Below are 121,896 nucleotides of genomic sequence, written 5' to 3' on the forward strand. Positions count from 1 at the left end.
GAAATCATTAGGTAATAGGTCAGCCTTTATCAGAGACTAGCTATGACTATATGGACCATAAATAATGACCCAAGTCTATGGGGTGCTCTCCACATTTAAGACACAGAAATGAGCACGGAGCCGATTGCTTCTCTCTGACCTTTTGACTGGTGTCTCAATATACAATGATTGCCTGATCAGCTCACACAGTGTGTGTCCTGACGGTGATAGATGATGGTGGATGTCATTTGATTTTCATTTGAACCGAAACGTCAGAATCTACTCCGCCTAATTAACCTCTCTGTCTGTTTCCAGTTGGCAGAGCTCCCTCGCTGCGTGGACGAAGAGCCCAGACTCCCCAGAGCCAACATTTGGTATTGCAGAATCAGAATGACCATGAAGGCCATTGTCACATAATTGTTTAACATCTCCATTCTCCAGATAGAAAGTGTATAGTAAACGGATGGACAAGAACAAGGATGTGCTTGCTTGAAAGTGCTTCCGTTTCCACTTCCCTTGACCTTTATGAATTAATATTTGACACGTGTGCTGTGTGTGTGGGGTGACTATACTGCCTGACTCCTGTAAATATAGTTTCTTTTTCAAAATGTCTCATTCTTGTTTATTTCATCATTCCGTCCATCCATCTTCAATACGGAGACGGGTCATGGGGGGGCAAGCTTAGTTCCAGGCTCCAGCACAGAGCTCCAGATTTCCTTTTCCCGGGCAACATTAGCCTCTTCATGGTGGGGGATCCTGAGGCATTCCAAAGCCAGCGTGGAGATATAATATAATCCCCCCATTTGGTCCATGGTCTGCCTCATGGCCTTGTCCCAGTGGGACGTACCCCAGGGAGACTCTCAGAAGGCATCCATACTAATTTAGATGCCCGAACCACCTTAACTGCAGCTCCTTTTCACGTGAAGGTGCAGAGTGTCTCCCAGGTGACTGAACTTCTCACTCTGAGGGAGACACCATGCAGCCACCCGTCTTCATGACCGTTACATTATTATTTTCACTTTCTCAACTTCAAAGTACTGCATTGAAGTTCATGTTGAAAATATCCATGGGTCACATACTGTGTGTATGTGAGCAGTGGAGTTGCAACTTGCTGCGTTAGTGTGGACTGCATGGGCTTAAGGTGCTTTCAGGGCACAAAATAAATGTACCGTACTGTACCGTATTGTAGCATACTGTACCGTACTGTATCATACTGAACTGTGCCATACTATGCTGTAGCCTACGGTACTGTACAGTGTGTGTGTGTGTGTGTGTGTGTGTGTGTGTGTGTGTGTGTCCTACTCTTGTTCAGGACAACTCAAACTTTCCTGTTTTCTGATTGGTTGACTTCATCAGTTAATTTAAGTCTCTGTCATCATGTCTTTGATGTAATGGACAACATCCTCTCAAAATTCAGAAATACAGTAGCTGCAAATTGTTGGAAATGGTTTGTGATGGCTGAAATAGTCTACTTATACACGATATATCCATGTTTAACATGCATGTAAGGCACATGTAACATGTAAGGCACAATTGGGCAGAAAATAAGAAGCAGTTGCAGCTTTGAAACGCCAACATGGCACCAAAAAAGTTACAAAAAAATATTTTTTACATTGATAATTCATCCATGTTCCTTTTTGATAGACTGTACCTATATTCATCAAGATACCGATAATTGACCGTAGGCCTACTAAAATCACTACTGCAGGGGTAGGCAACCTACGGCTCTAGAGCTTCATGTGGCTCTTATAGGCCCTCTCCCTTGGCTTCCAGTTGTTACGGCAAAGAAGTATTTTTATTTTTTTACATTTAATCATCATTTATTATTGAATTTGTAGGAGGCATAAAGTTATTCTTTCTCCACCAATTCTGCTGGCTTACTGGTACAGTATACTTGATATGCTTTGAGAAATTAGCAAACAATAATAATAAAATGTAATATTGAAAGACCAGAAAGATCCCAAATAATTAAAGTTTGCTTTATTAAAGCAAACATAATTTTGCGGCTCCAGATAGAATTGTAATAGGTTTTTGGGCTAAAAATGGATCTTCTGATAATAAAAGTTGCCTACCCCTGCACTATTGTGATACATTTCATTCGGAGACAGTTATCTATAGTGCCATGACTCTAAGCTCAATCAAGTGTTACTATTTTTATTTTATTTTAATAAAAGCTGGTGGCAGAGGTTATGTTTTAGCCCCTGTCTGTCTGAATTGTCCCATCTACTCCGCATACCGTATCCTTCTACCCTAATGGAAAGGGGGTACACAAGCACATGGCCGTTTCTGTTCTCCTTCTCCTACCAAACCACTCCGTTAGCACACATCTCTCCATGCACAAAAAATCCTGCACGTCACCCGAATCCATATGCACTACATCGCTTCCCCACAACTGCCATATATAATGTACAAATATTACTTTTGTCAGACACACTGTTATTGCGCAACATCTTGCTGTGATGCACATTACATCACAAATTCTGCATGCTGTGCCTGATAAAGCAGGCAGAGCTTATTTCTCACAAGAAAATACCATATATCATAAATGCAGCACAAAATGTTCCCCATTTTGGAATCACATGTTGAGGATCCTATCCTATCCTACACAGCACTTACACTTCTGCCCACAGGCTGCACCACAAACACGAACAGTTGCACTATCTGTCGTACAATCTCGATTCTCCCCTGCAGCTGGTGTCATGATGGCTGCACCCCACGACTGATACAGCCTTGGGTATGCAACCCAGCCTGGCGTTGATCTGCAATCAGAGGAGCGCACTTTTCAACGTGCGTGCGTGCGTGCGTGTGCTGTTAAAGAATGTTCTTGGAAAACAATTGTACTCTCCAGAGGCAGTATAATGCAGTATAATTGCACGTATTACACAGGAGAGAAGAAGAATTAAATAAATGTAACCTGCTTAACTAAAAAATGCAAACACAGCACCTATAGGTAAGTGCATTGTGTACTCTCATAATATGGTATGGGGGAGGTATTAATTAATAAAAGATGCAAGCTTAGGGGGTGTTCTATTCAATAATGGCAACCCCACAACTTCTGACTGTCTCAGTAAAGAAAAAATGCAATAACACTGAAGAGTGAATTATGCAGGAGCAAATGCACAAATAGTGGTTTAAGCTTGATTTAATTATGTGTCTGTGTGAAAGCGGAGTGTAGCATTAAGTAAACAAACGCAGGCAACCGGAATGAAGAAGCTCGGCCCCCAAGTGGCAAGACCTTGCGAAAGGAGCAAAGAGCAGGCTTCTGTGGAGATAACAGATTGGATGTGTTGCGCCCACAAAACTGTATCCAACACTGTTCTCCTGGCAAGGGCATTGTTTTAGTACTCCATAAACATTTTCTACTGGCCTCTCATTTTCATGCCTCTGGCAACATTTCTTTCGTCTTATAACTATTGTGGTCTTCGCTATGAATAGCTATATGATTAGGTGTCCAAAAAAAATCTATTAGGCTATATCAAATGTATGTGGATAATAGAGTTGGATGTACAGTATGCATGCTTCATACTGTACATACATTTTACACATGCTTTATCAGGCACAGCATGCAGCCAGCATACTGTCCTGTATTAGAGATATGACATATATGAACTCCCCATTACCATAGAAATAAGTTGGCACAGAGGGACACGGTTACAACATTGTTAACAACTCCATGAGCGGGTGAAAGTGATCACACCATAGTATGCAAAGCTACTGTTCCGTTGCTGATAAGGCTATAGTCCATTTGCTGCTCTTGCAGGAGAGCAGATATAGTCTACCAGAGAGGGACATGTGTTGAAGTGATTGCCGAGTTATGCGTGATTTATACTCCATCATGCAGGAGAATGGTGTTGCTTGCCAAAAATAGGTGAGCTACAAGCTCACAATGCATCACATCCGTGACTCGTTGTGAGTTTGTACATCTACCGTTTCCAGTGTGCGACACCATCATATGATGGAGCATAAATTAGGCATTATTCTCTGGGTGGATGGGTGATGGTGATGGCTGATAGAGTTCAGGGGTAAGAATAGGATTTGACAGCAGGGCTGGGAACATGCCTTTCATCCACAGCCATCCACTCTCATTACTACACACCTTTGAAACCAATACTGCATAATCACCCCTGAAACCGGATCACAGAGAAAATATGTTGCCATTCACCAAAAGCATTATTCAAAAACTTCCAGCCGCGCTTGCGTGCATAGCTACAGTGCGTGCACAATATATTCAGAGATGTAAAAAGTCAGACAATTTGATTTATGCTAATGCAGCACTACTTTTATTGTTGTGCTCACATTCAATTTCGCAGTTTCCATAGCGCTAACGTTGCCATCCTCGTGGCAACCGTGTTCTATTTGCAAATGTAGAAATTAATGGATTCCTAGAGTGTCAGCAGCCATTGGTTGCATTCCTATAGACTCCTGCAGTGAATTGCATTGGTGAGGCGATTCAAAATCTATCTGTGCATGGGTGTCATACATCTTACCCTATTTGAATTTGCACTGCCCTCTGCATCTCCTTCCAGGTATAGATATGAAATATTGACTCCTCTCATCTGGGGCCACAGATCACTCCCCCATCCCCCTGCGCCCAGTACACCACCCCCTCAGCTCTTTCACTATCAAAGTGCTGGCACAGCAAAATGAAGAAGGAGGAAGGGAGGGAGGGGGAGAGAGGCACAAAGAAGGTGGAAGAATTAGAGGCAAAGGTGAGGCATGCATGAAAACAAAGAAAAAGACAACACATGAACCAAAATATTGAAAATAAATGCAGGCCTACTGAAAGTAAACCACCAAATGAAAATCTGAGAGAATGAGATGCCGTAGGTAGTAGGTCGGATTTAGTCCAGAGCGAAACCCAAGCAACGGAATTAAGGAACTTGAGGGGAAATTGACGAGAACTGGAGGAGAAACTCTTCAACAAAGTGAGCAAGTGAAAAGTATTGGTGGGTGTGCCGAGATTGTACAGTGTAATTATACAACACATTCTGCTGTCTACTGCTGAGGGACCAACACTCCCCTGTCCTACCATCCAAAGGGCAGGAAGGAAGTTGTGGCTGTGTGATGGCTCAGAGGGAACCCTCCCCTGCTCTATCATTAACATGCTCTCAGCACAGTGAATTCAGTGGCAGCGACAAAGCCAGTGGTTAACAGCATTGCAAACTGGCTGGGATGATGCCTCAGTACCCCCAATGGAAATTATAGAGAAGTAACATTCCCAACAATGTTGACAGAGCATGAGACAACAGAAGCTTCATGTATACTGTAAACACTTTAACACAATAGAGAATACATGAAATGCTATGATGTATATAGGTGAGAAAGAATTTTTAAAGAAATCACACCTGTGTGAAGTGAGTGGTGCAACTCCGTGTGGGGGTCCCCGGAAGTTCCAGACCCACAGGAACGTGCCCAGGGTGCCGGCCCGGTTCCGGCGAGCCACCCTGTGTCCGAAATGGTTGAGAAATGCCAGAGTTACCGTGTGGGGGTCCCCAGGGGGTCCCTCTACTACATGTACTGCACTGTACTGTCACACCCGAAATCATCATATATACAGTTAATGTGTGTGTGTGTGTGTGTGTGTGTGTTAGACTACACAACAGTGACACTTGGTGGTAAAAACCAATCAAACGCTTTTTTTCATGCTCGGACACAGCCAGCCAGCCAGCCAGCCAGGGACCCAGCTCAAAAACAATTAGCTGTGATTATATGACTTTAGCATCGAGTATACTGTACACTGTTGTACTCCCGTTAGCTCAATCAATCAAGCAGGAAAGGTTCCCTTTCATCCCTGCTCCTCCTGGCATGGCATCAAAGGGAACGAACCCCTAACTCCCACAGGTCGCTTCCTTCATGGCTGCCTCTACTGGTCGCTGTATGAATGTGCATGTAAATCACTTTGATTTGAAAGTCTAGAAAAGCTCTACAGCCCATTTACCGTTTAAATGCCTTACATGCACATTACAGCTTAATGATCCAAGTTAGAGTTAAATTTGATTAGGCAACCAAAAGGAAAAACAACTATTTGCATACTAGCAAATGTATTTAGAAAAACCCACCTGCACCTGCAATTATGGATGGTAACCCTGTTTGCCAGTGTTTGACACTAGATAAGTGAGTGGGTTTTGGATTAGGCAGAAGGGTGTCTAATACAGGCCTCAATTAAAAGGAATGCCTTATGCCAGCGAGTCGTCAGAGGTAAATAAACATGTGAAAAAGGACATTCAATGAGTGCTGGCATTCATTCTTTTAATTGAGTATCTTTGAGCCTTGCACCTACAATAATTCATCCTTCTAAATTGGAGTGTTGCAGGTTTCCTGCTTCGGCAGTTTGTTTCTCTATGTAATACAGGCATCACTGGAGAGTACTTATCTTCTTATAATGTTGTCATTATCATTGGGGGATGTCATTGGGGCAGCGGTGGCCTAAGGGTTAGAGGAGCGCCCTTGTTGCCGAAAGGTTGCCGGTTCGATTCCCCGGACGGGCAGGAAAGATCTGGGTGGGGAAGTGATTGTCATCACTCACCCAACACCGTTGAAGTGCTCTTGAGCAAGGCACCGAACCCCCAACTGCTCCCTCTGGAGCTGCCTAGTGGCCAACAGTATAAGACTGTGGCTGTACTGGTCAGCTCCCAGGTTTTAATGTGTGTGTGTGTGTGTGTGTGTGTGTGTGTGTGTGTGTGTGTGTGTGTGTGTGTGTGTGTGTGTGTGTGTGTGTGTGTGTGTGTAAGTTTAATAGACACTGCATAAACAAATATCAAAGGAGACGGATATCAGATGCTAAACCAGGACTGGTCCGTTTTTAAATGTTACTTCTGCTCAAGGATGGAGTAAAAAAAGGCATATGAATACCCATCGACGGTCATCTTTTGTTTCCTGAACAATGAGTAGTGTGTACACAAATTATCTGTTTCACTATAGGCAGGAAACCACAACAATTATCCCACAGCATCCATAGCTGCAGTGGCCACCCACATTCCTCTCCTTCACATTGAAAACATTTATCTGTGAAATTTGCAGCATCTGGTGACAGACCCATCCACATTATTGGGCGACCCCTCTAATCACCCTACTACTGGGGGGCAAGACATAAAAGGTGATGGCCCTTGTTTTTTATACACTTAGACCATTTGGCTTATGATGCACACATACACTACAAATCAATCTACAAAGTTGCTGACACAGGTGAATGTCTTAAATGTAATATCGGTGTGTGAGGGGAGATGGGGGTGAGTCGAGTGAGTGGCTGTGTATTGTTACAGACATTCTTAGATGTACAGAGAAGTATCCTCACAACACCTCACTGGTGAGTACTTTTGAGATCTACGGTTGATGTGCTGTTTGAGTATGTTTAATACATGTTGGTTATTTAACATCTATATTTAAGCCATGTAACAGTGCATGGTTTCCCATGAAGTACCTTTTTGCAAAATGTATGAATTATGTGTTCATCTGTGCCAAGGAAGCGTCAGAGATGGTGAACCATGTTACATATGAATTGGATGGTATCATGTCCTTTCCTATTCCAATAGACAAATCCTCTTGTATATTGAACTATACTTTCCTGTGCTTTCTTTTCTCCCAACTGTTAATAAAGTATTCAATCAATCAATCAATCAATCAATCAAAAGGTTTAGAAGGCGTTTTAAGAATTGTACTCAGGTCTAAATGGGTTTAGGTGAGGGTTTCGGTTAGTGTTAAGGTTAAATGTGAAAACTTCTGTTTTCAGTCCAGATGTAGTGGCCCGCATGGTCTGCATTCATCAAATATTGAGGTTGAATTCTGGCTACTTTGATGTGAGATGTCGCCTGCAGACTTGACTTTAAATATTAATGTATTTCCTCTTTCATGGTTTGAACAAATGTTTAATTTTGACGGCTTGGTATTTAGTTACTAATATGAAGGAATAACAAGATAATTTGTCTGTATGTTGCTTAAGAAATGAGGCTGCACAAACACGGGCATATTCGAGGGTGGACATAGACATTCGTAAGGTGTTTGTAGATTGCAACACTGTATGCATGTGTAATAATAATAACGTCTACTTCTTAATGTTAATGTGCCTGTCTGTTATTGAAGTGTGTCCTGTTCATCTGGATTGAACACTACCTTTACACCCTTGACCCTCCCTAACGAGTTGCAAGCAGAAACTAGACAGTCATTAGTATGTGAGAACACTAGGGAAGGGCTGCACAATTCGGGATGGACTCCCTCATTGCTGTGCCTACAAAGCAGTCAGAGAAAAAGGGAGAAAGGAGTGGTCCTTAGACTCGTTGAGAAGCAAAGTTGTGTAAAGAGTGTAATGTAAAGCTACGTATTTTCAAAGCTGTGCTTGCCTCAAGTTGCCTGACCCACTGTCAGGTGTTTATAGAGACATCAATTCATTAGCTGTGGACAATGCTGCTCGCACATAAGGGCTACCATCTGCTCCCTGAGCTTCGCCAAGGTGAATTCTCTCTGCGAAATAGAAAGGAAGGCGACTGTGATTTGTGTAAGAAATGAAAGGAAGCGGTTTAATTTAAGAAGAAATGGGAAGACTGTTCCATGTCTTCAAGACTGTGATTAATGAGTCATCATGTGTGCTGCTGAAAAACACCTGTCATGCTGAGTGGTACCACCGTGGCAATAATAACCTGGGACATTCAAGAGTATACTCTTGAATGTCCCAGGTTATGTCCCAGATTGCACACAGGTGAGCAGGGAAATCTATCACTGTGAGTCTGTGCCACAAGGCCAAGGGGAATCCCTTTGGTCTTAAGGCATGGCTACTCTGCCAAATAATATATTATTAATAATAATAATACACACAAAATGTAAGTTAAATAGAAAATATATTTGAAAGAATATGCGTGAAGGTACCTACTGTAGCATAATAAGCATATACAAGAAATTGAGCTAACCAAAGAAGATTAGAGCTACAGAGCCACTCTGTAAAAAGTGTAAATTATGTGTTCCAGCATGGGTAGGTGTAGGTGTGTGTGTGTGTGTGTGTGTGTGTGTGTGTGTGTGTGTGTGTTTGTTTTCAGCTTCAACAGGGGTCACCTTTGATGGGAATACATTAAAAGTTGACCTGATGTTTGCCTGTCAAAGCATTAATGTTCTTTAATGCATTAGGCTTTAAGCATTTGCACAAACAGGTCTAAAAAGTCACTAATTGCTGTGTATACTCTCTGCATGTCACATGCTCACCCTAACAACGAAGTCACCTCAAAGACGAAGGAATTGGCTAATTGCCTTGGCAAAACTGATGAGCACTTCCATTAGAAGGTCTGTCTTCCCATGAGCACTCATGCAGGGATGCATTTAAAAATCTTAACCTTTATTGGCTTTCCTGTGCTTTGTTATGGAGGATGCAGAGCATTATGAGAGGGAAGGCGACTGGGGTAGGACCGTAGGACACAGGGGTTGACAGGTTGATGAGCTGTCCATTAAAACACTTCTGTGCAGTTTTTCACCTTGATCTCTCTGTGTCTGGCTGTGAGTGAATACCGTGAAGACACATTAAAAGCTAGATGTGTTTCACTTTTCAAAGTTAATGGTAGTGATTAGTTGAAATTGTATAGATCTCAGGGGAGATTTAAAAAGTAAAAAGAAAAATCAGGACCACAATTTTGAGTAAATCTTTTTTCTTTCTTTTTCCTCTTTATCTTGCAGCAGATAGTACGTTTTGTTATGGATTGTAAAGGATAGGCAAATATTAGCATTGTGCTTCAGCCTATTCCTTTTTGAGCGGTGCCTAAACGCTCCATTACGTAGCAATTTCCGAGCATGGAAAGCTGGGCGCGTTCCTCAGGATCTGCATGTTGCAGGGACCCCAACACGGTACAGTTCCACTGCTCACTTCACACAGGTGTGATTTTTTCAGTCAATTGAATTTGGATTTTGTGTGTTTACTAGAGTGGTGCCCGTTGGGCACTGGCCTACTTGGAACGATGCAAGTTGGAAATGCATGCCCCATCCAGCTATGCAATACCCGTTGTACCCGTGCCAGAGTACCCGTTCCACCTAGCCGCAATTTGCAACTCTAGATTTTTTTACAATTGGCTGAATCTAGAGTTGCAATAACCTCCATCGACTTCCTATGCATGGTTTTGGTTTTGCATTGGTTTGTGACCTCCTGGTCTTAAATTACGTTAAACTCACCAACATTGCAGCTGTAGTCCAAGCTTGAATTATCCTCTTTCGATCTGGTGTCGCTTGTTTATCATAAAAGTCCCCGTAAAAAAAGTTATGAGCTACTTTCTGTCCAAAATATTCCACAACTATTATTCCGAGCCGCCATCTTGGATTTTTTCAACGTGCCATAAAACAAGACGTGAGGGGGAGCGCTTGTTTAATAGTGTCCCTCCCTCCCTAGGGTGTCGGCCTCTTCTTTGGGTGTCTTACCTGCGCAGGTAAGATTCTATTAAACAAGCGCTCCCCCTCACGTCTTGTTTTATGGCACGTTGAAAAAATCCAAGATGGCGGCTCGGAATAATAGTTGTGGAATATTTTGGACAGAAAGTAGCTCATAACTTTTTTTACGGGGACTTTTATGATAAACAAGCGACACCAGATCGAAAGAGGATAATTCAAGCTTGGACTACAGCTACAATGTTGGTGAGTTTAACGTAATTTAAGACCAGGAGGTCACAAACCAATGCAAAACCAAAACCATGCATAGGAAGTCGATGGAGGTTATTGCAACTCTAGATTCAGCCAATTGTAAAAAAATCTAGAGTTGCAAATTGCGGCTACCGTTCCACCCATCTGTGGAACGGGTACTCTGCCCATACAGTATATATATATATATATATATATATATATATATATATATATGGAGATTTCTGTAGCTGTCTCTCTGTGTCCCTTTATTCCTATATGGAGTTCTGTGTCAGACATGCCCAAATATGGAGTGTTGTGATGTCAGAACAGGCCAGCTCCATATATGGAGCCTGGGCAGGTGCCTATGTACAGCTGTCTACCTACGGGTGAACAATGAAAAGAGCTCAACTGAGGGTGCCTATGTCCACATGTCTTCTCATCAAGTAAAATGTAAACATTGAGAACTATTTTGATGTGAGGAGAGGGGAGGCGGCTATCAGATCAGAGCACCCGAACATTTTCTATCTGCGAATAATTAATAATAGTAATACCACCGTCCAGAGCCATAGGGTAGAAGAGTAGTGACAAGTCAAAGATAGGAGAGAAGAGAGATGGAAGACTGCAGTGACAGTATACAAACCAGTGTCACTGACAAGCAATCTTACAAACTACTACAGACTGGCAGCCAAGTAGCCTAGCATCCTACTAGCCTACATGGGTGCCGTGTCATTAGTCAGAAGGTTCATTGTTCCGAAATTACTATCCCTATCTCTAACCCTAACCTAAACCTAACCGCAAGCAAGGGAGCAAACCTTCCCTATACAGACACATGCAGTAAAAAATAGCTTTAACACCAAAGTGCTTCTCAGTGTGCAAAGTCACAGGAAAGTATTTAACATTACTCCCAATAAACATTCAGCATGTACAAGCTGTGCAAGGGATACAATAAAACATCAACATCAACTAAGTTCATTCATCTCACATGACCACTTCAGAATTAAAATGCTATCGTTTGTAGCATAAGTCAATGGCAGTTCCCTGTGTGTTTACTAGCAGTAGAGCTAATGTTAGCATAGCAGTGAACAGCTTCTCACCATGGGTAATTCTCCACAAAACTCACTTTGACGTCAGGTCACTCTGGCTGCACCCAGATGAGTTGCTTCTGGATAATTACAGTTGTTAGACTGTTTTAGTAATTTATAACTTTTGTTCAGAATATGGCTTGTTCAGTAGCTGTCTCTTCTCTCACTCATGTGGCTCAAAAGGAAGTAGCATGTTCTGCACACAGGACAGGAAAAAGGAAGTGTTATGTTCAAAATAAAAGTACTCATCTCAAAATAAGGACTTCACTTAGTTGACATTTTCTTTAGTTTAGATTAATATATGTAACTGTTGCCACTACAAGTAATTTAATTTGTATATTTCTCTAAGACAAAGTTCATAATGAAGAAGTTCATAATTAAGTTACAGTCATGTTAAAACATTATTTCATTGCTTTTCTTGTCAAGTTGTTGTAAATGCTTTTATTTTGAAGAGTCAAAGTCCTGTTCTGTGTCTCGTTTGGTCTGCTCTCATGTCAACTGTGAATGAAAAGTGCATTATAAATAAAATTCATTATTATTATTATTATTATTATTGGTTACACGGGACTTTTGTGTAAGCAATCAAGCCACAAGCAACAGAAGCAGAAAGGTGCAGCAGCTCCGGTTTGCACTGGTCACAAAGAGACTGTAAAGTTACAAGAAAGGTCATAAGAGACTGTCTAACTGATAAGAAAGGGTTATAAGGACCTGAAGACTGGAGAGTATCCCCCCCTTTGTTATGCACGCAGCCAACGAGGTATTTGTTGTTTGTTTTGTCTGTATTTGACTTATGTGAAATGTTTTGCATACATGCTGTGCATGTCACTTTGTGTTGATTGTAACGTCCTATTGTTATTGTTTATGTTTAGTTGAATTTGGAGGACCCACTGTAACCCTACAAATAAAAAAATCAGTTTCAAGGGAGGGAGTTACAATATATATTAACCCTTTGTATCCTGACAGCTCATCTTAACTGTATTCTCTTAATTATTATGGCTCACCATATAATATATTATATCTTTGGGACACATTTCAGTTTTTTTTTGTAGGCCTACACAGCTTATCAACCCTGGGTTACACTAGCATGTAAAATACAATTATATAATTTAACTAGCAAAACAAGCATCGTCATGTTATCTAGGCATTGACAAGGTTATTGCGCTGACAATGCATCACAAAGCAATCAGCGACCCGTCAATATCAGTGTGTCCAGATTTGTGTACATCCTTAACTCTTTCCCTCGCCCTCCTTGCTTCATACTCACCTTTGACCATATCCTTCTCTCCCTCTATGTCTCTTTCGCTCTCCCAAATATAAAGTATCTCTCTCCCCTTCCACTCTCTCCCTAACAACGGCGATGTACGCTGATGTTGGGTATCTCCAGCCCGAACCTCTATCCATCCATCCATCCATCCATCTTCAACCGCTTATCCGTAGTCGGGTCGCAGGGGCAACAGCTCCACCAGAGTGTTCCAGACGTCCCTCTCCAGAGCAACATTAGTGACTCCTGGGGCATTCCGAGACGTTCCAAGGCCAGTGAGTTGATGTGTTTCCTCCAACTGCGCCTTGGTCTTCCCCGGGGTCTCCTCCCAGTGGGAAGTGCCTCGAGGACCTCCCTAGGGAGACGCCCGAGAGGCATCCTAACCAGATGCCCCAACCACCTAAGCTGGCTCCTTTCCAAGCGAAGAAGCAGCGACTCTACTCCGAACCTTGACTGGGATAAATGTAATACATTCATACATCAGAAGGGTGAACCAAGTATACATATAGTGCAAATTGCCTTTATAGCTCTGCTCTGTTAGTGAGTAATTGCAGGTGAAAGACAGGTGACCTGGGGGGGACTCCCGGTGGCTCACCTGTTAGAGTGCCAATAAGGCGCAGTCCTCGCACGGCCGACCTGGGTTCAAATCCAACCCGAGGCCCGACTCTTACTGTATTTCTGTCCCCTTTGCTCTCTCCTGCCATTTCTTGTCACTCTCAACTATGAGATATCAATAAAGGCTTGAAAATGGCCCCCAAAATTACTAGCTTTGATAGCCTGAGGCAAGTATAGCTCTCTTTGTTCTCCCTGGGTGACATTGTGACAGCACAGGTGCCTGTTTTCCTGACTGCACAAAGCGTCTATTGCTGGGGTGATGTGGGTCTTTTAAAATCATTTTAGCTCTGCTGTGATCAGAAAGCTTCTGGAATGAAAAGGAATGAAGTCCCCATGGTGCGCTTAAGGCTTAGTGCTCCACCATCTGCAGGGGATCCTGGGAGGAGGAGAAGGCGATATCAATTCCTTGCCCAGTGTCTTTAATTGTACATTGTCAAATGTCCATGACAATCTTCAGTGATGAGCATACCAATATACTTAAATCGGTGTAAAGGGCGTAGGTTATTGTGTAAGAAAACCTGCCATCTTGTTGTGTTATCTTGTCATGTATTTGAGCATGGCTTTGTGTGTGCCCCCCTGTGACGGAGTGTCACAGGAGTGTTATAGGTGCAAACTTTATGTACTGAGAAGCAAGCATTTGTAAACCGTATCTTGATTGCAAGATATCATCACGATACCAAGAACTGGTGGACCGAAATGCAGCCACTGACACAGAATAATAGTTTAAAGGTGTTTATTGACACAAAATGGGAATGAGCAGAACAAAGTGGCAGGCAGGTAACTCAGAGCAACAGGCACGTCAGTGTGAGGCACAGAAGAGGATAATTAATACAGGCAAAAATCCAAAGGGTAAAAACTCCAATAGCAACATCAAATAACTAGAAACACTGAAGTTCACTGAGAACAATCACTATAGGAATGAGTACCGTCTTACTGACTAGAGCGTCTACTGCACTGTTGGTTGTTCAAAGATCTGATGAGTGGAGTGAAGATTTAAGGTTTAAATACTGGGAGACTGAGGTGAGCTGATGGCCGGCAGGTGCATTAACTGGCGAGAATGAGGAGACCGGGAACAGGTGAGCCAAGTCAGTGGTTACCTGGAGTCAAGCCACACATGCCCACACAGTGCACAGAGTACTGACAAGACTAAAACAAACAAGGAAAACACACAGCCCTGCCTGGGACTGTGACAGATATCAAGGGCAAAATAACACTAGGTATAGCCTTTTGGGGGTTGTACACACCAACATACAGACTGCAGATTCAGCACCATGGACAGTTGTCATGCCAGAAAGTGATTGTTTACATGTAGGCCTACTGTACAGCTGCTTCTACCTGGACAAAACAGTCATGCAAATACAAAAGTTTATGACCATGCATGTCTTTGTGGAACTTTATCTGTAAACATACTGCATCTGCCATCCACTTGACTTTATTTTCACTAAATGTTATGGTTATGGTTGTAGTTGTAGTTTTAGTGCTCAGTGTGAATGGCCCTTTAATGTAGATCTTTATGTTACATTGGCTTGTGCAGGTAATTTGCTTGTCGGCCATTCATCTACTGCCCTATTACGTACTAACAACATGGCTGTTAATCGAGTGGATATGGAAAAAGTATATGCATGTACAGAATGTGTGTGTGCAAATGACCAGATACAGTACAGTAAGTGGGTTCACCGGATCAGAGCCCTGAGCAGTAGAAAGTAACCGGTCTATGCCACGTATACCAGGGTTGCCACCTTTCAGAATTTGAAATGAGGGACACACCCAACCCCCCCCCTGAAATGCATAGAAACGATTGGATTTCGGAACAATACAGTAACACACAATAATACAAACACAACAGGTCTTACACCTGCACTACTGCATGTCAGTCTGATAACTCACAAATAGATTGAGACCAATAATAGCTTGAGGACATTTCTAAAACGTAAATATGAGTGTGAATATTATATTTGATCTTGGTGTTCAGGCTCTGCTTATTATTATTACTCCCTGCTCAGCACATTAGCAGACAACCATTTAAGAGGGAGATATACAGTATGTACAATTATAACAACCCCCCACAGGGGAAACGGAACCCTTAGGAAAAGCAGAGCATCCTGGTGGTGCTGGGACAACGTCAGTGGTTACACTTCGGGATACTCCCCAGTCCGTGAAGCTGATCTAAGCTAATCTAAGCTTAAAACTACTTTTCTCTTGCACTGCAGTTTCCCCTAGACCCCGAGATTTTAACTGAACCAAATGTTTTACTATTTTTATGCTTATGTTACCGGTATTTTTATCTGTGTTTTGTTTTGTTTTGTTCTGTTGATGTATATTTCTTGATATTTCTTGTGAAAATGCACCATATGAACAAATAAAATAAAATACAAATCGAATTGAATTGAACATAATGACGTGTTGTGAGCTCACGCTGCAAGCTATTTCTTTTTTATATGTTTTTGAATTCCAAATATACAAACGCCAGGTTGAATGTGAAAAGAGGGGTGGGGAGGGGAGTGCTGACTTTCCTGAGGAATCAAACGCTAGTAATGTCACATCCCACCATATACAACTGCGCTGACAATGTTCTATAACTGCACACCTTTGTCCTGACAGAGCCATCAATACACTTTCATCATGTTCTGAATAGACAAAATCACATATTCATGGCCATCACACAGTAGGGGCAAGGGAGATCAAACATAAAATTAAGTCTGATCTAGGGTCATTTAACTGTCTCTGAGTCACAAAGGCACCAAGGGTTTTCTTTTTTTTCTCTGAGATGGAACAATTTCCTGGGACCATGCAGTGCTGCTATGCATTATAATATCTGGATTTCAGCTGTCACCTCAGTCCTCATTAGGAAGACGTCCATGGAAACCGCCTAATCACTTATCATGTTCTGGCACACACTGTGTGTGTGTGTGTGTGTGTGTGTGTGTGTGTGTGTGTGTGTGTGTGTGCATGTGTGCAGGCTGATGCGCTTGTGCACGTAGAGGAAAAAATAACATATTCACACTGTTTCATCCTTTCTCCGCAATCGCTGCTCTCCTGACTGGTCTCCATTTACATGAAAACCAATTACAGTGGAAGCTGAGGGACGTCTGATTCCACGGCGCAAACAAAAAGGGGTCCAGAGGAATGAAATAGGAATAACTGAAAGGATGAGTGCAGACGCACAGCTCAATGAATCGTCTGAGGGCTTGTCTGCTTTAATAAGGCTAATTGTTTCTTTTTAGAGTAAATCATGGATTCTGCAAACAATCTCTCCGCATGGGAGACTTTGTGGTTTTTGGGTGGACAACATGGACTCAAGCAGGGTTTGTGAAATTAACCAATGATGTTCAGACGAGACAGACATGTTAACCATCTGAACCCTATGTCATAGGCATAAACATTCAGCAAAAATAGGCATTCTACAACCTCACGACGCATCGCAAGCTTGTAGATCGGCTATTTTCAGCGAAGAGATTTATAGAGGGGGACAAAATTGGGACAAAATTGCCTCGTGTAGCAATTGCAGATTTAGGCAGATGAAGGCTGACTGTGCCAGGCTATATAGGGGACCCATGGCATGGTCAACAAAGTATAGGGTTTAGGGGTTAAATAGACACACAAATAAATGTTCCTCTGAAGTGGGTGTTTCAGGAGAGAGACAGCCAAAACATTTGAGTCACGACATTCCATTTGACACAGCAGCTTCTTCATGACAGATCTTTTAAATGAAAGCTGAGTGCACATCTACAAAATGTGCAAAGCAACTGTAAAAGCTCCAGTCTATTGAAACAGAATCCTTAGAAAAGCGAAGAGGTGGGGATGGTATAGTGGTGAGGCGGTGGGTGAGTGTATTGGAGCGGTCAGGGAGCAGAGAGGAGGATATAAGCGGAGACAGTTGACGGTCTCTGCGGTAAGCCTGTGACACTGCCTGGCCACCTGTCAGCCCGGGTTTGCTGCATGTCAAGCTGCAGCATGCGATGGGACAGGCAGGCTGGCAGGGGGCCGAGGCCACAACGCAGGGATGAGAGGGGCTAGTGAACAGGATGTTGTCTCCAGCATGAACTGAATAGTGCATGTCCCGCTGAATGACAGGAATGCACAGACACGCTACCAAGGGTTCAAAGGGCAAACAAAACAACATTTCTTCACACTAAACAGTAGCTGTTGAGTGAATGGTAGCAGGCTAGCAGCCATGTCTCCAGCATAATTATGTACATATCTGTACATATATAATATGTACAGATATGTACGTACATATATTAAATGTACGGAATGTGGACCATGTCATTTGACATTTGACCCAGCACTAACTGTGCCTATAATCCATAATAAAAAATTACACACTGTATGGTTGAGTCCAAATGGTGCACATTTTGAGTCGTAAAGGCCAGTCTGGAACAAATGTGTATTGTAACCCTTGATAACCAGTCGAAATTGAATGTAACTTGGTCAGTTGGGCTGGTCACGACCTGTGGCCAGTTGGCTCCTGTGTGAGCCTATGCCTATATGCTCTGCTATGCTGTGTACTCTGAATAAACATCGGAACATCATCTTGTCTGCTGTCTATGCCGTCTCACATTTTGGCTCCTGTATGGTAGTTAAAATATACCACACTTTTCATAAGATTCAATACAATAAACCTTTTTACTACTGTACATGTTCCTTGTGAGAAGGTCCACAGGAGGGAGGCCCACAATGAAAATGTAGGCCTACATGAATTATTTTGAACGTTCATGTGCTGTTGTATGATGTGCTATAGAAGAAAGGGAAAAAAAAAAGCTTGGGAACAGCATGAGAATATTTTTTTAAGGAAAAACAGAAGTTTCAGTCTGAGCGTTGATGTATTCTCTCCTCCATACACAGAGGGGCAGTGAAAGATTTGACAAGCTGTATTCTCTTTGAAGATTGCATTAATCCGTAAGTCAGTTTTCTCAGAGCATAAATATTGAAAAGTCAAACAACAGGGACAGGGGCAAGGCTACTCTCAGGTTCAAGGTTCAAGTGCATGCCACGTGCACAGCTACTCATACACATGACACATACAGCAACACAAGTACAGTAATACACAGAAGTAATGCCACTCGTGCACACAACGAATGAACATGCATGCAGACATACAGTAACATGCCTAGAGAGGTGAAGCCGGGGACATCCTGTCAAAGATCTGCAGCTCCACAGACCTGACAGCGCAATAGGCTGAGAACATGGACAGCAGCCCCCCCACACACAGACACACTCTATCTCGCTTTCCCTCTCTATATCTCTCACACTCTCTCACACACACACACACACACACACACACACACACACACACACACACACACACACACACACACACACACACACACACACACACACACACACACACACACACACACACACACACACACACACACACACACACACACACACACACACACACACAGTCCTTGACCGTCCCTGACGTGTTCAGAATTGTGGGGAGGAGGAGGTGTAGCAGAAGAGTGCTGAGCAAAGTGTGAAAGCTGTCGGAGATTGCATGCAACACATACTTGCAGGATGAAAAGTTCAGATGCTCCCTGTATCATGCAGTGCACGAAGGGTGAACGTCCCAATTCAATCAATTCAACACACAGAGCACAACTAAGGGGTGTTGACTGAAAACATGTCCCTTGCCCTGTCCAATATATTGATACTGTACCTTTATCCCTGTTCAGTCATTTATACCTACAGATTATCAGATACCCAGTATATTAGTTTTAAAGTAACACAAGATTTTACTGAGAACATTAAAGAACAGACTGGAACAGAACACAATAACAACATTTGAGAACAAAATAACTGAACTGAATTTTGCAGAATTACAGTACATTTCAAGCACAACACTGACACCAACTTTGGTGTCAGTCTCTCTCCTCATATTTATGGGTCCTGCTCTCTTACCTGGTAAAATGTGAACCTGTGTGTGTCCTTGAACAAACTAAAGCTAAGAATATGAATGACAGAAGAGTTTCTCTTCAATTAATCAACGGATGGTGTAGTCCAGGGTTATCTACTTTATTAAGGTGTACAACTTTGATATCTCTCGCACTTTAAACGGTGCAACTCAAATAATTAAAGGTTGTATGTCTTACAAAGTAATAACGATAAATAATATTCTGTTGTGCAATTACTGTGTGACTGATTCGGCCGTGGTCACACGGGGAAGCGCCATCCCCCCACTTCTCTCTCAACAAATAATTGTTTTGGCAAAAATATGTTTTTTGACTTTGAAAAGTAGCACGCTTGCTACAGACAAAAGATTGCCTCAATAACTACTAAAGTCTGTCCAAGTTCAACACCACATTGAACTTGGACAGAGTTCAAGTTTGGATTCACTGTAGGAGTATAAAATGCTAAGCATTTGCATAAACTCACAAGCTTATTCTTTCTCATTATGGCTTCGTAAAGGTTGGGAGGTGATTTTCCAGAAGACATAATGTATCAACTGACTGGCTGTTTAGTGGTGAATGATGACATTCAATCAGACTCCCACACAGCAGTATCAGACCACCCTGAGGTGTCTATGGAAATCATTTTCATATTATAAAATTGATACCCTCTGCTCTCCGACAGTATTATTCTTTTACAACTGACCTAATCAGATAGACGAGATGAATATGTTGTTGTTGTGAGATTAGGTCTTGATCGTGTTTGCCGTCTTTCTGTGTGTGGTGTAAAAGGTTGCTAACGGCCAGTGAGTTATGGCAATAATAACCAAGCCTCCTTATAATAAGGTAATCAATTCAATCTCCTGTCAATTGACTTGGATAAATGCTCCATCTATGTTCCCTATAGGTGCACCATAATTGAAGGTTTCTGCGATTATTGACTTAGGTTGAGTAAACATCTGTTCCATAATATTTTCCGTTGAGTGCACCCATTAATTATGACTGGAAGTGATTAACAGAGTCGACATTCAGAGGAATATGTTGGGATTCAGATTGTTCTCCGAGCCTCGCTGATGAGGTGCCTGCCCTACACATGTCAGTACAGTATACTGAATCACCGGGCCAAGTCTTCTGTGCAAGTGCAGAGCTAAGATCTGGGAGTATTCTTTCCTTTCCGATTGTGAGAGCGCCGAAGTCTGACGTCACTTTCAGTAGAGGGCGCCAATACACAGGTTCATGTATATTTTTTATTTGCAGTGAAATCTCCATAGGGCGATTTTAGGTCGCTTCATATAAGAACTGTTTGAAAAATAAACCGACCACCGCAGCCTTTCTGTCAGGGGAGTGGCTGTGCATCGTTAATGATGTCCATTCATATTTGATACAGCCAGTTTCTGGAGAAAATGGAATTAATGCCCGTTACGCCCAGCTGTCAACACATTGCGTTCCTGAGATTCCTCGTTGACGTAAGCTCAGCTGGTGGTGACTCGACTCGCACTAACCACAAAACATTAAATATCAATAAAATAAAAATAAAAATAAACGTAATTAACATTCAGTTTCTGTTGTGCGGCGGGCAGATGCAGCCACCCGCCTACACGGAAATGTAGTCTCTGCGTTGTTTGGGTTGTTTCTAACACTTATTTTGGTACTCTTTGGGTATATTTGTACATTTCCTTCAGTCGATGCTTCATATACATATGAGTGAAAAGGCCGGGGTGATCGGTTTATTTTTCTTATATGAGGCGATCTAAAATCCCTGTATGGAGATTACAATGCAAATAAAAAGTACACGAACGGTGTTCTATTGACTAAAGGCTACTCCAGGGAAACCTGGGTAGTGGGTTTAGTGTATGCCTGGAAATCACACACGTGGCCTTTTCTCTGCACAGGGAGGCTGCAACGCCTCTGAGCACCTCTGTGGTTTCATGGGCATGAATATTTGGAAGGGAGAAGAGAGAGAGAGAGAGAGAGAGAGAGAGAGAGAGAGAAATAGATTTATACCTCCTTTTTTTCTCCTTCAGGGTAATGCATCTCTCTCTGAGGGAAGGAAATCAGAGAATGGGGTCAGGCAAGGATATTGAACAGAGCTTCAGACAAGTCTGAATTTCAGGATATCTATGCTGACATGAAACCACCAAATTAAATTCTGTGCAATTGAATCCCCCTGTTCTCCACTGTAGACCTCTCTCTTTCAAACAAGCTACGAAGAGAAATCAATACCGTGTGTATTGATATTAATGTTCAGCATTACGCTTTGTAAATGAAATCATAGCAGCAGATAGCATAAGGCCTTTATTAACAAACATACACTCAAACTAAATTAACAACTAGTGCAATTTCTCAGGTGGCTTTCTTCCAGTTAAACACGATTTGACGGGAACCCGTAGTCTTTATCTCACCCACACTGAGTGACTTCTGGGGCTGAGGGATAGCACTTGCTGTCTTGATAATTGATGCACCATTTAAAGTGGTCAATTGCCCAATCTCACAGTCCACACTCGCAGACTTTGATGAGTGTTCCTAGTCCGCGAGGGCTCAGCACTGGGCCCCTGGAAAATTGGAAAATGCATGAGGGCTCTCAGGGCTTTCAGAGTTATTTGTTCATACTTTCTGTGAATCTGTATTGCTGCAGATTTTACTTGAGGCTATAACCGAGAAGTTTGCATAATAAAGTCAATTTTAAAATGTACAATTTAGGCATTTAAAAGTAAAACACAAAGTCACCCCCACAAGTAAACCCCGATCTATCAATAGAATAATAACGTAATGTTAACAAATGAAAGGAAAAGAGATCTGCTTCACCATAGACTTCAGATTACTACTGTAACCCTTGAATGTAGAACTCATGCAGCAGCAACATTTTTATTAATTAAAAAAAGCCTGATATGATACTATAAGTGCAAGCAGGCTGCATGTAATTGGCTGGAGGATGCTGTGATAAGTAAACTTTTAAATTGGCATCTCACAATGCACACTGATAAAGTGTTAAGATCTAGAGAAATAGTAGAGTAAGCAAAGAACTCACAGGCAAAGTGCTGTCCCTTGAGCAAAAAAACCCATACTAGAAGTTAGAACTGGCAAAGTGGCAAAGTAAGGAGACAAAAATATTGACTATTGCAGATGAGCCATGAAGACATGCAAAGCTGTGTGGAAAATGTACAGGCTAGATGGGCTGCTTTTATTTTTCTGTATTAAAGCTGGTTCCTCTGCATTTGATTGTGACTGCATTGCAGACCGTTTTATTGTTGCTGTGGCAAAAATACTGTGCAGCGGTTTGTAGTGGTTGGTGTGTGGGCACATTCAATACAGATAGGATTTAAACTCTGCTGATACTGTATGTGTTGTTAACTTCATGGGGAAGGGGAGGGTTTGTGTGTCACTGTCCCACACATCACAATGTTGTATATTACGTATGCTGCTTCATCCTATTTTCAGTCCCTACAACAGGACCAGTGGAGGAACTCAATATAATGTTACTACAGGTTCAGCCCCCTAGGTGCTGAACCCATGCAGCCCTCACATCTAGAGTTTGGGAACTTTAGGCATATTAGCATATTGGCTGGATCAGAGCCATCTAATAGAAGAGTTACGATATAGAGGGGGCAGAAACCGAGTGCTCGAGCGCTGTTCATGCAGCCTGAACTGAGGACTTGGCCCAGTTGGTTGTCCCCATGCTCAATAGAAGTCTATGTAGAAGAGCCGCCATTGGACTGGCCCCATGAAGTGATGGTTTAATATATGGCTGAGTCATAGTGACATGGGCGTGACAATTTGGTCCACCGGCCCACCCTTAAGCCCTTTTTAATATAAGAAGATATGAATGGCCTGATAATAAAACATATTTTAACTGCTTGAACTGTTGGATTAATGTAACAATGGACTGTACCAGTAAAACGTTATAGATCAGAGATTGTATTCCCCTGGTAACAATATGCAACAGAAACACTGGGTCTTTTTACTACCCAGAACCTTTCGATTTACCTTGGAGAATACCGGTTTAAACTTGAAAACGTGAAGAGTAAATGAAAAGAGCATTTAATGCGGCGCTATCCTGTGCTGTAGCATAAATTTAATCTCATAACAATTCCTCACATTTAACAACACTGCATCTTGATTAAAATGTTAATGTCATTGAGCTCCAGAGATGGATATAGCTGTGGTGGATTTAACCCATTCTGAACGGGAACCCGTTTTGGTGTCAGCATCATGTTATGCTTTAGCTATTGAAAAATAGCAAATCTACAAGCTCATAGCGCGCCACCGAGTGGCGCGCTACGAGCTTGTAGGTCTGCTATTTTTGAAAAAATCGAAGAATGACTGACATTTTTAGAATCTGATCTCAGGTCAGAATGGGTTAATCAGACCAGTGTGTGTCCAGTGGAAACCTCGTATGAATCTGATCTCAGGTCAGAATGGGTTAATTAGAGGCCTCTCTCATGATGGCTCTTGGATTACAAAGAATGTGTGGGTGATTGTCCATTATCCCTCCCACGGACCACACTGTAGTGCGACATGGATGCTAAGAGCAGAATTATCAATATTTATAACAAATCTGAATAAAAGCAAGAGCTTGTCAGGCCTGGAAGCATTTAAATATCGAGCCTTCTATTCTATCATGTCTTTCCTGGAGCGAGCTTTGAAAATGAAAGGTGAAGGAGTGGACAGTTTGGCCTCATGGTCAACCCATTTCAAAGTGCTGAAATCTGCATCCCTTTGAAAATCTAATTTGTTGCCTCTGTCATCAGCGGTTCCTTTCTTTCATATTTATTTCTAATTGTAACCACAATTCTTAAGTGTCAGCCTTCAGGTGACATGGTGCAATTTCAATGATAATTTACCATATTTTAATTTCCCATTTGAAGATGCTGATGTGGAGAACATAAGGCTTCATGTGAGAAGTCCTTTCCTTCAAAAACATATACAATAGAGAAGCAAGTTCTAAAGACAGTTAGTATTAGCTTACTATGTCTAAAATGACCATTCTGGGTGCATTGGTGTGAAGCAGGCAGCGGATGGGCAACTTGGAAATGTGCTGTGCTTTTCCTTGCCTGCATTTGACTTGCTCAAAGATCCTCAAGCTGTTTTAAAGCATTTTCATCCACACGTGACAATGTTTAAATGTTTGTATCAAAAATCAAGACAGTCTATTAATTAACTGCACAGCTTCTGTGTAATCTGAAGCGATATGATGTGCTGTTCGTGAATGAAACTCCAATGTGCTAGTGAGTGTTCTAACACAATTGCATGAGGTGAGCTGTGATTGGCATAGCTGCATCAGTTAAGCTGTGTGGTTCACTGTGATTTGTCTAATTCTGTGGGAAAATACAAATGTTTACTGCAGAATAACCCTATTCTAGATGGCTGCTCACAATATTCATAGGATTATCTTTAATAGAAGGCTTATATAGGTCCTACTCCTTACAAACCAGAAAATGCATCTGCGAATATTTCACATCAAAAAATGAATACAGGTTGATGCTTTTTTTAAGTGAAAAATATTATGTCGCCCATTCTCTGGTCTGGGAAACAGTTGATCACTAAAATGTGTGAGAAAGTGTAACTTTAAAAGGATCCCTGGCTAATAAGACAAATATGCCGTAAAACATTATACCTGCCCTCTATAACTAAAATTAAATATTTTATTTCTTTCATAAATAGAGAATATTTCACTCAATAGGAACTGCTCCTGTCGCAAGTTGATGTTGTCATATGTCCATGTGTGGTGCAGCCCTATGGAATAATATGGAATGCACATGCTAATAAAAAGTATTATTAGTAGTATTATAAATATTGCTTTGATACTCATATTATCCTTAGGAAGTATTACGTTGTTTTTTATTATCATATGCATTCATACATTCCATAGGGCTAGAGTCTAGCCCTATGGAATGTATGAATGCATATGATAATAAAAATAATCTTTCACTTAATAGGAACTGCAAGTTAATTGATGATGTCATATGTCCATATGGTCTAGCGGCTAGACCATATGGACATATGACATCATCAATTAACTTGCAGTTCCTATTAAGTGAAAGATTCTTTATTTATGAAAGAAATAAAATATTGAAGGTGTTGCTGTATATAGGAGGAGCGCTATAGCACCTCCTATATACAGCAGTTGTAGAGGGCAAGTATAATGTTTTAACTTTTAAGGCGTATTTGTCGTATTAGCAGTCTATAGCAAGCCCCCCCCCCCTTTCTACTGTTCTTAGAGCCATAAGTCATATCTTTACCTATCGCTAAACGCTAAAGCTTGTCTAGTGTAGCTGTGAATGATCCAATTCCTCCAAACTCCTAGGGATCCTGGTCATCCAGACAGCTTCCCCATAATCAGACACCATGCCAGGCAACCTTCTCATCCTTACACACCGGGTGGGATCTGGAAGCTGTGATTTCCTTAATGACCACCTCACTGCTATGGGATGGAGGGGAGACTCATCTGTTAGCCAGGGCAGTGGTCCAGAGGAGGCCTCACTGAGTACTGTTCCAGGTCATTACCAGAGCCCATCTCCTCCCACAGGCTAGTGCTCGTGGCATTCCTGGGCAGGACTGGACCATGGATCATACTATATAATATAATAATAAACTTGATTTGTATAGCCGTTTTCATGACATCAAATGCAGCCCAACGTGCTTTACATAAAAAAAGAGACCAACTAAAGAAAAATACAAGATTAAACAAGATTACAAAAAAATAAGGAGGGAAGAGCAAAATATATGCATATGCACATGTGGATGTGTGGGTTTTGACTAGTATGTGCAATGCATGTGCACATGCACGATTGCACGTCGTGCATTTATATGAAACATGCAGGCATATTTGTGCTACTGTAGATTAAAAGCAAGCGCGAATGGCTGTGTACGGTATATGGGACTGTATGTGAATTTGGTTTGAGAGGTCAAGCCGTTTCTTCCAACGCCCCAGGTGGCATTGAGCAGAGAGAAAAACAAAACAGAGAACACATTTGTGAATTCTCACCAGATCACAGACAAGACACATGTATCAAGTTATTCTGAAACCTGGACGTGTCATGTCACCATGTCGGTGGGATATCATCCTGTTCCAGGCTAGACAAGGAGCTACACCGTGTGGCCCACTGGAGAGGCTCCTTCTGATATTGTCAATCCTGAGTGTACGGTTTGGCAGATTGTTCCTTCCTAAACTCTGTGATCCACACAGGCAAATGAATGCCTTGCTCTGGGCAACTATAGCTGCAACGTGAAATGAGTGATTCTAATAATGCGATTTTGAGTTTTATCTTGATACGTTCTAATGTAGTTTCTTCTCACAAAAATGGATTTAAAACCTTGATAATTATTAGGTTCTTGCTAAGAATTATTGAGAAATGAGCATAGTTCTGTGAGTCTATTGCAATTTATGGAGGACTGTTGGGTTATGCTAAACAGCTACCTGTATCTGAAAAATCGTTTTTTTCCTACTCCTGACTAATACAGTATATTTGAGGAATACATTCAAACTGATCTTCCTTAACCACTGAAAGCCCAGCATCCGCATTGTGGGGAAAGCTTTCGCAGAATATAATATCATCGCGTTGCAACGTCTTGTAAGCTTGTCGATCTTCTATTTTCAGAATACACCAACATATAGAGACCTGAGGAACTCCGCTCAAACATTAAGTGGTTAAGACTAACAGTGACTTTGTTGTGTATTCTTATATATACTTAAATATTAGTGGATTTTTAAAATACTCCTTTTCACTTTCCCACTTTCCTATTCACCTATTTCCCATTCAAGTACTGTAGTATATTCATGTTGCAGAGGGTGGAAAAGGGCATCTAAAACGTTTATACAGGAGACACAAGATGCAGCTTGTCAAATAACAGCAATCTTGGTTTCAACAATAATTATCAATTCATATAGAATAGAATAGAATACCTGGACTGTCCTAGACTCAAGGATAGATTGGAGCTCTGGGCGCTGGGGGCGTGTTCCCTCCTCCGCGTCATCAGTGCCCATACCCGAGGTGGGGTTGGTGAAAGGGCCTTCCTGTGTGGAGTTTGCATGTTCTCCCCGTGTCCCCTAGGTCACAAAAACATGAAGTTAATCCTGGTCTCTAAAACGACCTCCGCCTGGCCAGCCGGGGCGCCTGATAGAGGGGAAAGGAACTAGTCGGAATAACGTGTTCCTTCCACGCGCTACGTCCAGCCAGGGAAATTCCCCCCTGTCAGGTGAAAAGAAGCATCTTGGCATAGAAGGAGGCATGAGGTCAGTCTGCTGCCCCCCCAGGTTGGCAGAGGAAGTGTAGCGCCCAGGATTACATTAGATAATTGGCACTGGGTGAAAAACTGGGTTGCAAAATTGTGGGATAAAAATTATATATTAAAAAAAAAGACTACGAGTTGAGACTATAAAAACATTTGAGTTAGCAAGAATGCTAATCCCTCCCTAACAAATAATAGAAAATGTGATATTTCAGGAAGAAACAGGTAGGCCTATGTTCCTGCCAAGTAACCTCAGACAAGACTATAAACGAATAGTGCAATAAAAATCCAAACTATTGTCTGTGTTAAGACCAAGACTAACCAAAAATACAGTTACAAGAGATTGGTGGAACCATAACAAAAATATAACGCTATAAAAATATAAATCTATAATCTACTCTGTGTCTGTGTTAAAACAGAAAACCTAACTTCAGTTAGAGGATAGTAAGCTAACTAAGGTTCTGTTTATGTGAAACAAAAAAAAATGTTTTAAGAGTGATCACAGGTGTGGTTCAGTAGCCAATCTTTAAGGTGATATGTTTAAATGAAGTGGACATTCTCTAATGGTTACAGCCAGGTAAGTTGTTCCATGCTGCGGTGCCCTGAACTGATTCGTTTTTTTATAAAAAAAGTTAAAAACAGGGATAAAGATTCATAAATATTAATATTGTGCAGGAGAAGTTAAAAGCCAAAAGGCTTATCGAGAATGTCCCCTAATTCCCCTGAACTGATAGGATATGTTTTGTCGGTTTGTCTGTGCTGCACCTCAAAGTCTCCTCTAATATTAAACCTGGTGCCAATACCAGTTACATGATCTTTTTTCTCCATGAACTCTCCCAGAGGAGGTGGGCAGAGAGTCGAGGTTCTGTAAATGATGCAGCCCTCCAAGGTTTCCAGGGACTGTTGCGCCTGCCGCCAACACAACCACGACTCTTGACTCCAGTTTCAGAGCTATAAAGTAACCCCGCCATCCCCCAGAGAAAACTCAAATGTGGCGTGTTATGTTTTGCTAGAGTGTCTGGCTTAGTTTTCATCTTCACCTCAGAGCAGTGTGCAGTTGCTATGGTGTTACAGTGACGGTTGGAGTAGCCAAACCAGTTGTTTTGGCTGCGAGGGAAACCATTCATTATAGTCTGTCTTCCGGTCAAGTAGGGGAAGGATCCCTCTGCCTCTGTGAAAAGGATTTAGTTCTGCTTAGATTAAATTTCTGGGTGCGATGATTGCGATTATTTCGTTTTGACGGAGAAGGAGAGAGGGAATTAAATAAGCAGAAACGTTTAAATGAGGGAGATGGATGGTAGTAGCCATGGCCTCAGAAGCCGACCAAAGTAAGTGGACTGTGCATTTTTCCTGAATTGTATTCGATTCTGTTCTCAAGTTTGTTTACCTCAGCTACTGTGGAGTATGGAGAAAAGTTCAAACAGGGGGATGAGATGAAAGGAATTGGAGTTAAACCAGTGTTTGGGGATAGCAGTGTTATCAATCCAAATACAGTATAGGCTACCAGTTTAAGCACTATATACTATATACTTTCTGACAGCATACTGTGTACCACCCAACCACTCACCTCCCACCCCCTCTCTTTCTATTACCTTCCTATTCTGGCACTCAGTCTTTTTCTTGCTAGCGCCTGCATGGCTATGTCAGAGTACAATCATTCACTTTTCTTTCTTGCCTCCACTGAACACTTCGATTCCCCATATGGACGGAGACCTTTACTGATCAAACAGTGCATGGGGAGAGACTCCAGTGAGTCACAGGTGGGTTTGTGACAAGTCATTAAGTCCCGGCCCTGTCCCCGTGTAGGAAGGAGTGCTCTGGGTCAAATGGAGACAGTGAGTGTGGAACTGTAGCAGAGACAGACAGCAATCATAACAGGCCTAATGGGCAGGCCTAATGGTGCAATGGACTCCAATTACAGGCCTTTCTGACAGCTGCTCAACGCTCGAGCTTCACACAGAGCAGCCAATGGCCAGGCATGTTGAGGACATTGTTAGCTCACATAGTCCTCTCATCGGACTCCCTGCAGGAAAACAATGGTCCACTGCTCACAATTAAAGGGACTCGCTGTGAATGGAGGAATTCCGGATAATGTGCAGGAAGGGGGTAAAGTGAATGGATCTTATAGATTGCTCTGTATTGTTCTTGCACTGTCGGCAATCTGTCAGAGAAATGGGTCCAATAGAGGGCCACATCTGTGATGCCTGTTGGAGATAAAGCATACGGCTTTTCCTCGTAACAATCTTTCGAACCTTTTGGTCTTTTTCTGGCTGCACTCGCCGATTTTGTTATTCTTACTGAATGCGTTTTATCCACAGTGATACCCAGAGGTCTAGAGAACCCCCGAATTTGAAGCCAACAGTCAACATCTGCAATGTATCACTGGAATGGATATTATTTTCCCAGGGTTATAATCACAAAATATATTATTAGTGTTGCAGTGCTGTGCCTCACAGTATCAATCCATCTGTGAGGAGTAGATTAAATAAAGAGTACTGTAGGTCCTAACCCGGGCCCCCACCCACTAATGTCCTCCAGCATTATGAGTATGCATTTGTCTTCCAAGCATGCAACTTGCACTGGTAGTGCATTACTCGCCAGTGCTTAAAGAATATTCATTCACTTACAGCTAGAGCAGGTCACCTGCTTCCAGCCCTGCTTGCCTGCAGATCATTATAAATGGTATAGGGGGTATTTTGACCCCCAACCCCGCTTTCTCTTTGGCAAGTGTTTTGTTTATGTGTAGGGCTTTGCATGCTGGCTCAGCATTTGGTGTTGATGGATTAAAGCTAGTTAGAGTGACAGGCGTTTTGGGCCATTAGTGCCTCACATCACTTTTATACAGTATGTATTAATCATTCAATAGGCCAAAGTGCATTCGTACAACTGTATGTGCATTCACTGCCAACAAAGCTGTTGTCTTGCGGCTGTTTAAAAGACACAACCAAGCATTTTACCAATGGAGAGTGAACGCCTTCCCTTCAATTTAACCCTCAAATCTAACCCTATACACTTCTGGGATTCGCTATGCTAATTCTGTTGACCTGACACCTCCAAATCGGCAATTCTCAACCACAAACCGAACCCCAGCCTGCCAGTTAATAAATAATGTCTGTGGTGGCGAAGTGACTGGGAGGCTTTTGACCACACTGAGCCTGAACCAACATTATAGCCTTTCCAAAGTAAGGTTATACTTTACAAACTAAATACTGCATTTCAAAAGGCTGACCTTGGTATTGCGGTTTATCACCCTTTGTGCTCCACGGATAACTTAACAGCTCAAAGTCACAGTCAGTGCAGGCAATATTCTCAACCAGTGATCCAATATACCATGTAATATCTCAGATCATATATCAGAGATGGATGAGTGTGTAGTCCATCCCTGTAAGATGAAAATAATTATCAAACATAAGACAAGACAAACGACTGTACTGAATGTGAAGTTGAATATACGTGTGTGTGTGTGTGTGTGTGTGTGTGTGTGTGTGTGTGTGTGTGTGTGTGCATTGTGTGTGTGTGTGTGTGTGTGTGTGTGTGTGTGTGTGTGTGTGTGTGTGTGTGTGTGTGTGTGTGTGTGTGTGTGTGTGTGTCAGTGAAACGTACCATAGGCATAAAAATGGCACTTTCTCCCATTAATCGGCAGGTGCTTGGGTACCCCTTGGTACCGAGTGCGTGGTCTGAAAACCCTGTGGTTCTCTCCAGCAGAGGTCTCTGGGTAAAAATTATATCCTATATTCTCTCTCTATACTACTACAGTACATAAACATGTGAGGAGAATATCCCACAAAGAACAGCCTGCAGAGCGATAGGGACAAAATGGACTATTAATTATCTTCTTCCTGTTTCTGTTTTACTGCATGGGATACGATAGAACTCCATTTCCATGTGGCCTGGCGTAGAGAAGAGTGGCAGACTGGCAGTCAAAGGTGTAAAATCTGCTCGTATCACGTTTTCATGAAAATGCAGCACTAGCATAGTGTATAATCTACCAAGCATAAACGCTGATTCAGATAATAACAGCAGTAAAGCAGTACAATAAGTAAATCTTCCCAGTGTACTACTGATGGTTCTAATTTAACCATTATGATGAGAATGTTTTTAATTTATGATGTGAATAACGTAAGTCTGTATGGTTAGTCTGTATGTCCAGACCACCCGAAAATATCACGCCTTAACTGGAGAGAAGATGCTGTATAGACCAGTGTGGCGACAGTAAGATGCCATAAATGATTCTGGAGCGATAAGCGGTAATATTTGTTATGAACAACAAAGTGGTGTATGGAGTCAGGGGACAAAACAAACAAACAGGGGTTAGGCCAGAGTTAAAATGATAGGGACCTCTCTAACCGGACAAACAGATATGGTGACCAGTCCGACTTGAAATGGTGTGTAATAATAATCCAACAACTACTCTTTGCAGTCATTATTTTTTGATCCAGCACCTGTCGAAATGCTTGGATGTGCAACATGCACCTCTTGACTGCTTTAGGTTTTGGTACTATATCATTTCCTTCCTTTCCTTGCTCACGTTAGTGGTGACAGTACGGCTGTGAGGTCGCCTCTGGGTTCAAGGCCTACCATTAAACTCCACTGAACAATCTTTACAAAACTAAGATGCTTTAGTGGCTACTTAGTCCTGGCAGAGAAGTCTGTCAGCCACCAGATGCACATGTTTGCTAAAAGAAAAAAGGGGAACTGTGCATTGCAGTGATGGATACTGGTAATTACTCCTGGTGATCTCATTTAACCCTACACACGCACGCACGTTTAATTGCCTGGAACACAAAAACACAAACGGAGTTAATCTGGTGTAAGGCGATCTCATGTGGAGAAAGGTCTAAAGAGTGATTGGAGCAGCTAGGGCAGCGCTTCATCTCTACAGACAGAACCTAGCGTCCTAACCCCTCTGCTACCTTCAGGGAGGGAAGATTAATACTACCACGGTGATTCCTATCTTGCATAAAGGAATCATTTCAGCCTGTGTGTGTGTGTGTGTGTGTGTGTGTGTGTGCATACAGAAATACTGTAACAGAACACATGAATAAAAGCCTCTCTCTTACTGGTTAATGTTTCCCTTTCTGTCATAACCCCAAACAGTATGTTCATTACTCATTTGTATACAGTCTGTATACAGGATAGGAATATTCCAATGTAAATCTCTAAGACTTTATCTGTAGCAGTAATGATCAATAACGTTACAGTCTGTCTAATTGAATGAAATTGATTTTGTTTTTTTACTGTGAAGCCCTGCCAGAGGCTAGCCGTCTACGGGTGTGTTTGTGTGTGTGTGTGTGTGTGTGTTTGTGCGTGCGTGCGTGCGTGCGTGCGTGCGTGCGTGCGTGCGTGCGTGCGTGCGTGCGCACTCATGCATGCAGCGCACACTTACAATATGTATAGGGGGAGGCCTTGGCAATACATATTTAACATAACGTATCCAACCAATTATGATTAAAAGCATGAACGCGTCAAAGCATATGCACAAATAGATTAACCATGCATACATTAATCAAGGCCACATGTTCTCTTAACCCATTCTGACCGGGCACCCATTTTGGTGTTAGCATCATGTTATGCTTTACCTATTGAAAAATAGCAGATCTACAAGCTCATATCGCGCCACCGAGTGGCGCGCTACGAGCTTGTAGGTCTGCTATTTTTGAAAAATTCGAAGAACGACTGACATTTTTAGAATCTGATCTCAGGTCAGAATGGCAGTATGGGTTGATCAGACCAGTGTGTGTCCCGTGGAAACCTCGTATGAATCTGATCTCAGGTCAGAATGGGTTAACCCAGTCTTTAGGACCTACTGCAACTCAACTGATTATTGGCATCCACCCGCTACTCAGCCAGCTCTTTATAGGGAGGACTTAACCCATTCTGACCTGAGATCAGATTCATACGAGGTTTCCACTGGACACACACGGGTCTGATGAACCCATTCTGACCTGAGATCAGATTCTAAAAATGTCAGTCGTTCTTCGAATTTTTCAAAAATAGCAGACCTACAAGCTCGTAGCGCGCCACTCGGTGGCGCGCTATGAGCTTGTAGATCTGCTATTTTTCAATAGGTAAAGCATAACATGATGCTAACACCAAAATGGGTGCCCGGTCAGAATGGGTTAAGCCTGATTTACACTTGGTTGTATGGACACAGCTAATGTAATTTGTTTAGAGTATGTAGAACTGCTATTGCTGGACACCGTCGTACGACAGGGTATAAATTAAGCATTAAAGTTCTCAGTGGAGCTAATCACTTTAAGATTTGCGGGTTACCCATTCCGTCAACAACATGGAAAGGAGCACAGGACTGAATAAAGTACGAATCATAAAAAAAAAAGAAAGGAGCACATGGACTGCTTGTGCAGTCTGAACACATCGTTGTACATTTTGTGTTCAATGAATGAATGGATCAGCTGTATGGCAGTCTTTTACGGGTGACCGTAGCTTAGTGGGTGACAGCAGGCAGTCTGGTGAACAGAAGGTCTCCGCTTCGCCTCCCAACCCCAGTCTAAGTGTAAAAGTGTCCCTGAGCAAGACACTTATTCCTTAACACCTCCCCCCCAAGCGCTTTACGCAGCCATCAGCTTAGTAAAGCTGAAACTTGAATTCCCCAGCAAGATTAACAAATGAGCTCATAATGTGCTCATAACGTTCTCATAAACCATCATATCAATTCGTGGAAAGTTTTTGTATTGTGATATTTCGCCTTCCCTTCAAACATGCTTCTCAGAAAAGACAAAAAAAACTGGTTAGCTAGTTAGCTACCATTCCTTTGTAATCTGATTACTGTAAACACATTACATTCCTAGTGGAGTGCCAAAGGTGTCACTCTTTTCAGCAAATCTTCCAGTGTTCCTTTGCATGTACAGTAGCCTATATGTCTAACATCAAATCAATTATTAATTGATCTACATGTGCAAGCCCTTCGCAATTACACAGACCGATTAGCACTCACCACTCTATCAATAACCCATATCACAAACATGACAAGCTCATCTCTAGATAGCTGAGATTTGTCAATATTTTATGGACTGACCAATATTTATACATTCTGATTGTATCTCTGGGTGACGCCATCTCTCATCTTTTTCATCAGCCAATCTAACAGAGAGGAAATTAAACAGAGAAAAACGAGGGCTCCTGTTAAGGTCTTCAAGGTGTTTTTGTTGACCAGTGAGGAGATCCTGTAAAGGAATCTTGTTCTTTGGTTGACTTTTTTGATTACGTTGGTGGCCATTTTATCACTCTAACCAAGAAGCCATTGCTGAGATTACTATTAGATCCAAAGAGAATAGATTCCGTTTTTCCCAGGTGTAAAGATAGTTTGTTATCAGCGAGCCAGGTGCAGATTCTACCGAGTTCAGAGCTGAGGGCCTTTTCAACCTGCATTTTGTTCCTGTCTGAAACAGGAACAAGTTGCAGTCACAAGCTGATGTCATGTTGTTTACATATATTAGGAACAGTAAAGGCCCTAGTGTATAGAGCGACTACAGGAGATTAATGTATAAATAAGTCGCCGAGAGGCGATGGGATGGGCCAGGTTGTCAGACACGCTCTGTAAACAAAGGGATTTCGCTGGGTCCAAAACAATGCTTTTAAGGTGTTTTATTAAAGCCAGATGCATAACTTAAAGGGTGCTCAAACATAAAGCAAAGTAGTCACAGCGAACGTAAATAAAAGAAAGCAAAATAAGCGGTATAAAGCGGTCAACAAAAGTGCGGCTTCCCACATACCCCCTCTCTCTCACTGTGTGTGAAGCAGGTAAACTAAATGAAACAGGTCCGCCCCTATGCCCGTCAATCATCCACATTAATCACCAGTGACAGCCCACTCATAGACCAAACATAATAAACCAATTCGTGGCTCCTACACCTAGTTAGTATAACAGGCCGTTCTGGAAAATTTGGAGCAGAGGTTCATTGTTGGCATCCAGGGAGTGTGTGTGCAAAATTTGGCATCGACCGGGTTAACGGTACCGGAGATTAGCTGTTAACAGACGGACGCACACACACACACACACATACACACACACACACACACGGACGGAGTGCAAAACATACTCTCTCCCCATGCCTTCGGCCTGGTGGAGACAATGAATAACATGCAGGTGGATCTATAGAGCGTAGCAGTCCCGCCCCCTCGAGAGGTCTCTCATCTTCATGAAAGGGGGCGGGACTGCGACGCTCTGTAGTTTTAGTTTATACCCTACCATCAGTCAATGGGCAAAATGTGCTTTCAGATTGGGGAGAATTACTCAAATGAACCTGAACTACAATGGGTTTGAAAATTACCATATGGACATAAATTGACATTTCCCCAATTTTTCTGCATTCATAAACATCAGGAAAGGCCTGTAATGATGCATTTTTAATTATAATTCTCAAATATCCAAATCATGAAGGTCAATGCTGGCAAACTCTTCTCACAGATCGATGTCTGCATGACCTGGCATGTTAATCGTCCATGCTTTAGAGAACACAAATATACCTGACTATAAATTGCCTTCAATGAAACTGTAATTATCTGGTGCCGTGTAAAGCCTTAGATGTCAAACAACTTTCTGATGCCTAGTGATGATAAAAACGGAATTCATAAATTTTTGCCTGAAATGTATTATGTATCCACTATCCAGCCTTGATATGACTCCGTTAGTCTGTTTGGTCTCACAGGCGATATTGAGAATTTATTTCATCACATATACAGCAGGCCTACAGTCAAATTGTCAAGGTTAATGTATCCATTTGTAACTCTGAGTGTACACATGTTAATTTAACCATAACATTGATCCAGCAGGGGAAATTCAGTTTCGGCTTGACCCAGCTGATTGTTGCCCACAAGGGGTGCGGTTCAAGAACACTTCAACCAGTCACATTCCATTCCACATAATTATCGCTGGCCAGGCCTTGAATCGTACTGTACGTGGGACAGCTGCATGGGGACTGCTGTTTTATAGTATTTTTCAGTGCGTGGTGTCATTTTTTTAGGATTGATTTTAAATGTATTTCGCTCATTTATAAAGGCAGCTCTCAATGGTCTTGCACCTTCTTCTTATCTCCATGATTGTCTGCCAAATTATGTCCCTAACCGCCCCCTCAGGTCCTATCCGAACTCCCTAAAAAGGTGCAGGCTACTATGAAATGTGGTGATGCAGCATTCTGCTTTTATGGGCCAACGGCCTGGAATAAAAAAGCACTGCAGATCAGACAGGCAACCCTCTATAAACATCTTTAAGACACAGCTTAAGACTCATCGCCTTTGCTTTTAATTGAGTTTTAAAATATCTGTTCTTATTTTTGTACCACTGTCTTGGCCTGATTTGCCACTGTGCTATGCTCTTTGCTATTGTTTTATGCCTGTTTAAATGCTGTGTTTGTTTTTCTTATGTTTTTGTTATTTTTTCTGCTCTGTGATGCACTTTGAGTTGCATTTATGTATGAAAGGTGCTATATAAATAAAGTTTATTATTATTATTATTATTTAACTGTGGTGTATTTATTTACGGTATTGTCCTGTCTATACTGACCTCAGCAAAATGAATTTCCCTTGTGAATAATTAAAGGCCGACTTCAAAGCCTGCAGTTTGTGGCTAATTCTTTTCACTGTCTCTGAAATGGAGTTCGGTGGTTTCCTCCCGACAGCAACAAATAATCCCCCCCCCCCCCCCCCCGACTACCATCAGACTGCTGAAAAGATCACCACCTATCAGCTATCACCACGCTGGCCTGTCAAAGATCACCACCTATCAGCTATCACCACGCTGGCCTGTCAAAGATCACCACCTATCAGCTATCACCACGCTGGCCTGTCAAAGATCACCACCTATCAGCTATCACCACGCTGGCCTGTCAAAGATCACCACCTATCAGCTATCACCACGCTGGCCTGTCAAAGATCACCACCTATCAGCTATCACCACGCTGGCCTGTCAAAGATCACCACCTATCAGCTATCACCACGCTGGCCTGTCAAAGATCACCACCTATCAGCTATCACCACGCTGGCCTGTCAAAGATCACCACCTATCAGCTATCACCACGCTGGCCTGTCAAAGATCACCACCTATCAGCTATCACCACGCTGGCCTGTCAAAGATCACCACCTATCAGCTATCACCACGCTGGCCTGTCAAAGATCACCACCTATCAGCTATCACCACGCTGGCCTGTCAAAGATCACCAACTATCAGCTATCACCACGCTGGCCTGTCAAAGATCACCACCTATCAGCTATCACCACGCTGGCCTGTCAAAGATCACCACCTATCAGCTATCACCACGCTGGCCTGTCAAAGATCACCACCTATCAGCTATCACCACGCTGGCCTGTCAAAGATCACCATCTATCAGCTATCACCACGCTGGCCTGTCAATTGGAACTTTTTACTTGAAATTGACTGTTTTTGTTTTGTTTGTATGTTCTGTATAGGCTTTACTTTCCCTGTGGACCTGCCCTGTGTTTTTTACTGTATGTCTAAACATACTGAGCTAATTGTGGACTCACCAATGTGATACCACTTTCCCTAAACCTCATGCTCATGTACATACTAAAGTATATCTGCTTGGTCGGAATGAGACGTATGACGACGTATGATGATAAGAGCGCCCAGGCCCTCACTTCACATGGGTGTGGTTTTTATGTTCTATTTGACATGATGAAAACAAATTGTTTGCGTATCGTTTATAAGAATGCCAAATTATAACACAGGTCTCATTATTTCATTTATTTGAATTTCATTGATTGTTTTGTGGATGCTGTGTAAAGATAGTTAAAGATGATTTGGAGTGACTACACTTTTGCAATTATAGATGTTGTCATAACATTGTGCAAGGATTTGTATTGTTCCTCCATAGGCTTTAGTGGTACAGTATCACAGCCATCACTCATGGACACGCTTGCCCAGTTTCTTTGCTGAAGGGTAAAAAAACACCGACATGATTGCACTATTATGAAAGATGGTAGTTGTTCCTCTTTTGAACACTATGATGTATGAGTCATGAACAGAGTGAGCATGTGCTACCTATGGACTATAGGGGGGATCAATACCACTGGCACAGCTACAGTTGGCGTATAAAGTATACTGTAAATCTCCAAGACAGCTAAAGAAAAGAGCAGCAGCAACACTTTATTGGAGTGCCAAGTACCTCCTCCTTCTCTTTGATTCTGGCTTGGACTGCTCGTTACCAAATACTTGCATCTCATGTACACTCAACCCTCATCACCCACCACCCCAACTTGACAGGGAGCGAGAAATACAATCCTGTGCATTCCCAAGGTCATCCTCACAATCTCATGTGTTCCTGTGATGATGCGATACACATCATACACTTCACACCATCTGGGAAACTTAAATGAATCTTCAAGTGTGCAGATACAAGGGAGAGATCTAGAGATGCTCAAGACTTGACAATAAACAACATATCAGATGGTGAAAGAAGTCGAAGTTATTGATAGCTCTGCCTGCTGGGGCTTACCGTTGGAACTGCCAGCAGAAACATGACAGTTTTCAGATTACCCACAGTATAGGCCTATAGTGCTTGCCTTTTAAACTCAAAGTAATGTTTTGGAGCTGTCAACAGTGCTGCTTGAACACTCAACCCCAAACTAAATTATGAACTAGCAAAGAAAAAAGAAAAGGAAACAAATAAAAATAAATAACTAGAAGCATGTCTTCGAAGAGAATGTTTAAAACAACATAAGGTTTGAATTTAAGACTGGGTGTGATACATATTTGATGCCTATCAGTCCTTAGGTGTAAGAGTGTAGCAAATTATTTAATATCCAGCTGTTCAAACACCTTCCCTCTTGATGTCAGAGTGGACCACCTGTTTACTTGGATTTCACAAAGTTTCCAAAACATTTTACGCAAGGATTTCATGTTGACAATTCACAGTTCTGCCAGAGATGTATAAATCACATTGCTGGACTCCAATTGGGAGCTCTATTATTTCCTAAACACACTTCTTCCTTTAATTAAAACATTTGGTTCAGCGGCAGGTTGGAATGGAGGTTGGAGGCATACGTCAGAGGAAGGATTATGAGGATCTAACACCGGAGAGGAAAAGGTGCTTAACTGTGGAATTACTGCTGAAATGAGTTTTTAATCGCACAGTTAATGTTGGGGAAATGTGCTGCCCGGAGACAGCTGACAGTGCAAATCACCTTTATGCTTCATGAGGAAAGGCAAGTGAACAGATTATTTCATATCAGATTGCACAACAGCATCTTTGCAGAGACAATAGAATTAAAGGGGGGTGTCTTTCATCGATTTTTCTAGCTGAAGTAATTAGGCTTTCAAACACTGTGTGAATAATGTATAGTTAGCAAGTCCCAAACTTAAGCCACACTTGAATAGCTCCTTGTACTTTTCATAATTGTTTTGGAATTAAAAAACTAAAACTAAAAGGTTACATGGACGCAACGATTTCAGTTATGGATGTTTGCATGCTTCTCTATATCAAACAGGGAAATCCACTCTGTTTGTTTAGCCTTCTCCTAGCAGGAAATCCACAATGTGTTTTGGTTAATGAGATACTAGTTATCTCTGTATTGCACAGCCTGCGCATTATCGTGCATCAGAGAGGACATTTCAGTGTCATAAATATTGAAAGAGAGTAATCATCAGCACCCATAGCAAGTCTTTCCTTGGAGTTACCATGCATGACCGGGTGAGAATTTGCATTGGAGAGCTCTATTCACCATAGGCCTATTCACACAATCACACTACAGTCAGGAAGCAATCTGAAACAATGACAATATTTGTCACTATCAACTCCTATGGGCTGCCTGTCAGCAGCAGGTGCATGAACGGGAAGAGTGGGATAGAGGTGCTACGTCTGTCCCCCCGGGGCGGTGCGGGCTCACTAGGTAGGTCCCACTGAGCCAATAGCATACATCAGTCCCGTTCATGACGACCTTTGCTGCATGTTTCTCCCAAGGGGCCAGCTAGGCACTCCAATGTTGAAGCACTGGGCCCTAGTGATAAGACTACAGGCGGACCCGTGGCTTCATGACCGGAAACCGTGCAGCTGGGCATTAACATTGAGCGCTCGGTTGCACTTCCACATTGGACCACCAAAATGTGGTGGTCCAATGCGGAAGTAGACGTTTTGAGACGGTCGCCACTGAGCAACTTCCACTGACATGAATAGCGGAGGGGGCGGAGCTTCGCGCCAGATCAGTCTCTTCTATCCTTCTTTATACTCTATGGTTTCTCCCCCCTCTCTCCTTCCCTCTTTCCTGTCAGTCTTCACTTGATACTATCAATGTAGCTCAGTTACTTTTTCTATGTAGTTGTAGCTTTTCAAGCTACATTTCTCCATGGGCAGAAATGTAGCTTGATCAAGCTACTGCCACTGCCATGGTGAGGTACTTGTAGCTGTACAAGCTATACGCTTTCGAAGTAGCTGACCCAACACTGTTAATTGTCATAATGACTAAATTGGTGGGGGAAAAAACTACTTGATTTACATATAAACCATGCTGCTGGCGCTGTGATTATGAGGTCTGCTCTGCCAAGTTAAAAGACACCAGAGTTTCCAGTGTGGACCAACAAGTCAAAGGGCTTGTGCTGTTATCAGTGAGAGGCTTGCGTCCACTCAACTTGCTGTTGAAAGCTATGAGGGAACCCGATGATTGTGATTCCCAAAAGCATTTCATTATTGCAGTGTGATAGCATCTTTAACTCCATTTTAAATAGGTTTATATGTCCATCATAAAGTACTCCCTCGTGGGTTTAATTATTGATGTAAGATAAGATACATTATTATGGAAAGAGAGCAGGGACAATGATGAGAGGAAAAAAGTCATTTTTAAAGAAGGGGGAAATAATTATGTGTGTCCTTGGTGTCTGATGTCCATGCTATTGCTTATCTCCTGTGACATCATTTCCTGTAGCTTTCATTCAATTCCCCTATCTAATTATCTACTCACTACAGACAACGGAACTTCTTGTAACAGAGAGGCTTATGGTTAAGTATGTGTAGTCTGATTTCTTCGAAGATTCATGGGTTAATTTTGGCTGCATGGTTTTTTGTTGGTCCTCTTTACTGATATACTTATAGGCTACTGCTTACTGCATCGGGCGGCCTTAAGGATCGGGAGGCCAGGTTCATGACGTCATAAGTTTAATAATTAATTATTATTATTATTATTAGTGTAATTAATCAGTGTGTATTATCGGTCTTCAAAGCATGAACAGCATAGAAAAAAACACAAAAGCAGCTTGATTAAACAATTATTTTACTTTGTCTTGAATTACTGTAAGGTATAACTGGGAGGCAGCAAGGCTATACAATGATGCAATCGCAACTCTCAGCGCTGCTAGTGCACACACTGGGAAGTGGGAACAATTACAAAAAAAACAACACAGGTCAATCAACGTGACAGGTCAAGTACCTGCAGTGATTATTAGCTGCTGCCAACTAGTGGTAAGTGGACGTACAGGATGAGGCTGAATTGTCAAGGCTGGTTGGAAGGCTGCGATGCAATGCTATTGCCAAGCCTAAATTATACTTGATGGGCTGCATTTGCGTGTGCAGCCATGGACAACCAGGCTCTGCTGCCGTTATCATGAGCGCACGTACCTCCCGTTCTTATGACAGTATAGGAGGTATGTTTTGAATTGCTATTATTGTTCAAACACAACAGTAACCAATGGATTATATATTTCAAGTGCGAGAGATCACAATAAAAATCCTAATCATTCTTCCTCCACACTGGGATAAAAACAGCATCTGAAAGTTTGATGGGGCATTTTTTACACGTGAGTGCAGTTAGAACTTTTCCATTGCATCTTATGAGAGGTGGTGTTCTTCTGCTGCCGTTATGCGCGTGGCGCGCATGCTGTTGATTATCAGTGTGACGTCGTCTGTTACGATTGAAACATATAAAAGGCCGCCAATGACTGCATGTACACAATATCATTATTATTTTTGTATGGAGCATAACTACAACTATTATGTATTTCCCTACGTGCCTCTGATCTGCTCTGTCTCAGCTATAGCCAGCCACTCTCGGTGCAGGAGGCGATACAATGGGAAGTCAATAAGGAAGTGAGGAAGAGAGAAGCCAAAACGGTCAAACAAAGTATAAAAATACTTCACGGCATCTGCGCCAAATGAAAGTTCTCTCACGTTTTCCGTTGTCTCCTATAGCAGTTTCATGCATCTTTTGAAACATCTCACCACAACCACCAGGCATGCAGCACGGCCTGAACGGAGGGTATTTACATCTGCCTACCATAGCGCGTGGAAGAAATGCACAGGGACCCTAGGTAAAGTGACATCCAAATTTCAGAAAAGCTTTACGGAGGGTTCAGAGAGCGGCTAGAATGTACAGTATGTGTAGTGCGAAAGAAGTGAAAACTACTGTTAGACTAGTATTCATGCTGTTGCATATAGGTTTTCAATATTCTGTAAGATTGGATCATTCATGATGCAGTTTCCCATGAATGTCATTTTGTGTATGGTGTTTGTGTGTTCGATATTACAACCACATCCCCTGGAACTCTATGCTCTAACTCTCACATCTTATAAGGCATAGATTGGAAGACAGATTGGAACAACTATAAAACCATAATTATCTGAAATATATTTCATTAATGAAGTTAATGAACATTAGCAATAAATTCCCTCAGAAGTTTGTAATTTCACATGGCTGTATTGATTTGGTGTCGGTCACACCTAATAGCACACTGATGGGAATGTTATTAATGCGTTCATAGTACGATTACGTGGGCTCCATTTTCATTCAAGCATTCTAAATACACTATTTGGGGATTTAGCAGTGCGGAAGGGGTGTTCCCCCACTAAAGTTGGTATTTTGGTTACCTGTCTAAATCCCTAAAACACCTCCGTTACCCGTTACATTATGCATATGTATGGTTTGGGCGTTACAATAATTAAACCAATCACCGTGCCACATGCCATTGCCTTTAAGAGATCCCTTATCCGTCGCCCGTTATGCCCTGCAGTGCTATATTGTTTCATAGTAAAATTTCATTTTCATGTAAACTATGAAATTCTGGCTTTTTTTGGGTTGGTATATAGATCGTGTCTGTAGGCCGTCTCTACGAAACGGTATCAAGCGAAAAGGAAAGTTCGGATTCAATCGCATTTGCTGCGCTATGGGGTGATGAAACTGAACGAGCAAATGGATGGACAATGCCTGGCACAGGCCAAATAACTTCTTTGACTATACAATTATATATAAACACAATGGACACAAGGAAGTGGCAGGCACTTACTGCTGCTGATTATAGGAAAATTACAAAGAGATGCGTAGGAGAATAGGAGAGATGACGCAGCCCGACTCCACGGACATCTCCATTGTAGGCACGCAGTGCGTGCCGCTATACCAAACTAATTTGGCATTCCATTAAGGCTTTACGGGTGCTTTTAAACTCCACTATGCGCCATCCCAAATGGCAATTTAGGGGAAAGCGTGCCAACGCGCCCATGACCACACCTCTGGGCGCAAATACCGGTGTCAACATAATAGATAGCGGGTGACACGGGACCAAAATACCATTAACCCATTCTGACCTGAGATCAGATTCGTACGAGGTTTCCACTGGACACACACTGGTCTGATGAACCCATTCTGACCTGAGATCAGATTCTAAAAATGTCAGTCGTTCTTCGAATTTTTCAAAAATAGCAGACCTACAAGCTCGTATCGCGCCACTCGGTGGCGCGCTATGAGCTTGTAGATCTGCTATTTTTCAATAGCTAAAGCATAACATGATGCTAACACCAAAATGGGTGCCCGGTCAGAATGGGTTAAGGGACAAAGCAACTAAGCAAGCTCCTATACTCGTAATTTCCGGGCAGTGTGGCTGACTTGCGGCCCGCATGGCGGGTAACGGCGGCGACGAAAATGGAGCCCATTTAATCTGTGTGGTTCTTTGAAAACTTCCACTAGACTGAATCTAAATGTACTTTCATGGGTTGTGACTATAGTGGCAAATGTGGGATGGTTTTGGGGAGTGGATGAATGCGGATGTGTCATGGCTCTACTGAGGTTTCTTTTGACTGTAGCTAGACTGAGTAGTGGCTGCTGGGACCCCCCCCCCAAAAACAACAACAAAAATGTTTCAAACAATGACAGCTCCTCCCCCCCTCTGTTTCCATCTATCAGTGTTGAAACAGGCCTCAGAGATTGATCTGTCTTTCACGTGGACTTGACACCCTCCTAGCTCCGGCGAAGCTTGTTTAACAAGCACCATCCTCGCCAACAATAAAAAGGCCCTTTTTCACCCTAAGGCATTGCACAGGACAGCACAAGCCATATATATAAGCCATAACCTCTTTTTAAAGGAGCGATTTATAGACCCCACAGTGGGGATATATGACAGTCAGTGTGGCATTAATTATTCCAAAACAATTTGATAGATCCGATTATTAATTCTGGGACACGAACTTGCTTACAGCAGAGACTGCTTGTAAAGGTTGGATTTATCATGTTGACATTTGACTACGGTATAGCATCCCCCTCTCTCTCTCTCTCTCTCTCTCTCTCTCTCTCTCTAATGCAGTTGTTGAAAGCGTCGTCCTTTGGGGTTTTATTCTACTGCACAGAAGAGGCGGAACTCAAATATGCCCTTTTCATCTGCCTTCTGCGTCTTTTGATATGAGAAAGCAGCGGATGTTTTAGTGAGAGATTTCAGAATACACACAAACATGCCATACGCACATACCAGCTGTCGTTGAACGTCAGACACTGGGTTCTCTGTACCAGCATACCATGCATCGTGTAGCATACAAATAAAAGGTCAGGCCCATCAACATCCATCTCTTACTCAAACACCAAATCTCATCCAGGTGTAGCTGGAGACACACCGAGGCAAGACAACTCAAGTACTGTAGATGGATTCATCTGAAAGCATTACTGAAGGTTACTTCATCCAGTGCGTGCTTGTTGTTTTCGCAACAATCTGTTCAAACAAACATCTGGGTACTGTAGGAATCAACATTGCTATCTGTCTTGTCACAATGAATGGGATGTTTTGTCTTTGAAATAAGAAGCTATATTGCTGTGAGCATTGTAGCGGTGACCCAGCCAGCCACCCCGCAGCCAGCGAATGTGTTTTTAAGTTGCTGAGCCAACAGAAATGAAGAGCTGATCTGACCAAACCCTTGACTTTGAAGGTCAAAGGTCTGGACCTTTGACCTCACTTACAGTATCAACCAGAGTCATCACACAATCGTCTAACAGACTATACACAACAGAGAATTCCCACTGTAGTGCAAGGCCAGATGCATTCCAATATGACAGACAGGTAACCTTGGCAATGAATTCAGCTCTTCCAATATCATTAAAGCAAGCCAAAGTAACCTAAATAAGTAATTTCCCCCAAGCATCAATTTTCAATTCAGTTTTGTTACCTTTGTTAGATGTTGTCACTCTACAGTATATGCCCTTGATGTGATAGAGATGTCCTCAGTCATATAATCAGTGGTTTTCAAGCAGTAGTCCGGGGACCACCAGTGGTGCTTGAGGGGATTCCAGGTGGCCCCCAGCTAAATAATAAGGAAAGTTGGTAACCAAATGGACCTTTAACTCTTTTTACACTCTCAAGAGTTACATATAATTTACACAATTAGAGAATGTAAAATCATTGTTATTATATTATGTTTGCCTGTTATCTCTCCAAATGGTATACCAACATCAATACAGCATGGAATTGTGGACAAAATATTATCCAACGATAGCAAAATATTCTTTAGTTTTGGGTCCGAGAGGCTAAATGTCATCAAAAAAAATTCATTTCGGTATATGATCCGGGCTGGAGCCGGATGATATGCTTACGTCATGTTGTAGGCAATGGTTTGCCTACAACAAAAAGGAAGCTGTTTGTTGCTTCCTGTTTGATTAAAAGCAATAAAAGCTCTCGTAAGCGAGAGCTTTTATTGAGAGGGAAAAGGAAGTTGTCGCCGCCTGTTCATCCTGTCTGGCGACTACAAAACAATACTACAACATGACGTAACCACATCATCCGGCCCCAGGCGGGATCATACGGACTTTTGAAACAGAGACCAGGCTTTCCTCCGAGGCGGTGGAAAGCCTGGTGAGGCGAGGTTATCAAAATTGTGGTCCGTGGCTCAAATGCTGAATAAATAATGGAGCATACGTATGAGTGTGCTGGTTCCCTTCTCTTTTCATATGTTAATAAATAATAATAATAAATAATGGAGCATACGTATGAGTGTATGAGGGTTCCCTTCTCTTTTCATATGTTACTTTTTGAACCCAGCACCTCCACGAAGTGATGTGCGTACAGTATTTTACTATAGTTTCTGAATAAATAATGAGCCTTGATATGAAATAGGTTGAAAACCACTGATAAAGATTATTAGCTGGACTACAAGGGCAAAGACGAATGTTATGTGATAATGTGTTTATCACATACTCATACTGTATACAGCTCTTTGGGTTGATATTCATATTACTCTCAACGAGGAAATACCCCATGGGGGAAAAAAAAGTATAGTACCACTGGAATTCCCTGGCAGTGTGCATGGAGAAAGTTGGCTCAGTGTGTTGCGTGCTTTGTTTGTAGACGCCAACTTGGAAAGCTTTTAAACACAAATTTCTTTCTAAAAGCACCACCGTCATTTGGCTATAGCTGGTCCTCTTAAAGGAGTGTATTTGGCCTATTAGAGTGGGCTGGTGGGAGTACAGCTGTGAAACGATGATCAAGAATTCTATAAAAAGAAAAACTCCTGTGTGCATTTCCCAGTCAAATTGGAGGAGCGATTAAGCTGGCTGATTGAAAGTGTCCCACATGAGCAGACGTGTCAGACTCCTAGAAAGTTTACTATCAGAGTAATGGGCCAAATATCTGCTGTGCTTGGCTCCCCTCTCTCTCTCTCTCTCTCTCTCTCTCTCTCCTCTGCTCCTCCACGCTCTGCTCAATTAATCCAGAGCCTCTTAATGACCCTCGAAGGTGACTCGCTAGATAAGTGCAATTACACTGGAAACAAGGGTGCTGCCAATTAGTCCTCAAGTCTCCCTCCATCTTCGCTGTAGAAGCTGGGCACATCCCGTGGGGTCAGGCTGTTTGTGACTTCATTAGCAGGCTTCTAAAAGGGGAAAATGAACGCCTGGCCTGGATCACACCTCTGTGCACAGGGATCAGCAGCACAAAGGATGTGTTTGTCCTCAAATGTGAAGGAATGACAGACGGGGTCCTGGACCGGGAAAGAGGGCAACCTTGAAAACACATTTCAGCGCAAAGCCAAATCATTTATATTCCCCTGATTGTGTGGCAAAGTGCAATTTGTGCTCTTTTGCTTCTGGGAGCAAAGCATAGGTATTCAAATTATTTGGAAACTAGATTATATCCCCCCCCCCCCCCCCCCCAAGCATGCTGGTAACGATGCCACTGTTGTTGCTGCTGCTGCAGCTGCTGCTTCTGCCGCTGCTGCTGCTGCTGCTGATGATGATAATGGTGCAAACTATGCTGGCAGATATCGCCTCCCTCTCTCTTCCCATCCTTTCTCACCACCAGTATATGCACTTTTATAATTGCTCTCCCATTGTTGCTTCCTGCACAGATTCTTAATGAGAGCTTCCTGGTATGTAGACATCAGTAGCTCAGTCACTTGTTGTCTGCCAGCAGAGATTGTGTGAGTAATGGGTGTGACTAATGCCACTTGGCAGCTCCCACTACAGCCCCTCCTAGCCATCTGTCCCCTGCCACCCCTCGGGGGCACTGGGGCGCTCTCAGCAGGACTCGGTAATCACATACACATGCACTCTTACACACACGTGCAACTATCTTGCAACACAAGTATGCAGTCATGCACGCACGCATGCACACACGTGCACAATGTTTTTCACACGCTTGATGAGCAATGTGCCGTCGTAACATACTGTATCAGAGACTTCTGATACTCACTTTCAGAACTTTTTGCTGAAGTTCCTTGCGAAGGGCGAGTGCAGCTTCTATCGTTGGCGACAACTAAGATGAACAAACAAATGAGCGTAGAATGGTACCCTGGGCTGTCACCCACTCACTCACACTTCCCTGCCAACCAACATGACGATAGATAAGCTAATCCAATATAAGATAGCAACAGTAAACCACCAACTCCAAATGAGGAAAAGATTGATATCATTGGAATCCAGATACTTTCAGATCTTGTATGTTATGTACTTACTGTGGGTTGTCGCTAGGCAACAAACCGCCACCTGAGAATTTCAGCCATGACAGTCAGTGGGGAAGAGACAGAGCGCAGCCCAGCCCAGAAGACACCGCCCACTCGGCCTCGTCATTGACAGCAAATACTATCCCGTCTACAGTACGTCCTACATCACTTCCAAGTGCACGCACCTGCAGCGCTCTGACAGCTCAAGAGGAAGCAGCGGCTGCCTCTGCTCTCATTCCCCACTGACTGCTATGGGGGGCAGATCGGGCATGCTCGGCGGTAACCTGCCGCCCTGATCAAATCTACACGTAGACCCAGTTCCACTACCCCAGGCGTGCGACTTGGGGAACGGAGTACCAGTCTGTGGGGACACAGAGTGTGATATTAATACTGACCTGGCTTATTAGCGCTGTTAGGGAAAGAGACCTATACCTACTGTACCTGGTGAACCTACCTGCTGCTCCTCCTCCTGGGAGACGCCGCCGCCGAACCTAAAATAGGGAAAGAAAGAGACGGCAAAACCTGATTTTAGTTATTATGATGACACTTTAAGTTTGTAATTTTTGCTGCACTATTGAAAAAGCAACATCTGATGGAGAATGTGGGTATTACACCGAGCCACACCAACTGCTCTGCTTAAATGGAGCAGGGCCAAAACAACTTGCAAGCCGTGGTACAATACACGCCACCTCGCTCGAGAGGCAGCGCCCGCTGCAAGAAACTTACCAAACTATCCCCCGACGATGTCATTGAAGCATACATCGAGCTGTTCGAGCGCGTATAGCAGCCTGAGAGCGTTGACCAGTTGCTGGCTGGGCTAGCCCCATTCCTCACCGGGAATGCCCAACGAGCATGGAGAGATTCATCCCTAGCCGAGTCACGTGATTTCCAGAGGTTAAAGACCACCATCCTCGACTCAAGGGTTGAGTCTCCCGGCTCGAGCACAGTGGTACCATAATTGGGAGCGAAGGCGGAGGCTCCAAAACCGAGCGGCCATGACAGACGACGGCCCCCGCCCTCAACACGCTCTGCCAGACAGAGGCAGTCGACCCCAGCAGCGGCCCTGCTATGTGTGTGGCCAGGCCCGATCACCTCTCCTGTCCAGAGAGGGACCGTGACGTCCTCATGCCCTCCACCGCCAGCACTGAGAGCCCGCAGCCCTGCGTACACACTGGCACCGGGTCCCGTCGCCGGGTCCCGTTAGGATGAATGGCGTCGACGCCCAGGCCCTCTTAGACTCAGGTAACGTACAGTCACCCTTGTCCACGACTCCACGCCGAGTATGCGGGCCCACTAGAGAACAACACGTTGCCAGTGAGCTGCGTTCACGGCGACCAGCGCCGCTACCCAGTTAGCCAAATATTCATACAGACCACTAGAGGCAGCGCCACCGTCTCAGCACGAGTAGTTCCCAACCTACCTGTTCCCCTATTACTTTATTATTACACTTGGGCTGTCACTTGGGCTGTCAAAAAACCTATTCGGCAGCGGCCCTATCGCGTCCCAGAGGCCAGGCGTATCACTATTAAAGAGGAAGTAAATAAAATGCTTGAATTAAGAGTAATAGAAGAGCCCCATCGTAATTGTCCCAAAACCAGACGGCCTCCTATAGGAGGCGCTCTGTGACGAGCCAGTCAAAAACAACAGATATAAGCACTCCTTTGTCCCTGCCTCCATTCGTGCAGTCAACGCTGCCAGTAACAGGTAATGTGGTGATGATATGTTGAAACAAGCACTTTATGCCGGCACTTTATATCCTAGCACTTTTTCTGAATGTAACCACTACTCTTGCTGTAAACCTTCTGGGACATTAATAAAGACCTTGAACCTTGAACCTAAGACTTTTATCCTCCACACTGATGCTTCAAATCTACATGTAGACCCAGTTCCACTACCCCAGGCGTGCGACTTGGGGAACGGAGTACCAGTCTGTGGGGACAAAGAGTGTGATATTAATACTGACCTGGCTTATTAGCGCTGTTAGGGAAAGAGACCTACCTACTGTACCTGGTGAACCTACCTGCTGCTCCTCCTCCAGGGAGTTGACGCCGACGACTAAAATAGGGAAAGAAAGAGACGGCAAAACCTGCTACACAGCAGCTACCGACTGCGGTCGCCTCACAGCTAGATCGGTCCCGGGTTTGATTCCCGGCAGGGGTGCTGGGGGGGGGGGGCATGCTCTCTCCTCCGTGTCATCAGCGCCCAATAGCCTAGGTGGGGTTGGCAAAAGGGCCTTTCCGTGTGGAGTTTGCATGTTCTCCCTGTGTCCCCTCACAAAAAACATGCAGTAATCCTGGACAGCGGGGTGCCTGATGGAGGGGAAAGGAACTGGTTGGAATAACGTGTTCCTTCCACGCGCTACGTCCCACTGGGGAAACTCTCCCTGTCAGGTGATAAGAAGCAGCCTATTCACTCCTCATGCATTGAAGGAAGCATGGTGATGTTCAGGGACTCTCACCAGGTTGGCAAAGGGAGAATAGGGTCCTGGATTACAGTTTAGGCAATTGGCACCAGGTGAAAAATCGCCATACTGTACCGAAAGCAAATTCTACCGACCTTGGTTGCATGGTCATTAAAATGAACTGATCTGATACAATAGAAAGGAGTTGACAGAAATCAGTAATGTGTTTGTTAATGATCAACGGATCCTTACTCGTCAATGCACAGGTTAAAAACCAGTAAAGGTAAGTATAAGTACTGTAGTGAGTGAGTGCTTTTGGTTAGAGGAGAGGATAAATATATATCCAGAATGTCAGCACAGTCCTAAGATAAGGAGAAACAGCCTAAATCTCATTACCACAGCATCTGGATCTGCCCTGTAGAGCCAACAGAATCACTCTGACTGACTTTAAATTGGTTTCCAATAAAGGGGAATTGATCCATGGCCCTGTTTTGAATTTCTAAACCAGTGTAGATTACAACCTTCATATCATGAGCTTTAGCCACATGGATTTTGTTGTATCATTCTAAGGATCTATCGAAATACCATTATTTTGATCATGAGATCATATAATCTTCAGGTGGCCATCCAGTGATATCAGTCAGCTATGACAAGATTAAAATTAGTGGAGGTACATTTGGTGTCAGCACTTTGCAAGACAGACAGACAGACAGACTGTTACTGTATAGGCTGTTAGACTCCTGCAGAGCCACGGTGTAAAAGAATACTGTGTATTTCAACCATGCAGGGATGGATCATATAATATTGCAAGTAAATATTTGTATTATTATATATTTTTTACATAATAGGTAGTTAAACAACTAGTCGACTAGTAAACTAGGCAACTATAGTCAACTAGTAAAAATGACTAGAAGTGAATGCCCTAATCAACGGGCATATGCCTACGTGTTGTGTCATTGAGTGGGTATAATTTATCCACAAGATGAAGAATATTGTTTTCTTAATCAGACACTGCACATTTTGGAACATGCTTTGTTTTCCTTGTGAGAGTTTGTTTGTAGAAGTAACAAAATACATATCCATATGACCATATAAAACAATTTGCAATGGGGCCTGAGGACTTGCCAATATTATACTCTTGGCATTTCAAGTATCAGAGTAGCATATGGGGCTGGGGGATCTCACTGTTGTTACATGGAAGGAGTGTTATGTATTCTCTGGATAGCCACAGGCTCAGTCACTCACACTCTGTCCACCAGACATTAAATAAGAGCAGTTTTGGCAGACAGATCGTCTCCCCTGCTGAAAATGAAGTTACCAGTCACCATCTCTCTGCTCTTGTAGAGTTTCAGAGGGTATACGTATAGCTGTTCTTTCATGAAGACTTTTAAACATAGATAGACTGAATAGAATCTTATTGCGGTACCAAACACAGATTACGATTGTTGGTCAAGGTATTAATCCTTTTGAAAATGACCACGCTGCAAGGGTAAATGTACTCAGACAAGATCTGTGGATTAATATATGCCACTGGCAATGCCACTTAGCTAAATGAAACAATGTAAAACATATTCGGTTGAACAGGATGACACAAATAGCAGGCAGGGGAATACATACACAATCTTACCTCGAAATTAAGCAGTTACTACACAAAGTACAGTGTCTTGTGTGTACACTTGTCAGCCAGATGATCGAATTTGCAACATAGTTATTTTTTATATACTGTAAATACATATGTTGCTACTAGCTGCTGTATTGTGGTGTTGTACAGTACATATGTCACAAAATACCTTGAGCCTATTTTGTAAACACAAAAAACACCCTGCTGATAGTCTTTATTTTCTAAAACCCATTCTGGGCGGGAACCCCTTTTGGTGTCTTACCCCCTCAGGCCGGGAACCCATTTTTGGGTTCTGTACAGTATGTACAGTATTCAAAAATTTACATTTTCTGATGCTGCTATATAAATATTTGAAGTTTTTCAGAAACCTTAGGTCAGGATTTAGAGGCGTTTTTAGAATCGGCCTCATGCAGGCCTAAATGGGTTAAGAAATTGATTTGCAATGGATATTTTCAGGGTCACTCCACTGGTCCGTAATCTAATTTGGGGTGAATGGAATAAACATCTCAACACAGTTCATGTTCTGAAGGGTGAAAATCGATTTTCTGTAAAGCTGGAGAGCAGCTATATGCAAAGCACAAAGCACTGCATTGATGAGACCTACGATCTGCACTTGTATTTCTCGGACAGGACAAATGGTAGGCATTCTAAGACTTGACAGAAAATGACTAGATTAGAAAATGAACGGAACCTTCTCATATACTGTATGTGTGTGGGCATACCTACAGTATGTATGCGCCAAAAAAACTAATATCTAGAGGCTATATATATGTTTAAGAGGTGTGTGTGAAATTGCTTTTATTCAAGTGGTGAACCATATTATTATTATTATAATTTTCTTTTTTTATAGAGGGATGGGGGAGTCGAACCCGCGGCACACTGCCAGACGGTGCCTGGAACACTGAGCCATGGCCCAGGATAAAAAAATATATATAGAAAGAAATAACACCCCCATTATCGAAAGGGCTTTTTTAATATAGTTACCATGAATAATGTTCCTGTGCACTGGTTGCAGGGGACAGATCAATGTTACTTATTCAAATATTTGTTTTCTGAATAAGTTCCGCCAAAGCCTCTAAAAAGAATATCAATCTCGACAATACAGCTTGATTCTATGATTTATAGGCCTGAATAAGAAAGTATGCTTCGTAAGATGTTTTCAAAGGTACGGCATGCCTTTTGTAGAGAGAAGAAACATCGGCACACAGCTTGTAGCTCTAAAAAAAAAGTTCACTGTGTTATAATAGTGGTACACAATGTTTCCAAAGTTACCAAACAAAAACAACTAATCTACAAGGCTCACATCGCGTTGCACTGTTGTGCGTTGTGAGCTTGTAGATCCGCTACTCTTGTGGGGAGCTCCTAAAACATCTGCGCTGCCTGAGCTCAGCTGGAAAGCAAAGCGGGCTGCCTGATTTGTGCCCGTCATGAATTCAATTTGGATATACGGAAGAGATTAGGTAAAGTGACAGTCGGATGTAAACTGTTGGACTTGAGCCTATATAGATCTTTGCCTTTTTGTACATTGTTCTACTATTGAAAACAAAGAGTGAACAGTGGAGTCCATGACTGTCCATATCATGAAGTTTGTTGAATAGCCTATGTTCAAAACAGGCTAATATAAAGATAAATAGGAAAGTGCAAAAAAACAATCACTCTCAAAAAGTGTCAAATGTTTTCGTTTTTTTTAGTCATAGCACATTCGTGAACATCTCAGAAGCATAATTGGAAGAGACAACATCCAGCTTGTAGTCAGTATATTGTATCATTGTGCAACAACCTGTTCTTGAAAAGGACAACTTGCTCAACAGAGCTGGCATTCTGTTAATTGTCTTCAGCTCAGTGGTGTGAAATACCATTCTCAGTCAATTCCAAACGTAAAAGCCTGATTTATACTTAGTTGCATGCTGAAAATATCTGATCTACACAGTCAGTGTAAATGAAAGATTAACCTTCATTATCAGATTTAGTTAATGGAAGTGCAGCTGTGCAGCACTCTTATCCAAAAAGGAGGCTTCAACTTTCATAATATTGTCCTCTTCCGCTCGATATCTTTGTTGGCTGTAACAGTTACTGTACATATTAGTTTCCTCTCTGTTTGTGGCAGCATTTTCCAGCAGTGGCTGATGCCGCGGAGTCGCCACCAATTCACCCTTTGTCAAGTCCCACCCATGGTTCTACCTCTCTTAGCACCCAATGGTTACCGTTTCGTGGTTGGACAAAAATCCTTTCTCTCCATCCACTACCATTGAAATAACCACTTTTTTCAGTTGCTTCGTATTGATATTCTGTGCATTGAATTCTTATTTAACAGAACACAATAGGTGCAGCATGGTGACTGGGACTGGTGACTACTACTAGTACTACATAAACAAGGCGGAACAAAGGCAAAAATAGCCTGCTGGTTAGTCAGTCAGGGACCAATCAGAAAAGGCTGACAAATGGTGAATTGCTGACAACACCCGCGGCAGGGTTTCTCGGTGGCATTAGTCACCCTAACACACCCTAACCCTAACCTCACAGGGAAACAAGGGCAGATTTTTAACTGGCAGCGCATGTCAGGAGCTACGGGTGAGTTTTAACTAGGGACGCTGACATCCTACCCCAAACCCTAACCCCACAGGGAAGACACGGGTGACCGGCAACGCATGTCTCGGCAGTTGCGGTGTCGGCCGCCAAATGGACCGACACCGACACTGCCGCTGAAGGGAGTGGCAGTGGAGTGTCATAATCCCCCCCCCACTCACCTTCTCCGGCAGGTGCCGGCCTTCCTGCTGGTTTCATTATTTAGTAACGAACACTCCTCTCAACCGGCCGGTCTCAATCATGACATTACGCTACATAACATTGGGTGTCTCCAGTGCCGGTTCTAGGCCTTTTGAGGCCCTAGGCAACATATTATACAGAGCCCCCCCCCCCATCCTGCTTTGCCACGCCGGATAAAAATTGTAAATTTGCCATGAAAATGCTTCAATCTGGTGCACTTTGAGATCAAAATGAAGAAGCTAGGTGGTGGCCACATATGTTTATAAACAAATCCCAAATGTTTATAAACAAATCCCAAATGTTTATAAACAAATACCAAAATGTTTATAAACAAATCCCAAATCCCATGAGACTTGGTCCTACCCCCCCCCCCCCCATGAGACTTACAAATCCCAAATGTTTATAAACAAATCCCAAATGTTTGTAAACAAATCCCAAATGTTTATAAACAAATCCCAAAATGTTTATAAACAAATCACAAATGTTTATAAACAAACCACAAATGTTTATAAACAAATCACAAATGTTTATAAACAAATCACAAATGTTTATAAACAAATCCCAAATGTTTGTAAACAAATCCCAAATGTTTATAAACAAATCCCAAAATGTTTATAAACAAATCACAAATGTTTATAAACAAATCACAAATGTTTATAAACAAATACCAAAATGTTTATAAACAAATCCCAAATCCCTTGGTCCTACCCCCCCGACCAATGGTCGGGGGGGTAGGACCAAGGGATTTGGGATTTGGGAACAGAAATCTTTAGAGACACCGTGTCTCTAAAGATTTCTGTTACCTGCTTCCTGTTACCCGTTTCCTGGTCATGTGACCTGAGTAACCAATACATGACAGCAGCATGTGTGGCAGCCAATCAGGACTAGGTCCTGCAGTATGACTTATGTATGTCTTCTACATTTCATGAATATATATATATATATATATATATGTGTATACCGGTATATATGTATATATATATATATTAGCATAACAATAATAGCATAATAATAAAATAACTAATGCCAAAAGGAGAACAGGCACAACTTCCATTCTTCAGGCTTTTAGCTCACATGGATGGCGACAATGTCATCAGTAGAAATCATGCATTTGTGTGATGGAATAATCTCTCTACATACACAGTACTGTAGATATGAGCTTGGGCTGGCTCCTACGCTGTTGGAATCAATAGTAATTCAGTGAAGGCCGGAGGGAAGAGAGGTAATTATCTCAGGGTTCTCAGGTATAATTGAACAGATGTGTTTTGAAATTGGTCCGTTCACCATTGAAATGCCAGTGGTAATATCCTCCCACACTGATATACTATACTCTGCAATGCACAAAATGAAAGAAAAGCAGCCAGCACAAAAGGGAGGTAGAAAGGTGGAAAGAGAGAGACTGTTGTCCTCATGAAATGCAACGCAGGCGCTGCAAAACAAGTCCACACCAGAGACTGCAGAAAAGCCAATTAACCTTTGACCTCTCCTGAAACACTAACCATCCGCAGGCTTAGAGTCCCAGAAAGCTTCTAACCTTACAGGACCTTGACTTGCAGTTTGAGTCTGTTTTGAATCAAGTTAGCTCAGCCCTGTCATACATAATTCATACCCTGAGCGTGGTCCGTGGGTACCCTGTGGTCATGGAACCACCACAGCTCTCGTCGGTGCGGGACCCTCCAGCCACAGGCTGGTGCTGGGGATAAGAATAATGTGGCCAAGGCCAGGGCTGGCGAATGGCATCTCCCCTCCATCACCTCTCCCATTTCATTTCCCAACTCTAAAGAGGAGGCATCAGGATGCGTTGGCCTCAGGCTCACACCTCCATGATTCACTCTCTGGCTTTATCTCTTTATTTTCCCTCCAACTCCGTCTACCTTTTTTCTACTTTTCTTTCCACACCCCGTTACCAAACATTAAACACAGGCTTGTATGGACACAGCATATCACAAGCAAGTACTCGCACGCACGCACGCACGCACTCCCACGGACTCCCATGGACTCAGAGGTAGTGATGAAGTGTTGACATGGAAGCCTGCTGGCCCTCTGGACAGGAGAGAGTTTGAATTTCTTAATGTACGTATGAATAAAGCCCACCTCCTTCTCACTCCTCCACACGTGTATCTCCACGTGCAGACATGTGTATAAGTCTACACTTAGATAACTGCAGATTCCGCAAGTCGAAACACCCAGTCTCAGTTGTGAGTCATGCATTGATACTGAAAATGGCAATCGATAAGGCAAAACCACAGGTCACCGAATACAAAGCAGAAATCCCATTCCCACCCCTATAAATAGCTTTTCATTTTCTGTCTTTTCATTCTGGTCTTCCTTTGGACACTTTTCAGAATGGAAATGGCACACAGCATGTCACAGCAGTTTGCAAGAAGACGGACCAAGCTCGCACTTCTATTTCTCAGAAGTGTGAAACCCACAGCAACCTCTCTGCGTGGTATTGATGTGTATAGTGGCCACTGGTTCGGGGGTGTATTTATCAGGTCATTACTCAGTGAAGATGCAGCAGCGGAGCGGTCCTTCCTAAATTCAGCCTGTATCCGTCTGCTCTTCTGCACCACCTCCACATGCATGTGAAGGCAGCCAGCTGCTGCATACCCATATGCCTTTGCCTTTTCTTCAAGGCAAAGGCATATGGGAATTATACCCCCGTCAAAATGCCAATTACGTACATCCCGTACTGGCTTGGGTATTTAAAAGGCTACTGTAATTTGAATTTGAATTGAGCGGCGCTCGCATCTGCGAGTGCTACTGTCTCTCTTTGCCAGCAGCATCATTAAGAGTTCTCTCTGGCATCACCATCACCTGCCATCATGGCACAATCTCCCCTGCTGGTCCATGTGTGGCTTATCCAACATCCATTGGAAGCAATTTTCTGTTCATGTGTAGACTAAGCTTCTTTCTTTTCCCGTCTTACTTTGTAAAAGCTGCTGCTTCTTTAACCCTAACCAACTGTTAGAGATAACAGTTGGTTGTTTTCACACGTGAGCAAGACTAATTTACTGAGCAAGAAAAACATTTCAGTGCTGAGACTATATCTGTGTGCATGTGTGCGTGTTTGTGTTTGTGTTTGTGTTTGTGTTTGTGTGTGTGTGTGTGTGTGTGTGTGTGTGTGTGTGTGTGTGTGTGTGTGTGTGTGTGTGTGTGTGTGTGTGTGTGTGTGTGTAAGCTTGTACATCCGCTATTTTTTAGAATGTTTTGAAAAAGTGTCAATGTGTGGGGTCAGATGGACAGAAAGCATGACATATTGCACCAGTAATGTACATTCAGCTGTTTGAACGCAGTCATGTGCCAATGGCGCTGCCGAGTCTGTTCATCGGCGGCTGGTTGCCAAGGTCATTGCGTCTTGGTGAGGCATTGTAATATCCTGTGTTAAATTAACTTAGCACTTGGGATTTTACAGCATAGACTTATTCTTTTGCACCAAACTCTTGACAAGCTCTTGACAAACAAGACTGGGTCAAACTATGTTCTCGAGATACACACTCACTCACACTCAGAGATTCCACGCATCTATAGAAGGTTAGACAGGGTAATGTTTTCATCCTTGGCTGGTGTTCATCACCAGCCAGGGTAGACTGTCTACCGGTAGACTGACTGTGGACAATTCATTCATTAACATTTTCCACTGTATTTTCCATCTGAAGACTGACCTCTTCAGACTCCATCTCACTCCCTATAGCAACACTCTCCATGTACCTTGCTTTTTCTTTCGATAATGCTAGCGACTGTCCAAATCAATGCACATGATATATCTGCATGGACCATGCAGACATGTCATGGTGCATTACTTGCACCTTTCAAGGAAATGGACTGTATCCCAAATCCTAAGAAAGAAAGTTGATACTTTGCCTGTCTGCCACCAACATCTATCTTTGCGATCAATGAACTGATCAAAAGCATGTAAAACGCTGGTAGTTTGACATTTGAAGAATATGGGATTCCATAATTATACAATGTTGCAATGCCTTGTGTCAATTGTGTAATTTACATACTAGGCTACAGACAGTGGACCTACTTTGGGTGATCTGCAGCTGTGGTCACCTACAGGGGTGTCGCCGTGTCGGCCTTCTCAGGAGGAGAAGCAGCCGAATTCCGGTGGCTATTGGCAAGACAAAGGAGTTTGTTGACCTGAAGGGACAGACTGGCTGATCAAAGACTTTGGTTTTACATTATGCAATAAAAGTCGACACCCTACTACACCCATGTAAACTGCTTAAGTAGTGACCTAGAGAATATGATCATGTAGTCAGTTGGGCGAAAGCCTGTGGAGACGCGTGAGCCATGCACTCTGCTGGCTGGCGTGAGTCTATGCTGAATGCTGTATAAGCTGTACTTCGTCAAAATAAACATCATGGACTTCACATCGTCTGTCGTGCACACATCACATTCAATATTTTTCTTTATGCTTTCGTTCTGGTCTCTTTTACGCCTTTCAGGCATTTCAGGCTAATTACATCCTATATAGTGACCTGATGCAGATCAGCAGTGGAGTGTGAAAACGTGTTGTGGGTCAAAGCTTAAGAGCAGTAAATTAATTGCACTGCAGACAGTGAATGCAGTGTTTGGCATGTCTCAGCTGTATGTGGGCTTTTAACAGCATAGCTTGTCAGTTCATTGATTTCCGAGTGTGCCGTGTGCGTGTGCGTGCGCGTGTAGCTGCACTGTAATTGCTTCTGCAAAACAAAATCAAACAGAATACACAACTATAGGACAGTGTCTACTGTCTATATATTTTCCACACAGAATGATTTTCTTTCCTTCCCCCACCCCCCCCCCCCCCCTCTCTCTCTCATCATTTACAAGCCTCATGCCCAAGTCCCTAATAAGCCTGATCAGAGTTAAATGTCTTATCAGCCTGTGGCACTCATTATTATAACCCAACATAATATGGATGAGACATGGTGACCCAGACCTCATTAAGTGTATGGCTGCAACACTAGGGTCATCACCCTTACACTTTTTTACACTGTTCACTGACTCCCACGCTGTCTCAGTGAACCACGAAACCTTTGTTCTCCGAACCAATGACAGACGAGCTGAACACAACGGAGTGTGTTTTTATAATTGTTCGTATGGCGTGCATCTTCTGACCTGAATCAAGTGATCCAAGCCACGGAGGTCCTCCGACAGCAATAGCTTCCAAAAGCCAAGACAAACAGCTGTGGTCGACTCTGTGCCATTTGCTGTGGCTTCACTGTGTCCATTCCACTCCGACTCCTCCACTGTGGTCATGCTGTGGTCGACCATTCCATTCCTCCACTGTCATACTCAATTGTGTTCAATTCTGCCCATGTCATGTGTTATCACCATCCTAATTAAATGCATTCAAATAAAGAATGATTAGGGTGTCCGGGTAGTGCAGGGGTAAAGTTCCAGGTTTCCTGCCCAGGTCCTGCAAATGTGGAAGGCAGTTCTAGCCAATTGGAATGGGATGTGAATCTGACTTATACATCATAATCACATGACCCCAGAGATAATACCAATTTGTACCAATTTGTCAGGTTTCAAACCACAGCCTGATGGCCGGGTATGGCTCGCCCTCCCGGTGTTGGTTGCGCTTCGGTGATGGCTGCGTGCGGTGTGCCCCTCCGTGGACTTGTCTATAGCTGGAAGCCTGGAGGAGAGGGGCAGTGACTTGGCCAATCACTGCTGACCCGCCAACTGGAGAGTGTAGTGGTTGAGGGTTGAAACACTCTAAGAAGGTTGGAGACCACCTGATGACCTCTCCTCCAGGCCATTAGAAATTGATTATATTCGCATCTAATTGATTATAGATCGGCATAGACTCGCCCTTGAGGGCTTTATAAGCCACTTCCACTCAAGGCTGCTTGGTTTCGGTTTCGGACGACATTTAATATGGCGCAGCCTCGCGTGAATGCGCATACCGAGTATAGGGAGAGGGACGAGGAGGCGGTTTAAAAAAGGGCCAGAGTGTGCAGTGGAAAGGGGAGTGGCCTAAATTGTGATGTAATTTGCGCCACAGTGAAATGTTGCGCAATAACATGGCATTTCTTGCAAACTGTACAGTAATTATGACAGTCGCATGGATGCAACATAGTGTGTTATGTCTGGACAGGCATGGAGTAGGTATTGTGAATGGAGAGATTTGTGCAAACAGTGTGGTTTGGTAGGCGAACAAAGGTGAAAGTATAAACTGGCGCAGGGCTTTCAATTAGTGTTGTATCTAACATTGAACTTTAATCCCACCAATGAATATAATAATATTTGAATGTGACTTGAGGTTTGTTTGACTGAGCCCTGAAATACCCCTTCTGGGAGCTGATGGGAGATGGGCCGATGCATTGAATAGAATATTCATCAGCTCTCTTTAATTGAGCGGATGGCAACCACATTAATACATCTTCTGAATAATAATGGCCGTAATAAGGTACATGTACTATGGTCAGAGGTCAAACAAGTCCCACGGGGCAGCTATTTTAAAGCCATTACTCTATACTGTGATGGAATGAGGCTTAAAACTGGTCCCAGTTGGTCCTTTAATGAGACAGATACAACTTCTGTGACAGGCAAGTCCCCATGGGCCACTGGACATTTGCGTGCGTGCGTACGTGCATGAATTGCACAGCAGTTGTCCAATGGTACTGAAGTGTACCTGGCTACCCCTCTACCCTGTTGGGTCTCATCTGTCATAATATATAACCTGTCAAGCCAGGAAGTGCATCATTCTGACTCAGTGTAGTGAGATACGTCTGCCTCTGCTTGACCAACTTGAGTACTCCACAGTCCACAGCAAACTCTGAACGTGTAAAAGTTGACTTTACTGTACGGAGCTCCCCAATTAAACATGAACATGCCTCATCACCATACATGCCACATCAATAAACTTGCAGTCCTCTGTAGATGTTCTACATGTCTGTTATGGCAGTACACACACACACACACACACACACACACACACACACACACACACACACACACACACACACACACAATGTAAGCGTTTGTACTGTATAGTCTAAAGTAAAGAAAGTGAAATATTAGGATTGCATGCATTCTTCTAAAACTATTAGTAGTCTGCATGTCTCAAAAACTGTGTGCATGCGTGTGTCGTGCGTGCATGCGTGTGTGTGTGTGTGTGTGTGTGTGTGTGTGTGTGTGTGTGTGTGTGTGTGTGTGTGTTAAATGCACCATTTACCATGTCCCTCTCTTGTCTCTCAAACAGACATTCTCCAATCTGACAAAGCTGCTGGGTCATCATATCATTGGTACTTCTGTTTCTGTACCCACTCAGTTTGGCCTGAAGGACAACATCGTTTAGGGACAGACCATTCATTAATATATTTTTTTATAATTTATTTTTCTTTCCATAGCCCCAATATACGTTTTCCCGAGTGACTGAAGCCAATTAATGTCCAAACAGATGTGTCACACCATGAGCTAAGCTTCACCGCAGGGTTGAGCAGCCTGAATCTAATCTCTTCAACAGAATTACATTTCCATCATCATGGACCCATACCTACTCGGATGCTCTCAACCCACCAGGGAGCTGGCAACCCATCACCATGGACCCATACCTACTCAGATGCTCTCAACCCATGTGTAATAACATGGTGCCAATGCAGCACAACTGACTCTCAGAGGAATGATGGAGTGGCATATCAGAAAGTTTTTTTTTTCACCCATGGCTGGCCTGGACAGAGCAAACTGCCAGAAATGACAAACTTACATGGTTATGACAAATACCAATGTGTCATTTTGACCTTTATTCTTGGGGTCATGTAACCAGTAGTACTGTGCTTTTTTATTTCTTCTCCTCATTTTATTCTGATTCCATGTATTTTCAAAGAATGATAAAAGAGATACAAAAACAACCAGGACTAAGATACGTACCTCAGGCAAAAGTACAGCTTTACACTTGAAAGTGCAAAGCATTATTTATGCATTAGGTATGCTAGCATCTCTTTGATGAACCCTAAAAAGGCATATTCTTACTAAAAACACAGATAAAATAAATTATTCATTTGTAAATGTTTTGACTTAAAAAGAAACCATGACTTACAGTAGGCCTTGATGTTGGAAAACTGTTCCAATTCCAACAAGTGTCTACTTGTTTATTTTTCAAGTTTTATAGAACTAGCCTATTGAATACATAATGCATAATCAACATAAATATGGACTCAGTCACCATGGCTTCCCAACGAGGCAGAAATCTAACGCCAAAATAATAGAGGAAATGCTTTGAATGCCATATTCAAAATGAGCTGACCCTGATTAGACAACACAGACTGGCAGAGATCATCACATAATGCAATAAACAACATAAAGGCACAAAACTAACATCTCTTGTTCTGTGTCCCTTGATCATACCTTTGATCTTTTTTGATCCAAAAGTGAATAATCTATTTGTGGCAGCCTACTAATCATTTCCAACAAGTTTGATGAAATTCTGTCCATCTGTTCTTGTTTTGGACCTTGACTTCAAAGAAGACTATAAATTGCCATCTATCATCCATCTTCCATCAGTATGTTACCGTTATACTTCACAATGCCCAGACTGAACTCGGTGAATGCAAATTAGCAGGCGGCGAACAGGGTGTGAGGCAGGGGGTGTCAAGAGTGTCAAGCAGGGGGTACACCGTACATGTACGGTGTACATGTACGGTGTACCCCCATTTGAGAAATACTGCTCTAGCGAGCGGTTGTTCATAGCAATTTACAAATCTGCGTGCAGTGTTATAGAATTATTCTGATGGATAAAATATACAGCAAGTACTGTACTTATTACCAGCTCAGTGGCCTTGTGGTTAGTGTCCGGCCTGAGACTGGGACTCTAAAAATGGGACCCATGTGCCTCCCTGCTTGACACTTAGCATCAAGGGTTGGATTTGGGGGAAGTCCCTGCGACATACTAGCGTCATGTCCAGGTGTACAGTACAGAAACAGGAGATAGGCTCCTGCCCTATGGGCCTCATGGCTACAGAAACAGGAGATAGGCTCCTGCCCTATGGGCCTCATGGCTCTGCAAGGCTACTTTACTGCACTTATTTGAACTCACAACAGTAATGAAAATATATTCATCCACAATGTCTTGGCTCACTCTTCAGCAACTAAGTATGATGTCTTATTTATGCAAGTCACAGGCAAGGAGCAGGGAGAATTGCAACTAAATGCCAATGATGGAAGTTAGCAGATAAAGTGACAGAGTTGGCCGTAACAAGGCTATTTCAGATAAAGTGACAGAGTTGGCCCTAACAATAACAAGGCTATTTCAGTCGGCAAGACAGTTCATTTTCTCCGTAAATGTCTCATTCCGCAATTCATCTCTGACACACAAATTGTATTTGAGCCGGATATTCCGAGGGCTAAAGTGAAGTCCCTCCTCTGCAATGTTAAATGACCTCTGGAACAATTTGATTATGATGTCTTTCTGACGGACAGATTCATCATGGGAGTGGAGTCATGTAATGGATATGAGCACAGCTCTGGCGACAGAGGAGGAATAGTGAGATAGAGGGATGGGGTAGGGAAAGTGAGAAAGAGGATACAGTACTATACAGGCTGTAAAGCACTGAAAGTAATCCAGATACCGTACATGTATGCCTCAGTTCTATTAAATATATTTGACAACATAATTAGAAAAGGCGCTTCTCCGAGCACAGGTCTCCACCAGGACAGGAACGTTTGTTGTGGGCGTGCATTGTTTTGGTAGCCATGAGGGAGTACCCTACACATTTTGTGTACCGATTTGCTTGATGATCAAGCCAACAGTGCCAGAGATTACGGTAGCTGTCCCCCCCCCCCCACACACACACACACACACACACACACACGCGCGCGCACACAGAGTGCAAAACATACTCTACCCATGCCTTCGGCGGAGACAATCATCATTAAGGTAAGATGTATTGCAATTAAGAAAGAGTTGTTACATATACAATTTGATCATTAAACTTTGGGCTAAGCACTGATTGCTCCTACAATTATGTATTAAATGTATTCAATGAGAGAGTAGAGATCATTGACATTTCATTTCATTCAATTTCACTTCATGGCCTCTAGTTTGAAGGTGGTAAACTGGAATCACTTGTCCTTTAGCTTTAACTACTCTCAGAGTTCCATGCAGGGGGTAATGAAATTTCCACACTGAGACTGGATAGGGTGGGACAGACCTAGCTAGCCTATAATAGAATTGTGAAATATAACCCATCCTGCACTGCTAGTAAAGATTACCACCCTCAAACTAGAGGCCCGTATCAGAGGAAAAGGTTTACAAAGGCACGCACATCCAAAAGACAGAAGGACACTGATGAAGGCTGGATAGCCGAAACGTTTGTGTCCTGTTCAAAAATGCAAGAATAAAATAGTACTGAAAAGCAGTCTTGGTGTGTGCGACCCTTTACCGTTATTTATTGCGAACGCAGTGAGCACTTACTATGAGACCTAGCAGATCATGTCTGTCTGTCTGTGTGTGTGTGTGTGTGTGTGTGTGTGTGTGTGTGTCTGTCCCGCTATCCAAATATGGAGTGTGTTGCATCAGCAATCACTCAGCTCCATATATGGGCACAAAAGGGGCCAGGTCCACTCAGCTCCATATATGGGCACAAAAGGGGCACCATATAAGGAGTCCCCAAAGCAGCTATACGTCCAAAACCCAAATATGTACGAGCTGCGTTCGCTTCCCGCGTTTGCGCGTCTTACTCGTGATATGATTTGAACGGGTAACGCACCTGTAAGTCAGAGCGCGGTGGTCACATGAAGAGTTATCACATTAACTCCTGAAATGAGACAAAAGTTAGCAGTTTGGTGATAATGTTTCGTTTTTGTAAAAACAAACAAATACGTTTAAACCCTGTGTTATTGCTATCGTTCAGTATAACAGCGTGTCTCCAGCACTTTGATAGAAAATAGCTTAAAATTATTTTGTCTGTCTTTTTTATAACAATTGTAACACACACACACACACACACACACACACACACACACACACACACACCTTAATTATAGTTCGATAATTATCACTTACACACCCTAATTAAATGGATTTAGAAGCTAAATTCCTCTAAATTCATCCCCTCTCCTCCCTTCTGTTTCTATTGTCTGTCAGTAGTTGTCTGAACTCGATAGCACTGTATTCGACAGAAGGAACTTAGGAAGACACCTGTGACATTTGTTTGCAGACCAGTGGAATAGAGGAAGAACCCCTGTGTCAACAGTGCCACTGAAGAAGACATAGCGACAGGACAGGTGTTGATGTTAGTCTTCTGCCCACACTTTTCTATCAATCATCTGTGTAGAAGTGTTTCCACGGAGACAGAGGAGGACAAGGGGTGAGATGGGGAAGGGGATGTATGTAAGGACAGCTTATCTGCCTGTCAGGACCTGTATCGGGAGGAGGAGGAATCATTTGGCTGGCTCTGACAGTCCTCTCACTGTTCCCTGCTCTGACATCAGCTGCTGGCGCCTTGACAGGCGGGCATGCTTGTTTCCCTGTACCAGGCCGATGGAAGCTTGTCAAACTGCTAGTTTACAGACCTGGAGTGGAATATAAAACCAATGGCCATTTGTCCTGATATTGTTGCAATGGACATCTGATGCATCATGTTATGCAAGAAATTCACAGTCTCATCTTCATGTTCTTCATCCAAAGGGCATTCAAATCAAATGACATAGCCTACTCTTATACACAAAGACATGATTTCAAATGAATAAACCCATGCTCTACAAAAGGTCACAGCAGCAACCGGTGATGCACAATCAAACAGCCATTATTCATGGCAGCGTTCAACTCAGCCCTTCCACAAGGCCAAATCAATACTAACAGCATTATCGTAGCTGATATATTTTGACATTAATACAATCTTAAAATAGGAGAGCACAGCTGCAGTTTTGAAAGAGTACAGGGACTGTCAAACCGGGGAGATAAATAAGTGTGAAATCAAGTAGATGTTTTAAACAAAAAGGATGAACCATGAATGAACAGCATTTTTGTTGTAGACTGAAATTAAGTGTCCATTCCAATGGCCTTAAAGGAGAAGTTCACTCAAAGAAATTACTTATTTTCTATCAATTACACAGCCCATGAAGCCTGGAATTCATGGAGATTGTTTTAGTTTTTGTCTAAGTTTGTCTTGTTTTTGTTTTTCTAAGACAATAATTTGATGACCGGCAGACTCTCCGGTATAGCTATAGGATACTTGCGTAGTCCACGCTCCTACCGGTCCGCTAGACTCCGCCTGTCATCAAATCATTGGCTCAGGAGTGACAAAAACAAATCTCCATGAATTTAAGGTTTCATTGGGTGTGTAATTGACAGAAAATAATGTTTGGGTGAACTATACTACTATTTTATTGACAGATAAGTATCAATGGACATGCTCTACAAAGAGCAGTCAATGTTTGTTTTTTCACATGACAAACCATGCATACTACTCACAGTACACACCAAAACACAGGTTACACACATACTGTATGCATGATATTACTGATGACAAACAAACTCAGTTCAGTTCAGTTACTATATGGCCTGGCCTCTAACTGTTTGACATAAATGTAGCGCGCCCCCAGCTCAAATAACATTTTTAAGATGTTAATGAAACATTAAATATTTAAGCTGGAAATCCTTACACGGTTATGTGTTGTTGACGGTCTTAATAAATTGTACCCCTTAATCTTCGTACTGAGAAATATTTCTCTCTGCATCTGAGATATCTCTTGAGACACACACACACACACACACACACACACACACACACACACACACATGGATTTTTCATCAAACAACTTGTCAATGATCAATCCTTTCATGTACATTAACTGTGTATTTACTGCCGTAATAGTTCTAAGCTCATCACTCATACAGAAGAGAACTTCTTACGAGTACACCATCTTGACAAAATTAATGACTCGAATGATGCAACCGTATTGCCCTTTTCCTCACAAAATGCAGCACAGTAGCTTGCCTTGGCAGATTTGTGAGACGTCGCTCCACTCCATTAAATCATTTATCTGGCGAATGCAACTAACAGTTGAAATACTTCAGTCATAATGAATAATTGCCCTATGTTTGTTAAATTGCACTCCTGACATTTCAGCGGGTGCCATAAAGTGAGCCTTTGATTGCATCACTCATCTGGAAACATGTGAATGCAAACACCTGCAGAATGCTGACTGTTCACTTTACAGACACAGCCGCAGTGTGAGCCTTTCCTTGATAAATGCTGATCAATTCATCAACTCATATGTTTGTGCCTTTGTTTTTTGGTTGCATTCCCACAGTGTTCTTCCAACTGGGAAGATCCTATGGGGAGACTGCTGACAAGGCAACTGGCCCTGTTGTGGTTTATAGCAGTGCAGCAGTGTGATCAATAGACTGGGATTCATGGGGCCCTATGAACAGTGGTGTGACTCCCTCCCTCAATTTCACCCTTCCAGAACTGCCTGACCAGGGGGGAAAAAATCGTGTCAATTAAGTCCAACAGCAAATTGATTAAACACAGAGAAAAGGGCCTTTCATCTTGACCAGTTCATATCAGTATGTACTAAAGTCAGTGGAAAAGAGTGATGTCTTTCCAGTCAATCTTGGGAATGTGATTGTGAGAGCCTCCGAGTATGTGTGCGTGCACACGTATTCTTCTCGTGTGCTTGCTTTGTGGGCTTGTGTGCGGCGTGTGCGCATGCATGTGTGTTTGTGGTTGTGTGTACCATTATGTTGCTCACATAAAGAGACCAACATAATTTTCTCAACTAAAAATAACCAGTGATGTATTATGCAACAATTTGTCATCACTGCATATACTTTCTTTAACTCTTGCTCTCAAATGCTTCTCATTTGCATCAAACTGCCATATTTGATGCAATGAAAAGAAAAAACAAGAACGTGTCATCTGCGAGACCTGATGTGCCATTCTGTCCAACGTATTCACAACCACAGGACATTGGACAGCTAGTATACGACAGCACACATACCAGGACACGACCCGTTTGGCTACTGACTACTAAGTATGTGCTTCATCCACTGCTTAAGCAGACGGTAAACCGGGAGCAGTTTCTTTATCTAATTAAGAGACCATATCATTAAGTAGTTGCCCCCCTGGGCTGTAACCCCTTGATTTATCTGCTTTGGCTACAGAGAATAGAATTGCAAGGATGCCGTGGCTGACAGCGGCAGTAATGATACATTGCAGCAGTGCAAAACTACCCAAATAAAGAAATCATCCTGGCCTGGAAAGTACAGTATGATTTATAGCACACATAACATGCTTGTTTTGTTCCCTACGATCTTACATTCTGACCCCAGCTAATTAAATGTGAAACTGCAGGGACTGGATGTTGTACAGTATTTTAGCACGAGTTTATCAGGGTTAAGTGGCTGACGACATAGTAATGTTTTCGCAGTCTGTTTCGTGCCTCACAGCACAATCTGCATAGTTAACAAGTTCCACCTGACAGATGTACGGGAAAGAGGTCAACTTGTGTGAAAAGTGGGAACTTTAGGTTTATGAAAGTTAACGTCTGTTCTCGTCGGTGCTCCGGGCTGTTCCACGCAATCCCCAGATGCTGTGGTGATTCAAGGAGCTCATGGGGATTCACAGTCATCCTTATCTCTGCTCAGGGGTGGAGTGATGCCTTACGGGCATGCAGCTTCAGTGAGGTGCAGAGGGAGAAATCCCTCTATTCCTTCCCCCTTCACCTGATCTCACTTGATTTAAGCAGAGTTGCATATATTAAAGCTGGCACTAGAATGACAGTTAACAGTGGATTTAGCCAAGCAGGAAGCTTCCAGCTTAAAAAATGGTCAACTCCACTGGTTGCAAAAAGTAGTTCAAATGTATGGAAGTCAATGGGGAAATTACCGTACTTCTCAGTTATGCATTACCTTGGTAAACATTTGTGTTTGCGATGACTAGTTTCAAGTCTTCTCAAATAAGTTATGTAAAATAGCTAATAAAGCAGGGTATTGTTTAGGTGCGGTTGTGACCGACGGACAGAGCTGAATGCATGCGGCTCCATCCGTAGGTCATTTGATCAAAACAGGTGTGCCAACCTGGAGACTTGCAATAGATAGGCCTGTATTTGGGGCAAACTCACTTCTCAGCCCTGTTCATATTATCAGGGCTTTTGGGGAACCCAGTTCCAAAACATAAAAATTTCATTCATTTTCCTTGATATAACATCTTCAAATGAAGTATTTTTATGTCAGGCATCATTTGTGCAAGAGTAAATGCCTTGCCACACTGTTATGGCATATGGTTTTAGCCCTGTGAGTTTTGACTTGACAGGAGTCAGGACTCATTACAGTTTCGTCTTAATCTTACAGTACATGCAACATCTGTAGACTATATGTTTATAGTGTACTCAAGGTTTTTGCAGATAAAATAAAATAAAATACATGAATCATTCAATGTGTAACTATAATGGCAAGAACAGACAGACATTTCATTCCAGTCTTGTGCAAAATAGAGATAATGATGATGGAAGGTAATGAGACATCATGCAGCACACCTTGCTAGATAGAATTGCCTTTAAATATAGTCACCTTTGTAATGAAAGGGACGGAATGCTTTCTATGTTCTAATGTTGCCGCAATCTGAAGCAATCACAGTGGAAGAAGCTTTAAACCACTGTTTCACATCACATGGCCAAATCAGCAGAAGCCCATATCAGATGTTTATGCTGACCGCATGTGCATCCGTCCTCATGTGAGCCAGGTTTGTGTCCATGCACAGCAGCTGGTGCGCTGTTCCTCCCCTTTAGTTTGGGCTGGCTCAGTAATTGGCCCAAAGGGAGCTCACACTGGGAGTTCTACTGCAGAGCGCTTGTTCCGTTAGACAACTGGGAGAGGCCTGCCATGAAAAAGGTCAGCAGAATGCAGGGGGCTGGAGGATGAAAGAGAGATCTGACACTCCCCCCTGCAGCCTTTTGTGGCTTGCTTGAAAGGCTCCAGCATGAACCTGCATGGTGGTGCATGTTTGTCAGCAATTTTTTTTTTTGTATAACTTCCTTAATGCATTTGTGCTTATTAGTGCCATAGCCTATTGATTTGGCCGAATGGTATTTAATGGTCTCTGTGAGCGATAGACAGAGCAACCAATGAGTAGTACAAAAACAGCAGAATTGTTCACACTTTTAGAGCATACTATGGAGATAATGAGGACATGCCAAACAATGTTTGTACTGGTGCATTTATATAGCACCTTTATCCAAGGCGCTTTACGTAGATTGTGCATTACATTCACCCGTTCACACACCAATGCCAGAGGAAAACATGCAAGGCACCACCCTGCAAATCAGGAGCAATTAGGGGTTCAGTGTCTTGCTCAAGGACACTTGACACTAACTCTGGGGAAGTCCGGGTTCTCTACCCCTGAGCCACCGCCGCCCCTATGTATATTTATATCAAAAGTCCCTAAAAGTCCTTAACCACTTAAACCCTATACTTCATTGACTGACACCTTATCAGACAACATCACACTAACATATAAGAACCAGTATGCCCAAGCCATGCCCAGCCCGGCACCAAAAAAACCTGATTGCTCAGAAGATGTCAAGGAAAAGTGATGACAGCACTGATACTGTATGTAGGCCTACTGTAAAAATGGATTCCATCAAACCTTCAGATGATGTTTTCCTCCCAGTTTGGAGGGAGGACGGAGGAGGCTTAGGATGTTTACGGTGATTGCTCCCTCTTGAAATAAATACTCCTCGATTTCTATTGAGTGTAAACAATAATAGCAATTCAAAGCAGTTGAATCCAAACCCCACCGCCAGTCGCTGTCATTAGAACGGATGGAGCGATCACTACGGCGCCGTTCACAGAGACAGCTGTCTCCTCGGTGTCTCCTGTCTCTTCTGTGTGTCGCACGGCTGGCAATGCATTTCCAATGGGAGTCACGTGGTTTGACGAGACAACCTTGTTCCATAGGGGGGGAGGGGAGGGCAGAAGACAGCCAGGGAGCAAGCTTAATTGTGTCGTCAAACTCCCATTGAAAATGCATTGCGAGCCGTGGTAAATGGTGCATTTATATAGCGCCTTTATCCAAGGTGCTTTACATAGATTGTGCATTACATTGACCCATTCATACACCGATTGCGACGGAAACCATGCAAGGTACCAACCAGCACATCGGGAGCAATTTGGGGTTCAGTGTCTTGCCCAAGGACACTTCGACATGTAGACAGGAGGAGCCGGGATTCGAACCGCCGACCCATCATTGGATCATTGGACGACCTGCTCTACCTCCTGAGCCACAGTCGCCCCACACACAAGAGACAGGAGACACAGAGGAGACAGCTGTCTCTCAGGTGTGAATGGCGCCAAGATCACGGCAGCAGCTGAGCCTGCCTGCTTGCACAGCTGCAGCCCCTCCAGCCTAATTTATGCTCCGTCACGGGAAGGTGTCGTGTCGGGCACATAGAACGGCAGAGGATAGCAAACCTCCAAGCTCACAATGGCCGCTACCACAACGCGCTGTGAGCTTATTTGTCAGCTATTCTCGGCGGAGCACAACACCATTGCACAAAGGCCTCGCTAGGGAGCGTCTGTCCAGCCAACACACAGGAGGACGTTGAAGCTAGGGAGCGTCTGTCCAGCCAACACACAGGAGGACGTTGAAGCTAGGGAGCATCTGTCCAGCCAACACACAGGAGGACGTTGAAGCTAGGGAGCGTCTGTCCAGCCAACACACAGGAGGACGTTGAATAAAATGGAACCAGCACTCCCAAAAACAAAAGTGTTGCCAGATGGAAAATGTTAAATTATTACGGGAGCTGGCTTAATATTATCATATTTTAAAGAAAACTCATATAGCAAAAAAAAAAGGATATATATAGCAAGTGTAAATAATTAAGTAATTTCACAGACTCTGGGTTGAGACCATAGAGTTATTATATCTATTATATCACAGCACATCCTTTCCGGGTCTTATCAATTCAATGGAGCTTTATATTGGCAGGGCAAAACAAATGTTTACATTGCCTCTGATTGGCCTACCAAATGTCCCCTTCTGTGACGCACGCGGAAACTTGTGCAAGCTTGTGAAAGTTTGCCTTCCCCCGAGATACAGACGGCCCAGAGCAGAAGGAGGCACACTAAATCCAAGGGTTTAGATTCTGAACACTTCATTGTGACAGTCATTAGACCGACATCCTACCCCAAACCCTAACCACAAGCACGACGCAACGCATGTCGGGAGCGACGGGTGATTTCCGGTTTCCGCATGTCGTAACTTTGGTGTGTCGGATGAGCATGCGCACCCCGTGTCACAGTGTTTAGATTATAAACAGAAGAACATGTTTAATCACTTTTTAAACACTAAACACAGAATTTATGTGTTTAGGTATACAATCAAAAATCTGTCATATATTGTACGTGTTTAGAATTAGAAAACTAAACAGTTTGAGGCGTTCTCGTGAGGCGTTTGGGGTGTTCTAGTGTATTTTATGGCTAGAAATAAACATTTGGCATTTAATTATTACACACTGGTGTTTTGGTTTTAAACGCGTCACATGTTCCAGGATTTTACAGTGACCTTTCCATGTCTCTGGGCTCAGTGGCCTTGTGATTGCGAGGTCGTGGTTCAGTCATCAACCAAGTCATATGGCCTAAATGCCTCCATGGTTGGCACTCAGCATAAAGCACTGCATTGGGTGTAATAGTTAGCGAAATGTCTGGCAAATCTGCAAAAGAAATCCTTACCACTAGCTTTCTTCACAAATGTGTGCATGACGGTATCTACTATCACCTCTCAATTTGTTCCAAGCCAACTCACTTGGGAAACTTTAAGTAGCATGTCACGGGTCAAACTAGGGGGTTTTCATGATTCTGAATCCAATGCAAGCATTTGTTTTGCACAAAAAACATGTCTATGTGATGTACCGTATAAAGCTGGCAACGGAACAGGAGATAAGGTCCTGTCATGACCTTTGGACCATACTGTATGAGGCTACTTACTTTTAACCATTGTGTAATGGTGAGGAGATTAGGGCAACATGTAACAGCTGACCAAATAGGATGTCAACGCATTTGATTAATAGTGCAGCCAATGCAGAACTACTTTTTGCACTGAAACACTTTTTGCACTGAAACAATTTGTTCCATGCAGTTTCCGCACAGTACCTGGGTTAATGTTTCGCCCCTTAGGGAGGGAAAGCACATTCCCATATTTCAGTGTATATATATATATATACATTCACTGCTTCGTGGTTCATCCCACAGCCTCTTCGCTATATCGTCTGTGCACTTTTTTACCACAGGCCCTCAAGAGGGTTCAACCGCTTTCAATTCCTAAGAAGCCTCCAGACAGGGTTTTTCTTCCCAATTTCTGTCCTCTCAGTTGCCCTGTATCTGTGTGTGAGTAAATGAATTCCCCCCCTGATGGTCGGCAATGTGATGTGATGTGAGAGCAACTATCGGGGCACTTTAATCTGAGAGATCCATCCTGGAGGTTTCTTCCCCCGCGTCGTCGCTCTCTGTTCAAACACTGAACATCCTCCTCACCAAAATGACAAGGATTACACTGCAGCCATTCATTGTGTCATTCCCTTCTCACTCTCCATCTTACACCGCTCGATCTCTCTCTGTAGATTAGCTTGAAACTTTTTAACGCATTTGAGGTTAAGGGAGAGTCTGCCTCTCAGGTGCGGAATCCAGCACTGCAACAGTTCAGTGTAAAACAAATACAGTATTTCTGAACTGAACACTGAAAATATGCCTCTTCACACATGCCCATGCCCATTTCACTGGCTGAATAATACAAAGAGCCATAGGACTGATTATCAGTCACCAAATACACTTTTGTGTGTCATTTTGATGAATGAAATGAGTGAGAACCATGACAAATGGGGTAGTGCAAGTGTGGCACGAAGTAAAATTTCATGAGCTGTGAAATTATGTTTTCAGAGACATCTGCGTCATCTAAATGAGACAGATAGGGAAAACTGTGCATGAATACATTACTGCCATTGCTGATTGTTTAAGTCAGGGCATTTGTGTTTTTGTATGTGCATGGTGAAACTTAGGGATGTTAAGCAACCATGAATATGATAATTCACAGATGGTTGCATTTGAGAGGTGTCAACAAATTTGACCCAAATTACAATGAACACTGCATGAACACAAACTAAACAATAACACACCTTACAAACACATTAGTCAGAAGGGAAACAGGGAGAGCTTTCTGCAAGAATGTGTTCCAGTCCAAACTCAATTCCACCCATTAGAAGCAAGTTCATAACGCTATGACAGCAGCATCATATTCATAACATGAGCATCACTCAGCCAGTTCATCGTTGTGTTCAGATGAACGGAGGAGGGGAAGAAAAACAATAATGTTCCTAAGGTCTAAATTGTGTTTGCTGATAGCACTATCGCTTGGCTGGCTGTTGATGGATATTACTTTCCATGCCGTTCCCCAGGCCGGCCCTGTGAAGCAGTGCCTTTTGAAATGAGCGATAGTGTGATGCTCCTCTTAAACTAGTTCAACATGGCGTCATTCATCATCTGCTGCAGTGCCAGCAGGGAGCTGCAAAGTTCCCAAGTCTGCTGGTCGCAATGGGGTTAGAGGGAAAAATACAATCAGCAATTTCACAGTGTCACACTTTGCATTTGTTTCCAGGGGCTTGCTATCAACAGCAGTCCAATTTGAAATGCAACAGTGCAGCACATGAAGTGCAGGACTGCTCTTGCAAAGACAAAGATGTGTATTCAGTTTATATGAAATTAAGTTATGAACAATATAGATCTCAACAGTGAGTTACTGGAAGTAAAAATCCCATTGCTATTCTTCAAGAGGATTTTGTTATTACCCGATGTAAGCATCCAAGGAAGACTTATGGGTTACAAAATAACGATGGCTTGTGTTGCTATAAAGTCCATCCATCCATCTTCAACCGTCCTCAGTCCTAGTGGGACGAGGACCTCCCTAGGGAGACGCTCGAGAGGCATCCTAACCAGATGCCCGAACCACCTAAGCTGGCTCCTTTCCAGGCGAAGACGCAGCAACTCTACTCCGAGTTTCTCTCGCGCGACTGAACTTCTCACCCTATCTCTAAGGGAGATGCCAGCCACCCGTAGAAGAAAACTCATTTCGGCCGCTTGTATTCGCAACCTACACTTCATGACCATAGGTGAGAGTAGGAATGAAGATTGCTTGGTATAGACAGAAAGCTTTGCCAATAAAAGTCACACATCAAAAATGAAATCAACGTAATTTTAAGATAAACATGTATTTACGATGTCATGGAGAAATACTGCACTACCCACAATCCTACAGTGTAGCAGTGACATCTCTGATTGGTGGTGCTTGCGTGGTGATATGTAAATATCACCAGTGGTGGAAAATGTATTTTAAGTACTGTTACAATTAAGTCCAGAATTCTAAATGTACTTGCGTAAAACAAATGTATTGGCATAAACATGTAAAAGTACTAATTATGCAGAATATCCCATTTCAAGTTTTCAAAATGTATACAAATCTTTTGAAAATAGCAGATCTACAAGCTCACAATGCAAATCAAAAAACAAGTCCAAAGTCGCAGTAAATAAGCAGACTTGACAACCCTGGCTGCCGGCTGGGGTCAAGCCATGGCTTCTAATGCATGTACTGTATGGTCAACTGGATGTCCATTTAAGTAGGAGGAATCTCTACAATAAAGCTCATCAACTCACTGAATCCTCAAACGATTTGGTTTAACATTTCCACTGGGAAACATTCCATGTCGAGGGCTAAACTCAAATCAGTGCTTCTGGAGCATTTTAAAAGCACGTCCAAGATATTTTTACCGAAACATTTTCCAAGTGAGTCTTCCACTCAACAGTGAGTCAGTGACAGTATGATTGTCACATATATAAATGAGAAATGAGGTTCCACTCTCTAGTGAGTATTTTAGAAACACTTTAGAAACAGGCAGCTATGAGGTGAGTCACTTTAAATTCAATGATTCCTCATACAATGATTCAATGTATGAGGCAAATGGAAATTCAACGCAAGACAAAAAAGGCATTTCTGCATCATTGTAAATATATTCCGATTTCAGTCCTTTTTGGATGCGTTAAATGTGCCATCAAGGGTAGGATAAAACTGGGAAGACAGAAGACAGCCATGCAACTCACCATAATGTCTATATAATATTACATTGCTTCACCATAACCAAAAGCCAAAAGGCACATCCAGCCTCAACAACAGACCTTTTACACAGCAGCAGTAGCTACAGTGATTCTCAAAGTGGGGTCCAGCCAGTGGCCCTCAGGGTTGTCAAACATTTAAAAGTTGTCAAAATACCCCACTTACCCCCGCCTATATGGCTCTGGCGAAATCTGGCAAATGTGAATTCACTAAACTTACATAAATCGACATGGTAATCTGAAATTTGTCAAAGTATCCTGACACATAGTATAGGGGTATTTTGGGGCATGCTATCATTTTGTATTTTTGACCTACATCATCCCCAGAAACACAAAAGAATATACTGTACGCTTATCACACTTAGCAACAACAAAGTCAAATGTAGGAATACGGTACTGTGAAAAATTATGTTTGATATTTTATACCACCGAGTTTATTCCTTATGCTCTGCTCTAATCGCATGAGCTTCCCGCTCATCAACACCATGCCCAAATTTGCTATAATCGAGTCGTACTAATGTTCCAGATAAAGTTTCTCCCTTGGTGATAAACCATTTATTTTAATGCGGACAGTTCTGCAGTACGGAGGGGTTGAACTAAACAGTGAAATATCCGGTTGGCCTCCAGCAGAGACACCTCCTGGCTCTCAGCTCTTTGTTTTAATCACCTCTCTCAGGGATACAGCTCTGCTGAGCAACGCTGGCTGTAGGCAGGACACGCACACGCACGCGCACACACACAAATCCCATATAACGTAAGAAGCTCAGTGTTATTGACAAAGCTGAATACTGACAGACTTGTAAGAAGCACGCATAATCACCTACACCACCGCACAACCAATCAATTCACTTCAGGCCAATACAACTCAATCAGAATTTTGGTTAATTTCAACAATTATGTTGTTACAGGCTACTTAGCTTTACATAAACAAACCCAAAAAACTCAAAAGGGTGGGTTCAGTCTGACTACAGAACATGGAAACATTCAATGCAAATACAGTGAGAGAGCTAGTGCCAAAAAAAGGGGAGTGGAGATCCTGGGAGTCCATGAGCACAGGATAGTAAGTATACGCTGATGATCCAATCAGATATCACAAAGTGGAGAGATCCTCATTCATCACTTCATGTTCATGGCAAAACAAGGCCCAGACTGCTACAGATGGCATGAGACTAATGATGCGTTTTGGGAACGTTAAGGCGCTCTGTAAATTACAATCACACTGAGAGGATCCTTATCACAGATTTCAATGGCATCCCAGTTACAACAATCATGATCATGATTCATGTACTCACAAACCAAGTTCTATGAGGAGCTTAAAAAAGCAGACTGTACGTGGCCGGCCTAGTGGTCCCTGGTAAAGGTTGTCGCGGGTTCGAGTCCCGATCCCGGCGACCGTTGCTGCGTGTCTTCCCCTCATATCTCTCCCCATTTCCTGTCGGTCTACTGTGCGTCTATCAGTGGAGGCCAAAAGCCCCCAAAAATATCTTGGTGCTGGCAGCTGGTTGCGCCTGGTTGCCCCTCCGTGGACTTGTCTATAGCTGGAAGCCTGGAGGAGAGGAGCAGTGACTTGGCCAATCACTGCTGACCCGCCAACTGGAGAGTGTAGTGGTTGAGGGTTGAAAACCTGATGACCTCTCCTCCAGGCCAAGGCATCCATTAGAAATGGATTATATTTGCATCTTTGATGTATTTACAAACTCATATCTTGTCTGGCCATGTGGCCACCCCTAAACAATACAATATTGACCTAGTTTTGCAACCCCCATATTTTCCTGAACTACTGATCTAACAACATACACATACTGAACAAACAAGCACTCACACACAGTTATGTCAATAATTATACAATTGAGAAACATCCTCTCCCAGCCTAACAGCACCATTGCACAACTGTCCAAAAAATGCAGTAATACAATCACTTGTATTCTTTCAAACAAACCATACAGCATACAGAGTACCGATAGGTCTGCATCAATTTCAGCAATTAGTGTATTTTAGTTGTTGGTTATTTAATGTTTCTATAACTTTCTTTAAAGGAGAATGCCATACTAGAAGGCTTTCTTACCTTAATTTGTAGTTGTTACGTCCCCACCAAAGAGGTCCAGGTGTTATTTTGTGCAAAAGTGCATTATTGGCTATTTTCCATAAGCCCTCAATTGGGGTTGGGTTTTGTGCTAATTAGCTTATTTACATCAAAATAAGTAGTAAAGTGTGCCGCTTGGTTTACTATTTACATTATGAATAGAGGACCCCCAAAAACACCCCATAGCCCCATTCAATTCAATGCAATTCATTGAGGGCTTATGGTAGGGGAAATAGCCAATAATGCGCTTTTGCACAAATTAACACCTGGACCTATTTGTTGGGGACGTAACAACTACAAATAAAAGGTAAGAAAGCCTTCTAGTATGGCATTCTCCTTTAACAATTAATACATTTTAATACACAGTCAAAAACAACAGCTGTATGCTTTATCAAATGCTGGACATTGCAATTTTAAGGGGTTAGTAGTATTTTAAAATGGAGGCTCAAAGGGTAGATTTATATTGGGCATGTGCTCTAGAGGTACACACATCTGTGTGGAAATCATTTTGCCTGCTGCAATATTCTTTATTGTTTATCTAATAAATTATTTAATTTTTAGTCACATCTCCAGGTAAAGCTGGAAATATCCCACCCCCATCTCTCACCATTAGTGCAAGGTCAGGGAGCTGTTTTGCATGAATGTTGTGTTCTACATCATTATCAGTTTATTAGTCAATTACACTATGTGGAACTTGTGGAAGTATAGTAGGCCTACTTCTCTACTTAGTTTTGCGGGAACATTATGTTATGACAAGGCTATATCATGACATACAGAAGAATGAAGAGCCACAAGGCAACACTGAAATTGAAAAGCAGAAAAACATAATCTTATCATGCCTCTAGTTAAAAAGAGAAAAAAAGAAAAAAGGGGATCAGGTGATTGTGATGCCCTCTACCAGCTTTCACATTGCCAAGTGAGTTGGCAGTTTAGATTGTATTAAAGGTAGGGTAAGACAAGTGATACATTTTGGTTAAAAAGGTTAAAAGCTCTATAATCTATATTATGAGGGGTGCTCACATAAAGCAAACCATGAAGCCAACAGTCTGACACTATCATCATCCTCATCATCATCCTCCACGAGACATGAATGCAGTGTGATTTTGTATAAAACGGAATACGTCACAACAAGATGTAATTATATTGGCCACATGACCTCTGCAACTACCGCCCTATTTCTATTCTAAGCTCCATCTCAAAAGTGATAGTCAAAAAATAGTCTAGTAGTCTACAGGTTGAAAAGTATCTTGCCACAAAAAAAAACGAATAGCAATCTGGCTTCAGAACATCCCAATCCACTGACACATGCCTCCTCTATTTGAGCAACCACTGCTGGTCTCGGAAAGGAACAAACTGCATGCTGAACTCGGTATAATCTGCACCTGGCTCGCTCATAACAAACTATCTTTACACCTGGGAAAAAACTGAATCCATTGTCTTTGGATCTAATAATAATCTCAGCAAGGCAGATGTCTTCTTTGTTAGAGTGGGTGACAATATTATCACACGTAAAGATGAAATTACCTACCTACTGTAGGTTCCATCCTAGAGGCAAATCTTACCGGTGATAAAATGGCCACCAACGTAATCAAAAAAGTCAACCAAAGAACAAGATCTCCTCACTGGTCAATAAAAACACCCTGAAGACCCTAACAGGAGCTCTCGTACAAGGTTTATTTGACTATGCATGCACCTCTTGGTACCACGGCACCTCAAAGGCCCTTAAAACAAGGCTCCAGACTTCCCAAAACAAACTGGTCAGGCTACTACTTTGCCTCACTCGCTGAACCCACCTCACCCCTGCCCACTTTGATAGGCTGGAATGGCTTATGGTTGACGACAGAGTACAGCATCTTGCAATGGGTCTGGTCCACAAGATTCGATGCACCACCAAGTATACCCATGTACCTGTCTAAATACTTATTTAATGTCAACCAAGTCCACACCCATAACACCAGAGGAGTTCAACAAACCATGTGCGATTGTTACACATGTTACACATCCCACTCACCAGACCAACGCGCAACCTACCATGCCATGCTCTATTGGCACGCAATGCTACAATCTGCCGTAGTCGGCAGGACGTGGAGCGCGATATCCTCGCATGAGGGACATTGTGTGAAGTGAGAAGCGCAAGGACGCGCTTCAAAGACTGGGGGGGTTGATCGTTAGCCTGGTGAAACCATTCCCCCTGCTGGACAACATTTGCATTCTGCCAGCAGGGAGAGTCTGGGAACTCTCAGGCAGAGATGATGTACTCCGGTCAAATTCTGTCTGGAGCGATATGCGGCTGTATGAGGTCGCTAGAGGCGGGATCAACGCGAGACTTGTGACATATTGAAGCGCTGCCACAGCGCAAATGTAAACACAGCCTAACAAGACTACAACTCGAAATGATTATGGAGATATCAAATGTTTGTCGCTGCTTCCGGGTTCATCGTTTCTGCTTGAGAGATCCCAGATGCAGTCAGGAGGAGGGAACTGATGAACTCAAAACTGCCACAATCTGGCGAAGTCAGGTTAGGTGATTGTAGCCCCCAGCCAAGACCCAGCCTGCAACAGCCCTATATATCGGGCTCAGCCCTGCCCCTATTGGCACGATGGGATGCACTTTGGTCTGGCGAGTGGGAGCCCCGGGTTCAATCCCCACTTCCATGAAATGCTACACAACCAAGATTCGGCACAAACAAGGGACTAAATTATTTTCGCTCCTATGCCACCAAAATGTGGAACGCCCTACCAACAGTCATTAAGACATGCGAATCCCTTGACTCCTTCAAAACCGCTCTCAAAGGGCACCTACGGATGGCTGCAATTCGAAACCGGGCCCCGTAAAATCTGAAACACAGAGACTTGATGCATTTATAGATAGATAAAATGAATATGCAGAATTGAGATCAGCCTTTTGGTCCGACCCTCCACAATATTTCTCATTTGGCCCCTTGGGAAAAAAAATGGCCCACCCCTGATCTGGACTGGGTGTTTTTCGTTTCATGTTTAATATTTTATGTTTGTGAATGTGATTATGTGGAACTGTGGCACAAAGCAAAGGCATAAGATTGTACACACACACACACACACACACACACACACACACACACACACACACACACACACACACACACACACACACACACACACACACACACACACACACACACACACACACACACACACACACACACACACACACACACACACACACACACACACACACACACACACACACACACACACACACACACACACACACACACACACACACACACACACACACACACACACACACACACACACACACACACACACACACACACACACACACACACACACACACACACACCCTTTTGTTCTTCTTCGGACTCAGTACAAGGACATGGTGGAACTGGAGATCTCTCAGCATGTGGTAAGGCTTCCCTGGGATAATGATGACTGATTCTGTCTAAGAGGTGGCGTATTTCATTCAAGATGTCTTGACGTTTCTTGCAGTTAAAACAAGAGACTATACACATTAAGTGGAGGCATGCAGAGGCCAGCACAGCCAGAGCGAGACGCACAGACAGATTCATACAACAGAACAAACAGGAGACTTGGAGTTCATATGTCATGCCCTTATCTGTCAGCAAAAAGTGTCTGGTTTTCTTGTTTTATTCATCAATGGGGTATCAGATGTTGTTTGATGTGTTGTTGTACTGAACGATCACTGGAATATTGACAATAATGTGGAGCTGAAATTAAGGTCTAAATATATTGCGGCTTCACAGAAAAGACAACTAGTGAAGAGTTTTGACTCATTGACACATTTTGACTTTTTACAAGAAAGAAGAAAACCTTCGGCAGAGAAACATACTCCTATCTGCATCCACAAAATGCCGGACAGCCAGCCTCTCTCCACTGCACTGTCAAATGAAGACTATGGTGCCATTTAGAACTTCCTATTTTCCACCATGTAATATGACAGAATTTAAGAGTCATTTTGCAATTATGAAAACGGTCAAATGTGCTCTCCGACACCCGTGGCGTGCGCAAAACGGCCTTGAATTAGTCATGGGTGTGTTTAGGGCGTCACCTGCATCAACCCAATCAGCTTGGTGGGTGCCATTCTCTTTAACAGTCAGCTGATCCCCGGTAGATATGCGCAAATTCGGCTTTGCTTTATAGCGTGCGAGTGGTTACATTTCTGCAGGCAGGCACCATAGACATGACATGACTGTCACATTTGGGTTAATTATTCCTATTGCACTGCATGCCGTCTCCTTTGTGCCTCAAAAGAACAGATCTACAAGCTGTCACAGCCATGATGTGCATAGCTTGTAGGCCTAGGTCTCTATTTTGTTAAGTAACTTAAGCAACAGAAGTTGCAGTGTTAATTGGAAAGTCATGACAGGGTGGCAGCTGTAGGCTATACTAAGGGAGGGAGGGAGATATTACGCAGACACATCACTTCATATGTTTCTGTTCCAAGCATGGGAAAACAGCTGTAAAAATCTTTATTCTAGTTAATTTGATTCATAAATGAATAACTAAGCCTTTGAAATGGCACCTAATGGTAAATTCCTACCTCAGATCGGAATGGAACTGCGAGTATATACGCAATCCATGCGTAATGTTCCCAGAATCGTCTAACCCGAACATACAATTTTGCGTGATATATTATTTAAATGGATAACAATAGCATGTATCATACAGCGAATGAAAGCAAAAGCAAAGCCCAAATAAGCACTTAAGAAACAAGAAAGGCAACCATGCACAACTACCAATATTTACAAGCAACTTTACAGACAAAGAAGCCCAAAGTCTCTTATAATAAACAGACATGGCAACACTACTGAGCAGCCTTGTGTAAAATCAAACATTGCTTTTTGCATTTAAGAGCTGGTCAGACCCAGGTCTAATTGGTATGCCCGATTCTTTTTAGTTCAAGGGACTTAATAGCAAATTGCGCAAAGCGAATATAATTAACATATGGACACTCCCCCAATGCTAAAATATGCAGGAAAGTGGTATGCCATATGTGTGTGCGTTCAGCACGGCGTCCATAATATGAAAGGGCGCAGAGCGAGGCCACGGTTTGAGCAAATTCTGTAATACCACATTTTCCACCTTCTTAATGGGACTGATAGTGTGTCACACAAACCTAATTTGTTCTGCTTCTTTAGCCTGCTTAATTCAATTACCTGCAAAGTGGTTTCCATCCATCCATCTTCAACCGCTTATCCGTAGTCGGGTCGCGGGGGCAACAGCTCCACCAGAGTGTTCCAGACTTCCCTCTCCAGAGCAACATTAGTGACTTCCTCCTGGGGGTTCTCGAGACGTTCCAAGGCCAGTGAGTCGATGTGTTTCTTCCAACTGCGCCTTGGTCTGTGTAAATGAGTCCGTTTGACGAGGGCTAGGTGCACAGAAAAATGACATACCAAAAATCTCAATTGTTGCCAAAGATTTATTTTCTTCAAAAGGTTTCCAAAAATAATGTTCAAAATAAAAAATATTTCTTTCACAAAAATAAAATATAACTTCCCTAAATGAAAATAACAAACTTACATTATATGCTTCATTTCAATCACCCAGTCTAGACATTACAAGTCCTAACACTGTCCTATAGGGCAGAGCTTCCCGCATGGTGCCCCCTCTCCCTCCATGTCTTGCAAAGGACTGACTACCTCCATTCAAACCCAGGCCTCTGACTAGTGGCCCAAACCATCTGTCTAGAGACAGGGTTCCCCAAAGTATTCACTTGCAAATCTAGTGAACATGTAACACAGAAAACATTTCCCAAACTTTACAGTATCGTTGTCAATCCTAAAGTAATTAACAACCCAGGTTTTAAACAACCCGTCTCTTTGCAATCATACTAAATAGTATGCATTTCCAGACACATGCACCCCTGTTAAATGGTGCAACCCAATTTGAATCCTCCACCTATAAAAGGAGCAGTGGATTCAGTGGAGACACTTTTGTGAAACTTTGACCAGGAAATGAGGATGGTGTGAGTAGTCTGTGTTTGACAATATAGTAATGATAACTTAAAACTGTTTGACTTTGAAAGGAATAAAAGTATGTTTGAACAACCAATTGTCTCTGTCCCATTTATGAAATGAATGAATAAATGCATATAAAACTGTAGAACAAGTCAAGATCAACTGGACCAATTAGCCGGCATAGACAGTTAGCAAACAGTGTTTGATAATGACCATTGACTCTGATAGAAAATATGGAGAACAATAACAGGTTAAGGAGAATATATTGTAATGCTGGGGGAATGTGGGAATGTTGAGTATGAAATTAGGTTATGATAAACAGAAAATGAAAAACGAAATACAATGGAACTTCTCACCCTATCTCTAAAGTTACGTTGATATAATGTTAGGTTGAAGTTGGGTTGAAGTTACATTGATATGTTAGGTTGAAGTTAGGTTGATATAATGTTGGGTTTAAGTTATAGGTTGATATAATGTTAGTTAGGTTGAAGTTAGGTTGAAGTTATAGGTTGATATGTTAGGTTGATGTTAGGTTGATGTTACGTTGATGTATGTTGATATAATGTTAGGTTGAAGTTACGTTGAATTTATTTGTGATATGTTTTTAATGTGTAAGTTCTGAACATGAATAGAAATCTTCTCAAATACATATGCCTGGGGTTTATAAATTAATTAGATTCATACATCTTGTTGTATTCACTGGGCCTCATACGTGCCAACCGTTCTTAGGAAGGACCCACTTAGGAAGTTTGTAAGAAGGTTTTGGGATCCCTCAATGTTTTCTTAGCTGTGATTTGTTCGTATGTAAGAACAGAATCTATGCACACTGTGGAGCACTCTTGGGTGCCTTTTTTGTTCTTAAGTGCAATCTGAAAACAAAGGAAAAACAGCGCCCTCTGCATGATGCTCAAAGTTAGGTCTGAAGACCTCAAAGGGTCCTTGAGGAAGTTCCAGGCAGTCCACAGCAAAATATGGAACATTTTACCACTTTAATGCCATTTTATACTTTGAAAATAGCCAATCTACAAGCTCACAAACGCGTCCCATTATTGCCCATTTTGAGCTTGTATATCGGCTATTTTCGAAACATTTTGATAAATCTTCAAAACATTTCCCTAGCAGAATTTTTTTTCATATGGGGGTCTGCAGAATGCATGTCAATTTGGGGGTCCTTGACATGAAAATGTTTGAGAACCACTGCTTTAGAGTTTACAACCCAACCCAAACAAACGCACCATACTCACCACATAACCGCCAACCCACCTGCCATCACCCCCCCCCCCATACACCCACACCCCATATACCAACAGCCACCACCTCCATTTTCCTGTAAGCTTCCTACCTGCAAGCCCCCCTAACACACCCCTTGGCACCACCATATCACCCTCAACATCCCTATTTCTTCACCATTACATACCAAGCAGTTCCTGCCTTAAAGCCCCTCCATATCCACCCTCCAGTGCTAAAATGTTTTTACGTCTACCTGAGCCAGAGCCATCTCGGCTATCTCCATGTTGTTGATGACCCGTTATGCCCAGGCTTCCATAGACGGTCTATGGAATGCCAGCGAAGGTGGGTCTATGATAGACCCACCTTCGCTGGCATTCAAATGGATCTCCAGCCTTTCCTGCGACAGTCCTCCTTAAGTATGTGTAAGTGCAAAAGCAAACAAACGCTGTTGCCAATGCCTGGTAGGAGATAGAGAAAATGCGTTGGCCAACCTGCTTACTCCAGGGACGAGTGGTCGGAGTGGAGTCAGTTGTGTTCCGTCCTGTATAGACACACGCCTGGCAGGCTGGCCCTTGCACTGGACAGAAAAGAACAAATCATTAGGACCAAATACAAACCAAAAGGAACAAACAGATGACAAGTGTAGTGAAGGGGTCATTACACTATTGTAATGAGGCTGTCTGAGTCTGTGCACCCCATCACACTATGCACATTTTGTCCACCAGAAGGTGCTGAAAACATGGCTCAACTATCCGCATCTCTAGGTAAAATATAATAATATATTCCAAATATAATCCAAAACATCATCGCTGGTGGAAACAATTACTTTTCAGGAAATGGAAAAACGAATCTGTGTTACAATGTAATGAATTCATTATAGTTGTTTAGTTGAATGTATTATTAGATATATATAGATATAGACATATACATAACCACTTTCACTTTCAAAATGTTCAAAAATAAGATTATAATGATTGGATACCATCTTATTGCTACACTTAGATCAAGTTGTTTATTATTATTATTATTATTATTGGTAGTTGTTTAATAGTAGTGGTGGTAGTAGTATTTTCTTTACCTTTCTTTAAAAAGCACTTGATCTTTTCATATTCTAATGTTGGCAGGTATGTGTGGTATTTTAGCAGTGGCTGGAAGAGCAGCCATTAGTTTGATCCCTGGCTCTTCCTGGCTTTGTGTCCTTGAGCAAAACACTGATTACTGCTGTCGATGGAAAGGGAGGTGCCTTGCATGGTTGCCTCCACCGTGGGTTTGTGAATGTGTGTGAGAATTTAACACACATTCTAAAGCACTTTGGATAGGCACTAAAGAAATGCAGACCATTTACCATTCAAGTGAATGTGGTGTTTTGTCATTTCCAGCCATTCCAATACTTTGTGAAAATGAAGTGGGCTATGGCCCTGGGTCTTTCTCTCGTACAAATGGTATCATCATCCCTTGATCGATTGGTTGAAAAATACTACAAGTTCAGCTCTTTGATTTGCTGAATTTCTGGAATGTCAGCCTTTGGAGGTGAATTGCGTTATCTCTATCCAGAAGCTGCTTTCTCGCCCTGTACAGCATCTATTTTCATACTTACATCTATGAAAATAGTCGGGTTCAACTCTGCACGGCAGTCAAAGGAATCCTGATTCAGTGGGGAAAAAAATCAAACCGCAACAAACTATACAGTATAATTTCTGTCTGCATGCCAGCCGCTAGGAATTGTGGACTACTGTAAGCAGTTTGCCCACAAGGCCACACACAACCATTTCAATGCATAAACTATGTGCTGTGCATATCTTTTTCAATAGGATCATGATGTATACAAGATCATAATCTTTCAAATGAACCCATTATTGCTCTACTCCTGTGGATGATTAATTAGAAAAACGTTAAATCTATATAAAAAGGAAAATCAAACATTGATCAGTAGAAAACGGATTCATGCAAGGCATAAAAAAATGGAAATAGACATGGAAATTATGTTTGTGCAGCTGATACAACACTATACTACACACAATACTTAATTGCACCTGAAATGCACAATACAATCATTTAAAAACTGACATAAAGATAATTAGATAAACGCAGTTTCATTAAGATTTGTTAGCTAAGCCTGGTTTGAATTCAACAGCTATGGCTGTTGGCATAGAAGCTGTTTCTAACCATGTTGGGGTAAAACATAATTTCCTGTCTGAGGTTAACAACTGGAAGCAGTTTACAGTATAATACTATGTATGGGGTTGACGGTTATCTTCTATGCCTTGCTCCTGCACCCGTTATATAGTACTCATATACTTATGTCAAATTGATGGAATCATCTACTCAGTGGGATAATATGTGCTGCAACCAAAGCTTCTCTATTCAGTTGGTTAAATTAATGAATGTCTATGTTTTTTTGATGGATTTTACTCAGCCATATTAGAATAAAGATGACAAGATGAAATCTGGAAACCATGCAAATGTCAGCGAAATAGGAATATAAACCTAAAATCGACAGACTGAGGAGTGCTTTGCAAGATTATTTTGGCTTTCTACACAAATCCAGGGTGAGTCAATATTGTAGCATCTCAGGGTGTGCAATTAGATAACTGAAGGACATCTCAGCATGAATCAGGGGCCTTCAGGGCACACTCATTGTTGTTTATAATGTCTGTTGTTTGAGATTAATGTTGTTTGTATATGTTTGTGGAGTCATTCATGTTTAAATATGTGCATTTATTTTCTGCAATTTTCATTGGCCATGCCACAAAACAAAAGTGTAGCTGCTGCAGGACTGTGTGAGGTAAGAGGGGGAGCAAAGAAGTGGGGAAATGCCCAGCCCATCCCCATCTCCTTCAGTCCCCCCAACCCTCACCAACGTCAGATAGGCCAAGGGGTTATATGCAAACAGTGACCTGAATGGCATTCGGTGCCAAGCCCTTGTTGGACTTGTCTGACCAACACCTACTCTTTGTCTCCAGTTTGGTCATATCAATGAGGCATATCTGAACCAGGGATCTGTCTCAAATAAGAGGAAAGTGGTCCCTCCAGAATTCCAGATAGTTCTGGCCAGTATGGATCTGTATCATGAGAGAATATTAGCATCAGAGAGGTTGAAACAGCAAGTTCCAGTTTCTATGGCCTCCTGCTGCTAATAAGATGTCTGAAGGGTTATGTGAAAACAGATCAAACAGTCAGTATGTGAGACCTAAGGTGACCAACTATTATCTTTACCTTCACAGCCCAGAATGCAGCACAAATGCACAGATTTCACTCAGTGGAGGGCTGGAGGCGTATCCCGAATTCTACCTGACTCCTGGTAGATGTTTACATTCTGACAGATGACACTGGAGGTATGAAGATGCAAATTCTATAATTATTATATATAGGTCTCGGTCTAAATTTGGCAAACTTAACCTTTAAGCACCTGAGAGCAGATGTATTCCATCACAGCATGTTGGAACAGAGGTAACTGACAAGAATTGCAGCTTCACATTTGCCTCTCTTCATCACTATCATGATTTCACTGCCAAACTAATTTACTTTTGGCATAAGCACGCTTAATAGTTTCCTTGGTAACAAAACTTGTGTTTTCATTTTTGTTTAGGGAAAGTGAAGTAATTGATGCATTATATGCTAATCAGAAATAACAGTGCGCGCGTGTGCGTGCGTGTGTGTGTGTGTCGATGTGGATTTTCACCCAGTTGGCATACCAAACAGATGCAGATGAGTAAAGAGCTGTCTGTTTCCTGGGCAGACCTTTTATGATGAATGCCAGGAGCAGCTCTGTTGATGGAAATGTCTGCTTCCTGCTCAGTAGACCAGCAAAGAAGCAACCAATGGAATATTAAAATCATTATATCTGAGAATGCACAGGCGAGGCATTGGAGACTAATAGTGGCACTGCGATAAACAACAGTGACTGTTCAAAATGAACACTGTGGGCGAGATTAGGTGCCTCAGTAGGCAGGCACGATGGACCAAATTGCTGTTCTTTTTTGCTGTTGAAATGTTTATATTCATTATCGACAGGACTGAACTAATGTATGCTATTGTTTACCAAATGCTAACTACTATTTTGACATGAATGGACCAGAAGGTACGCTATTTTGTAAAGCACTGGCAAATCTGCTTATGTCACAGAAAGGCATGTGAATGGTTGTCTTGGTATAGGCTGTGCTCTTCTTTTCTTTTTGTTTCTAACTCCTATTCTCAATATGGTTGCTAATGAGCATGCCTCTATAAAAAAAAACGATGCTTGTGCAACGTAATTTCCAGTTGCAACAACTCATGACAGTTGACAGGGAGAAAAAGATAAATGGAATAGAACAGAAGTGCAGTATGCTGAATAATTTAGCTCAGGGGCCTCAGCAAAGATCTGTGTCTCTCCCTCGTTTAGGAAGATTAACCCATTCTGACCTGAGATCAGATTCATACGAGGTTTTCCACCGGAAACACACTGGTCTGATGAACCCATTCGGACCTGAGATCAGATTCTAAAAATGTCAGTCGCTCTTCGACTTTTCAAAAATAGCAGACCTACAAGCTCGTATCGCGCCACTCGGTGGCGCGATATGAGCTTGTAGATCTGCTATTTTTCAATAGCTAAAGCATAACATGATGCTAACACCAAAATGGGTGCCAGGTCAGAATGAGTTAACACAGGCGACAAATCACTCTTGTGTCAATCTTTTAACATTTTTCTCTGAGCTAAAAAACTATGAATAATTTGCTTTTCATATCTCAAATGGGAACTATTCTTTATATGGGGGTCCTCTCGCTCTCACTCTGTTCCCTGCTTGCGTTTTCTTCTTTTTTTTTTAAGAATGTGGGAGATGCATTTGTTATCCATGTGACTAAGGACCATTGTACTGTATCTGTCCCTCTGTTGCCCTTATCTTACTCAATTCAAATTATGCTGCGGCTGCAACTTTTGAAAACAGCCTCACGGACAGACGAGAGCGTGTACAAGTCTGATATGCTCCACATAATGACAATAATACAGGATGGCTGCGAAGTAGATGAGGGTGACCTGTACGTTTTCTACATTAATAAGTTATGCACCACTGGTCATGCGGAATGGCACATTGACAGTCTGTCAATCAGGTATACCACCTACGTTGAATCACAGCGACATGCCTTTCTCTTCCTCCCCAGGTGTTGTAATGTTATGTACAGCCCCAGAGGCCTGTCCTCTAACAGAGGAGCACTCAGACTCAATAAAGACAATATTTAAACACAGACATCAATCTTCCACAGGCAGCAACCTTGCATCACGGGCGCAAAGGCATATAGTCCAAGTTCCACACACACACACACACACACACACACACACACACACACACACACACACACACACACACACACACACACACACACGCACACGCACACGCGACATGCACGAACGCACGCACATATGCATGCAATGATGCACACAAAATTCCTTTCCATACTGCTGTTTAGGCAAGAAGCCTATATGGTACTCAAGGAAGCTGTCTAATTGTAAAGCAGCACACCTGAGAAGATGAGGGATAAACAGCCAACTCCACTAATTCTACCGACAGTGTCTCACATGAGACGCTAGTAGTGTGTCGAGAAGAATTTGCCTCGAGGGCTGGTTCTTATTTTGGCTCATCAGCTCTTTTTACAGATTTCATGCACTGTGCAGTTTTATGATGTTTACTCCAAACCGCAAATGCTTTATTAGTTTATTTACTTAAAAAATTGGGGAAAGAAATTAACAGTTTGGCCTAGTGTCGTGATAGCACATATAGTTCATATATTCTTTTAGAGTGCACTTGGAGCAGATTGTTTTATTTGCTATGTTTAAACAATGGATGTCAGATACTGAAAACATTTGCAAAGTAAACTTTTAAGGTGCACAGTGCAAGATTTATTTAAAAAGTGTCTTAATACCAATTACATAATTGTCCAAAGAGAGTGCAATATTTGTGAAACTGTCAACCTGTTCTACTGTTTTGCCATGTATGAGGAGTGGGTTAATATAAGTCCAGTGTGGGTTGTTGCAATGACCATGCAGTTCTGTTTTGTCCATCACAAGACTGTGTAAAATGAGAAATGGTGTTCTTGCAGTCTTGTTATAGAGTTATTGTCGAAGCAGTCGACAGAATGGCAGTGTCATGACTTAGTATTTGAGGTATGTGATGTTGGGTGAAGGGCTAATACAGTCATTTGTGTACAATGTGTAGACTGTTAGAGGAAGGAACCGAGGACACAACTCTGGGGGGCACCTGTGTTGGTGATAATGGAGAATGATGTACCTACTGTTTGTGGTCTATAACTCAAAACGTGAATGCTGAGGTGATGCAGTTCCTTGATCATGTGATGGCGTTGAATGGTGTTGAAAGCAGAACTAAAATCAACAAAAATAATAGTGACAAGATTATCCAAAAAGCATTGGCGATGAATGAAGGAGGCATGTCAGAGCATCTTCTGTCCCCCTCTTGGCCCCGTATAGGAAAACAATAAGTATGTGTTAGTGTTTTATAATATAAAACACATACAGGTGGACCCTTATTGTGTATAAAATTGAATAAATAAATGATACATACCGTACATACATACATACATACATACATGCATGCATATATATATATATATATATATATATATATATATATATATATATATATATATATATATATATATATATATATATTATGCATTATATAAGTAATTTCTGTCTACTCACCCCTATGGTACTCACTATCTATCTATCTCATTGGTGGGCTATAGACTATTCTGAAACATCATCCATCGGGATCACAAACTATACAACTACAGCCTTTCTCTTCTTAATTTAGCATGCTGAAATAGAAGCCATTGCTCTTGCATTACTAAAGAATACAATTTACATTTTGTTTGAAATTGCCAAACCTGCCAACCAATGATGTCATTGGTTGGCCACTAGGCAGGTTTCTGAAATATCCACAGCCCTCCTCTGACTGAGACACAGAGAAATAGTTACAGAGCCATCTTAAAATGAGCATTATTGAGGAATAATCATATGAAGATACAGATAGGTAGATAGGTTGAAAATGGGTGAAGTGGTGCTTTAACAATAGGAAAGAAAAGTGTTTCTGAGAACATTATTATATATATTCTTATCCCATAGCCCGAGGAGACAAAGGAAGACTGTGTGGAGGTCGGAAACACTTCGCAGCTGGTTTAACCCTTATATCAGTGGTTCTCAAAGTGGGGTCCTTGGGGCAGTTCCAGGGGCCTCCTCTCCAGCAAAATGTGTTAATAGCACCAAAATCAGTTTAACCACTAGGCTATACATTGACTATTTGAACATAGCATTTTAATTTGGAATATTTTTGGAACCAATTTAACAACATAAATCTTGTATCTGGGTCCCTGACACAAAATATTTTCAGATGGGGTTCCGTGACCAAATACATTTAACTTGGGGGTCCCCATTTTGTAATTTAAATCTTTAAATGTATTTTCCAATATCGTACTACATGGCTGAAGAGTAATTCAAACTCCCCTTTAAGGCCTTAATTGAAACTCTGCAATTAGCCAAGCAGAGTGCTTAAAAAACACTGTGTCTGATTAAAGGAGACAACCGCCAAGTAAAAACAGCCTCTCCACACTGTTCGACACAAGCAGCAAATTGCCTGGAAATGAAAACTAATGAGCAATTACCCCAACAATGAACTTCTACTAATGCCTGTTTTCTCAAAGCTCTCCAACGGAATCTTAATTTCTACCAATTTAATCAATCTGCATAAATATGACACTTGTTTTTAGTTGCTTTATCTTTTATTGTCTTCCTAAATTTGCTCTGGGTGGGCTGTGTGGGCAATACTAAATATTGTATAGGTATTTTCATGAATAGCTTATTGGCATGAATCTTTGTATTGTTAACAGCCTTGCTGCCTATCATGCACTGTCGAAGCACATGGTAACCTTTTTTGAGAGGAGCAAGTTGAACTCTGAACCAATTCCTGTCCCTCAGCATTTAAATGCCCAATAGATGCCCTTCAATACAGGGAAACTAAGAAGAATCATTTGACAGGTTTCTTCTGTAATCACAACAAAATATGAAACAATGCAATTATTATTCACCATCTTTCTCAGCAATTCAGAGCTATTTTGTACTGTGTTTTATGGTGACATACAGGAGTAGGCCTATATTATATTCACAGATTTGATATTGGTATAGATTGCACAGCTTTTTTCCTCTTTTTGGGAAAAACATCTCAGCTGGTTATACTTAATGGGATCTGAATGTTGCGTAGAATCTAAATTAAACTCCCCAGAAGCCAGTGTATGTTAAATAATGCAATATTCCTCTTTTAATGTTGTTGGATTTTTCATTCAGAGATCTCATACCAGTGTAGCAATTAGTGTCTGTGGGTTCTGAAGTGTCCAAATCTAGCATTACACATAAAAGCTTAAACTCCCACAGAGTTCCATATTTAATTCTGTGGTAATATAATAGTGATGGTCTTGTGTGTGTTAGTTTGTGAAATAAGTGGATCCACCACCTATGGTTCAGCACTACACTACTTTCAAGAAGAGCACTACTACCACCTGTAGAGGCATATGAGCAGGTGCAGTATGTTTCTCAGTCACAATTGTCCTTTTATAATGACAAAGTGTTTTATTTAATGCCACGTGGGACTACAAAAAAATAAAGTAAAATGCTTGCAAGTAACACAGAGGAACTGTTCTCTGCCACAACCCATCATGAGATGACAAAACGGCACCAAAACATTATGCAAATGTCTATGTCTTGAAGTGATGGAAAACTACTGATTCTGCATGAGTGACTCATTTCACAACATCATTAGATTTTCTCGCACTGTGGCATTTGCTCAGTGGTCTGTGCAGATATTTTTCCAACATTTGAGTCTGACAGTGTCAGAGCAGTGTGATAGCCGTGAACATCAGGAAGGCATCAGAACAGAAAGGCATCTGCACTATTAATGGGGTGATTATGCAAATTAGATAATAGCTTTCATTGCTTACAAAAGAGTGCTCTTGTTATGCCACACACAAATGCAATCATCGTTTAACTTGTTCTATTCTCTCGGTTTGTAGACATCTTCCTGAATTACAGTTGAATAAATCATACTAGACATATATAGCCTACATCCAGAAGCAAGTCTATAGACCTATACACTTGACTAAATACATCTCAGGCTCCAAATTCACTTATCAATTCCCAGAAGCTATTCCCACAGCAATTGTTAATGGCCTTTACCTTGAGCCCCTATTGTAAACTGGAAATAGCTTCATATGTTCTATACGCCTAATCTATTTGAACACAATGGTGTACGTAGTGACGGTTTTCTGTAGATAATATGCAATGCAATTGTGCTCTCACGCTCACGCGCGCGCACACACACACACACACACACACACACACACACACACACACACACACACACACACACACACACACACACACACACACACACACACACACACACACACACACACACACACACACACACACACACACACACACACACACACACACACACACACGGTTCCAGGGAATTCAAATAAAAGATTCTCAAAGGCATCAAATATAATTGTAATCATTACTGGTGAATACATGAGGAACCTGTACAGAGCTCAATTGGATTAAATAAAATACATAGAGCATCGCTGCCCTCTAATGGTGAATAGGAACATGTAGACAAATCCTGTTACCAAGAGAGAGTATTTACTGTATATTGGACAAACCACCTTGTGGAAAGTGAATGTTGTAATACTTCGACTAATTCTTCACATTCATAAATATTAAAAATAAATCTCAGAAATGTCAAGCCTAAAAGCAAAAATACAATTGGACAAATTTACCAAATAATTCAGGAAGATAAGATTGAAGTCAGCTGACATGTGAGAAACAAATGTGAAAAGAAAATGTATTTGTAACAATACAAGGTTAAACTTGAGATCTGAGCAAACTATACACAGATAAGTAAGATGCACAATTATTATTTCTTAGATTAACTTGCTGTTAATGTGAATTGTGAACCTTTCAGTAACATTTTCAAAACATGCATCATTATCAGTCCTCGACGATTATCAAGGATAGGCAACTTTAAATCTGACGGTGGATATTTGAAGACATTATTTTCCCTCAGGCACATGTTCCTGTTGCATCTCACAACAATTCTCTGAAGACATCCTGAATGTTGACCTTATCCCCAAACAACATTTCCAGCAGAATGGCCTGCAGTCCTGGCCAAATGAGAACAGCCCACCCAGAACAATGCCCTGGTGAGGTGTTCTCACAGATCAGATTTATAATACCGGTAGCCTATAGCCTTAATAATCATTGAGGACTGATAATGATGCATGTTTTAAATATATTACTGAATGGTTCACATTAACAGGACAATACAAAGCATCACATTTGAAAACAGCAATTATTGAATCTAAGAAATGAACAATTGCGTACTTGAATCTGTAGTTAGATAAAAATACGGAGGTGGCAATCCACAGAACATTTTCATATTAGGCTTTCAACAAATATCTGATTGTCTTTGCATTCAGCTGTAATACAGTATATGTGGAGGCAGAGTGTTTTATCCTTTATTTTCTGTAACCTATATGTAACCAATGTGTGCCTTCTATACTGAATATTATCTCCATTATGTCCAAATATGCTCATCATGTAGTTGGAATGAGATATTAAAATAAGAATAGTACTCAGGACTGTGTAATCCACGAATATGTATGCATGCCTCTATACACTGACATTGAACTAGCAGAGCAGGAGGATACAGCCGCAGGAGAGGTCAAGGGGTCAAGCCGGAGGTGTCTATACTTAACACTAGCAGGAGGATAGCCACCGGCACCACCAAAATCCTTTAAAGCACTGACCTTATGCTGCTGTCACACCCAGATTATCTTGTCTAGCCAGGCAGAATGCAAAGAAACATGACAGGTTATCCTAACATATGTGCAGAGCTCACACGTTAAACCTGTACGGGAACACCAGACAGGGGTGGACATGTGCCAAATAATGTCTGGCGGAGACCGCCCGTCCACACATCCATTATAGGATGCTTCTCTCTGCTAAATACAGGAAGGTGAACGAACAGTCAAGGCCGTAAGATGTACTGAATGTATGGACGATGAAACTAAAGGCAACATACAAAACTGAAAGGAAAAATAACCTCATTCTTGATGTAGGAGACAAAAAAAAACATTCAAAAGGTCTTCCCTTTCAATCAGTTTCTTTTTTGAACCCACACTCATACCTGACATGCGTCACATTGAATATGATTGATTGTAGATCTGCTATTTTCCATGCAGGGATACCGTCATACGACGGCACTGCATGTGCATGTACAAGGCCAGTTTTCCATTGCACTAAGCACTGGAAATGGATCGTTACCAAGGGAACCAACTGGGGCAATGGACTGTACAGTGTGGTCCTTTTAAGAACCCCACCAATGACTAGTGACTGGAAAGAAAGGTCAGGTCACAGGAGATATCAAAGCAGAATGTCTATGATATCACTCAGACATATGCATAACTATGCATAACTATTCTATTCATAAACAGGCCATTCTACAATATATTTTGTAGTTTTGGAAATTGTACCAGAGATCAAAATATTGAAGATCACAGACTTTAATGGATAAACAGCCTATTGATATATATTTTGCTACATTATTCATGGAAATCCAAAGTCAGAAGTAGTGCTACATAATTATGTGACTAGAAATACACAAAGCAATTTGTTCCACGCAGACGGAAATATGTTACTTTCTGTGGTGCATAAAAAGAAAAATCCAAGTCCATAACAAAGGGAACTTATGAGTAGTTTGTGGAGCTAAAATGATCTCCTCCTCATGTGAGTTCTGCCTGTGCGAGGTGCAATGTTACTGGGTGAGGCCTGAGTTGAAGTGCTTGTTGAGCAAGAGGAGACCTGGTCCACTCTGTAGGAGATGGAGTTGTAAAAGACAGGGTTGATGTGGCAGCCTGCTTGCTCGCATTGATACAGAGAGTAGCTGTCAGAACGGGTATCCAGGCTGCAACACAAACGGGTAAGAAAGGCACCGATTCTGTTGGTCTCAGGTTGCACAATGTCGTCTCTCGTCCCAGATGTCACCACCATGCACTCCTCTACCAAAGAGGGGGACAGGAGGTTGGTACAACTGGTGCCACCCTCCATGGGAAGGGTCAGGTTGCACCGGCTACTGTGGTCCTCTCCACCCCCTTTACTGCCCAGGTCTGTGGCCTGCTCGTCATCCTCCCCCTGTCTTCCCTCCTGGCATATTTTAGTCTCTCCACTCTGCTGCTCTCCGTCTGTCTCTGAGGCCCTCTCTGGCTCCTTCGGGCCGACAGTTAGGAACCTCAGGACGACCAGGTTAAGGAATGCTCCAGTGACTGTCAGACCGACCAGGATGTACATGAAGCTGAACGCTACATAGGGACTTCGCCTCTGAAGAGCCTCCTTCTTCTGCAGGGCTACAAAGTCCCCAAAACCTATGGTAGTCAACGTGATGAAACAGTAATAGTAAGCGTTGAAGTAACTCCAGCCTTCGAAATGGGAGAACGCTGCGGCTCCTACACACAGGGTGCTCATGCAGGACAGGAGTCCCACCAGGACCATGTTTCCCATGGACACCTCCGTTCTTTGCAAGCCCATACATTGCTTTGATCTGCGCAGTAGATAGCGGACAAAAGTGTTAATCCTCTCGCCCAGGCTCTGGAACATGACCAAAGTCAGAGGGATGCCCAAGACACCGTAAAATATGCAGAAGGCTTTTCCAGCATCAGTACGTGGGGCGGCATGGCCATAACCTACAAAATCATAGTAGAGGATATAGATGATCATGAAGCACTAAAAAAAAAAATCACACATGCATAAACAAAGATACACTCATACAAACATATATCTCCCAAGCTGTGGAATGGCTTTCCAAATTCCAACTCAACCAACCTATAGCACTCCTTATTTCTAATATCTGTCAACGTATTAGATAGTTAGTTAGATGTTAGTAGTGTAGTATATTTTCGTTCAGGAAGACACGTTGACCAGGTCCACTTGGATTTGTAAGAGAGAGACTTTATTTTGCAGGAAGAAGTCAATCCGCTCACAGCAAACAACACACGAGAGACGAAACACTCTCCCGGACTGTCTGGATAAAACACGCACCGCTCTCTGTCGCCCAAAGTCGAGAACCCGGTCCAGATCAGTCTCATTTGAACACTGCTCCTCCGTCTATATCTATTTCGGAGTCCCGCCTCCTCCGGACATGGAAACAGGCGTTTCCTGACTTTTGACCAATGAGATCTGGGATCTGTTTATTTCCGGTTTAGAGAGAGGCGGGACCAGGACACAGATCTCCTTACTGTTCTACTATGGAGGCCTAACTTTATACAAAAATGACTAATTGTTACACTGACAAATGTAGTTAAACAACAGAACTTAAATGCAAACTAAAACATACTATGACCATAGTTAATATCTCAGCAATGTTTAAAAACGGAACTAAGAATGAACCTGAACATATTATCTTTAAGAGGTGATTAACACAGTTTTTAACCCCAAACTAGTAAAAGCTATAATCTTATAATCTCCTAGCACATTTTCAATCAATACATCAATTGCACTCCTTATTAATAGTTATAGCTTATATAACTATTATATGACTATAACTATCTAATAGTTTAGTCTAGTTTAAAGTAGTTTTCTTAAGTTTTAGCTGTTAGTTCACTCAGTGAAAATCAGTCACCAAGAGTCACCAACTGGAACCGGCTTAGAGAAATCTAGCATAGAAGTAGCAGATGCATTCACAGTGATGACAATTCTTGTGACGTGTGAAACCCTTTGTCCCGGAGGGAGCTTCAAACGGTTTCAAGACAAAGGCCTGGGATTCGGGTGTGAGTTTGTAAATGACTATTCTCCTCTAAGAGGGAGAATCACAGACCGAGACATTTTTACTTACTGTGGCTTAATATTAATAATAACCTTGGTTCATTTATAGAAATTATACGACATAACCTCCCTTTTATGGAGCTATTTTGCTCCATAAACTATTACATAAATGAACCCAAAGAAACAGGTCCTCCCTTTTATCCTTAAAACCCCTCAAAAATACCTTAATAGCAAAAACCTGAATGTGAAAACTTTTAATGTGACCTACCCCCCTCCCTTTTATATCGACCAACTGACTGTCAAATTATATGAAGTATGAACCAACAGAATACTACTAATGGTAGTATTAATAACAGTAATAATAAAAATACCGAATCAGACATCTTCCCCGAATCCCAAGTCATATGCAACAAATAGGTACCCAAATCCTAGCCTCCTCCCTTGGCCCCTGTAATACCTACACAATTATCGAACTGAACATGTACAAATGAAAATTAAACAGTTATTGCACCCCCCTCCCCTGCATTATGACTGAAAATTCCCTCAAAGTTAACCTCGAATGATACACCAAGAATTACCAGATCTACTTGAAAGCTGAAGTGCAATAAAACCTTGAAGAATAGAATCACAACATCCGTCATGATTCACGAAGTCACACCTGTGGATTTGAAAAGTCAATATATTCAAAGTAACCTATCTAAAGTCAATAATCCCTGTACCCGCAAATTTGCAACATATGAAAACATGAACACAAAATCATAACAATCCAGTATCGACATATTTTCTTTCTCCTGCGATGACGGTTCACGCGCATACTCCTTCTTTTTTCGACTAAAATATAAACGCAGATGAATCCTGGTTTTGGACTGTCCTGTACATCCCAGTAGTTCAACAGGAATGGCAACGATCTTCATTGTGGTCACATGGGCATTTTGCGCAAAGGATGGGTGGCTGAAGCTGTACAGCATTCCTCCGGATCGAACACTCTTCTTCCATGTAGGATCACCCATCTCCGAGCAATCAGGAATCGGTTTTGACTTATACGACTGTATACCAGCCTCAGTCATGACACAGCTGAAGTGTATCAGAGCCCTTCGTGTAGGCGTGACCTGAAGATGGACTGAAGATTGATATCCCATTGATGATGTAGTTTTGACGACATCTTCTGGTTACCCGTTGTCGGTGATGTGGACCACTGTCCTCAGGATAGCTGTTGTAGAGCTGATAATCACGACTCGACATGGAGTAGCGCAGAAGTAGACGGACAGCCTCTGCTAGGACATGATCTCAGATGTCTACTGGCCCCCCTCGCATATAACAAGATGTTGTTGTAACTGCAACTTTTTCTCCATCAGCTTCCTGTTGGAAATATGAAACAACTCCTCCACAAGATCAAACATCCTTTTGCAAAAACACACCCATGCATTGAACTATTAGTTAGTTAGTAGCAGACCGTTCAGTGTTACTCCCAAAGTCCTGAAAATCATCCACTCCTATTAAAATCAAATTATTCTTATTGTGATGTATCTTTTATCTTGCCAACTCCTAGTAACTTTTCCAATGTAGTCTCATTTTCCGTTCCTCTTATTAATGCCATGGTTGTTTCTTAGAACAACCCAAATTACTCCTATATGTGAATAATGCATCCTAAATTAGACTGCACATTTGTTGACAAAAAGTCATTTCTTCAAGTATTTATAAGTCACAAGTTCAAAATGTATTGCATGTTCCCTCTAAATAAACAAAAGTGACACTCTGACTCCTCCTAAGATGTTTATACATTTTTAAAGAATTTAGTCCCATTGCATTGGAAAATGCACTCTGAAAAATAAAAAATACCCCCCCTATTAACTTGATTTTATTATATCCTCCCCCCTTCTGCCACTCAACAAGAGTGACAGACTATATACATATACTGATTGTGTCAACCTGTCAATGATAGCTTTCTGTCACACCTCCCTTTTACCGTACCATCCGCTGTCCCACTGTTCCCCTGATAGCATATATTGTGAACACTCTTACTAATGTTGAACCTGAAGGAAAGGAATCAGGAGGTATTCTCGAAATTGCACACTTCCAACGGGGAAATATTGTCGTTGCCTCTCTCACATTTTTTTTTAATTCACCAAATTGCAAGAATGGGGCTTCTCTTTTCCACATTCTGTCAAGAAAAAGGCTTCTCCTTTCCACAACCATATGTCCAAAGTCAACGGAAGCACCTTGAAAAAGTAGGACGGACTCATTGTGATGGTCTAGTTGCGGTGATGAGATCCCTGCTGGTGTCACCCTGCTGGCTGCTGCTTTGGGCCAGGCGGCACCTGTCGTTCTGGTTAGAACCTAGGGGAATCTGAGGACCTTGTCACAACTCCTCACAACATGATCTAAGCTGCCACATCTGTAACAGCCGGTGTAATTACGTGGTCGTACAGCCTTCCCCCCCTTCTTGCCCCAGAACCCTTGATCGGAGTTTGTGGTGGGATAAAGCTCACTCATTGCCTGGTATAGGGATCCCTTGTGTTCTGCTAGTAGGTCTGCGTCCCCCCTCGCCGTGTCTGCGTACGATTGCATGCCTGCTTGAGCAAAAATGTCATTCAACCCTTGTAGCCCTACCAGGTGCGTCAACAACCTCTTCATGTCTCCCACGGCCATCAGAGAGCCCATCATCAAAGCATCGAATTTGGCAAACCAGGGATATGCGCCTTCCTGGAGTGGGGGCAGCTGTGCTGTGATCTCCTCCAGGTCATGTTCGTGGAACAATGGTACGTAGTAAAGATGTTGTCCACTGACCACCACCGGCAGGTTTCGTGTCCTGACCGCAGGGCCCTCACTTGGTGTCATTTCCCTGGCCCCTGCCCCCCTTATTAGTTGATACCTGGTGTCTTGAGGCATCGGCGTCGGTGTGGCCAGGCTCGCTAGCTGCAGTTCCAGATGCTGTAACTGGAGTCTCGCGATCTTTCTGACAGTCTCTGTATGCTTACGCTGCTGGGTTTCCTCCTTGGCACGGACTACACCGACATGATGGACCACCAGGCCTGTAAATGATGACAAGGAAACACGTGCCACGCCTACCTCCTTCTTCAGTCCCTGCTGTACACTGTCCGGCAAACCCCTTACAATCATGTCTCTCAGGACAGCTTTGGACATGCCATCGTCGTCGACCTGGGATGGTTCACAGCCTGCAATTTCTGCCCACACCTGGTATGCGCGTTGCACGAACCCCTGTGGGTGTTCCCCTGCCGTTAAGGGACAAAAGAATACTTCAGCTGGATTAATGACCACCGGTCTTGGACACCTCACCGCTTCCGGCCCCCCGTCGGTGACCTCTGACGTAGCTCCTCTTCGTTCAGGACCCTTGGCACCTGTGGACCGAGTGGCGGTACTTGTAGTTGTAGGTGGGGGACGGTTACATCTACCCTCAGCCAGCCCTTGCAGTGGAGACTCTGTCACAGGCATCATGTTGGCGAGGCCCCTGGTCTCCCTGGCGGTTGGCCCCCTGAGTGAAGCCAAATAAACCCCTGCCCTCTCGTGGGCGGACGCAGCCTCGGATCGACCTCCAGCGCCACGCTGACTTGCACTCAACTCCTCCTCCTCCTCAGCTGTCTCCCGCGCCTCCTTCCCCAACACTGCGTTCACAAAGTCCTCGTCATCCGTGCCCCCATCCTCGGAAGACCCCGATGAGCTGGAACTGGAGCTGTCAAAATCATGAGCACCTCGTTGCAACATGTTAGCGCGATTCTGCTTGGTGATGAGGTCATAGGCTTTGCCAATTTTCTTTCCTCTTTTAAGGAACAATTTCATAATCTTCTGCTGTTCCCTGAACCTAGACTTCAACATTTTTTCGTAATCGTGCACACTGGCTACCAGACGTTCACTGTTTCCTGGATGAAATATGCTGTCCTGCGGCCAGCATTGACTATTAATGGGACCATGTGACTCCCACCTCCCCAGAATTGATGATAACTTGTCGATAAACTCATCAAGTTGGTAGGAAGCTTGCCGACTAGCTGTCGCCATAATCAGTATTTTTAACCACTGAGTTCAGAGGTATTGAATTACAATAAATGTCACGTCAAACTAACCTTTAAAGTCCTACTTGCAATGCTCCTAAAAATATCACCTCACTGAAACAGGAAATATACAAGAAACTCCAAACTTGCCAGTCACTTACAGACTGAAGACTTACTTGCGAACGGTAGGCAGATGTGTACTCAAAAAATGTAAGATGTCCTGTAAATTATGTGAAATGCAACAAAACTACTGTATATGTTATACACGAGTCCAGAGACACGTGTGAGAGATGTTTATAACTGACTATAAGCTTAAACAAAACTAACGAAATGGACTATATTAAGTTGGAAGGTAAAAGATACAGCGTTTGACCTAAATTTAGAAAACCCTTACGACACGTCTCCCTTGATCAAGCAGAAAAATAATTCCACTTGTCCACCCTGTCCTGCTTTCTGAAAAAAGAAACACAGGTATTTAAGAGACCCCACACCCCCCAAGTATCCACTGTCAAGTCAGAGTTAGTATTTAGACAATAAAAAAATCAGACATGCAGTTAGGTTTTGTTCGTTAGTACAAGGAAATGCATGCACCAAAGACTATACCGCTTTGTGAGAGAGTTTAAACAACCGAATGGTTTCCCTCAAACGGAATAGTGACACCTAACTCCACATTCGTTCAACAACAACTACTAAGGCAGTTGGCTTTTAACTTACATTAAACCAATGAAACAAGTCAAAACAATATCAATTTATGTTTACCAAATGTAATTCACTGACGATTAGCAACTCACAATTTGGGACACACCTAATTTATCCCGACTGTTAATTAAGAATAGTGAAAAAAGACTTGATATTTACACGAATTGATACTCACTCACCTAGTTCCTTGATCCTCCTTCAAACTGAAAGATATAACTCAACACATTATTATCGTACAGTACCTGTTTAACGGAGAGAATCATGCACTGCTCACTATTAATAGCTTTTTAACAATGAGTCATGCTGACACCACAGAATACTGATAACAAATGTCCTGTTACACCAATCAAAGGTAAAATATTGATATCTAAGGCTCCCCCCTAGATACTTTGCTCATCCTTCATGTCAACCACCTTAGACAGGATGAAAAGCTTTCCCGTGCAGATTGAATCCTCCTCTCTGCATTCTCCACCCTTTGTGGATATTGGATAATAATCATCATTATTATTAATAGAATATGTGTGACCTTAAGTCACTGAACCGTAACCTCTGTCCAAGTTACCTCTCACTGAGGTGTCTCCCTATGGAGTCTGTAGGATTATACACTTGTGCACATCTAGTATTATAGTGCAGTAATCAATCGCAGTTCAGCAGAATATTTACAATCTGCAAGCAAATGTGTGACTGTAATTATCATTAAATGTATGTTACCCGCACCTCGTGTTGCAGATGCAACCCTTACCAAGATTTATGTGCCAGTAATACACCTATATCCTAAAAATCCATGATTTACTGAGCACCCCTCTCAAGTCACACGAAGCAAAAACCCTTCATGTAATTCCTTATTAACAGTAGTTAATTCAGACCCACATCGCCGTACCTCCCTACAAGGACAGATTAGGCCGCGAAGGGGAAGTGATCAGCTCCACCCTACAGCGTACCCCTAGAATTTACTGGGAAGAAAGTTTAAACAGGGAGGAATATGAAATGTTAATCACACAATGAGGGAACAATGGGAGACCCATCATGGTTATACTATCCTACCAGGGGAAGTCCACGTTGATACAAAATCGAAGGAAAGAAACACATACTACATCTACACATAAAAACAGAGGGCATGGAAAAAGTTCACGCCCCGGACAACATAGGAGTCAGAATGGGGAGTAAGATAGACCAGAAAACACCCAGACCAAGAAACTTAATAACTATACATCACCCAAAGTCTGTATTTCTGTAGACATGTTAGTCAAACCTTAACTCTATTAATTAGTCAGTGTAAGGTGATGAAATACACCCCACCAATGAGCAAATTCTTTATTAAACTCTTATAAGAGACTCCTCCACATTAAATTTGAAATGACTATAGTTTCTCAGTCTGTGTTTCAACCCCCTCGGACAAAAATAAAGTATTTATCTGAAACCCACACTGCATCCCACCCACTCACTAAAACCCCAGAAATTTACTCACCTTAATCACCTACCTTGTTTTAATATATAAATGCATCACTGATGTCGTTTATGACCGAGAACTCTCATTTCTACACGAAACCTGACACGCCGAACATCATGGACCAGCCATCAATATTCTCACTACCCAGTCGTACCCACCAGGCGCCCTGCCCCATATAGAACTGAGAACTCTACCACAAAACCACATTCACCTCATACACACTTACACACTACCTCCTGCTAAACCCTTATTTTAAATCTGCAAACCCCAATTTAACCCAATTAAAATTTAAAACCTGACCCCTCCATTAAATGTCCATCTCATAACTGCCCATACCTTTCCCCCCACCGGAACATAACCATATGTTACGGCCACAAACACAAACACACACAACAACCTACAGACAACTTCGAAAATTCGCACCAGACAAAGAAAACTCCCCAACCACCACACATTATTTCCAAACCCCCATCCCCCCTTCTCTCCACCGGCTAACATTCGCACCCCCCACAACAACAGAGACAAATCCAAAATGGCCGCCGACCGACCCTCCCCCCAAACACACTAACATTTACCTGCACCAAAGAACAAAGGCTGTGTCGTTCACCAACACATCCCCCACACACAGACAAAGAAAACCAGCGCTTCCTCTCACCACCAACCGCAAAACCAAATAGTTACACACTAAGCCTGATTCAGGCCACATAATAAACCACATCAACGCGTAATTGCCACGCTATATATTACACCGCCTCTCCCTTAAACGGAAGAACTAGTCACTCCACCAAAACGCAATTATCTTAGGGTCCCTGCAAAGCGCTCTGCAAGCCCAGACGCTGTTACTCGTAGCCCTGTGCCAACTGACCCCTTTACTAACAAGGAACCAACCCACACCCCCCAGGCTACACAGTGTAAACCGCCCAAAACGAACTCGAATTTTCATCAAATAAAGCCTCAGAATACGGGAACACGTCTCATACCGTAGCTAGACAGGATAAGCCCCCCTAGCCACCGCTACCAACCACAAAAACACGGTCGCACCTTCGACACAGCTAGGCCTTAAGCATTCACGGCTTCACAACAGGATTGGCACACAATACCCACCCCCATCACCGTGCTTAAAAGACAAAGGAAAAAAAATAATAATACAAACAGCCATTCCGCGCAGCTAAACCCAGAACTTCTACCATGTGTTAATAAAAGACTGAAATCTATGCAGGTAAATGGTAAATTATTATCAAAGCCCCTACCATTAATGTACTCATAGCTGTGAACCCGACGTCCACCCATTACGAGGCGTTTTCACGACAGACAGCTGTGCGCAAGTCCGACTTAAAAACCTACAAACAACCAACCAGAATGTAAACAAAGTTTATGACAGAAATCCCAAACCAGAAACTAAAGAAAATGACCCCGGGTAGAAATGTAAACCAACACCCAGACTATTTTGCCATGACCAAATTCAACGAACCATCAACACGCCCACCCGAACGCCACGGTCCAATTAGTTGACACAGCAAGACGCTTGTAGTGAATTCAAAAAACAAAACTCACCCAAACCAAGGCCTCTCGCTGTCTCAAACAAATGTATCCAGGCTCCAAGTTTTGTAGTATATTTTCGTTCAGGAAGACACGTTGACCAGGTCCACTTGGATTTGTAAGAGAGAGACTTTATTTTGCAGGAAGAAGTCAATCCGCTCACAGCAAACAACACACGAGAGACGAAACACTCTCCCGGACTGTCTGGATAAAACACGCACCGCTCTCTGTCGCCCAAAGTCGAGAACCCGGTCCAGATCAGTCTCATTTGAACACTGCTCCTCCGTCTATATCTATTTCGGAGTCCCGCCTCCTCCGGACATGGAAACAGGCGTTTCCTGACTTTTGACCAATGAGATCTGGGATCTGTTTATTTCCGGTTTAGAGAGAGGCGGGACCAGGACACAGATCTCCTTACTGTTCTACTATGGAGGCCTAACTTTATACAAAAATGACTAATTGTTACACTGACAAATGTAGTTAAACAACAGAACTTAAATGCAAACTAAAACATACTATGACCATAGTTAATATCTCAGCAATGTTTAAAAACGGAACTAAGAATGAACCTGAACATATTATCTTTAAGAGGTGATTAACACAGTTTTTAACCCCAAACTAGTAAAAGCTATAATCTTATAATCTCCTAGCACATTTTCAATCAATACATCAATTGCACTCCTTATTAATAGTTATAGCTTATATAACTATTATATGACTATAACTATCTAATAGTTTAGTCTAGTTTAAAGTAGTTTTCTTAAGTTTTAGCTGTTAGTTCACTCAGTGAAAATCAGTCACCAAGAGTCACCAACTGGAACCGGCTTAGAGAAATCTAGCATAGAAGTAGCAGATGCATTCACAGTGATGACAATTCTTGTGACGTGTGAAACCCTTTGTCCCGGAGGGAGCTTCAAACGGTTTCAAGACAAAGGCCTGGGATTCGGGTGTGAGTTTGTAAATGACTATTCTCCTCTAAGAGGGAGAATCACAGACCGAGACATTTTTACTTACTGTGGCTTAATATTAATAATAACCTTGGTTCATTTATAGAAATTATACGACAGTAGGTTGGTTACTTGTTCACAAAATGTTTTTGAGGGGCGCTATGTAGATTCGGCTATTTTGTTTTAACACAAACAGTAAATACCATTGACAATGAATGTAGAATTTACGTCATACGTGTCTGAGCAAATCAACATCTTGTACAGGTGATGATGTATTGTACATGATGATGTACAAGAGCACCCCTCACTTCTCAGTATAGCCTATGCTGTTTGCTTGTCCACAAATGTAAGGATTGATGATTAGATATAAGTAATCTACATATAGCTTTGATGCTAGTTGCTTTAGCATTTTCTGAGCTCCTAACGCTAGTACTATATATTTATTCTATATACTTGTACTTTACCACTCACTCACCCTGCCGTTTGTTGACCAGATGCAGTGCTATTCTCCTATCCTATGGGGTCCAGTCCCGTGAACTTATAAAATAGCTATTTTGATCAGAGTTTCACTGACTGGCCTATTAAGCATTTAAAATTGCGGGTTTATTAAAAAGAATAAAGGGTTGCTACTGGACTGAACTAGAGTTTATGCCACTTACTGTACTTTAAAATCGGTCTGGGTAAGAGCGTCTGCCACAAGCCTTAAATTGTAAATATTGAAGAGAGACTTTATAACGGTCCTGCTGCGACTCCTGCCCTTTGAGTAACAGAAAGTGGGAAATTGAGGAGGCGTGATAAAGGAATTCAACTTGCCAATTGTTGTGATAACGGTGATTGCAAAGTAAAAAGAGCCCGCAAATTTCCACTGTCTCCCGGCGCGATGTGGCTGCGACTGAAGGACCACTTTTTCTATCTGTCTGTAGTCATCATCGGTGAAGCCGTACTTCTTCTTCAGCTCGTTGAGTTTCTGCTCCAGAATCTTTTTCCTTGAGCTCTCACTTTTTGACTCTAGTGCATCAAAGACCGCGGCTCCAACGAGCAGGTAGGAAACCATTGAGACAATGAGGATGATGGTCCGAATGTTCTGTATCTTCATTCTCACTCCGAAACAACTGGAGTGGGCAGCAGAGACTTTTGCTCAGGAGAGAGGCTACACAGGTGGTGGGCGCGATGCGACGCACGCAGCCTCATTCATATTTTCAGTGAGGTGAAGTGACCGACATGAGGCCTTTTAGCACTTCGCGCCTCCTAGGATTACTATTGATTGAAGGCTGCCTGTTGAAACTGTAACTACATCCTGGACCTGCCCTAATTAGAAACACTCGGGATTAACGAGCATCAACCACAAGTTTCACAACCACCCACCGTGACCCAGGTTACTTGAGCTAACTAACTACAGTAGCTCGACCCCATAGCCTGCCCTACATAATGCTGCATTGTGATGCCAATTGCCACATGCCACACACACACACACACACACACACACACACATGCATTTTCTCCCCTTCCCCGCCTCTCTCTCTCTCTCTCTCTCTCTCTCTCTCACGCACACGTCGGTTGAAACCAGATAGGTGTCAATGGCGCAAATTCAAAGCCAAAGGTGTGTGGACAGCGTTGCCTGAGAGCAAGGTTAATCGACAGGAAAGAACACAATCTTTTGTTTATCAAGGTCAAGGTCTATATGGCTAGGCTACAGTATCACTACTACATCAAGTTTTATATTGTAAGATACTAAGACTGATTGCCTGAGAGAGACTTCAAGCGTTAGCAAACGTGTGATGCTGATTCGTGGTTGTATGCTGTCCATGGTGCTGAATTCGTTCTTGCTCTAATGGACCTATACCTGCTAAAGTCTTTAGTTTATGTAACACGTGTGTGTGTGTGTGTGTGTGTGTGTGTGTGTGTGTGTGTGTGTGTGTGTGTGTGTGATCAAACCCTCTTGGTGTTAGTTTGACTCTAAAAGTGTCTATAGTGACTCTGGGAGTTAGAATGAACGTTACTGTGTGTAATCTGTATCACAGAATGACAGGGGTTGCTACAGAGACGCCAAATAAACAGCTGGCCTTTCTGTACTCTAGCGTCTTGATTGTGTTGCCCTGTGAAGCGTACATATGCGAAGAATTCACAATATGCTTGAGTAATGCATTACTCTGAGCAGTGAAGCATTGGCTGGTTCAGAGTTGACCTTTACAAAGCACTCTTAGTCGCTGGGCGATGAACCAAGCCCTCATCATTAAGTTGAACACACTTACGGAGACACAGAAAGGGAAGCAGCGAGAGAGAGACGTGACCTATACATTTTCTGTTTGGGTGTCGGCATATTATGTTAGCTGTGTGTGTGTGTGTGTGTGTGTGTGTGTGTGTGTGTGTGTGTGTGTGTGTGTGTGTCATGGTTGTAGTCAGTTCCCCAGGAGCATGATGGATGTGTCACATTAGTGTGAACTGTGAAGTGACAAAGTAGTAGAGTGTACTGTTATTGAATCAATGTAAGGGTGGAACAAGTGGGGACATGACTGTCAGGGTTTCAGTGTCATTCACTGTATTTGGTTCAATGTTATGTTAATATTGGACATTCTGCAGAATAACCCCTTACTGTGCCAACAGGGGTGGGTGACAGGGTCCGTACTGTGAGGCCATTACCTAATTACATTTAACATTCTCCATGAAGTTCAGACCCATTTCAGGCCATTCCAATTCATAGTGCTTATTCATGCACTCCACCATGCAATAAAATGTCTGACTGAAATAGATATAGAGGACCATACCGGTGGTCAATGGTCATGTTTACAATTGAATATGACTTACTATATGCATACATTACATTACATGCTGCCATCTTCCAAAGTCGAGGAAACCTCTGGATTCCATTCATTTCAGTACATTATGAAAATCAACTTGCAAAGACTTCAAGCTTGCTTGCACACTATACTCATTTGTTTTGTTTGTTTGTTTGCTGGTTTGTTGTCAAAGTTACATTATAGTTGCATTTACGAAAAAATACTGACTTGAAATTCAAATATCCATGACTTATTAACTGCACAATGATGTTTAACAATTCTTCAGTTAACATGTTAATGACGTTGGAGAAAGAGTAAACAAACGCATAATCTAATAAATAAAGTCAGTAATAGATTTATGGTCTCAAGAAGCTGAAGTTGAGCGATATTCAACTGTAGAAAACCTATTTTCATACTTGCAAACAGATCTTGAGACTTGAATGTCCTTTAAAATTACCCCAGCAACAATTGTCTGCCTGAAAGGAAGAAAAAGCAAGTCCCTAAAAGTGAGAATTACTAGCCTTGCCTACACTTCTACTCAAATGAGCTTATGTGCACAAGAATCAGATCAGTTCATTGTTCTAATCTCGTTTGTTGAACACAAATAATATCCAATAATGACAAAACATTTCAGCAGTGTGTGGATTTTATCATTTAAAAAAAGACATAACATTTATAGTCTCATTAACCTGTGGTCTAATGACTTTTCCCTCTAATTACACTGTCCATGCAGAATTGCCAGTGTATTATCTTATCTGATGTGATGTACTGATCTCATATCTCTCATGTGTACTGTACAGCATGACTTTGCCAGATCCACATATCCCTCTATCTCTCCCAGGAAGACATTAACACCAGGATGAGACTGTTGTCGAGACCATAGAGACTGTTGTCTCGATGGTCATTTGTGCATGTTCTATCCCCATGGAAGATGAGCTGTAGTAATATAACGCAAACAACCTGTGATTTACAACAATAGTGATAAGGTTGTATTGTATGTGCAAAAGGATGCTATGCACACCAATCCTTTTAGTGGCGCCGGACTGCCGGTCCACAGCAGGATAATCTAAAAGTAAGTGGATGCACACTCTGATAAACTGCCAAGAATTGTATGACCATAATACAATCCATTATCTACTCTACTTTACATATAGTGTGTGGAAATATGACTGCACAGCAAAATCTTTGGTATTAACCATGGTGTGTAAATTGAGCATATAATTTAAAACAATGTTCAAAGTAACTTGATTCCTTGCCTGTTCATTCAAATGTGATTAGTTTAGTATCTGCAGATGGCCAAGCAGTGGCACAAATTACTTTTTATTATATAATTTCATCCAGACATACCAGAAGCAGACACACCTACGGCACATCGAGGCGGTATATATAGACAAATTCAGAAACGGGTCGCAGCTTACGCATTTCCTGTAGGTAGCAGGAAATAAAAGTCTAAATTTATTTTCGAAGCTGGGAAGCGTCTCTCTAAAATGCACTTTGTGCCATTTACAGCAATGTGCCGGATAGAGTAATTTATTTTACTACGGCAATTCCGGGTTTTGCCTGCGCCGATCTGGTTGGATTCATTTTATCTAATGACTAAAATAGTGCATTTTAGAGAGAAGCTGGGAATAGACTTTACCAAGGTCTAGTAGGCTTTGTGTCGGTGAGTAGTTACGTTGTTTGTTTTCGGGGAATTGTAAACCCTCGTACGCAGTGGGAAAAGCTACTAGTGAGCAGTGGATGGGAGTCTGGCAGGGCGTCAGTGAGACTCGCTCTAAGCACTGGACCAGGGCTAATGCACAATGTGCATGATGAGAAGCAGTACAATACAATACAATACAATACAATACAATACAATACAATACAGACTACATCCTAGTTTTTAGCAGTGGGGTTGGCTTCAAAGGCTTGCAGGAGGGGTCCATATGGCAAAAATTGCCCAAAATACTGAATGCAGAATCTGATCTGCCACAAACGTTAATCACACAAGAGGCCTCTATACAACTCAGAGTCTAAAGAGAGTCAACTTCCACCCATATAGGGAAAGGCTACAAATGTTGATGGTTGCTATAGGGCAGGAGCGGCAGGAGCGTATCTCCTGTTTCTGTAGCGTGAGGCAGCTTGATGTACAAGTACACCCCCTGGACATGACGCTAGTATGTCGCAGGGACTTACCCCCAATCCAACCCTTGCCTTGATGCGGAGTGTCAAGCAGGGAGGCATTAGGTCCCATTTTTACAGTCTTTGGTATGACCTGGCCGGGGATTGAACCCCAACCTCCCAGTCTCAGGGCGGACACTCTAACCACAAGGCCACTGAGCTGGTCGGTGTGGGATAGGTTCATTGAAAATAACGGAGGCGGCTGTTTTGACACACGGCGTTCGCAGACGGTGTGTGTAGGGCTTAACATGAAAGTATTCGTACAAATGCATGGTAGGGAAATATGTTCATGGCAAGGACCGCAACATTTACAGTTATTAGCCCACAGACCCCCATTTGTAATTTGGCCAGTCGCACAGATACTCCCAAATGTGTGAAAAGTGGGAGTGATTGGTGCAAGCAGTGAGGAGCTACGGCAGTGACAGTGACAGACACACACACATTCAGACAGACATTTGGTTATATAGTATGATGATATGATGATGATATGTTATGGCATGTGGTATTTTACTAGTGTACTACTTTGCATTTGTAATAGGCCTACTTGGAGTTGATTGAATGTCCACAGACCTGACAGGCCATTATTCTTGTGGAAAAGTGAATATCTTAAAAAAACATATCATGTTTTCTGTATTTCTCATGCTTTTGAACAATGCTTTAATGACAACTCATGTAGTGCGTAGTGGGTGATGATGAGTCACACCTGCCGTCATTGTGGGGGTGGCACTCAAAGGGAAACAGTAGGCTATAAAGGGAAGGACTAAACATACATGCTTGTTATTTTGACTTGAAGAAGATCCACACCTGGAGCAAGATGTCTACATTTTTTTCAAATAAAGTATTTATCATTGTGTCATACAAATTCTGTTTCCCCATGGTACCACAGCACTTCAAAGGCCCTAAAAACAAGGCTCCAGAAATCCCAAAACAAACTGGTCAGGCTACTACTTGGCCTTATTCCCAGAAACCGCCTCAACCCTGCCCATTTTGATAGGTTGGAATGGTTGAACAGCAACTTGCAATATGGGCTTGGTCTACAAGATCCGCTACGCCAGTGACCACTAAGATAGCCATGGCCATGTACCTGTCTAAATACTTCCTTAATTCCAACAACGTCCACACTCACAACACTAGAGGGAGTTCAACAAACCAAGTTCAACACAGATTCAGCTCGAACAAGGAGTTACATTAATTTTGTTCCTATAATTATCACTAAAATGTGGAACCAATGTGGTACCAACCAACACCCTAGCCTCCTTCAAAACGGGTGGCTGCTTCAAAACTGGTTCAAAAAGTAACCCTCCCTCCCTCTGTTTTTGAGGGTCGCTAGCCCCTCCTATGTTCAGCTTTTAGTGTGCGTGTAAACACAAACAACACAACACAATATCATGTTTTCTGTATTTCTCATGCTTTTGAACAATGCTTTAATGACAACTCATGTAGTGCGTATAGTTGGTGATGATGAGTCACACCTGCCGTCATTGTGGGGGTGGCACTCAAAGGGAAACAGTAGGCTATAAAGGGAAGGACTAAACATACATGCTTGTTATTTTGACTTGAAGAAGATCCACACCTGGAGCAAGATGTCTACATTTTTTTCAAATAAAGTATTTATCATTGTGTCATACAAATTCTGTTTCCCCATGGTACCACAGCACTTCAAAGGCCCTAAAAACAAGGCTCCAGAAATCCCAAAACAAACTGGTCAGGCTACTACTTGGCCTTATTCCCAGAAACCGCCTCAACCCTGCCAATTTTGATAGGTTGGAATGGTTGTACAGCAACTTGCAATATGGGCTTGGTCTACAAGATCCGCTACGCCAGTGACCACTAAGATACCCATGGCCATGTACCTGTCTAAATACTTCCTTAATTCCAACAACGTCCACACTCACAACACTAGAGGGAGTTCAACAAACAAAGTTCAACACAGATTCAGCTCGAACAAGGAGTTACATTAATTTTGTTCCTATAATTATCACTAAAATGTGGAACCAATGTGGTTACGGTACCAACCAACACCCTAGCCTCCTTCAAAACGGGTGGCTGCTTCAAAACTGGTTCAAAAAGTAACCCTCCCCCCCTCTGTTTTTGAGGGTCGCTAGCCCCTCCTATGTTCAGCTTTTAGTGTGCGTGTAAACACAAACAACACAACACAACATGCCATTGATAATGAATGGAAAGTTGAGTGTTTGTAAACACTAGTAACACAAACATATTGAAGATGAAGGTGAGGACGCAAATTCTCATTGGCCGGATATGATGTATTATCTGTATTTTTTAATTTTTTGCATACTGTAGATGTGTATAAAAAGTTGTCTTTAAAAGTTTTGATGAATTGAAAATGGAGGACCCTGAAGTAAACAAGTCTTAGTGCTTTTTCTGGTTTTTATCTTCTTAGCAGTTTTTGACATGTACCTTCCTCAACTGTCCTGCTACTGCAGTCTGTTAGTACACTTTGAACGATAACACACATTAATTCATTCATTCATTAATTTGTGTATGGGAGGGCAAAGTTTGGCTCAGTTCAGTAATGACAGGTATGAAGCAGAAGCTGTAGCTAGCTTCAGGCAGGCGAGGCCGAGGCAGCTGCGTAAAACTATGTTTCAGTGGGCAAGGTGTCACTGGCACTAGCACTGCAATGTGTTGTGCCAGCATGAACCTGTAAACTACAAATTAACTTAATTAACTTGCACAGACTCGAACCACGTTTCATGGCACCAGATCGGCGCATGGCATGGCAGTGAATTTCGTGGGCAATAGCTATCATGTGATTTCCTGTAAACACAAGTTGTCCAGTATTCAAGTCAAGCACTTGAAAAACGAAAGTGAAACAAACACTAGACACCGAATGGTACACTGCATTTAGTAGACTTCACTTCAGCTTTCAGCTCAACTATGGCGCTACCATTTTTGCGTCGTTTAAGTTTAGGCCTTCCACTAATAGGACGTTTCCTCTACTACCCTCGCACAATTATAGCAGCAGCTGTGTTTGGCTTTATTGCTTGGTTTGGTGTTTTCCGCAGCAGCTTACCGCAGAGGCCGTCCGAAGAAAGCGACGATGACAACGACTCGGTCACCGTCTCAACAGAAGAACAACTTGAAGTTGTGATTCGAATCACAACTTCAAGTTTCGATGATCATCGTGATGCCACCCCGTCCGTAGGCCCGTTTGGATCGGAGGGAGAGGTTCCGATTGAAGCTACGCCGTCCGCAGTGGGTAAAAGAGCAGCAGGTCCCATCTGTCAGGATGTGGAATCCGTGAAGCGGCCAAGAACCGAGGAAGATTTCGAAAGCAGTGAATATCTCGTTGATTACACTGACGAGTTTTGCTGCGAATATGACTCAACATGGGAGATGTCGACAAGCCACTCACAGTCGACTGACCGTCCGAGGTCATCTAATTATGTGAGTTGAAGAGGTCCTGTAATTTATGCTGCTGTGGTTCATTTTGAGGATTATGGTGGATAAGGCCTACTGGATATAGTTTGTGTTTTATATTTTCACTTCTCACTTTACGCCTCCCGAGGGGGCCTGATCAGCTCAGACGAGACGTCATGCAGTGGTCAGTCATGCACTGCACGTTCATCCTTAGCAACTAAACACCTGCCTTTAGAAACTTTTTTTTTCTTCAGATGTATCACTTCTTCTTTGTCTATAGGCTATAGAAGTGTCTATTTGTACGTTTCTAAATATTTTTGAATGAATTGAACAAGGTGGACCCTCTTGTAAACAAGTGTAATGCTTAATTGGGTCGTCCACTCACAGTTAACAGTCTTTGTATTGAGTTTGTGCTTGAAATGTTCTGTAATTCTGCAAACTGTTAATAAATATTTCAATCAATCAATCAATGGCAATTTTGCTAGACCACTGATAGGCTACAATTCTTTTAATTCTTGTATTTGTATTTTGTAGCACAAATTTGGCAGATTCAGAAATGCAGCAAGAGACATGCAGAACTTCCGACACAATTATCCTGTAAGTCATCACGTGCGCGCGCGCGCACACACACACACACACACACACACACACACACACACACACACACACACCCTTATAATTTATATTCTATTTCTGCATTGGTTAATTTTTTTTCTTTGTTTATAAGGAAAAGACCAGATACAAGCAGTGGAACCAGGAAGTGAGTGCACTTAAGTTTAAATGCCTACTGTCTTTGTTTTGGATTAGTTTGCTAAATATACAAACTAATGAATTTAACTAAGAAAGTTAAAAACATTTGTTATAGGCCTACATTATATATATTACACTTAAAGGGATATTTCACTTTCACAAAAAAACTTTTGGTAATTTTATCCTCTACTCAGGCTTTTGTGAACGCACTAGACAGTTTTAAGTTGCTTGATTCAGTATTAAGATATTTGATATTCATTTATCTGCCCGCCCCCTTCCTATCATCATACGAATTAGTAGATTAAGTGGTTTAGTTTTGCCTTAATAATTTGCCATTTCCTTTTTGAGCAGGAGTATCACATGCCTAATTTGGATTTCTACCTTGGAAATAGGGCTTCTTCTCCTGATGGTAAGCCTACTGTGAACTATACTGTATAAAGACAACGCCTATTTTCTTTATACATTACTCAGACAAACATGCACTGCTTTTTATTTTATGTTTTACGGATAAAGATGAATTCTCATTCTCACCGCATTTCTTTTCTCATTAGGCATCTATATGGATGAGTTTCACAATAAATGGTTTGGGGACTATTACAAATTGGAGAGAGTGCATACATTTATTCAGTGGTAAGTTATATTCAAACTATTGGCGCAGCACAGACATTTTAAGCCTTTTATTAGGTGCTAGTATATTTTTGTATACTATCACCTAATAAAAGGCTTAAAATGTCCGTGCTGCTCCAGTGTCCTCTCCTCCTTCCGACACCTCCAAGTGTCCTTGTTCCTGTGACGCACCGGACCAACTACTTATGCACCATGAAGACCGAACCAAAAACATGCCATTAATGTAAATACCGGTATTACGTTCTCACAGGTTGTTCCCACTCCAAGAGCCAGGAGTCAACCATGAAGCTGTGGAACTGACCAAAAAAGAAATTGAGGTGGATGACAAATAAATTGTGTGATTTCTAAGAATGTGTTTGCGACAACATATTTCGACAACAATGTGTTTGACAACATATTTTTCTTCAGGCTTTCCTTGAAGATGATGTTGCAAAGGCAAACCTGCGCAAGTCCTATGAGCTCATGTTGGACTTCTATGGTATTGAGCTCTCCAATATGGAAACAGGAGAGGTCCAGAGAGCATCCAACTGGGAGGAAAGATTTGCTAACCTTAACAGGTTAACTGACTCTTAATTTTGAATTTGCATTAATCATATCTATGAGGTTGTGGTTTCTGTATCCAATGTCTACAAGCTCTGACTCCAATAATGAAGGGGTCAATTAATCTCATTGGCTAATTGGCAGATCATACCCCTAATGCATTGTGGTTATGTTACTATTAATTCAGGAGCCAATAGAGTGTCGCAGTCCTTTCATTTTTCCCATAGATGTTTCAGAAAGTATTTATTTATGACCTTTAAAGCCTCGGACAAAGCCAGCTCGCAATTCATTTTCAATGGGAGTCACGTGGTTTTGACGTAACAGCCTTGCCGAACAGAGCCATCAAGCAAGGCTGTTTTGTCAAAACCATGTGACTCCCATTGAAAATGAATTGAGAGCTGTTCTGCCCCCACTCTCCCCCCAGAACAGAGACAGAACAAATTCAAATTTGTGAGTGTATCCTAAACTGTTAAGTGGTTATTGGATTGTTTATTTACCTTTGTATTATTTGTATCGTTGACATGCAATGGCAGGAACACTCACAACAACCAGCGCATCACCCGCATCCTGAAGTGCCTGGGAACCCTGGGGTTCACTCACTATCAAGCCCCCCTGGTACTCTTCTTCCTGCACGAGACTCTTGTCAATGAAGTACTTCCAGCTGTCAAGGAGAGTGTGCTTAACTATTTCCTATTCGCTGTGCTTGATAAGAGAAGACGCAGGAGTCTGATAAAATTTGCCTACACGAACTATAAGCCTAGAGAAGAATTTGTGTGGTGCCCAAGGAAGATACAGATGGCATGGTCAACGACAACGAATGGTCAACCAATGGTCAACGTTGATGAGAGGGCTGAAAAAGGAAAAGTTTCAGCTGTTTATCTGTACCACAACGAGACCACTTCGTACAGATTTGTTTCCCCCGGCATGGGAGCAGAGATCAAGGAATACTTTGGCAGTTCCTCATCAACAGAACCTGTGGAAAGATATTCAGACATGCACGAGAAACCTATCAACCAGTCACCCTCTGAGTGCAGCCTCCCAAGCCAGGACGACCTGCCTGCAGAATTTGAAGAGACCGGAGAAGATGTCAATCCAAAGCCAATCCACCCAAAGTCAGCTGATGGAAGCAATGATAAGATGGCAGAAAGCCAAATGAATGCAAATTAAGTAACTAGCCTTGAAGTGTTGAAGAGGCTGACAGTGGTGAAAATTGACCCACCCATGAGGTGCCATTACTGCCATAACCTCTATATAGAACCAGTGATGTTTGACATTTTGAAATTAGGTTTGTTTGAGTTATCTACTGTAACTGTTTATTCAGGGAGTTTGGTTTGTTCTTTCACACGCTATTTTGTTTTGAATAGCGTGTGTTTTTTGTAACTTTGAGAATCACAATTTATATTATAATTGATATTTCCTCATTGTTTAACTATTTTGATTTTTATTATAGAATTCATTGATTCAGGTGTTTAAAGCTTCAATCCCTAAGTTTTGTGTCCTCTTCTATAACAACTGAGATTTGAACCCAACTTCTACCACTCAGGCAAGAGGAAATTCCTGCTTGGCCAGCTTTTCTGGCACCTATTTGTCAACCATTTTGTTTGTCGTATACCTAATACCAAGTTGAACTTGGTATTAGGTAGTTGGCAAGTTCTACATTTTCTCTGTAGAAGAGCATCTGATCTCAAGCCACTGCATGGTTGGAGGTGATTGTAATAACATACTCTACTCTACTATACAGCTTACATTCTTGATTATGTGAATAAAAATATATATTGTTTAAATGTATTATCCTGTTGTGATTAGGCACCGTCTTAAAATGTTCATAGAATACAATTGCCAATATTTTATTGAGGATGCAATAATATATATATAAATATATATACACACACACAGAGAGAGAGAGGAAGAAAGAAATGGTATCACTCCAAAAACATTCAAATGCAAGACTAGTTCAGATTCATATTTTTACAGTGTGGCCCCTCAGAGGTGAGGTGTCTGAAAGATGGTCTGTGTCCAGAGATAATCTCACAAACTGCTAGACCCAAACTCCTTGTGCACACTGCCAGTTTGTAAACATGCAGTCTTCCTAGATTCGGGTGTCAAGGCCAAACTGAGTAACCACAGGGACAGGGATGAAAGGGCTTTGTTCAGATATGTAACCAGGCAATTGAACCCCAATGATCACTATGA

At 42.3% G+C, this 121,896-nt stretch overlaps 2 protein-coding genes across 2 annotated transcripts; one reads left to right on the forward strand and one right to left on the reverse strand.

Annotated features, from left to right (window-relative positions):
• Positions 1-49,022: 49,022 nt before the first annotated feature.
• Positions 49,023-110,564, reverse strand: LOC308326615 (potassium channel subfamily K member 15-like; the record flags this gene model as incomplete). Its single annotated transcript, XM_080779580.1, has 6 exons — positions 49,023-49,151; positions 49,245-49,281; positions 49,883-50,019; positions 50,811-50,845; positions 99,002-99,748; positions 110,282-110,564. The coding sequence occupies 6 exons, from the start codon at positions 110,562-110,564 to the stop codon at positions 49,023-49,025; spliced, it is 1,368 nt and encodes a 455-aa protein (XP_080635706.1).
• Positions 110,565-117,559: 6,995 nt separating this feature from the next.
• On the forward strand, positions 117,560-121,320 carry LOC308324156 (opioid growth factor receptor-like). The gene is made up of 8 exons (XM_080776110.1): positions 117,560-117,813; positions 118,321-118,383; positions 118,514-118,546; positions 118,888-118,945; positions 119,088-119,166; positions 119,414-119,480; positions 119,572-119,720; positions 120,237-121,320. Exons 1-8 carry the CDS (start codon positions 117,763-117,765, stop codon positions 120,868-120,870), a joined length of 1,134 nt encoding a protein of 377 aa, XP_080632236.1. The 5' UTR covers positions 117,560-117,762; the 3' UTR covers positions 120,871-121,320.
• Positions 121,321-121,896: the final 576 nt, after the last annotated feature.

This window comes from Protomyctophum bolini (assembly GCF_963924005.1).
Source record: "Protomyctophum bolini genome assembly, chromosome: 2".
NCBI classification, from domain to species: domain Eukaryota; kingdom Metazoa; phylum Chordata; class Actinopteri; order Myctophiformes; family Myctophidae; genus Protomyctophum; species Protomyctophum bolini.

Coding starts and splice junctions, on each gene's coding strand:
- LOC308324156 (XM_080776110.1), top strand. CDS start 117,763: ATGTCGACAAGCCACTCACAGTCGACTGACCGTCCGAGGTCATCTAAT. Junction 117,814..118,320: donor GTCCGAGGTCATCTAATTAT/GTGAGTTGAAGA, acceptor TGTATTTTGTAG/CACAAATTTGGCAGATTCAG. Junction 118,547..118,887: donor ACAAGCAGTGGAACCAGGAA/GTGAGTGCACTT, acceptor CTTTTTGAGCAG/GAGTATCACATGCCTAATTT.